At 43.2% G+C, this 144,179-nt stretch overlaps 2 protein-coding genes and 1 long non-coding RNA gene across 4 annotated transcripts; 2 read left to right on the top strand and 1 right to left on the bottom strand.

The window, feature by feature from the left end:
• Window positions 1–5,294: 5,294 nt before the first annotated feature.
• Window positions 5,295–15,406, top strand: RPS29 (ribosomal protein S29). Its single transcript, XM_073610010.1, has 3 exons — window positions 5,295–5,452; window positions 12,562–12,661; window positions 15,215–15,406. The coding sequence occupies exons 1-3, from the start codon at window positions 5,391–5,393 to the stop codon at window positions 15,221–15,223; spliced, it is 171 nt and encodes a 56-aa protein (XP_073466111.1). The 5' UTR covers window positions 5,295–5,390; the 3' UTR covers window positions 15,224–15,406.
• Window positions 15,407–28,760: 13,354 nt separating this feature from the next.
• On the top strand, window positions 28,761–39,162 carry LOC141116343 (uncharacterized). The gene is made up of 3 exons (XR_012237022.1): window positions 28,761–28,834; window positions 38,237–38,298; window positions 38,821–39,162. It is a non-coding gene; the product is annotated as an uncharacterized lncRNA (long non-coding RNA).
• Window positions 39,163–42,798: 3,636 nt separating this feature from the next.
• Window positions 42,799–131,795, bottom strand: PAPOLA (poly(A) polymerase alpha). Of its 2 annotated transcripts, XM_073608566.1 has the most exons (22): window positions 131,565–131,794; window positions 104,090–104,260; window positions 103,789–103,855; window positions 101,347–101,428; window positions 99,817–99,926; window positions 89,295–89,348; window positions 88,763–88,874; window positions 83,803–83,892; window positions 83,574–83,712; window positions 82,028–82,100; window positions 79,438–79,558; window positions 79,176–79,260; window positions 63,687–63,740; window positions 61,910–62,029; window positions 57,164–57,273; window positions 55,095–55,216; window positions 54,805–54,947; window positions 50,180–50,280; window positions 49,873–50,096; window positions 47,192–47,260; window positions 45,488–45,547; window positions 42,799–44,604 (listed from the first exon to the last, which is right to left on the bottom strand). In XM_073608566.1, exons 1-22 carry the CDS (start codon window positions 131,570–131,572, stop codon window positions 44,509–44,511), a joined length of 2,211 nt encoding a protein of 736 aa, XP_073464667.1. In that variant the 5' UTR covers window positions 131,573–131,794; the 3' UTR covers window positions 42,799–44,508. The 2 variants fall into 2 exon arrangements, with proteins under 2 accessions (XP_073464667.1, XP_073464668.1); XM_073608567.1 differs by lacking the exons at window positions 42,799–44,604; window positions 45,488–45,547; window positions 47,192–47,260; ... (4 more) ...; window positions 57,164–57,273; window positions 61,910–62,029 and having other exon boundaries at window positions 63,699–68,321; window positions 131,565–131,795.
• Window positions 131,796–144,179: the final 12,384 nt, after the last annotated feature.

Below are 144,179 nucleotides of genomic sequence, written 5' to 3'. Positions count from 1 at the left end.
TGGAACTCCAGCTAATCCCTGGGGGAGGTGTGCCCAGTAGGTGGTGAGTGAGCCCATATATAGTCTGAGGCCTGAGGCAGGGCAGCAGAGTTCCCGGGTCCAATCCTGTTGGAGGAGACCCCGGGGCAGGATTACTGGAGGTGCCAATAAGAAGACATCAAGGTCCCAGCTAGAGCTTTAGCTGGGGGGTCTATTTGCAAAGCCCAGTCCTGGAATTGATTTGTGTCTGGAGAAGCTCACTGGAGAGTGCCAGGAGAAAGTTGGTGGAAAAGTGTCCAGCTGTCTTGTGGTGGAGTGAGTCTGCTTCTCCCTCACTGGAGAGTGCCCGGTGGATTTTGGCCCATAATCCATAAGTAGGTCTGAGGCCTGAGCAGGGGTGCAGTGTTCCTGGGTCCAGTCCTGCAGGAGGAGACCCCTGTGCAGGGTGCTCTACCCCCTATGGCAGATGTCTGGAAGAGAGCCTTTAGGAAGACATTGAGGTCCCAGCTAGGTTTAGCTGGGATGGCCTATTAGCAAGTCCAAGTCTGGGAACCGTGAGTCTGCATCTCCCTCACAGGTACATGCTATCGACAAGTCTGTGTAAAATTTTCATTACCCTAGGTAACCACTTGTGTCTTCACTCTACTCCACTCCACACCAATATCTTCATACCCCAATGTGTTGAGACCCACTAGGTGAACTATGTGTGCTGGTTACTTGCAATACACCACTTTTAGTAACTTCAGATCAGGCAAGGGCAACATTTCAATACTTTACTTAAGAAAAGTGCAAAATTACCATTTCGAAGTCCAACATACAAGAACAGGATTTTCCTATGTCCCTGCTCATAACTACAGGCCTGTGCTGCCCCGGCATACCTACAAGGTGAAGTCCAGCAATTTATTAGAGGCACTCTCAGGAATATGTAAGTCTTTCAGAGGCATAGTCCAGTGCTGATGTCTTTCCAGGTTCAGATGACTTTACATCCCGGTGGGGATAAGTGACATCCTTTTGCTCCACGCGGGTGTTATTCGCCATCTCTCTCCCTGATCTGAGCTCTCTCTTCTAGGTTTTCCATGAGGAATCCCCAAACTCACTGTCCTCCTTCTCTCTCCTCTTTTTCTTCCTCGTACTGGACCACTATCCCTCCCATATATCACAGGATCAGTGGGCCAGCCCCAGAGAAGAACCTGCCAAAAACCAAAGAACCTGGAAAAGCATTAAAGTGGCTGTAAAGGCAGAAGGTTTTTTATCTGAATGCATTCTCTGCTATAAGATAAAAAAAAAGCTTTCTGTGTGCAGCAACTCCCCCTCAGCACCCCCTAATACTTATCTGAGCCCCATCTCTGTCCAGCGATGTGCACGAGTGCCTCGGGCCGTCCAGGGCTCTCCCTATGCAGGAGGCTCGAAGCGGGATGCCTTTCCGGCAACGGGTTTAGTCCTGGGCAGAAAGCCATGCCCAATTTCACAGTGGGGTTCTTCCTCCAGTATCTCTTGAAACAGCAGAACTGTGCACGTGCTGCAGCGAGCTGATGGAGACCTGAGGGTAAGACATCTCCTGGAACTAGAGCATAAGGCTCGCAGCTCTTCTCAGGATCCCAGGAATTGCCACAACACTGTAAGCCCTCACAGGGCCCTGCTGTGAAATATTAGATCAAGAATTGTAATTACATGCCCCTGTTGAACAGGACAGAAAAATTGGGCCTTTGATGATGGTGGTGGTGCTGGTGCCACAACACTGTAAGTCCTCACAGTTACTCTTGGTGGGAGCTGGAACGGGCCCTGCTGTGAAATATTATATCAAGAATTGTAATTACATGCACCTGTTGAACAGGGGCAGAAAAATTGGGCCTTTGGTGGTGGTGGTGCTGGTGCCACAACACTGTAATGCCACGTACACACGGTCGGATTTTCCGATGGAAAATGTGTGATAGGACCTTGTTGTCGGAAATTCCGACCGTGTGTAGGCTCCATCACGCATTTTCCATTGGATTTTCCAACACACAAAGTTTGAGAGCAGGATATAAAATTTTCCAATAACAAAATCTGTTGTCGGAAATTCCGATCGTGTGTACACAAATCCGACGGACAAAGTGCCACGCATGCTCAGAATAAATAAAGAGATGAAAGCTATTGGCCACTGCCCCGTTTATAGTCCCGACGTACGTGTTTTACTTCACCGCGTTTAGAACGATCGGATTTTCTGACAACTTTGTGTGACCGTGTGTATGCAAGACAAGTTTGAGCCAACATCCGTCGGAAAAAAATCCTAGGATTTTGTTGTCGGAATGTCCGAACAAAGTCCGACCGTGTGTACAGGGCATAAGTCCTCACAGTTACTCTTGGTGGGCGCTGGAATGGGCCCTGCTGTGAAATATTAGATCAAGAATTGTAATTACATGTCTCTGTTGAACAGGGGCAGAAAAATTGGGCCTTAGGCACTGGTGCTGGTGCCACAACACTGCAACCCCTCACAGATACTCTAGTTGGAGCGCAGGAACGAGCCCTGCTGCAAAGTATTGTATCAAAAATTGTAATTACACGCCCCTGTTAAACAGGGGCAGAAAAATTGGGCCTTAGGCACTGGTGCTGGTGCCACAACACTGCAACCCCTCACAGATACTCTAGTTGAGCGCAGCCTTAGCCACTGGTGGCGGCGCCCAGAACCAAAAATGTTCTTACAAGCTATTAGCATTAGGGGTGCAACGGATCGTTGCTGATCCGTGCGGATCAACCTCCGCGGATCGGCACACCCGCGATCCGCGGAGCACTCTGCGGCCTCGGCCATAGGAAAGGCTGCGGCTTCGGCCTAGCTCCGGAGCGGCCGCTGTCTCTCGTCAGGAAGTGACATTTCGTCGCTGCCATCTTGCTACACCCCACACTCCTGCACAGTACAGTAATGATAGAGTGAGAAGGGGGCAAGTAGACATCTTGTTACACCCACCGGAGTTTTAGATTTAAAAGCTATTTTCAACACAAAACCGAGCTTATATGCATAAATACAGTATTTGTAGATCGGACAGACTGTTTAGATGTTAGATTTTAAAAGCAACAGTATACCTGCTGACCTTACATGGTTGCTAATGTGACAGAACACCTCTGATTTTCACATTTAACATTAAATGTGAAAATCAGAGGTGTTCTGTCACATTAGCAATCCGAGCTATGAAAATGTGGAATAGACTCCCGCCATGGGTTCCCCCTCCAAGAGCATACCAGGCCCTTCAATCTGGTATGGATTTTAAGGGGAACCCCCATACCGAAAAAACGGCGTGGGGGTCCCCCCCATAATCCATACCAGACCCTTATCCGAGCACACAGCCTGGCAGGTCAGGAAAGGGGGTGGGGACGAGCGAGCGCCCCCCCTCCTGAACCGTACCAGGCCACATGCCCTCCACATGCCCCTGTTGAAGTCCATGTGGACGAAACGCGTGGGGTGAGCCTTACTCTTTCCTACACTTGATTTTATTGTTTTACACGTGATCACACGTTTTTATATTGTTTGTTGATTATTGGTTATATCCAATAAAATACGTCATTTGATCTGCACTATTGGCATCCTGTCTATCTTTTTGGGAACCATCCATGCTCTGGAGACTTGTTTGTGGTGGAGAATTCCCCCTCGGGCTTCTGAACGGACAGTCGTGACGTGGACCATACAGGATAGATCCCCCTCGAGATCCGGGGTTTCCAGGACCAACCATCGTCCAACCATCGTCCATTAGGGATCTCAGAGCCTGTTTGATTCGGTGTCACCGGCATCCGAATCCACTCCTGCTGTTAAACGTATTCCATCTATTCACTTCCCATGATCGTACAACTCATGATATACAAGAGAAGATTTCTACATCAGTCCAAAATTCACATTTAGCCTATGTTTGGGACTCTCTTGTATCAGATTCATAGGCATACATTGGGACTTTACTATATCCCGTCTAGTATTCAATTTTTTGGTATTATGCTTCATGTGTTTCAGCTATGTATATATTGGTAATGGTCACCATGTCTGATGTGCCTTTTACCATTTGTTATCATTTTTAGCGCTGCATTTCACTTTTACTTCCGTTTACAATATTGGTCATATTTTATGTAGCTGCTTTTCACATTGGGTTAGTGCAGTGTTATTTATATTTTCTTTGAGAAACCCGGTAGTGTAGCCTTACGGCTTCATGCCGGGAACCCTACTGCGCATGCGCGAGGCCTACTCCTCTCTCCTACTGGCCCAGCGGCAGGGGGAGGAGGTACCCGAGCTCCCGGAAGTGGGGACAGGGTACCTGTCAGAGACAAGTATCTGCTCCCCTCTGAAAAGTGCCAAATGTTGCACCAGAGGGGGGAGGAGACAAATCAGCGGAAGTTTCACTTTTGGGTGGAACTCCGCTTTAAATGAACAAGCTGAAGATAGAAGCTGATTGGCTGCTATGAACAACTGCACTAGATTTTACACTCTCCAGTTTTAGTAAATCCCCCCATAGTTTAGTGCCACTTTCACTTGCTGCAAGCTCATTCTTGGACTGTCACCCACAGCCAGGCAACTGACATTTTCAGAACGGGGGCAAACAATGGTTTCTCTCATGACAGGTGCACTTTATTGTTTCAGAAGATAATGGCCAGTAATAAATAATAATATTATCAGTCTTAGTTCACTATTAGGACAAAGAGTATTATAGGCACCTCCTGCAATTACACAGGCCCAACACCACCCACTTCCCCCCGTCTCCACATCGAATAGCGCCGCTGTTTCGTCAGATTTGGCGACCCGTCAGAAATGGTAACGGAAGTGACGTTTCTTTGCCGCCATCTTGCTACGCCTCGTACTCCTAAATAGTAAGGATACACAGAGAAGAGGGAAAGCGGACATGTTGTTGCACCCACAAGAGTTTTGCATTTTATACTTATTTTTAACAGTATAGTGAGTTTATATAGTGAAATACAGTACTTAGAACTCCGTCTGAATGGTTAGATGTTGAATTTTAAAAGCAGTGAACTTCTGTCAGATTAGCAAACCTGTGAGATGAGCAGGCTTGCCGCTGCTTTTAAAATTCAACATCTAACCAGTCAGACGGAGTTCTAAGTACTGTATTTCACTATATAAACTCACTTTACTGTTAAAAATAAGTGTAAAATGCAAAACTCCGGTGGGTGTAACAAGATGTCGGCTCGTCCCCTTCCCACTGTATCCTTACTGTGGGCGAGTGTGGAGTGTAGCAAGATGGCGGCGACGGAACGTCACCTCCGTTACACATTCTGACAGGTCGCCTAATCTGACGAAACACCGCCGCAGTGCATTGTGGCCCGGGGGGATGGTGGTTGGTGAGCTCAGGCCGCGCTGCATGCTGGGAGCGGCCTGGCCGGGTTGATTAGCGCGCGCGCGGCCCCGCCCCTTCCTTTTCCCGAGCAGAGAGGCGAGCACGATGGGCCACCAGCAGCTGTACTGGAGTCACCCGAGGAAGTTCGGCCAGGGATCCCGCTCCTGGTCTGTGTCCCCCGGGTGTGGGAACCTTCGGGGAAGGGGGTGGTGGTGGGGAGGAGGACGGGGAAGGTGGGGCTGTACTAAGTTATGGGGAAGGAGGAGTAGGCCTCATGGGCAGCAGCATGGCGGCCGGAGACAGGGATGGCGGCGCTGACATGACTCCGCCTATTGTTGTCAGAGGAATGGGGGATACACGGCACTGTGAGGGAAGGCTATCCTCCTAGGACGGGAGATGATGATGAGGGGTCTTCTGTCTGTCACAGGGGCCTGGAGATGAGAGAAAACCAAACACAGGGTAAAGCCCAGATAGAGGGGGGGGTATATATACTCTATTATATCTTCATATATATATATATATATATATATATCAATCAACACAAGGGACATGCCTTAGGATCAGTGTGGTGGTCTGTCCCTTGTGCTGGGGGTCCTGATATTCATTGAATTCTGTTCTTCCAGCCACCATTGTAATCTTCCGGGGTGTTGAGGGTTGAAATGAAGGCAAACCTTCTCATTTAGGATCCAGTAAGGCCGCAGCCACATCGCTATTGGTTCGTTTCTAATTTTCTTTGTGACCGCATGGCTCAGCCCATTAGTTTGAATGTGTTTCCCGACACGTGACAAAGTGGTTCTCGGTGTTTGCAAGTCTTGTGCGTCTTTGTAATGTATGTTTCACCGTATGCCATCCACGCTTGGGGCGTCAAGGCATGCGGGTGTGTGAATGGGGTCCAAAGCTGGGTACACACGTCATGCCCGATCGCACAGGGAAGTGCTGCACGTTTCTGCGATCCGGGTGTGGTGTGACTTCAGTCCGTTCATCTCCAATGGGCTGGAATTGCACGGCACCAGAAGCAGTGTATGTACTACATATAGTAATCACGATAATCAGATCGCATGATACTTCTGTACCATGTGGGCGCACACTGGCATTTGGGGTGTCGTTAACGTTGTACTGGCACCTGGTGCAGAATGTAAGTGCGGTGCAGGAAACGGCACAGGAACGCCGGTGTAGCGTGAATGGGCTAATTTTTATGTGCAGCCACCTCATTGAACAGAAACCCTCATTCCCCGGTCAGACTACACCGGTCAGTGTTGTAGCAGCTGATTGAATGCTGGTCTAGCGCTCAGCCTCTGTTGAACAGAAAAGGCTACATGCGCCAGCTGAACTTATCAAACTTGAATGTGTATACCCAGGTTAGTGATTGTGAAGGTTCCTTTAAAAAAAAAAACAAACATGTATACATTTATAATTATACCTTTTCTGTGAAAGGGTTTTGCAGAGAGGAGACTGGATCCTCCTTTTCTGAGGTTCCTCGGCGGTGCTCCTCCAAGTGCCCCCCCACGGAGAGCCGCATTGTATGGGGGCACTCGTGCGGGCGCGCTCCTGATTCCTGCTGCTTTGTCCATTGACAGACAAGCAGGACGCAGCCTCACCCACCGTGTCTGGATTTGTTTGACAGCACTGGGAGCCAATGACTCCTGTTATCAACCTATCCAATGAGGAGAGACAGTGGCAGCTGGGCTCGTTCTGGTCGCTGGAAAGATCAGGTTCAGTTAAAGTGGTGGTCCGGCCGAAATTATACTTTTTAAATAAAAATACCCCTATAATACACAAGCTTAATGTATTCTAGTAAAGTTAGTCTGTAAACTAAGGTCTGTTTTGTCAGTTTATAGTAGTAGTTTGTTAATAAACTTACAGCAGGCTGTGGCCATCTTAAGTCTGGGCATCTGAAGCCAGACTGTATTTCTTCCTGGATCTCATCCTTGCAGATCTCGCACATGCTCAGTGCAGCACAAGCAGTGTAATAGATTTCAGGTCAGGTTTCCATAGCAACGGCAGTGTCAGAGGAAGTTGCCGCCCCTTCCCAGAAGGCATTGCAAACAGGAAATGATGCGATGTGCCGCGGCCAGGGAGGAGGAAGTGAAAAATGAATACAGCAGATATACAGTAGGTGCTGAGAAAAAAAATAAAAAAAATATCCAATTCGTTTACAGTGCACAGTTTAGTGAGGGATGCTGAAGAGTTGTAAAAGTGGGTGGAACTCCACTTTAAGTAAAAGGGTGGCTACTGCACCACAAGGTTTTTCTCAATGCATTAAGGTGAAAAACATTGAGACTTAACACCTTTAAGGGAGGATTTGAACTCCTGTCAGGTTTTGTTTGTCCCATGGGGGAGATTTCCCTTCACTTCCAGTCCTATAATCTAAACAGGAAGTGAGGAGATCCTTGCCAATTAAATCCCAGGTTGCTGCCAGGATTAGTGTCCCCATTGGAAGAATATCCTATTATGGTTTTGGGGACAGCCCAAAATTTGTTTTTTCTTCTACTTTCACTTTTGGTGATCGTAAAAAAGGACACATGGAGGAAAGCTTTCTTTAGTTATACTTAGTGATTGTAAAGGCAGAAGGTGCATTCTATGCATTAAGATAAAAAGCCAGTGTGCAGCAGCCCCCCTAATACTTACCTGGGGGTCCCTCTGACAGCGATGTCCACGAGTGTCTCAGCCATACGAGATTCTCCTTGATTGGCTGAGAAACAGCAGTGGCGCCATTGACTCCTGTCAGTCAGCTAGCCAGTCGGGAGGAGAGGGGGCTGGGTCAGGGCTCCATGTCTGAATAGACAGGAAGCTGTGACTTGGCTCAGGTGCCCCTATAGCAAGCTGCTTGCCGTGGGGGGCACTGAACAGAAGGGAGGGGTCAGGAGCACAGAAGAGGGACATGAGAAGGAGGATGTGGGCTGCTCTGTGCAAATTCACTGCAACAGAGCAGGTAAGTACAACATGTTTGTTTTTAGAGGGAAAAAAAGGACCTTTACAATCACTTTAAATCTCTTGCCGCCTATGCGGATGTGCAGCAGCGAAGAGTGACCTTTACCACCTGTGTTCCGCACATTGGCGTCCATGGATGGCTGAGGTTTGGGCTGTGAGCATGTTCCCAGCACAGCGGTGGAACTGTTGTGGACTGCTGTCTCTAGTAATCAGGAGCTGACAGGACCCACTCATGTGACTTCGGTTGACAGCCAGTCAGTGGTCACATGATTGGGCAGTCCCTGGGCAAAAGGAATGGCTGGGCGGGAAGGGGTATAGGGGCCATGTCACACTATATACGGTGACAGACATTTTACTGCATTGTAAGACATCTGTTACTGCAGGGAAATACAGAAACAGTAGTTTCTTATGTGTTCACACTGCAACAAAGCATAGCGCTGCAGTGTGCTGCCAAAAAATGCAAAAATGCTGTTTTTATTGCAGCATGCTGTCTGACCTTTGCAGCTAATGAAGTGTGTTTTGTAAACTTCAAATAAAGTTAGTACAAAACAAAAAAGCCATGTGATGCGATTAATTGTGCATCACGCTGCCCCCCCCCCCCAATGAAATGACAATGCAGAGCAGCTGGAATGGGGCTGCTGTGCGATTTCAGAGGGGCAGTGTGAATTGTCCCTGAGAGCTGGGTGGGGGTTAGCACATTTGTGCAAAGACAGTAAATTAAAAATACGATGAAGTAATTTAGCACGGAAACCAGTGTCTTTTTTGTTTAGTTTTTTTTCCCTTTTGCCATCTTTGCACTGTTGGGGGTTTAATTTCCTTCAGTGAGAAGTTTTCCATTGGCTGTCACCAGAACAGGTGTCCCTATTAAAAAGATTTTCTCCACTTCCTCTTCTGGTGACAACTGTAAAATGTTGAGTTCCCATCAAGGGTCAGCAGGGGGTTAAATAGTGGGGATGTTTACATATTTTTTTTTCAGATTCCTCTATGCATTGCTTTTGTATGTGCAGGCCAAGCTGTCCAGCTATATGATTGAGTTGGGTCAAACTATAGTGCTGCCAAGGGGCTGTGTGGTTTAAACAATAAAAGCCATTGCAGCCCTTCTGCCAGTGTTTGCCACAGGACAGTTTGGTCAGTTTAGTGAAACGTGCGCGTGTAATAAAGACCATACTGAGTATTTGCTTACATATACTGATGACTTCAATATTTGCATCTAGAATTTTGCCATAGTGGACTTTGAAAGGAGAAGTGAATTTTAACACCAAGTGTAATTTGCACTGACCTGACCCAACCTATTTCCTAGATGTGTAATTACCTCCGTCTGACCAGCCACCGTTCAGCTGTTGGTTGCATCCCTCAGTGCACATCCCACTGTCCTAGACATCTCTATATTAAAGCTTCATGGACTTTAATGGGACTGAGGCCAGCTAAATGGCCTCATAAGTCTGTAGTGTTTTAACCCCTTGGCGTCTGCTTTTGCTTGCCCTTTAAGGGTTTACTATGCTGGGAGGTGGGGCTTATGGCCATGTGACCGCTGTGATTGGCTGTCATGGAGGTCACATGATTGGAAAAGTCTTGGTTGCAAACACTGGAAACTTTCCGAAAGCACGCAAGGTGCGTTCTCTCCCCACAGCACTGTCTGCGCTAATGCACGCATATGTGTCTGAGAGGCTGCATATTTACGTGTGCTCGGTGCGAAGAGGTCAAATGGTGTGCATGACCAGGATGGTAAACACATGGCAGAACCAGTGCTGGGAGATGGAGGGAAGTATTTGTGTGGAAGGTGGGTTAGGTCAGTGGAAGGATGAAAAAACGCATCTATTAAAGTCAGTGGAACTTTGGATTACAAGCACAATCTGTTCCAGGAGAATGCTTGTAATCCAAAGCACTCGCATATCAAAGAGTTTCCCCATAGAAGTCAATGGCAATGAAGATAATTCGTTCTACATTGACTTCTATTGTATGCAGTACCGCATTTGGGGGGGGGTGTCAGAGACTTGGAGACCACTCGGAAGCCCTCATCAAGGTTCGGAAACACTCGGGAACGGAGTATTTCTGAGTGCATCCGAACTGCTCCGAGTGTCACTGGCGCCCCCGCACCTCTGGCCAAATGTGGTACTGCACATTGCAGAGGTTTGAATCCTGCTAGTTTTTGCGAGACAAGACTCGCAAACCGAGTCAGGATTTTTTTTTGAGTAATGGCTCGTATTAGGACACGCTTGTTAACCGCATTACGCGCAGACCGAGGTATTACTGTAATTATTGAAGTTTAGCGTTTGTAGAAACTGTAATTTGCACCCGATGCCACTATATAAGCCCTGGATCACACTGAATGCGACTTTGAAATCGTGCTACTTCACTTGTGATTTGTGGTGTGACTTGCCTGACATCTGTAAGTGACATCTAAAATTGGAGTAATACTGCAGGAGCCTCGATGTTCGAATCAGTGCTGCATCGCAAAGTCTGAGTCGCAGTTATTTGAACTGCTCAATTGCAAACAATAGAGTGCGATTTGGAAATGTCACATTGCTGCACTGTTTGAACGGGGGCTAAATGTCTTGAAGTATGAATTGGCTAGAAATTGATTATCCAGATGACCTAACTGCTGTTGACTTTCTTGGCATAGATTGCGGGGGGGGGGGGGGGGGTGCAGCCCGTCGTGTTTGGCGTTTCTATTCATTCCTTTTGATTATGGTAGGACCAGTATATAAACAGTAATATTCAGCCAATCAGGTCACTTTGTAGTGTCTTGATGGTTCTGTTTACAAAGAGCTGGCCCCCAGCATGGCAGCTTTGTTTTTCTAGATTTCAACTTGAGAACTGTAAGCCCCCCCATTCACATTACTGACATGACATCTGGAATTGCGCATCTTTTGTTTGCATGTTGCACTTTAATCGCAGGACATCACATTTATTCAACAGGCTGTCCTGCATGTGACAAATGCGGCAAGCATTGCATTTTAGGCATTTGATGCACACAGAAATGTGCTGTTTGGGGTGATGGAGGACACTTCACTAGTAGAAAAGGCTTAGCTGGCTGGGAAGTATTATTCTCCCGGGCCATTGGTCCCCTCGGTTACACAGATGGGTTTTAAGAGGTAGACAGAAGGGCCGTCACCTATTCCTGGCTATAAACTATCTCTGGGTGAAAAGAAAGAACATATCTGCAATATATAAAGGTTTCCTTGTTTTATCCATTTGAAGACCTCGTTCATCTGCCAGAAATTGCACTCAGCCAACACACAGCATTTTTGTGGACTGAGTGGTGTCAGCCCTGAACAATTGTCTTTTGCCTAACTACTCAAACTCCCACTCTCCCCATGCAGCACAGACACTGTTTTTCTGTTGTCCAAGATAACATGAAGGGCTAATTCTTGAATTCAGGAAATGTGCAAAGGGAAAAAGCTCTGAATTTCTGGCAGGATCAGTAGAATTTTTTTTTTTTTTTTTGCACTGAGTGAACAGATATGAGAAATTTTTCAATGGTTTATTTAAGACCAAAAGGGGAGTAAATGAGGTTCATAGTCGGGTCTTTAACATCCAGTTTGTGCTTCCTTTGTATGAAATCCCTGGTGTTCCTGCTAGCCCCTTTGCTTTCCTATTAAAAGCTGACTACACTAGACATGAGAGCACAGTGTGGTCAGCTCTCTAGCTATGCTGGGAACTCAGCCTGCTCTTATCCAATGATCAGACTTGTCCCGCCATCCCCGCACAGCCATTCACTGAGAAACCGTCTCTTGCTGTTTCTCCTCCCCCCAGCTCCTATGCAGTTGAGAACAGAGGGAATGTGATCACTTCTAAAAAAAAAAAAAAAGGGAGAAATAAGGTATTTAAGAATCCCTCCTGCCGGTCCATTGTTTTCTCCCAGTGGGAGAAGACAGTGATTATCACTATCAGTATGTAGCAGCTGCTGGCGATTGCAAGACAATCCAGCAGGCTGGTTGTACCCATGTTTATGGATCAATTGGTACATTCACACCCCGCCTATTAAAGATTTGAACAGTGTATGGCTGGCCTTAATCAAAAGTGAGGTAGTAACAGACTTTTATGAAAGTAAAGTCTAAGGCCTGGATCCTCTCTCCAGTTTTCTTTCCTGTGGTAGAAGTTGCTCCTGACCACTCTTGGAAGACTTATCGCACCCGGCGATGAGCCCATTAACCTCTCAATAGCATCCAGCGGCAGCTTCTCGCATAGAAAATTAAGTTTAAGGCAAACGGAGGATGAAATTTATGAATTTAAACCTTAAGATGACATTGCTGATGGGCAGTAAAAGGTATTTAAATGGTGCATGGGACATGTAAATGCTTAGACTTTTTTTTTTTTTTTAATTCATTATTTTCTTTTACAGCCGCGTGTGTTCAAACCGACATGGACTGATCCGCAAATATGGACTGAACATGTGCCGCCAGTGCTTCAGGCAGTATGCAAAGGACATTGGCTTTGTCAAGGTAAGTCTAGCTTTAATGTACTAGTTATGTTGCTGCAAAAATAGTTGAGAATATTTTATATCTTGGGGCACACAAGCGGATTTATATATTTATTTTTTTTCCTTGACTGAAAATTGCTATGAGCTCTGTACTGTGATGAACATCAGAAACATGGCTTTCACATAGATGCCTTTTGTGGATTATGCCAAATCTGGAAGGTTGTATGCTCCAGTTCTGAGGTCTTCACTACATGGAGTGGCTTGTTCTCATTCATGATTGAGTTTATATTTTTTTTAACATAATGACCTGCTAAGCTGTTGGTGTCCACTTCAAATGTAATCTATAGTTAACCACTTCAGCCCCAGAAGAATTTACCCCCTTCCTGCCCAGGACATTTTTTGCAATATGGCACTGCGTCGCTTTAACTGACAATTGGGCGGTCGTGCGATGTTGTACGCAAACAAAATTGATTTTTTTTTTTTTTTTTTTTTTTTTTGCCCACAAATATAGCTTTCTTTTGGTGGTATTTGATCACCTCTGCAGTTTTTAATTTTTGCGCTATAAACAAAAAAGCATCAATTTCTGTGTGGGGATGGGACTGACTGGGGGAGGAGACCGATTGGTGTTCCTATATACTAGGAACACACGATCTGTCTCCTCTCCCCTGACAGGACATGGATCTGTGTGTTTACACACAGATCCCTGTTCCTGCTCTCACAAGCGACCTTGCACACCCCCTATACCAGTGGGAAGCTGAGGAAGTCATATGATGTTGCCCAGGATGGGAGATCCCATCTGCGGATGTCATTTGACTATAGCCGGGATGTGAAGTGGTTAAAGGAGAATTTTGGGAAATTAAAAAAAAAAACATGCTCGCCTAAATGGCTGTCATATCTGTCACCACTGGCTCTAAGACCAAGGACTGAGTGATCACATGACCACTGATCACTCTAACAGGCCATGTTTTGGAAATTTCTCTTAGATGAAATAGCTGTCCAAACATTGACTTGATTTGAAGCACCTGTGCAAGATGAAGGAAAACCTGTAAACGTGGCCTGTTTGGGGGTACTTGGGGTTGAGAACTGCGCTTTACAGGCTGCCAAAACAAAGTAAATGCACACTTTTTTTTTTAACCTGCAAAAAAAGTGCATTTTTTTATTGAAAGGTGGACTCATTTTTAACCCCTTGGAGCCAGCGCCTCCGTACCCTTGAAGTGAAGGGGTTTAGGATGCCAGGAGATGGGGTGGGGTTTATGATCATGTCACTGCCGTGATTGGCTGTCACATAATCGGAAAGCGATCGGGAGCTTTCCATTAGCAGCCGGTAACTGTCGGGAGCGCAATATCGGCACAGCTGTTTTTGCACTAATGCACACAAACATGCGGGTGCTCGGTGCCAAGGCCCACCTGCCGAGAGGCCGGTGCCAAGAGGTTAAGATGAGCTTTCACGATCCCTTGTGACTTTTGTAATGTGGTTTGCTTGCTGCTTTGAGATGCATTTCCATTTGCTTTTCAGTCATAAGGTTCAATTTGTTTGCCATTCACATGTATGAAGGAACAAAAGCAAATGTTTGTATAGGTCCTTAATACACCTGCTCTTAGTGTTCTTAAAGAGGAACTGCAGTCCACTCACATAATTTGTAATAAAATCATCTTTGCCATTCTGAAGCTTCCCTCCAATCACTTTGCATATTTTATATATACTGTGATTTTGTACTTGCCAAAAATGCTGCTGAAATCAAATCTCCCTCCACTGAGTCTGGCTGCATCCATTTTACCTGTGGGCAGCTGAAGCTGCTGCCTGTTCACTTCCTGTATTTACACAGACACACACCTCCAGCTTTGCAGCTTTCATTGGCCCTCTTATGACTCATCCCCCTCCCTTCCTGGCAAACTCCTGAGTGAAAGCTGTACATGATGTCATAAGCCTAGGCAAATTACCAAACAGGAAGTGAGCTGTATAAGGTATTTACTGACAGAAAAAAAAGTTTTACTATCCAAAGTTAAAACAATGGCAAAAGATTTAATAGATGGAAAGATGTAAAATGACTGAAGTTCTGCTTTAAATGGCTTTGTAGGTTGCTCACTTTGCCTAGGTGTACGTCAGCAAAGTTACAAAAATGCATTACATGCACGTTCTTTCTGCTATTACAGAAAGTTGATCTGCCAGGTATATACAGCAATCTTCCAACTTCTTGTGAGCTGACACAACAGTGCCTCTTCTGCTCTGATATCCTAAGCAGTGTTGTCCTTTGCTGGATTATAGATCTCCAATTCTGGCCCATTTTTCCACATGCATGCTTTCCCAGAAACACAAAGCTGCTTCCATCACTCGCTAGAGACTACATTGTAGGAAAGTAGCTCGTTAGGGATATTATTTTGGGGGTGTACCTCATTAGGATCCAACCTGCAGCTTTCCCTGCAAAGGTTGTACAAGCCTGCCAATGTCACAGGTAGCTTCTCAGTACTAGAGCCAATGAAAGATTGCTTGGGATGCTTTTAGATAAGGAAAGGTATATTTGGGGGCAAATTTGATTCATGCCTATAAAAATCTTTATCTGTTTTTGTCTTTCAGCTGGACTAAATGGATACTTATTTGGAAATTTGGACAAGATCTTTGGCCATAAATACCTCAGATGAGATGTGCATTTTGTACCTAAGACTTACAAACATACACATGTGAATTATGTTGGTTTACATCTTGCAGTTGGTACCCAAAACTTTCAACAACAAACACATGTGAATAAAATTAGTTTATACCTTACAATATCTGTTTTCATTTTTTTAAGTTACAAATGGTAAAAATGTGATATTGATGGTTACGCTTAGCAGCGTTTTAGATCCCTTTCACACTGAGCCATCCTGGGCGTCAGCGGTAAAGCGGTGCTGTTTTATCGGAGCTATTCGCCTGCTAGCGGGTGGTTTTAACCCCCACTAGTGGCCAAAAAGGGGTTAAATCCACCCGCTAAACGCCGCTGCAGAGGCGCTTTGCCGGCGGTTTAGCAGCCCTGCCCCATTGTTTTCAATGGGTAGGGGCGCTTTAGGAGTGGTGAGTTAACGCTATCAGATTACTACCTTCTGAAATCTCTGCAACATGCGGACTAGAGCTGAACTCCAAGCTCTGCAGTTTCATGCTAAGACACACCAAAGTTATCCCCACACAGGTGCACTGGTCAGTACCATGGCTTAAAGTAGTTGTAAACCCTTACAGACCACTTTTTGCTACAGGTAAGCCTATAATAAGGCTTACTTGTAGCTATCCTGGATATCTCCTAAACCTGCACGGTTTATTAGATATCCCCTGTATTTGCCAACTTCATTGGCATATGTGCACTGAAGCAACGGCACGTACGTGCTGTTGCTTCAGTTAGATTGTGCCGTTGACTTAATGTAGGTCTTTAACCTATCACCTTCCAGGACTGCGCACCTGAGAAGTAGGCCTGCCATCCTGGAAGGTGATAGAAATAATGTTACCAGTATGTAATAGATATATCAATAAGTCGCGCTACAAAATGACAACTGGCAAATGCCTAAAAAAGCCTCATAAAAATACGGGGATAAATGATAATAACTGAATAAATGAATATTATAAATGAATATTATAAGAGTGCTGAGCAATACAAATAGACACTTTGAGGTTAAACCAAACTACATGCTATTAGTTAGGTGGGACACAGAAAGCAATGACTATGTCCATGTGAAAAAACGCAATATTAAAAACCAAATCAATAACAAGTGAATATCTCCAATAACTTGGAAGAAAAATATTGTGACAAATCTATAAAAAAAAGGTATAACGTGATACGTAAGGAAAAAAATAATAACAATATTCCCCAAAAAAAGTCCGTGGCTCAGCAATAATGTAAAAAGTCCATCCGTGTTAAATTAAATTACACAAAAATGGCTTGTCTCCAAGTGCTCTGTGAATAATAAAACAGAATCTTGCTGTGGTGAAAAGTAGAGTGCGTAGAAAGACCTCCACCTCTTGAAAAAAATGTCTGCCTCTTACCAGATGGAGATGGTCTCTTAATTACAGGAGACCCAGGGGGCGGATGGCTGCAACCCCAGCCAGGGATCTTTAAGGCAGGCACTCAGCGTCCAGGGACTCTCTCCCACCAGCCTCCGCAAATAGGAAATATCACCATGCAAAAAACAAAGTGCTCCACATAGTATAAAACCAGCGTTTTATTAAATATATAAAATTAAAGTTGCACTTACAGGAACATGGTAATAGCAAGCATATCGAAAAAAGCCGGCCGGCTCCAAAGTAACCCGTGTCTTCCGGGTATGTGTATCGCGGTGTTGTCGGGACGTAGCTCCTCCTCCCTACGCCGTTTCGTCACAACAGGACGTGGTCACGGGATACTATGTGGAGCACTTTGTTTTTTGCATGGTGATATTTCCTATTTGCGGAGGCTGGTGGGAGAGAGTCCCTGGACGCTGAGTGCCTGCCTTAAAGATCCCTGGCTGGGGTTGCAGCCATCCGCCCCCTGGGTCTCCTGTAATTAAGAGACCATCTCCATCTGGTAAGAGGCAGACATTTTTTTCAAGAGGTGGAGGTCTTTCTACGCACTCTACTTTTCACCACAGCAAGATTCTGTTTTATTATTCACAGAGCACTTGGAGACAAGCCATTTTTGTGTAATTTAATTTAACACGGATGGACTTTTTACATTATTGCTGAGCCACGGACTTTTTTTGGGGAATATTGTTATTATTATTTTTTTCCTTACGTATCACGTTATACCTTTTTTTTATAGATTTGTCACAATATTTTTCTTCCAAGTTATTGGAGATATTCACTTGTTATTGATTTGGTTTTTAATATTGCGTTTTTTCACATGGACATAGTCATTGCTTTCTGTGTCCCACCTAACTAATAGCATGTAGTTTGGTTTAACCTCAAAGTTTCTATTTGTATTGCTCAGCACTCTTATAATATTCATTTATAATATTCATTTATTCAGTTATTATCATTTATCCCCGTATTTTTATGAGGCTTTTTTAGGCATTTGCCAGTTGTCATTTTGTAGCGCGACTTATTGATATATCTAATATTTATGGTTTACTACTTTTTTAGTCGCAGCTTGTATTAATTAGTGTAAGCGCAATTTTTGTTTTTACCTTACCAGTATGTAATGTCTTTAAAGTCTGTAAAGTATGTAGTCTTTTTTAACATGGGTTCCTATGGCACACATTCACATCATTGTATTGTTGCGCCTCTGTTTTTGAAAAGGGTCAAGGGACTTAAATGCAAAACAGTGCTTTTTTTTTTTGGTTCAATAAACTTGAACAAAGAAGCTGCAGAAAAGAATGTAGTGCATTAAACCTGCCCAACAAGAAAGCAAATCGTGGTAAACTGCAGAAATGCTCAAAAGAAAACTGCATAGGTATGAATGGAGCCTAAATCCTGTCTCAGCAGCTGTTATAGGTGCAGGCTTGCATGCTGGTTTCCCTGCCTCTTGGTTGTCCTTTGCAGCAGTCGGCTTGTCTCACGTTGGAGCACACTTCAGCGTTCAGTCATACATCATACATCCAATTGTCACGACCTGTAATGCTAAATAACGATGCTGCCCTCTTTAAGTGGGAAACTACAGACAAAACTGTAAACACACAGGCGGGTGCAAATGCCTAGCACATTACTACCAACTTTTTATTCAATACAAAAGCCATAAACATACAAACAGAAGGAACAAACATTTCAAAACACAACTTCAGCTTCAAAGTGCATCAGCCTTCCAACTGCAGTGAATAAGGCATCACCTAAAACTGGAGTTTTGAAACGCTTGCTCCTTAACAACCGGTGCAGCTAATGAGCCATTTGGTTGTTCCAACAAGCAATGGGAGGGGACGCCGTCGTGCTGCCCGGGTCTCCCATCCCAAACAAAGCCAGAATCTGCTTCAATCAGGTCTCTGATGTAGTAACCTGGAAGCAATGTCACTTCCTGTTTACTTTGCACCCAATGGTGCAGAATTAAAAAAACAAAGGTATTAAATGCAGATTTTGGCATTTTGAATAGTTTGAAGTGCAGAGGAGGGGTTTGGGGTCTTTCAGACCCCAGATCCCTCCATAAAGAGAACCTGTCACTGCCTATTACTGTCACAAGGGATTGTGACAGCAATAAGTGATCAGATATTTTTAAAGCGCCCCTGTCCCTACATGCATGCACCAAAGAAACCATCCAGGTAATCATGCCTGCAAATGTAAACCGTGTTCAAATCACACATGTGAGGTATCTCTGCAATAATTCTAGCAAAATACCATCTCTAACTCTAAACTGGTAACTTAAATTTTAAACATTGCCTATGGAGCTTTCTAATTACTGTAGTTGCCATTCCATGAGTGCGTGCAATTTTAAAGCGTAACATGTTGGGTATCTATTTACTTGGTGTATCATGTTTCACAATATGCAATAAAAGGGGCTAACTCTACGGTTTTCTTACACTGTTTTTTTTTTTTTCCCCAAAAAAATTGCATTTGAAAGACTGCTACGCAAATACAGTGTAATATAAAATATTGCAATGACTGCCATGTTATTCTCTAAGGTCTTTGCTAAAAAAAGATATATGTTTGGGGGTTCTATTTTAACTTGTAAAGTGAAATAGACTTGGTCTTGAAGTGGTTAAGGGGCATGTTCTATAAATGTGTCATTCTAACAAATTCTGATAGATTCCTATGACTGGTAAATACTATATGACTGCTTCAGTATCAGAATAAAGGACACCTGAGCCACAGGACAGGAAGTGGCCATAGTTATTTAAAGTGGAACTTTAATTGGGGCAGGGGGGGGTGGGGGGAGGAGAATGTGGACAACATTTTTAATGCAGGAGAGACCAACTTCTGCATTAAAGTTGTTTACCCATCTGTACACTGAGCTGTGCACATGCAGCTCAATGTAGACTTGGCAATGCCAACATGACTGTTCTACATATGTGAAGAAATTATGTCATGTTGGCCTGGCCAAATAAAAAAAAAAAGCTGGGGATTGACACGCGGAAGCCACCGGGCTCAAGATTTAAGCAGCCGGCAGGGAGCTCTGGAACACTGCAGTGCTGGAGAGTAACAGCCCTGCTTAATCAACCCTCGTAATGGCATGTTTCACCCCCTTCATTGAAAACAAGAGAAGGGCACACTGACCTAGTGCCATTCCATTATAAACGTTTATTAAAGGGTAAAAAGTGACACACATATACTCACAAATGCATGATGTGTACGTGCATGTCAAAACAAAGTGAAGAAAATCTCCTCCAGGACCGCTGGAAAGCTCCATTGGTTCAAGGGGACCAGATGGTGTCTGTGATGACTTGGCTGACACATTTCGAGGGAGAACCCTCTTCCTCAAAGCCCCAGTGTGTATGTGCAGACACTACAGGTGTCGGCAGCAACATTTGCTATAACAATACTTTATTTTGTATGATGGGTAGCCCATGAGTGAACACCCTTCTGTTGGATAATCATTAGGGGTTGTTTTTTTTAAATCTCTTTATTTAGAGGAAAGACCAAAAAATGTGAAACCATTTCCCTTTCAGGTTTAAAACGTATACATTGCTGGGACTGTACAAAAGCCCCCCAAAATCACTCCTTTCTTGGGAAGTAGATACCCCAAGGTTATCTGTTCTTGGCTACCTACTGCCTGTGGTATTGTGAAATGACGGGTGCAAGTCTGCACTCTCATTCTTATCATCCCACTCTCGCTCTTCGTTTGGGTACAGTGCTGCATGACCGCACAATTGTCATTCAAAGTGTGACAGTGTTTAAAATAAAACCAAGCTCATATTTCCTCCCCCATGTGCCCCCTTCCCCTGACTTCTCTGTCAAGATCAATGGCACAACTATCAGTCCAGCCCCACATGCCAGGGTGCTAGGTGTAACCCTAGACTCTGAACTGTCCTTTCAGGCCCACATCCAATCCCTGTACAAATCATGCCGCCTTTGCCTCTGCAATATCTCTAGAATAACCCCTTTTTAACCAATGACACCAGCAAGCTTCTCATTCACGCCCCAGTTATTATTATAATACGAGATTTATATAGCGGCAACAGTTTACGCAGCGCTTTACAGTGTATAAGGGGGACAACACAATTACAGTACAGTTCAATACAAAAGGTACAGGAGGGCCCTGCTCGTAGAGCTTACATTCTAAAGGGAGGGGGTGGTGGTACAAAAGGTAATAGCTGCAAATAATGATTTGATGGGGGTGGCTCAGGAACAGTTATGTGGGTGTGGGATAAGCTTCCCTGAATAAATGAGTTTTCAGGGATCTCCTAAAGGTGGACAGGTTAGGGGCTGATCGGATATACTGGGGTAGGGAATTCCAGAGGATGGGAGAGGCTCTGGAGAAGTCCTAAAGGCGAGCATGGGAGGAGGTAACAAGGGAGCTAGAGAGCAGGAGGTCACTATACCCCCCCCTTCAGTTCATACTGAATGCTGCTGCAAGACTCCTCCACCTTGCCAAACGTTCAGTGTCCTCCACTCCGCCAATCCCTCCACTGGCCCAACAAATAAAATTCAAAGTACTAACAATAACTTACAAAGCCATCCACAACTCTGCCCCCCAGCTACATCACTAACCTAGTCTCTAAATACCAACCAAGCCGCTCTCTCCGCTCCTCCTGCTCTCTAGCTCCCTTGTCACTTCCTCCCATGCTCACCTCCAGGATTTCTCCAGAGCTTCTCCAATCCTTTGGAACTTCCTACCCCAATCTATCCATCTTTAGACAATCCCTGAACACCCTTATCTTTAGAGAAGCCTATCCTGCTTCTAATACACTGTTCTACTTTCTCCATCAGCTCATCCCCCACAGCTATTACCTTTTGTATCAATTGACCCTCCCTCTTAGATTGTAAGCTCTAATGAGCAGGGATCTCTGAATCCTCTTGTACCAAATTGTAATGTAACTGTAATGTCTGCCTTCATTTTGTTAAGTGCTGCGGAAACTGTTGGTGCTATAGAAATCCTGTATAATAATAATTGAAAAGCAAAATACTCTTGCGCACAGGTGTATTAGCTAAAAGATCCCAAGGGTTCAGGAAGGACTATGGATTTCGGCCTTGCTGCTCTTAAGGATGGGATGTCCTAATGCCAAATGAAAGAAAAAAAGAGCGCACCAGCCTAGTGCATTATCCTTGACAGATTTATTGATTAAAAACAAGATAAAATCTACTCCCAAAGGTTGAAGAAACAAATCGCATTTGTAGAATGCCACAGCGGCGATAAATCCAGTGGTAGCAGTTTTCCAGGTCCCAGGAAGGAGGCGTACGGACTACTGCTGGCTAACGCGTTTCGAAGGTTACCCTTCTTCATCAGAGCCTTAGTAGTGTTAGTCTCCTGCTGGTTTTTATACATGCGTCCATCCAACCAAGGCTGGTCAGATTGGTTCTGAAGCTCCTCCCTTAATTGGTGGGCGGTTCTTTGGGGGGGGGGGGGGGTGGGTTTAGGTCTAGGCTATGTTGTTATTATTATAGGGCCATGGTGAAAGAGCTATTTACATTTAGTATAATTTTGGTCTGATTTAATAGTTCTAGTTCTGGTATTTTAATTTTATTTTAAATTTTAGATTTTAGTTTTTACGTTTTTTATTTTTAATTTTTGATTAATATTTAATATTATATATATTTTTTTATATTTTATTTGTTTTGTTACTACCATTTTTAAAAAATACAATAGAATAGGTGGTCTGACTTTAACCTAAACAATTGCAATTATCATCATCACTATTATCACCACTTTCTTACAAAGTAATTTGACACAACTATTCTGTTATTCCTTTCGCTGGTGTCTACTAAATAACCTCTAGATATACCAGAAATAATGTTAAAAACCATTATATGTTTTATTTATATGTGGTTACAACAAACCCCTTTTTATATTACATTGGCCAAGTACACATACATTCTGTGTACCCCTATACGGTTCTATTTTTAATTACTTTTTAATCTGACTTCCATGCGCATAAATGTCTATGCTGATGTACATGTATTTTTATATTATATATTTTATACTACTACCTCGTTTTCAGTGTTTCTCTTGCTGGTTTTCTAAATACATGCGTTCAGTATACTGTCACCCTTTGGTTACAGCTCTAGAATCAATTCTCTAATAGCCCCTGTCCCCATCTAGTTTATATTTGGATAAATATTATGCCTAACATCTGACAATTAGGCTTATCTTCTCCCCGGTTTTTTTCTTTCCCCCTCCCTCTCCCTCCCAGTGGCATCACCCGAATTAGTGTATTATACGTTTATTATCTCTTTCAAGAATTCTATTTTAACTTATTATCCCCATATAACCCATAGCTTAGACGATTCTGTCCCCCTTTTTGCCTCTATCTTTGCCTTCTACAAAATGGAGACTACTGTTTACTACAGCTAGTCAATCTCGTGCGCCGAAGGGCGCACCGGATATGACGTCACGACCGCATTTCCGCCCTGTGGACCGCAACCCGGAAGCGGAGGAGCGGCGTGCGTTCCACCAGGCTCTACTGTACACAGGAACGTGCTACCGGCCAGCAATAGAAGCCGGTACAGTTACGGTCCTTGCAGAGACATTTTACCCGAGCTAATGAGCTGTCATCAGACATACACATCATAAGGTATGCCACTCTAACTCCAATCTCTGATTCGTAACCTCTGGTCAGTTTTTCCTGAGGTCTGTAATTTATAGATAGAAAGGGAGAGGAGCTCCAAGGAACACTCTATATGCCTTGGCTCACTTATGTAACAGTATTGATAGGACTGTTTTAGTCTATTTGGTACTGGATGTTTGCACTCCCGAATATATACATGGCCGCTGATTTAAACATTAAATATTAATCAAAAATTAAAAATAAAAAACGTAAAAACTAAAATTTAAAATAAAATTAAAATACCAGAACTAGAACTATTAAATCAGACCAAAATTATACTAAATGTAAATAGCTCTTTCACCATGGCCCTATAATAATAACAACATAGCCTAGACCTAAACCCCCCCCCCCAAAGAACCGCCCACCAATTAAGGGAGGAGCTTCAGAACCAATCTGACCAGCCTTGGTTGGATGGACGCATGTATAAAAACCAGCAGGAGACTAAGACTACTAAGGCTCTGATGAAGAAGGGTAACCTTCGAAACGCGTTAGCCAGCAGTAGTCCGTACGCCTCCTTCCTGGGACCTGGAAAACTGCTACCACTGGATTTATCGCCGCTGTGGCATTCTACAAATGCGATTTGTTTCTTCAACCTTTGTGAGTAGATTTTATCTTGTTTTTGATCAATAAATCTGTCAAGGATAATGCACTAGGCTGGTGCGCTCTTTTTTTCTTTCTTTTCATAATAATAATTGGCCTGGGCAGGAAGGGGTTAAAAATGCCCAGTAGGCAAGTAGTTAAACATCCTATTTAGAATCTGGATGTGGCTAAGGACCTTTTAGAGAGGTGGATTTTAGTAATGTTTGCACTGTACTGAATTGACCTGCTGGTGGGCAGGAGGCTTTCCTTATATACGGGAGCTTTCCGATCACCAGCCAGTAAGACACAGCTGTTAACTGCAGCCTGTGTTTACAGTCTCCAATTATGTGGTATAGAGCCACCCCGCTTGGCTCTTTACCATTTGCCTGTGATCCGCTGTGTCCACAGGAGTGGAGGATGTAACCTTCCAGGACAACAGGTGAATGGACTGGTCTTACATATATAGGAGTCAGTCTGGAAGATGTCTAAAGAACAATATTAAAAATGGGGCAGCTACATCCTAGGTTTGGTCGATTTTGAATATACCTCACTCTTGGGGATTCACCCAGATTTTCTACTAAATTGACCATGTGGTATACTGATTCTGTTTGCATTTGCTGGCTATAAGATATCATGTTTGCAGCAGCCCAATTTTTCTGAAAGATATGCTAAATAGATGCAGCAGTTCAAATAAGGAGAGGGCCATGTGTGGTGACAGCTAATTTTAGGCAGCTCTAGTAGTTATGATAAAGACCCTGTTTCATGGCTTAAAGTAGGGGTCTCTAAACAAAGGGACAATTTAATGTCTTGGTTTTAGTGGCAGAAATAGTGCCCCATTGTTGGTGTCATTGGGAGGAATGGTGCCCAATCATTGATGTCAATGGGAGGAATGGTACCCCAAAGACCTGGATAAAGGCAAGCAAAGGGCTGCATACCCCAGAGCCACAGTTTGAAGAACACTGGCTTAAAGGATAAGTTCATCTTTCACAACATGTTACACCCTTATCCAGGGTGAAACATGTAACTAAACTAGCAACCCCTACCCCCCCTCGAGGCCCTGTTGTGACAGTGGGCTGGGGACCTTCTCCCCACACACCCAGACACATCATTAATTTACAGAGTTCTGTGAATGGGAGAACTACAATTGCAGTAAAGCATTGCAGCAGTCACCTTGTAGTTCTCAATGAACTACCAGGGTGCTGGTGAGCGCTCTATGTAGTTCATTGATTCTTCCTGTCATTCAGTGCCTGGCCATAGGAGCTTTTTAACTGTGCCCTGATCATGCATTTGTTTTTCCATATACTGTGTCACCTGGCCGACACAAGCGCTACATAGCCATAGTGTGGCTGTCTGGGAAGCTGTTGGCACCAAATGCAGGGGGTGAGGTGCTTCTCCCTCCCCCCGTCCGTCACAGCTCACAGGAAGCATGCTGCGCACAGTAAGTGCCAGTGATGTGGTGAAGGGGCAGAGTTTGAGAGCACCCACCATAATGACACGTTTTTTTCAGGAGAATCTTCTTCCATCACATATCAGATAAGTAGGGGAGGTAGGCACTGGTTGAAGAAAGGCAGGTTTTGGTTGGAATAGTCCCTATATTGTTTGGGGGTACCAGCACCCACTCCTCTCAGCTGACTAGGAGTGCTAGATAGTATTGGTCCTTGCCTAATGTCAGCAGGCCATGTCTCAGCAACAACAGGGAGTAGGTTCACATATTCTTGATCGGGTAAGGAAGAACCTGGACACAGCTTACCTTGCACTATATCCCCTGGAGGTCAGTTAGTTCTGTGTGACTCTAATTCCATTCACTTGTCTGGTCTTTGCACTAATTCTGGGGCATCTTTCTCCAGTTCTTTTGTGGCAAGGGACTTTCATCTGCTTTTAGTGGGCTACACCAGCTTTCCAAAATCCTTCATGGAGTGGAGTGCCTTGGTCACAAACAAAAATGTTTTCCTTCCCTTCTTGTTAATGGAGGAGAAGCCTGCCAAGAAACCACCAGAAGATGATGCAGAAGGGGAAATGACTTTTCCTGGAAGAGGGTGATGCAGAGAATTTCCCTTTAACCTCCCTGGCGGTATGATTATTTCGGATTTTAGTTGTTGAAAGCGGTACAATTATTTTGCATGGAAATTTGGCATTTTATATTGTAGGCCTGTAATTCTTAACAATAACACACTTAAATCTGTCCACCAAAAGTCTAGTAGATATCCCAGGTATAATGAAGTTTGAAACACAAAATCATAAATTATAATATAATAAATAATTAAAAAATAAAATAATATAATAATAAAATACATTTCCCCACATTCACTATCGCTCAATTCTGCAAGTGTTCTAATTTACTATCGCTGTTTTCTAGCTGGTCTAAAGCCACTTTTTGGTTGCTATGGACAATTTCAAGTTTCCAGGCAGAAAGAACAGTATATATAATATAAAACTGCATGGAGGGCATGGGCCAAAGCACTGGGAACAAAAGGGATGTGAAATGATTTCATACAGTACTGTAATCTGTAAGATTACAGTACTGTATGTGTTATGATTTTTACATTCTTTTGAATTTGCCACCAGGCTCCGCCCCCATGCATCGCAACGCTCGCAGGGAACAGAGCCTGGCACAGAGAGGCTTCGGAGGAGGACAGAGCCCGCAGACAGCGCGGGGGGACATTGCAGGATCCTGGGGACAAGGTAAGTACACCACACCAGGATCCTGCAATGCAATCCCGAGTGTGGCTCAGGGTTACCGCTAATGGTGCCGAAATTTAACCCTGAGCCACACTCGGGATTACCGTCAGGGAGGTTAAGGGAAATCTGCTCCTGAGGAATCCAGTGCCTGGTTTTATCTCAATCTCAAACTCAAAAGGGATTTTTTGGGTTTTCTAATGGAAGTGGTTCAGACAAACTGAAAATTACCAATTCCAAAGTCCTCTATCCCAAAGATTACCAGATTAGGATCATGGCACCTGTTGCAGCATACCTAATCTTTTCCCTGTAAATTCTCATTTAAAAGGGGGTGTTGTACATGGTCTGGGCTCACCCTGAAAAGCTGTTTGTTCCACCAAAATGATTTGCTCAACAATACCCCATGAAGTTTGCCTGAGGTGGATCTGGCAGTTTCCTATCTCAGTAAGACCCACATGGGTCAAGTGGAGGAGGTCCAGATATTTAGGGATGCTTCAAAAAAATGTTTTGAGGCCTTATTCAAAGCCTCTTTTGTTCTTGTGGCACCAGCCTTACCACCTGTGATTGTGACTGTAGAAGTGTGTCAAAGCCTTAAGGTTTGAGCTCAACAGATGTTGAGTGATAGAGGACACCAAGTCTAGCAGATACCTGGAGGCTTTTCCTTCTGCCTTTCTTTTCTCGTTTGCTACTTTAACAGACCCTGTCCTCTGCTGTCCTGGTGGTGCACATGTGCAGGGTTTTATGGCTGAAGTGTTGATTGGCCAGTTACCTTGCAAGAAGCAGGTGGAATGCTTACTTTTTTTTAAAGGGAATATTTGTTCAGTCTTTCGCTGGATGATTACATCCAAAAGTAATGCTGGCCATACACTATACAGAAAATCGGCCGAACCCATTTTCGAAAAACGAACGTTCGACCGTGACCGCAAACGATCGTGCCATCATATAATGACCGATAAATTGTTCAGTGGACATGAATAAATAATTTTTTGTTCGTTTTTTTACATATACCTAGTGCAGACAGTTCGGACGGGAAACACATTAACCTTGCAATTTATCGTACGTTCGGCAGAAATTTTCCAAACTTCCCGTTCGTTTTTTTCCCACAAAAACGTCACAAACGATTATCGATTTGTGCCCATTAACTTGCCGAAAAACGAACGAAGTGTCTATACGAACGATTTTTCGTATAGTGTATGGCCAGCATTAGAGTACCTTGTTGTCATGGATTCTAAAGCTTCAAATGCCAGGAGACAAGTCCTCACACTGAAGTATCCCTGCTCACTCAGGTGGGGGTGGCGGGCGTTTGCAGTAGGGGTGCACCGAATGGAAATTTTGGTGCCGAAAATGAAGAATGCACTAGGCCGAAAGCGATACTAAAAAATGACTTTAAAATGTTATTCATATTTTTATATGAAATTGTATTTGATTCAACTTTTTAATCAATATTAATTAAAATTAATATGTATTTATTGTTGCCCGTTATTGGCACCTTAAAATGCAGTCTCTAAAAATCTCTTGGATCATGTCTGCGATTTCTTACTTAAACACATTGCTAATAGTATTAGCAAAATTTACATTCAGTGCACCTCTAGCAGATATGATACAGGAGATGGTCAGAGACTGCAGACATAATACAAGAGATCAATGCAGTCTGCCTGTGCCCAGCTGTCAGGTCGCTTGAGGCCAGGTGACATATGCATTCCATTGGGGTCAGGAGTGCATCGCTAAGGTAGTGGACACTATGGCTGACTGCTGCGCTTTGAACTCTGCGTGGTTCTTAAAAGCAGGTCCACTGAAGCACCAACACGGATCCCACTGGGAGCTAGAGCATAAGATTCCCCAGGGCACGGAGTCTAAGAGCCAGCAGCTGTTCACCAGAGCTTCTACTGGTGAGAATGGACTGCTCTGCAACTGGCTCCAGGTCACAGCCCCCAGGGTCTCCCAGCTCACGCTCATGGTAGGCTACAAGAGTATAGAGAGGAAGCAGCATCCCAGGACAACAAGGTATAGTCAGGAGATAAGCCAAAGGTCGGGGTAACTAGCAGACAAGGATAAACAGAGAACACTCCAAAAGGTCAGGGTAACAAGCAGGCAGGGATAGTCAAAGAACAAGCCAAGATCGGTAACAGAAGCAGAGCACAAGGCAAGTAGGAGACAGGAAACCAAACACAGAATATTGCTCGGGCAAGGCAGACTTGGACAGCACAGTGTTAAATAGTGTATCCTGTAGAGGCTAGGGTGGAGCCACGCTGCGGGAAGATTACTTAAGCATGCCGATTTGAGAGTACAGGCCCAAGGCTGACACACAGACCAGGTAAGCAGACAGGGCATGAAGGAATTACTTACAATTCATGACACCAGCAGCCTCACAAGTGCCCGTCATATGCAGCCAACCAGTGCACAGCAGCCTCACCAGTGCCCATCATATGCAGCCTACCTGTGCCCAGCAGCCTTACCAGTGCCCATCGTATGCAGCCTAACCAGTGCCCGTCATGTGCAGCCTGCCTGGGCCCGGATCAGATCGGTGATCTCCGTGTGTCACGGAGCAGCATTTGAATTGCCCGGGCCGCAATAACAATGTCCCGCCTCCTGTGATCACGTCACACTGATTCAATGTCCCTGCATTGGATCAGTGTGCCGTCCATCACAGGAGGCGGGACATTGCTACTACAGTCTGGAGAATTCATGCAGAGAGGAGGGGGGAGTGGAGGACTGGGCACGCCAGGGTGACACTCCCGCAATGGGTGGCACCCGTGGCGGACCCCGCCCCCTTTCGGTATCAGCTGTTTTTTTTTTTTCAGCCAAATGAAAAAAAACACAGTTTTCGGCCCATAACTTTCAGTGCATCTCTAGTTTGCAGAAAAGCTGTGCATTTTGGGCTCTCAATTACCTATCACAAAGAGTGATTATCTCGCTCCAAGAGAGCAAAAGGTTTCACGGTTTCTACTCAAATCTCTTCAAGGTTCCCAAACCAAACAGTGGCATTTGCTCTATACTAGATCTCAGGAGCCTTAACAAGTTTCTCTGATGGCAGAAGATCCGGATGGAACCTGTGCCATCTGTGGTTGCCTTCCTCCAGCAGGGGGATTTTCTGGCAGTAGTGGAGATCAAGGATACTTATCTGCACATCCCAATCTTCCTACCTCACCAAAGGTTCCTGCGGTTTGCAGTGGAAGACTGACACTTTCAGACTGCGGCCCTGCTATTCGGCCTGTCCACTACTCCCAGTGTTCACCAAAGTGATAGCCCCAGTCTTGGGTCTCCTACATACTGGATGTATTTCTTTCATAAGTTACCTGGACGACTTCCTTTTGAGGGAGCAGTTCGCTCCACTTCTAAAGCTCAATGTGACTCAGACAGTACAAATTCTGGAGAAGGATGAATGGGTCCTAAATTCATAGAAGTCAGCCTTAGTCCCAACCCAAAGGTTTGAAAATGTTGGCCCGATACTGGACACTCAATCAAGAGTGATCCCCCCCCCCCCCCCCAAGACAATGCTTTGCTCTGAGACCTCAGGTGGGGTTGCTTGACTTAGCTTGCAGAAGGGTTCTTGGAAAGATGGTAGCCTTCTTCAAGACAGTTCCTTTTTCCCCAGTTTCATTCCACCTCCAACTGAATTTTTATTTTTTTCAACTTCTTTTTATTGGTTTTTGAATAAAAAAAAAAAGATACAAAGCAGAGCTTTCTGGGCATACCCTGGCTCACAGCATATACAATATATAGCACATTACTATCAGTAGTATAAAAAAAAAAACACCCAACGAATGGTAACTTTGCTCAGAGTTCCAAGACGTGAAGGAGGATGAGTACATAAAAGAGTGTAGGCCCAGCCCTACTGCAGTTAGAAACACAGTAGTAACAGGGTAGGGTGAGCCAGCAAAGGACATTAAACATGTACCAAGAAAAAAAGAATTCCAGGGATCCTGATCACCCCAACTGCCCAGGAGAATGTGCTACTCCAACATTAATCGGTGGACAATGGACCCTTCCAGATCTACCCGCTCTCCTGTTGGAAGCTTTAACAGCATGCCTGTTGAAGCCGGGGTTCTGAGATACAGGGGTCTCCAACTTGGTCATTCTTACCCGGCTGAAGGCTATGCAGGTAACTTTGAGGAAGATCTACCACAGAACTTGGAAGTCTTATTGTGACTGGTATGAGGCTCAGGAACTTCATCCTCGAATGTCATGGGCTGCATCCTGGAGTTTCTCCAATCTGAAGTTGATGGTGGCCTGAGCTTGAATGCAATCAAGGATCACATTTTGGCCTTGCAGTCCTCTTTAGAAACTGATTGCATGCCTTTGGTACAAGGAGTCACGTGTATTGCTCCAATGGTTAAGACTCCACTGCCTCTATGGGACCTCAACTTTTTACTTTCTGCATTGAAGAAATCTCAATTTGAATGCATCCAGGACATTCCCTTAGTCCTGCTGACACGGAAGATTATTTTTCTGGTTGCCGTTACTTCAGCTCACGTTTAAAGCGGTAGTAAACCACAGTTTAAAAAATAAATAAAAAATTCCCATGCAAGGCAATGTCATAATGGGGGAAATTTACTAAAACTGAAGCCCTCAGAATCTGGTGCAGATGTACATGTTAGCCAATCAGCTTCTACCTTTAGCTTGTCCAATTAAGCTTTGACAATAAAACCTGGAAGCTGATTGGTTTCTATGTTGAGCTGCACCAAATTTTGCACTCTCCAGTTTTAGTAAATAACCCCCAATGTGCTAGTATGCATCACATACTAGCACTTTATGCAAGGTTAAACCTTAAAACGAAGCCCTCCAGTACCACACTGTCACCACTGACAGGGCTTCCATCTTCACCCGGTCTTCCTTCTGGGTTTGCATCCTCCGGCTACAAGAGTGGCCAGTGCACAATGACATCACTCCTGCGCATGGGGGCGGGAGCCGCTGTTCACAGCCCAGGCTCTGAAGGTTCGGCACGATATGCCGGACCTTCAGAGCGCATACTTCAGTGACGTCACCAGTTGCATGCACTCTGAATATCTCCTAAACAGTGCAAGTTTAGGAGATATTCACAGTGCCTACCAGGTAAGCCTGATTATAGTTGTCATTCAGAATTATGTTACCATTTGTTGTCATGTTTTTAAATGGAAATGTTAATGGTGGTAAATTGTTTTGCAAATGTGTAGTTGATGTAGTGTATGAATAATGTGTGGAGTAGAAATGTAATTTCATTGTGAGTTTGTTTTCTACAATGACAATAAACTTTAACTTAAAAAATAAAGTGGTAAAACTCTCACCTGTAAAGAACTGTTCCTGGTACTCCACTCGAGAAGGTGCTTCTATGACCTTAGTTGTCCTTTTTACCAAAGGCAGTCACTTTGTTTCATCTGAACCAGGACATCATGTTACTTTTTTTTTTTTTTTTTTTGGGGGCAAAAGCCTCAGACTACAAGGCTCTTTAGGCTGGCCATAGATGGTTCGAATCTCAGCTAGTTCAGCAGAAACCAGCCAAGATTTATATCACACGTGGGCAGGCTGAATATACCAAGTTGATCGATCTTGGGTACAACCAGCCTGCCAGATTCAACTGAGATTATGGCTAGTGGCTGCTATACAATTGCTTGGCAGGAGGGATTCCCCTATCAGCACTGTGTTGGAGGAATTGTGCCAATTTGCACCGTCTATGGCCTGCCTTAGTCCGTGGAACTGGTTTGTGCAGTCAAGCTTTGTCTGAAGTCAGCTGCTACAATTCCCACTTTGTGCTTCCTGAGGGCCCAAGGAAGGGTCAGGCAGCTTCCGAACCTACCATTTCTCAATGGATTCATCAGCTTATTACTCAAGCTTATGGTGTAAAAGGGCAAAGTTCCATGGTTCTTGTGACGGCTCACTCGACCAGGAGTGTTATTGCTTCCTAGGCTATTTGACATCAGGGGTCCATAGCACAAGTTTGCCAATTGGTCTTCCATTAACACTTTCATGAAGTTGTATCAAATGTTTAGGCCTTTGAGGATGTGAGCGTTAGTCGGTGAGTCTTGCAGGCTGCTGCGTGAGGCTCCATCCTGTTCTGCTTTAGTTGTTTGCAGCCTGTTGGCTTGTTGCCTTCCCCTCATACTTTGGGACATGCCTATCAGAATGGATATTAAGGTACCCTGTGTCCTAAAAGTTACAAGAAAGGGATTTTTGGTTTATCTGATAATCTCTGTGTCCTGTGATATACTGCAAGAAAACAGAGTTAGGTACCTGGTAACTCTTTTTCTAAGAAGTCTTCCAGGGCAGCATCCGAGAGATAGGCTCCTCCTCCCTAAAACAGGAAACACATTAGTCCACCATTATAAATTTCACACTCTTACCTGTGTGCCTCAGTTATGTTAAAGCACCGAAGGAATTCCCTGTAAGCTGCAAGCTCCCCCTCTGTACCTGGTTTTTGTTGTTTCAAGGGTGGGAACTAGTGCTGCCCTGGAAGACTTCTTAGAAAAAGAGTTACCAGGTACCTAACTCTGTTTTCTCGAATCGTCTTCCAGGGCAGCATCCGAGAGGATATATCAAGCAATACTTACTAGGGTGGGGTTAGAGACTGGAGCACTTTACGACCAAATGCTTGGTCTTGGTCAGACAGCTGGTCTGAGGTTGCCCAGGCTCTAGTTGAGTGCGCTCTGATTTCACTAGGTGGAGTGAGATTCTGTGCCTTATAGGTAATCTGTATGGCCATCCTTATCCATCTGCTGATGGTGCTTTTTGAAGCTTGTTTCCCTCTGTTGATTCCTGCATAGAGGATGAAGAGGGAGGTCGTTCTACGCCATTCTTTTGTTCTTTCGAGATACGCTATGAGCGTGTTCCTTACATCAAGTTTGCTGTAAATGTTTCTTTTCCTACTATCCATGGTTGTTGGAAGTGAGGGTATGACGATGTTTTGGGTTCTGTGAAATGTAGAAGAGACCTTGGGTAGAAAGGCCGGATCTGGAGAGAGAATTATCTTGTCCAGATGTATTAGACAGTATGGTTCTATTGAAGATAGAGCTTGGATCTCACTCACTCTTCTGGCGGATACTAAGGCCAGAAGGAGCGCAGTTTTTAACGTGAGGTTTTTGTCTGAGCTGTCCTCGATAGGTTCAAACGGAGGGGAAAGAAAGCCCTTAAGTACTGTGCCCATGTCCCAGGTGGGAGTTTTGTACAATTTGGCTGGTTTGGATCTTTTAAGAGCTATGAGGAATCGTCTTATCAGCGGGTCTTCCGCTAGTCTAGTATCCATGACCGAGGAAAGTGCTGCAACTTGTACTTTCAGGGTACTTGGTGATATGTTTTTGTCTGCACCATCTTGTAGGAAGTCCAAAACTATTGGAATTATCCCACCGTTGGAGATTGGTCTGTCTTCGTACCAAGAAACAAATTTTTTCCTTATTTTCTCATAGATGGCTCTCGTTACCGGCTTTCTGCTGTTTAAGATGGTGTTGATTACTCTGTCTGACAGGCCTTTGTTCTGGAGTTTTACCCTCTCAGTAACCAAGCCGAGAGCTTCAAGATTTTGTGGTTCGGATGGTTGACTGGGCCTTGTGACAGTAGATCCGGGCGGTCCGTCAGTGTCAGCTGAGGTTGTATGCTGAGATTTTTTAAATGACTGAACCATGCTCTCTGGGGCCAGTGTGGTGCTATTAGTATTACTGTTGTTTTCTCTGCCTTGATTTTTTGGATTACTTTTGGGATTATGGCAGTTGGAGGGAATGCATAGCACAGATGCCATTTTCAGTTTTGGTTGAAAGCATCCACCCCGCTGTTGCCATCTGTAGGGTCCAGGGAGAAAAATATCAGAGATTTTGCGTTCGCCCTGGAAGCAAATAGGTCTACTTCGGGTATTCCCCACTTCTGGGTGATTTGAGTGAAGGTTGTTTGGTTTAGCGACCATTCCGTGTGTTTTATCGTTTTCCGGCTCAGGAAATCTGCCACTGTATTGTCTGTTCCTTTTAGATGAATACCGGATATCGATCTTATGTTCACTTCTGTCCACAGTAGGATAGATTGTGTCAGTCTCATCAGTTTTTGGGATTTTGTGCCCCCTTGTCTGTTTAGGTATGCGACTGTCGTTGCGTTGTCTGATTGTATCTTTACATCCTTCCCCTGTAATGCTGGCTTGAAGGTTTTTAGCGCTTCCCCCACAGCTTTCAGCTCTCAAGTTTGAGGAGGCTTGTGCCCATTTGGGTGTCCATTTCCCTTGCGAGAACCGCCCTTCCATGTGGGCTCCCCATCCTAGGGCGCTTGCATCGGTGGTGATGCTGACTGGATTGACTTGAGCCCATCTGCGCCCCTCGATGACCCGAAGTGGGTTGAGCCACCAGTAGAGTGTTTGTTTGACTGTGGCGGGGACGGGAATGGATTTTTCTAGGGATGCTTGCCTGCCATCCCATTGGGACAGAATGTAGTTCTGTAAGGGTCGCATGTGAATTTGTGCCCAGGTGATGGCTGGAATGGAAGACGTCATCAGTCCTAGTACGGACATTCCGTGCCTGATCGTTGTGGAATGGTTCCTTAGCAGGGACGTAATTGCTTGTGTCATTTTTACGTCTTTTTCCTTTGTTAGGAAAATTTTTGACAGTCTGGAGTCCAGCACGTATCCCAGGTACACTACTCTCTGGCTTGGGATCATTTGCGATTTCTCTGCGTTTATTAACCATCCCAGGTTTTGCAGATAGATCATACTCTTGCGCAGGTTGTTTTCTAGGATTGCTGCTGAGTCCGCAAAGAACAGGAGGTCGTCTAAGTATGGTATTATTCCAATACCCTCCTGTCTTAGACCTTTTAGCGCTTCCGCCATTATTTTTGAGAATATTCTTGGAGCTGAGGAGATTCCGAAGGGGAGAGCTGTGTACTGTAGGTGCAGCGTAGCTGCTGGCCCCTGGATTGCGAACCTTAGAAACTTTTGGTGATCCTTCCTTATGGGGACATGTAGGTAGGCATCCTGCAAGTCTAGTGTTGCCATGAATGTCTCCTGCGGTAGGATGTTCCTGATTGAATAGATAGATTCCATTCTGAATCTCTTGTATCTTATTCCTCGGTTGAGTGGTTTGAGGTTTAGTATCAGCCTTAGTTTGCCTGATGGTTTTCTTTTTGCGAAGATGTGTGAGTAGAAGCCCTTTTGTTCCTCCTCTTGGGGAACGTGACAAATCACCTTCTGATCTAATAGTTTCTGTAGGGATTCTAGAAACACCTTTGCTTGATTGCTGTCCTTGGGTAGCATGGTCGCTAAGTATTTGGTTGGGGGGCGGTTGGAGAATTCTATTGCGTAACCGTCCGCTATGGTGCGCAGTATGAATTTGTTTTCTGTTATCTCCTCCCATTGGTGGGAGAAAGCCGCCAATCTGCCCCCCACCTGAAGGCAGTCATTGTTTTTTGTTCTTTTGGGTATTAGGCTTGAGGATGAATTCACCTTTGCCTTTCTTGTTTTGTTGACCCCAGTGCTTTTTTGCCCCTGGCTTATTGAATTTCTTGAAATGCCGAAAGGGCGCCTTCCCTTGTCTCTTCTTGGTTTGAGGGAACCCCTTATTTTTTGCTGCAGTCCTATCCAGGACTGTTTCTAGTTCGGGACCAAACAGTAGGTCTCCAGTGAATGGTATGCCACATAAACGGTTCTTGGAAGGTGCATCCCCCCCCCAGGATTTTAACCACAGGGCTCTGCGGGCCGAGTTTAGTAGTGCCGTGGTCCTAGAGAATATTCTGACAGTTTGCTGAAGCATCTGCCAAGAAAGCTGCCGCTCTAGTTAGTGTGGGGATGGTTTTAATTAGTTCCTCCCTGGGTGTGTCGTTCTCCAATAGATCTTGCAGCTGGGTTAGCCAGATTAGCAAGGTTCGGGCTGTGCAGGTGGAAGCAATAGCCGGATTTAGGTTTGCCGCCCCTGCTTCCCATGCCCTTTTCAGGAGAGCTTCTATTTTCTTGTCCATGGGGTCGCTGAGGGTACCTGCGTCATCAAAAGCCAAGTCCGATTTGTTCGTGATTTTTGCCAGAGAGGCATCCACCTTGGGGCATTTAGCCCAGGTTTTGGTGTCTGCTTCCGCAAACGGGTATCTGCGTTTGATTGTGGCGGGGATGAAAAGCTTTTTCTCTGGGTCTTCCCATTCCTTTTTGACTATGTCTTTAAGTGTTTGGTGTACCGGGAACATTCTTGGCTTCTTGGGCTGGAGCCCTTTGTACATTCTGTCATGCATAGTGAGTTCTGCGGTTTTCTGTTCTTTAATGCCTAGAGTGTCAGTGATGGCTTTGAGAAGACTGTCTGTGTCCTCAGAAGGAAACAGGTTGCAGTCTGTCGTGTCATCTTCCTCCTCTGAGTCTGAACAGATACCGTCTTCTGATTCAGATTGTTCAGATTCATCTGAATCCACCTCTTGTTCTGCCTGTACCTTGTTCTCCCTTGGAATGTGTGTTCCGCTGGTAGATGGGATACTGGCCTGAGCGACACTTGCTGGCGTTTCTAATTTCTCTATAGCTGAGCGTAGTGGTGCCATGGTGCTCTGAATTTCTTTCTTAAAAAAATTGAGCAGGTCTTTCAAAAATCCCTGTGATTCTTTTGCCACCATTTTGTCTACGCATTTCTGACACAGGGGCTTTTTCCAATCTGGGGAAAGCCTGTGGCTGCATGAGGCACATGTTTTGCCTTTAGCCTTCCTTTCCTCAGGGGTCTTTGCCTGCAAGCGAGCATAGAGAACAAAAAAACCCCGTGAGTTTAGGTGGTCAAAGGAACTGCCTGTAGATAGGCAGTAAAGAGGTTAAGACAGAGATAATTCAAGAATATTCTGGCTTACCTTGGAGCTGTCCTGATTTGCAGGATCTGCAGGGCAGGGTGGGGAAGCGTCAGACATGATCAGCCACCAGGATCCTCTGCTTAGAGGCCTTTTTATCTGCTTCCTGCATAAGCTCCGGCCCCGCCCCCGGCTGACCCCGTGCAGGTTGGTGGACACACCTGCACATGCCGCTGTATTGTAGAGTAACTGTGCTGGTAGCGAAGGGTAGCATTGAACAAATTTGCTATTTGTATTCTGTTTTCTCTTTTTTTTTTTTTTTTTCTTTTTTTTAAACTTCCCGCCCCTAGGTGTCCCTGCTCTATCTCCGCAGTAGATAGACTACGGGAAAATGGCCGCCAACCCGGAAGCAGAACTTCCTCGGCGCCATCTTGGTACACCCCCGACTTCCTGTAGTGGCCTGTGGCGGTGAGGACGCTGCTGCGCCGCCCGGAGAGTGGCGGATTCGTTTGGGGGGACAGCCGCAGCCACCAGGGACCTAATTTAGAGGGTGCAAAACCCTCCCTGCTAGACCCTCTGCTGCTGAGGTTTTCGGCAGCGGTCGGCGGCGGCGGGGGGGGGGGGCGCCCATGCATGTATCCATCCCCCCTGGCGGGCTCCAGATTCTGCGGAAAGCCAGAGGGGGGTGCTTGCGGAAGCATACACAGGCCTAAACAGCGGCATGGGGTGGGGATGACAGAGTCCTCCTGCAGCCTGGGGGGGATGATTGCAGACCCCTCAGTAGGGGCGAAATCTCAGGCTTTGAGCAATGTTGCCCAGTGCTGCGCCTGCTCGCCCTCCCAAAGCCCCTTGGGCTGTATGGGATGCTGGCAGGGGGTCTCCTGCAACAAGCACAGAGACAGGTGAAAATAAAATAACAAACGTTCTTGCAGCTCCTGTGGGTCCGGAGGAAACACAAACAACTGAGGCACACAGGTAAGAGTGTGAAATTTATAATGGTGGACTAATGTGTTTCCTGTTTTAGGGAGGAGGAGCCTATCTCTCGGATGCTGCCCTGGAAGACGATTCGAGAAAATTATTTTACAGGTAAACCAAAAATGCCAATATTTTGCAATAACTCATTCTGTATGCCATACATTCCTTATTTTACAAACTCTTTATTCTGTATACCATTCTGTGCATTCCCCATTTCCATATATAAATCTGTACATTCTACCCAGCGGTATAGTCCTCATTTCACAAAGCCTTATCCCATATTTCATACTGAATGTTCCTTATTCCCATTGCCTCATTCTGTATAGGGCTGAAACAACCAATCAATTAATCGACAACAAATCAATTATGAAATTAATCGATTACTATTTTCATAATCGATCGGCCAGTAACAATGTGGTTAAATAAACTAAAATGAGCCCTTTATAGTACAAAAAGAGCAAATAATCGCTACTGTAACTATTTCTTTCAAAGTTGTACAGTAAAAAAAATGAACCCTTTACAGTAGTGATTATTTGCTTTTTTTGTACTATAAAGGGCTAATATTCGTTTTTTTAACCCTATTATGTTACTAAACGTCTTACACCTGGTTCACATCTATGTGTTTTTTTGCAGAAACTGGCTACAGTTCATTTACATGGTTTCCTATGGGATACATTCACATCTATGCTTTTTCAGCCGCTGCAAATTTGGAAAGCGTCAGTGACTTTTTTTTTTTAACGCAAAATGGTACTTTTTTGGTTCAACATACTTCAATGGAGAAGCTGCAGAAAAGCATGTAATGCGTTTTTGCAGCAATTTGTGTTTTTTAATCTGCCCAACAACAAATTGGCCAAAAAAAAATGCAAATCGCAGAAAAATCACGTGCGCAAAAATCAAAACGCACAGCAAAGAACACTGCAGAAACAGATCAAAAGCAAACTGCATAGGTGTGTAGCGAGCCTTATTCTGGCTACATGGATCAATTTTCAGACGGAAAATCTTTGTACACTCACTATATGAAAGAATGTTTGAAATTTTCACTTGTTTTTAACATTCTGTTTTTAAAATAATTGTAATTTCTGAACAAAAACCACATACACTGTCTGATAATTCCTTTCACCAAGAAGTTTATTATTTCCAAATTTTCCCATTACTGTGGTTGAAAATGAACGTCAATTTAACCCCACTAACGATTAGAAAATCGAACGAACGTTCTTATCTCTCCTCTAATAGTATATACAGTATATCTCTTCTGTCTGTTATTCTCAGAATGGATTAGATATTTTGCTCCCTAACCATATAGTTGGCTATTTTTATTTACCACTGCATAGAGATATTTAAAGCGGAGTTCCACACAAAAATGGAACTAAGACAGGTATTTGCACCCACTTCTGGCATAGACTCCCATGGGTGTCTATGCCTCTTCCTGTCCCCACCGCGCTGTCTGCTGGGAACACACAGCTCCCAGGAGAGAGCGGGGACCACTAGGGACACGCAGCGCGACTCGCGCATGCGCAGTAGGGAACCGGGAAGTGAAGCCGCAACGCTTCACTTCCTGATTCCCTCACCTAGGATGGCGGCGGCGGCAGCTGCCGAGAACCGAGCGGGTTCTCGGCGTCCCCTGCCGACATCGCTGGACCCTGGGACAGGTAAGTGGCCATGTATTAAAAGTCAACAGCTGCAGTATTTGTAGCTGCTGGCTTTTAATATTTTTTTTTTTTGGCGGTGTGAGTGAACCCCCGCTTTAAGAATAAATTGCCTTTATTTTAAACTTTACATATTAACTAAATTATACACCACACTTTTTTTTTTTAAGGTTATTAACCGATTAATCGAAACAATAATCGGCCAACTAATCGATTATGAAAATAATCGTTAGTTGCAGCCCTAATTCTGTATGTTCCCTATTTCACAAAGCCTAATTTCCATGTATTGTACATTCTTTATTCTGCACAGCCTCATTCCATATTCCATGTGGAGGATTCCCTATTCGGCTAGTTGCACATTTTATATTCCATGAATGCTGTGCTGTTAATTCCCTTTTCTGCATGGTTTCAAATCTGTGCAGCATGCTATGTATTCCCTATTTTACACTTCCTCATTCTGTGTACTGTTCATTTAATATTCCATGTTGACCCATTCTGTATGTTGTGCTGTACACAGATCTGTACTTATTTCATCATCACTGCCATGTCCTCTTTAGTCCTTCAGATCCTGCCATGGCAATTAGGGTCTTGCACAACAGTTTTTCCTTTTAGGGACCATTACAATCTTTGCTATGGAGCCCTGTGAATTCTAGTTAGGCCTCTGGAAGCCACAAACAGACTAGTTTCTCAGGCATTTAGCAAAAGCAGCCTATATATTTCTTTCATGGCATGTTTCCATTAGGATGGGAATCTACCAGAAAGAGCAGGCCTGTGAGTCTTCACACAACTGGACATCAAAGTACTAGATTTTCAGCTTTAGAGTGAGTAGGGTCATTGCACTAAAGTCTTAAAGAGTCTCAGAATGACAGACTCCAGCTAAAGCTACACACATAAGGTGATCCCTTGTGATCATACACATAGGTGAGTTGGTGGGCCCATACTATTTTGGGGGGGGTAGAGTGTGCGAGGGGAATAGTCAGCGGACTGAAATACTGGCACAATTCTATAATAGAATATATATAATTTATTTATTTTTTTAACAAAAAATCTTTTTTGTGGTAGCATATAGTAGGAGTCATATCCCTGCTTTGGTTTATTTTTTATTTATTTTTTTTTTCTTTGTACACCTGCTCGTGTGTTCTGGGGTTACAGTACATTATTCAGCCATCCAGCACCATTCTCATCATCACCAGGTGAAAATACACTTCCTTTCCTAGGGAAACAATTCTCTCTCACTTTACTGTATACGTGGATGAGCAGCACTGCCATTCTACTAGAAAGCATGTTAATACAACAGAACTCCTCTTCTTCGTGTGATCTCTATAACATAGGAAGGAGGTGGTGGTCTGAGAAATTTACAGGAAGCTAGGAGCTCCGTGTATTTCACGGAAGATCAGCAGGTGTTTTTTTTTTTTTTTTTTGCACCAACACCAATGAAAGCATTTTGTTGTATATGGTTCAATATTTAAAAGGGACAATCATGAGGGATTGACGAATGACGTTATTGCACCCTCTTATGCCGCGTACACACAAGCGGACTTTGACGGACTAGGTCCAACAGTCTTTCCGACGGACTTTGCAGCGTACGTCCGCCGGACTTTCAAATGATTGGACTTGGACACACCAAAGTCCGACGGATTCGTACGTGATGATGCACGACCGGACTAAAATAAGGAAGTTGATAGCCAGTAGCCAATATCTGCCCTAGAGTCGGTTTTAGTCTATCAGACTAGCATACAGACAAGTGGATTTTTCAACCGAACTCGAGTCCGTCGGAAAGATTTGAAACAGGTTTTATTTCTAGGTCCGTCTGACTTTTGGGGAAAAAAAAAAGTCAGCTGGAGCCCACACACGATCGAATTGTCCGCCGGACCAAGTCTGCCGGAAAGTCCACTCGTGTGTACGCGGCATTAGAAATGCTAGTTCCGTGGCTATCACTGTGATAGTTTGCTGACTCAAACATGTAGAGAGAAGTAGTTTGACACTTTTCGGAGACTTGAGGGATGTTCTTTCCACGACTGACTGAAATATGACAAAGCCAGATAACTAGGATTCTCAAAAGAAAGCCTGAAATGGCAGCTCACATATGTCTCTCATCACAGATTCTAACATACCAAAAAAAAAACCCTAAGATTCTCCCATCCATACAAGCGAGTTGGATGGAGGGAGGGACTAGCCTCTGTGAGAAACAAAACTGATCAGCAGCTTTATCGGTTGATCAATATGTTTCCAAATTGTCAAAACAATCAACTTCTGTCAAGCAGGGACAGCCAAACACTGATCCAAATTCCACCGCTCCCTGCTGAACTGGCCAAATTTAGATCTGCCTATAGCCAGCTTAAGAGAGTGTCTTTACTGTGGAAGTTATACCTCCAAAAATGGCAAGCAACAAAAACTAATCTCAAGCATTGCCTGTGAGCTTCCTGCCTGGTTACCCATTGCTAACTTACCAAACTTTGTTCTGCAAAGGGTATCTGTGTGGAGGCAGATATTTTTGTTTCTGCAGCTTCCTTGTATCAGAGATGTCCCCTACTGAGTGATGATCTGATGACTGGTGTAGGAATAGAAACAGCAGGAGCAGAGAAAGAAGCAAAGATCTTAGCACTGCAATTCCTCAGGTACAGCTTCCTCTCCAGCAAACAGAACAGTGAGCAGCATAGTGGTGACATCGCCAAATCTCACTAACCAATGAGACTAGAACTCAGGAGCGGTGCTCTCACACTGCCGCTACACAGCTAGGAGTATGAAGACAAGTTAAGTGCACAGCATTTTATTTTATTTTTGAGTAATCACCTGCTGTTTATTACAGCTTTAATAAAGTGGTCGTGAGTTTATAAGCAAAGGGCTGCATAAAGTGACAGCGCTATACAAGTACCTATAAAAAATAGATGTGCTCTCAGTATTCAATGCATTAAAATGTGTTCCCAAAGGATGAAGACACGATGACAACACAGACACAAGCAGGTCAGTGGGGTTGTGCGGTTTTTATTTTTTTTTTCATTTTCAATGGAGAAATACATAATCTGTTTACAAAATAGCTTTTGAAAAATACAAGGAATACGGGTACTATAAAACAAACCAAAACTCCAGTCATAGGACAATACATACATCATGCGGAAGCAACAGTCTGATCCTCAGGTTGTGGAAACAAGTTAAAAGTTAAGTTAGAACATAAAGGGGTAAAAGAAAAACAAAAAAGTTGATTCTAAAAAGAAAAAAAAAAAAAAAGTGTACTTGCTATAAAGTAGTGGACTGTAAAAATTGGAGAACCAAAATATCCTTTATTTTCTGTAAACAAATGACCATTCTGATCCGATGCTGACGCAACTACATAGAACGCCTAAGCCTTGCATGGGTGCATTGTAAGGGTGTTCAAAAGCTGTGTGAGGATCACAAGGTAAGAACCTTTATGAAACAAAGGGGTGTGGCCTGTGGTCAGTGATTATTGCAGAGGCTTAAAGGGAAACGACATAAGCCCGAGTTAGACTTTGGCGTTTGGGGTTGCTCTAGTAGATTTTAAAAACCCAAAACACAGAAAATGTACATGCGTGAGGTGAAAGAAAAAACAGTGGACCAGTACCACACTGCCACCAGATGGGGCAGTCTTGAGGAACAAGCTTTATCGCAAAAAAAAAACAAACTCAGACTGCATTATTTTCATTTTAACTAGCTATGACGTTATGACGAACACCCCTTATGGATAGACTTCCTATATCCTATATAACTGAGGACAGAATACAGCTTAAATTTCAACCATATGGCAGAATGTTACGAAAAAAACAAACTGCAAGATGTATGACTTGCAAATTTCCACCACTTGTTCTCTAGCTTGGCTAGCACACTCATTGTGGCAAATCTATATAGTCTAAATAATAAAAGTTTGAACCTGATTGAAAACTGTATAAAGTTTGTACTGGCCATCACAGGAAAACGATAGCAAGGACTTTTCCGAACTTTTCGCAAGCTTTAGAACTGTGATAAGCGTAGACTGGACTTTGCCTATTTGTGTTTAATAACTAACAGCTGTACTTTACATTGTCATGAATGATAAAAAAAAAAAACATCCCTTCAATTGGCATAAATTGTAGCTTCAACCCTCACATTACAATCTAATGGTTAAGACGAAAAAAACAGCAAAATGTTCACTTTCATTTTCAGTAAAGTCATCAAAAAAATGACAGACATCCAGTGTTGGGACCCAACATGCGCAACTCTAAGCACGTGACAGAAAGCAAAGGACGATTTAAAAGAAACCCGTGTAAAAGATCCTCACTACTGTTAAAAAGGAACAGGAAACATAAAAGTGCATCAGCTGATATTTTTTTTTCTTAGGCCAATTGTATTGTCAATCTTTGCAAAAGAATTACATAGACTAATCATTGGATACACATAGAAACATGATCAGTCTCACTGGCTCGCTCTCTTCTGGACTGGAGTCCTTTAGTAACGATCATCGTTATCTTTTTAGGAGTGATGGCAACTGGTTAATTGAACTTATTCCCACCATACTAACCTGGGCCTCCGGAAAGGTGGTTACAGCCCAATAATAGGAGTCTACGCAGTGTTCCCATCACTCTTGTTCTCCTCATTGTCACTCCTTTCCTGGAGAGACCAACACAGTTTATCTGGCAATAGATTGGTTATGGACCCTGAGGTGTTGAGATTGGGAGGAGTTTTATCGGTTCAGTCTTAGCTTTATAGAATTCTTGATAACTGGAATTGGATTAGCCGGGAGAGCCGGGACATCTGAAAGGTCTGTACTGGACGATCGCTTTAGAAAAATGAGATAAAAAATGGTGGAAAAGCGCAAAAGCAAACATAGAAGTTATTTTAAATCCTGGTAGCAGAAGTGATTCATATATATACCGCCATTGGCTCTGACATGTTCCATAGTTATTTCTGTATAATGACACATTGAACTTAAATATTCTCATAAAACCACTTCCAGGTGTCTAAAACACCAGGTTTGTTCTTCTGTCCAGCATAGCAAGATTCCTAAACAGTTGGGTCATTCTACAAAAGGGTGACCAGCTACTAGTCACTGGCGATTGCCCACTCCCTTGTGTATCATAATATGGTGCAAATCGGAAGGGACAGATCAGAACCTGGGAGCAGAAGCTATTCACCATTAGCTGGAAAGAGACTGGATGTGCAGAGGCACCCATAACAGGAGGAAATTATCAGTATTTTTTTTGTTCTACTGGTCAGAGGTTTATTTCTTGAAACTGTGAACCTTGATTGGTTCCTAAACACCAAAAAGCCACATCCCATAAAGAATGAAGGGGGGATTAGATAACAATCCTAATGTGCCTATAGAGTCAAGATGGAAGTCTAAAGACCTGACCACCCCAATAACAGTTTGTAGTGTAACTCAACTGTATGGGTGACAATATTTATGCTCTCTGCAGTAAGAATCTGGTCCAATAATTCCCTGCCCAGGCTGTAACTAAATAAAAGGGATTCCCTAAGGATTAACGTCGAGTTTGTTTTTACTTAAAATAATGCCAGACTGCCTGCCAACCACAAAATGTCCCATTTTCTCCAGTTGTTCTAAATGATCCTTAGCCATTAGGGTGATGTTTAATGTACTGAAAAAGTAATTCTCACCTGCCGAAGAATTAAGGTGCAACACCAAGTTATTTTAAGACACATACCTGAGAAGATGGCAAAGCCCCCGGAACAGGAGATGAAGACGTTTCATCTATTTCATTCTCCTGTAGGAACAGCACATGCAAAAACAGAGAAATGAGACAAAAAGATGAATTACTGTATGCAAAAAAGCACTAAAAACAAAAAGGCAAGATTCATCCTTAGCGCAGCACAGGAACAGGCAAGAGGTCTGCAATGGATGTTGCAGCAGTCACAGCCAACCAGAGCTTCATCCATACACAGCAGTTGCTATGGTGCAGTTCAGAGAACACTTAACATTTTTCAAACAACATTTAAAAAAAAAAAAAAAAAAAACCAATGTAATTGTTAGCAGGACCTGTTCTTACCAGAAAGGGGCTCTGGAGTCTATTTTGAAAATATGCTGCAGTTTAGTGTGTTTACCTGCATTTTTGCATGAAGAGCTTTAAAAAAAAAAAAAAAAGTTCTGAAAATGTATGGCAACGTAGTTTATACCACATTACGTTACCAACCTTATTAATTATATCTGGCTTAAAAGGAGAAGCTTGTTTGGCTGTACTTCTGTGGATCACAGGAGTGCAGTTCTGCCCCTTTTTAAGCTTAAGCCCATTGTCTGATGTCACAGAGCCGGTCCAGATTCGAGCAAGATTGCGTCAATGAAGTCAGGATCCGCCCACATGCCTGGACCGGCACTCGGCTTGGCCTCTTCAGCGAGCCTCAGAGGCTGAGCTGGCCGCTCCCACCCCCTCAACAGCCCAATGCTGCAGTGACAGGGGCAGAGCAGAGAGCACTGACTGACAGTCACCAGCTGTCTTCTCAGGGAGCCCTGAGAACAGAACGATCGACAGTGTTTTATCACTCGGTTCTCAGTGTAGAGCCAGCGGGGGACCAATGCTGCATACACCCAAGTAATATTCTGCAAAAAAAAAAAAAACCCATACTTCTCTTTTAACAAGCCCTTGGCATTTTGGATTGGCTGCTTCCACAACCAAAACAGCAACCTGCAACAGCCGGGATAAGGTTTAAAGGTTAAGTTCACCTTTAGGAACAAGTTGCACCAGTATTTGGGGTGTAACTTGTTCCACTGATCACAGGAGCAATGCCCTGCACTCTGTGGAAATAAAATAAATGCCCATTCCTCTAAAAACATGCATTTATTAATTTTTTTCCTTACAGGTGAACGTAGCCTTTAAAGAGAAACTCTGTTTATGGTCATTGGCCACCATCTGCCTGCAAAAGGTGAAAATATTTATGTGTGACATTTCATATTAATCGGATTAAAAAAAAAAAAAAAAAAAAAAAAAACCCTAAAATTATAAAGAAAAAAAAAAAAATATAAAATGCTTTACATTTTCCTGAACATCTTTACTACATAGGTTAAAAGATGATTTGCGCCTGTGTGAGGAAAGCTATATGCTTGGAGGACATTCGTTCAACACAAAAAAAAAACAAACAAAAAAACACTTTTTTCTCACAGGTTAACCAGGCGTCTGAGCTATACCTGGGATCAGCATAAGAACATGCACACGTGTATGACTGTGGTACGACTAGATTCTCTGGAAGGCAGCATCTGGTGCAAATGGATCTACATACTCACTAAAGGAGCAGTGGAATTTGTTGGCAAAATAAACATCAACATGATAAACACCCCTGCAGCAGCTCTGAAAAGAAGAACAATGGACATAGGCACCTAAAGGAAGCATCCATGGCCCGGTCTTCAAATGACTCACCTTTAATAATTCCATTTCGCATCGGCTTGACTCATCTGAGTCTACAGCAGTGCAGCCATTGCTGTCATCCTAAAAAAAAAAAAAAAAAATGTTCGATGTAGTTTCATAACAGTGCTTGGCAAAATTTTGAATGGATACATTGTTCATTTGTACTAAAAGTGGAACAGCAAACGGACTACTAAATACACAACTGATATACCTACAGCATGTGATCACATAGCTGAGAGACAATTTGCATTTCTGTTTGATCACACTTGCTAGTCACACACCCCTCCCTGCCATACTGCTTAGCCAGATGCGTGACCACTTTTCTATCTTACAGATGGATAAAGATGAATGCGGCCTCCAGCGATGACATCGCATTGCTGGAATACTTTGTTTTCAGGTAAGCTTTACATAATGTGCTAGTATGCAATGCATACTAGCACATTATGACATTATCTTGCAGGGCAAAAAAAAAATAAAATAGGGCACCCAGTGGTTTACAATCGCTTTAAAAAGTGTTACTAAACCCAGGACCCTGCATTCACTATATCTGGTCTCCCACATTACACAGAACATTGAAATGCAATTATTATAGTAAATATAAACTGCTAAATACCTTTTCTCATCAGCAGTATATAGCAGTCTTGTGAGTTATATCAGTTTATAGTTAAAGCTTGAAGGAGTTTTCATTCTCCTCCAACTAACCTATGAGGCTGCAGGACCCCAACCCTCTGTCTGGACAGTGCTGATTGGCCCTATGCTGATCACATACACCCTCCCAAGGAAAAAAAGGAAAATAAAAGTCTAGCAATACACAAACTGAGCATGTGCAGAGTGACTTTAAAGGCTCTGTCTTATAGATAGATTGGGAACAGTGGAAGAAGGGGAGGATCACAGAAGACAGAATCAAACAGCCTTGTTACACAATATGGAGGAATAACCCCCTAGGATCCACAGTGGGTATAACAAGCATGCTTTAAGGCATATACAGACTGATTTTACTGTTGGGGGTTTAGTAACACTTTAAGCAATACAGCTTATTGCCCTCCCATCCTGCAAGTAAGCTCCTATTGTTAAGAGTCAAAACACCTTGCAACCCTGACAATCTTTCAGTGCTGACTTATACCAGTACAGGCAAATACATATTTGGCTGCACACTCATATACAGGCAGCCTACATTGAATACAAGTATTAGATATATAAAGAGAAGCTATGTTCTTAACCACTTCCCGACCCGCCCATTGTCATATGACGTCCGTAGATGGAATCTCCCATCCTGGGCGGTCGTCATATGTCCTCGGCTTCCCGGCGGTAAATGGGGCGAGTATATAGGAACACGATCAGTCTCCTCCCCCTACACTCCCTAGGTAACACATTTAACCCCTTGATCGCCCCCTAGTGTTAACCCCTTCCCTGCCAGTGACATTTATACAGTAATCAGTGCATTTTTATAGCACTAATCGCTGTATAAATGTGAATGGTCCCAAAATAGTGACAAATGTGTCCAATATGTCCGCTGCAATGTCACAGTCACAATAAAAATCTCCGCCATTACTAGTAAAAAAAAATAAAAATAATAAAAAACTGCCATAAATCTATTTTTCCGCAAACCAATCAATATACGCTTATTGCGATTTTTTTACTACCATAAATATGTAAAATACATATCGGCCTAAACTGAGGAAAAAATTTTATTTATTTTTTAAAAAATTGGGATATTTATTATAGCAAAAAGTAAAAAATATTGTGTTTTCAAACTTGTCCCTCTCCTTTTGTTTATAGCGCAAAAAAATAAAAACCGCAGCGGTGATCAAATACCACCAAAAGAAAACTATTTGTGGGGAAAAAAAAATTATAAAAATTTAATTTGGGTACAGTGTTGCACGACCGCGCAATTGTCATTCAAAATGTTACAGCGCTGAAAACTGAAAATTGACCTGGGCAGAAAGGGGGTGAAAATGCCCTGTATTGAAGTGGTTAAGTTTTATATTTTTCAGAACATGTGCTGTCCAGAAAAGGGATCACTCAGATAGGTTACTAATCTCACTGCAACATATGGGTTTTCTTACAGACTTCGATTATATAGTTATCTTATATACACACACACAAACACATAACTAAATATGATAATGATTAACAGATGTGAGAACTGAAAAGGAGGGGGGGGGGAAACGACAGATGTGAGAACTGCCTTTTTGAACAGGAACAGGAAGTAAAAGAAAATCTCCACCCCACCAATGGGACAAAAAAAAAAAACAAAAACAAAAAAAAACACACCTGACAGGAATGTAATGATCGATTGCAGCTGGGGTTCACTTTTATACATTGAATAGGCAATAGAAAAAAAATGATAACTAAGGCCTATGTAAGAGGCTGAAATGTGTCAATAACTACAGGTATTGATTCCTTTTAGTGGATGGTTTTAATAAAATCATATAAGTTTTATTTCTGACACATTGCGGTGCCAAATTTTCTTTAATAGGTTTAATAAACCTTCACTAAAAAGATTAAACTTGGCATACTAAGTGGGTGTTGACTTCTTTATTGCTTTGGATGTAACCCCTATCTGATGTACTGTATGATTACTATTTAAAAAACGCACAATAAAATTAAAAAAAACACAACAAAAAACTTGGCATACTATCTAGGTGTACCACAAAGAACCGGCTCAAAGTACACCACAGATACAAACTCACCTCTTCGGTTTTGACTTTCTTGGGACTTTCCTCCTTCTGAGGAGAGGATGTCCGCTTTACACCTGCTATTGGACTTGGCAGTTTCACTGCAGTGCTTGGGAAAGGCTTTGGAACTTGATTCACCAGTCGGGTGGGGGTCACAACCCGAGACACCACAGGTTTTGGTGTTGAAGAGATAGCTGGCGACATGGCAGTGTCAGCGGGAATGCTTTCGTACAGACTACCTGCAAGAAAAGATCGATGGTTAAAAAAACAGCAGGAAGAAAAGTTAGATTCCTCAATGAAGTGCACAACGCTCCAAACTCACCCCGTGATGAGTCTAAGGAATTATTCAAGGACTGCACGTTGCTCTCCAAATTTGGTACATTGGTCAAGGAAGAGTTAGTTGGTGTTGCTGGACTGCTTCTACTGCAAGAAGAAAAACAACAAGAACGATCAAGGATCTTCAAAACAGAACCTTACCTATTGGTTAAAAGGGGTTTACCGTTTTAATTAACAAGCATTACTCTAAAAGCGGCACCGCCTAATATGCTGTGCTGAGCGTCAGTGCAAATCCAACAGTAGCTTGTCTATGGACTTCCAGTACTTTCAGTAAGAGACCCTGTCAATTTGTCATATGAAAGCAAAATATACAGATCAGCAGGTGTCAGTCAAGAGAGTGGTAGCACAAGCATCACATTATGGGAGGAGGTCACATGCTCCCCCAAGCATGAAAGACTGGGAATTGGGTGGTGCCTGAGACAGAAGAAGAATTGGCCTGGGCTTTTCATTAACACTTTGCTGATTCAGTATCTTTACAGTGTTAGTAAACCGCTGTAGAATAAAATAAAAAAAAACAAAAACACAAAACACACTGTATGTAAGACAATGTCATAATGTACTAGTATGCGTCGCAAACTAGCACATTATGAAACACCTTAGAAAGAAGCCCTTCCAGCGGTGTCAGCTCACTGCTGAAAGGGCTCACATCTTCCCCCCAAGCCTTTCTTCTGGTTTTACGGACTCCGACGCAGTTAGTGGCTGGAGCCGACAAGACGTCACTCCTGCACGGGAGCCCTCAGTTCCGGTGTTCTATCGAGAAGTGCCCGGGACAAACGGCGCATGCGCAGCACAACAGCTGAGTTTACGATCAGCTGTTGTGTTGTCGAGACGGCGCCTGCGCACAGTAACCGACGGAAGAAATTTTTCTGACAAATCGTGCCTCGCTCTTGCGAGGCGTGTTCATGTCGGTGAGGGGCAGATTAGTACGTGATGGGGGAGGATTATTCAATGATGGGCAGTGCTGCAAAACACATTTTTCTGCTATTCTTCTTGGGCGCTTGCGGGGAGTGTTTAGTCAACTGGTATCTGAAAAATATGTGTTTTGCAGCACTGGCCTACATTTAAGAATCTACCCCCATCTTGTACTAATCTGCCCCTCACCGACATGAACATGCCTCGCCAGCGAGACACAAACTGACAAAAAAATTTCTTACGTCGGCTATTGTGCGCAGGCACCGTCACAACAACTGAAAATCGTTAAATCAGCTGTTGTGCTGTTCCGTATGGCCCATGCGCAGTACATCCCGGGCACTATCCGACAGAACACCGACAAGATGCTCTGAAGGTCCAGCATGGTATGCCAGACTTTCAGAATGTATAAGTCGGTGACATCAGCAGCTGCATGCAAGGTGATTTTACGTTCAGTGAGGAAAAAAAGGATTTGATCCCCTGCTGATTGTACTAAGAGATATATAGATAATGTACAACATGCAAGTAAAATTGAGTATTACAAACATTACATGTAGCATACTTTTAGAATGTTGCGATAGACTCACACAGGACAGAGGCTTTTGGAGAGGACTGAATGCTAGCCTCTTGCCTACTGATTATGGGCCCTGGATTTTAAGGAAACACCACTCTTTGTGAGGGGTATGCCTGGGGACCCTTGGAGTAATGTTACCTTAGATTCAAGTCCATGTCTCCCCAAGACACACAGACTCTGGGAACCCTGTATAGGGCCTATATGCCATATTAGGAATAGTGACTGCTTCACACTGTTGGGGCTCATAGCAGATGCTGTCGTCATCAACTCCAGTCACCTGTCTGGGGTTGTCTGCTATAATGTGTTTATTGTAAATAAGTCTAGTGTGGCTTCTAAGGGTCTTTCAACCATTGTTATTTGTGCTAATTAACACTGCTATTGTGTGAAGGAGTTCTGTGTTGATATTTATGATAATGTGTATTGTAGTTAGTGAGCTAGGAGACAAGGCTGACCTGAAAGGTCATATCTCTGGGTCACCTAGTCTGGTTAAATGATTAGTTAATTAGCTCATGTTAATTTATGTTTCTGGTTACAGTGTATTGTTAGAGTAATATGATCAGGAGCGGGGAACATCCTACTCAAGTGTTTAAAAGCCTGTATTTGTCTTCTAATAAACAGTTCTATTTCTGGTCTACTCAAAGACTGGGATTTGGGGTTACTATAGTCGATCCATTGGTCTCGTGTTCCAGGACTTGGAAAGCAGCTTCTTGGCAAAAATACCTAACAGGGTGTCCGGAGTCCATCACAAATGTGTTCTCACGTAAAATACACAGAGGGAACAACCAGAATCTGGAGTACTTGTGCATGGGATCCAATCAGCTTCTATCTTTCATTTTCAAAGCTTAACTGGACAAGCTGAAGATAGAAGATGAATGGTTACTATGCACAGCTGCTCCAGATTCTGTCTGCTCCAGTTTTGATAAATTCCTCCCAACTATATTTTACCTATAAAACTACATACATCTTCTCAGTCTGTTCCTGCAGGTCTTTACAAACTGCCCATTGAAGGTATATAGAAACATTACATCGATTGACCTGTGTCATATCCTCGGGCCCCAGGTAATGGCCAGGCTGAAGGATGACGTTCTTATAATAGAAACAAGCTGACTTGAAGATGATGCTGCACATAAGAAATCGCACTATTCTTCATATAAGTAAGAGAATCCGCGCTTTGGACAGTATGGGAGCTGCTGCCTCTCCCTAATTAGTTCCCCAAGGGGTCTAATTTAGTAAGTATAATAGATGGTTTGGGAAAAGAAATGCCGCTGCCCTGTTTCACATTAATTAATTGGGGGTATGAAATCCATATACTACAAACTGTGTTCAGTGAGGTATATACATATAAATAAATAAGAACTAAAAATTAAAAACAACTGTGTACCTCAGTGTGGTCAAAAAGAAAAAACGAAAAAATAACCATATGTGTAAAAAAACCAAAGGATAGGTGAAACTCCTTTAAGGTTAAACAATCTTAATGTATTAAACCAGTGAAAAAAAAGTGCCTCGTGTGTTCAGAATTATATAAATACAATGTGTAGAAGTTGAAAGTAAATTTGTAAAAAACTTTTTTAAATGAAATTAACCCCAGGGTTCTAAAGTTTTGTGACAGTATGGCGCCCCCTAAGGGACCAATGTCATTTTAAGTGAAAACAGATATATTAAATATTAAGTGTCGATGCCAAAGCAAGTATATGGCTCCCAGAAATATTAATTAATATGTCAATATTTTGACCTCTAGCGAAGTTACAGTAAATTACAAATCCCATAAAATCAGACCTAAAAAATTCTTTCAGACATAAAAATATTTTTTCAGCCTTGTATATATATCAGCAGACATAAACTGGACATACACTTCACGACGGAAGCCCCCTGTTTTCTTTCTTTTGGTCACAATGGAGAGTTAAACAGGTATACGGTGGGAAGCAGTGGAGGAGCCCGGTTGTTGGAACGCACAGCTGAAATTTGAAACCATTGGAGGGATCGCACAGAGCAGAGGAACAACAGCAGGATCGGATTGAAAATATCCACCCCAAGGCACCCACTCTGTCGCTCGGTACCCCTGTGGGGGTGATTGTCTCTGGTGAGTGGGGGAGCACGGGGGGCGAGCACTGCAAGTCACCGTTTGAAATGAACACAGAAGTCACTGCTTAATGTTCCTGAGTCTGAAATACTGCAAATTTATTGAACTTTGCCCATTATACTATCTGGCTAGAAAAACTCTCTGGTTTTTATTTGGATCATTACGTTTTAAGAGCCTTACTAATATCTGCTGATATATATACAAGGCTGAAAAAATATTTTTATGTCTGAAAGAATTTTTTAGGTCTGATTTTATGGGATTTGTAAATTTACTGTAACTTCGCTAGAGGTCAAAATATTGACATATTAATTAATATTTCTGGGAGCCATATACTTGTTTTGGCATCGACACTTAATATTTACTATATCTGTTTTCACTTAAAATGACATTGGTCCCTTAGGGGGTGCCATACTGTCACAAAACTTTAGAACCCTGGGGTTAATTTCATTTAAAAAAGTTTTTTACAAATTTACTCTCAACTTCTACACATTGTATTTATATAATTCTGAACACACGAGGCACTTTTTTTCACTGGTTTAATACATTAAGATTGTTTAACCTTAAAGGAGTTTCACCTATCCTTTGGTTTTTTTTACACATATGGTTATTTTTTCTTTTTGACCACACTGAGGTACACCGTTTTTAATTTTTAGTTCTTATTTATTTATATGTATATACCTCACTGAACACAGTTTGTAGTATATGGATTTCATACCCCCAATTAATTAATGTGAAACAGGGCAGCGCCATTTCTTTTCCCAAACCATCTATTATACGCACTATTCTTCATAGCTGGTACATTTTACCAGCATCCACATGATCTGCCAATGCAATGCAATACACACACATACAAACCAAGCTTGTTTATCTCAGACTACAAAACCTGCTGTTTAAATGTACATGGATTGTATATAATAGATAAACTAAAACCAGAAAACCCCTTCCAGCTAGTAGAACACATAACCAGTTAAACTGGAAATAGGCCGTCTTAACAGATTTTTTTCTTATTTAAAAGTCACAAACAAAAAATGGTATGAGGTCATCTTACCCCTGAGACAATCCGGAGGCATTCAATGGATTGTTCTTGGTGGTGTTGGTGGGAGAAGGCACAGACATACTGTTGTCACTGTCCACGGATAAGTCCAGGCTGCTGTCATGCAGACCCACCAGCTTCACACCTTCCGTAGAATGCTGCAAAACCAAAAAGAAAAAAAACCCCTTAGACTAATTCTCTGAATCAGAATGGCAAACTCAAACTGGTTTAGATGTCTAAATACGGCTCTGCAGCTCAGTGCCAGGGGACAGTCTAATTTCATCCATCCAAAAGCAGCTCTTTACCTTTTTCTTCTTAGGGAGCACATGTGTGGGTAGGAGCTGATGAAGTTGCTTTCTTTTCACATGCATGGCTGCAATCTTCATGTCTACTTCAAACATCTTGCTGTTTATAGCTTGTCTATAAACTATACAAAAATCATAAAAAACAAACAATCACATAAGGGATGTGCACAACCGGTTTACATTTTTTTAACTTACAAACTAGGAAAACATCTTACAGTGATTGTAAAGCTTTTTATTTTATTATTATAACAAACAATTTATACTTACCTGCTCTGTGCAATGGTTTTGCACAGAGCAGCCCTGATCCTTCTCTTCTGTGGTCCCCCGTCGGCAATCCTGCCCCCCCTCACCAAGTGCCCCCATTGCAAGCCACTTGCTATGGAGGCACTCATCAATGCTCACTATCAAGTCCCATTCTGTGTGTCCATATGACACACAGAGTGGGGCTAGGCCCCGCATCTTATGTCATGTCTGATTAACAGCAGCGGGAGCCAATGGCTCCTGCTGCTGTAACTGAGCCAATGAGGCGTGACAGAGCCTTGGCTCTCGTGCATATCGCTGGATCAAGATTGGGCTCAGGTAAGAATTGAAGGGGGGGGGGGGGGGGTTTGAAGGGGAAGCTGCATGCAGTTTTTTTCTCTCACTGCATAGAATGCAGTAAAGTAAAAAAAAAAAAAAAAAAAAAAAAACTTCTGCCGTTACAACCACTTTAAACTTACAGTTGTACCATGGAGAAAACCTAGGTGGGCATGATAAAGGTTATAAGGTATTTAGGTCATAACCCAAAATGGTTGTTGGTGAGCACACCCATAGGGTAATTCTAGGCCTGCCCTGTTGAGCCTTGGCAGGTCTATTGAAGTGAGATTAACCACTTGAACTCCAGAAGAGCTGCCCCCTTCATGACCAGGCCATTTATTGCGATACGGCACTGCGCTATTTTAACTGACAATTGCGTGGTTGTCTGATGCTGCACCCAAATAAAATTTATGTCTTTTTTTCCCCCACAAATAGAGCTTTTTTTTGGTGGTATTTGATCACCTCTGCAGTTTTATTTTTGTGCGCTATAAACAAAAAAAAGACCAATAAATTTTGAAAAACACAAAAACATTTTTTACTTTCTGCTATAAAACATACCCAAATTAAAATAAAAAAAAAATCTTAAATTTCTTCAGCAATTTAGGCCAATATGTATTCTGCTACATATTTTTTGTAAAAAAGTTAGTGTTGTAGTTATAGCGATATTGCGGTGGACATTCAAACACTGACGCTTTTGTGGATCATTGCACGGTCACTGTACTAATGACACTGGCTGGAAAGGGGTTAACATCTAGGGTGATCAAGGGGTTAACTGCGTGCCTGACCAATTTCTAAACCGTGGGAGGTGCTTTTACTAGGGGAAGACGTGAATCCATATCCCAGCTTTGCCAAGACACAGAATCAATGCTTCCCCTCCTGTCAGAACAGCAATCTGCCTTGCTTACAAAATTGAGGTTCTGTCTCTGTGGCTGATGATCGGCGGGTGCTGGCTGAGATCGAGAGTGTAATCACAGTGGGAGCGAGCCAGCGGTGGGAGTGCATTTGTGCCCACTACCGGGAAATGCAGGATCACGTATCCTGCGCACAGAGGCCATCACGTAGCAGTAAAACTGCTATAGGATGGTTGGCAAGTGGTTAACAAGTACACTGACTGTGAAAAGACTATGCTGTCTGGCTGAACTGGTGGAAACTTTAGAACCAGCAAGACCAGTCAAAATCCACCAGTAACTATTGACAGGAGAATCCATGATTTACTAAGGAGAAGTCTTAAGATCAGTTGTGCTGAAAAAGATGTCCAACCCTCCTAGGACACAACCATCCTTTTGAAGTGTTGAAGAATACCAGATCCTTCAAAGAATGACAGAAAACCTAACTACAGAATTGTATAAAGGATCACAGTCATTTTGCATGATGTGCTATTGCAAGTCTAGATAGATTTGGTATCTACTAACTTGACACCTATTGTATTTAATGCAAAATTTAGTGACGTTTTAATAGTCCACATAAAAGCCTTTGTTTCAAAGCCTGGTTACCTGTATCTGTGAAGGACTGAATGTCAAAAGTGAGGTCAACGCTGAGATTTTCCGAGTTTTCCATCTTTTTAAATACAAGTCCAATTACCCACATAGTCCGGAATTCTTCCCTGAAATGAGAAAACATCATTCTTGAAGTTTGCTTAAAAATTTTAAAGATGATACTTTTAAGGGAAATAACTATTTTAGAAAATAAATATTTATTTAAAGTATCTTTTTTTTTTTTTTTGAATCGTTGTGATTAAACTTTTTTCAAATCACAATAAAAGTAAGGAACCAAAAAAACATCTGTTACAGCATACACATTTGTCATTTGGAACAATACAATGATCTCAAAGCATGAATTGTGATCGAACAATAAAAGAAAAACTAAACCCTTTACAGGACATTATGAGACTCTCTTAAGTGTGCAAACAAAACCATACCTCATCGGATACAAAAAAATGACCCCCACACAGTGTGTATCACCCTATAAACCGAGGAAATAGTACCACGTATATTACTGTTATAGTGCATGTATTATCACAACACTAATGTACTGTTACCACTAACACGAAGGTACGTTTTCAGCCTACGGCATCCAGTACCTGAGGTAGAGATGAATATGTTGATTCATTGGCATCTAGCCATAACAACCAATTTTTTATTTTATTTCTTAGGGCACCCTCTGTGTTTAATTTAAAAAGCATATCTAATCTCAAAAAACAAAAAAGGATTAATACTGCAGCCTACTGGTACTTACACTCACCGGCCACTTTATTAGGTACACCTGTCCAATTGCTTGGTAACACAAATTGCTAATCAGCCAATCGCATGGCAGCAACGCAATGCATTTAGGCATCTAGATGTGGTGAAGCTGACTTGCTAAAGTTCAAACCGAGCATCAGAATGGGGAAAAAAGGGTATTTAAGTGACTTTGAACGTGGCATGGTTGTTGGTGCCAGACGAGCTGGTCTGATGTATATGTAGTGGATGAATCGGGTACCTTTTTCAATGATTTTATTGCTTTTTCAATAGTAAAAGCCCATGCAGGGGGTTAACGTAGCAAGATAAAATATCAGGGCTGAGAGGCAAATACAAATTCTCGCGAGGCAAACTGTACAGAGGGTATACTCAAAATCAGTGAGCAACTGGAAACATGAATTTCCTCAGGAAGATGAGCAGCTCTCAGAAAGGAAAGGAAGAGAGGGGTTAGGTCTGGAGGCAAAAAGTAAGCTGAAGGGACAAGCATGGGACTAGGGGGGCAAGTGGGGAGAAAGGTTGGGGAAGAATCCCCACAAACTCAGGTCTCAATCCAAGTAGGAGACTAAAAGTAGGATAGGCCCTGCAGGGTGTAAAGAGTGCAAGGTGTAATTCAAGGGTTACTAAACCCAGGAGCCTGCATTCACTATATCTGGTCTCCCACAGTACACAGAACATGGAAATACAAAATATTTTATCAAATACAAACTGCTAAATACCTTTTCTCATTAGTAGTACATAGTCTTGTGACTTCTACGAGTGTCTGGTTAAAGCTTGTAGGAGGAGGAGTTTTCATTTTGCACTGACTGTCCTACTAGAATGCAGGACTCCTGACCATCTGTCTGGACAGTGCTGATTGGCCCTGTGCTGATCACATGCACTCTCCCCCAAGAAAAAAAAAAAATCTCTCTAGCAACACACACCAAACTGAACATGTGCAGCCTGTCCCCTGGCTCTGTATTATCAGGAAATATATTGGCGACAGTGGAAGAAGGGGAGGATCAGAAAAGACAGGATCGAACGGTCTTTACACAATGCAGAGGATTAACCCCTATAAAAAAGCATGCTTTACTGCATATACAGACTGATTTTACTGTTGTGGGTTTAGTAACCCTTTAAGCCACAGTTCCCATATCTTAAAAAAATTGGGTTGGGAATCATTAAGGATGCTGCACATTTTTTGTTAGAAGGAATCAAGGTTATACAATCTCTGACTTCTTGTAAAGAAACAGAAGTCTTCTTCCAGGCCTTAGCTGTCGTCTTTGGCTCTCAGGAATAGATACATGACCAACATTGTGTTATCAGCATTTGGCCGATAAGAGAAAAAAAAACATCAATAATGGCACTAAAAACGTGGCACGATTTTACCATGATTTTCTGTGTTTATGCTTTTCATAGATCACGTGACTCAAAAGCTGTATTAAATAAGTAACATGTGTGCGTTAACGATTCGTTCTTGCTGCATTTTCAATGCATTTGAACTGGGAGGTTTTGTTTTTTGTTTTTTTTTTAAACTGACCAAAAATGCACCACAATGGAAGCCCAACGGACTAGCATGCAGACATACATAGAATTTAAAGGGATACTTTTCTTGCGCTTAAGGCGACAATACATTCATATTCATTTAAATTGATGCCATTAAAAGGTCAAATATAATACAATTATACATAAAAATATAAATATTTTTTAAAAACTGTCAATTTCGGTTTTTCAGCCAAGTGCATCCTGCATTTTCGGTACAAAAATTTCCATTCGGTGCACCTCTAATGTCGTCTCAATTTAGACTGACCAGTGCAAGATCAGAAATTATTATGGAAAAATCACTCAAACTGTTCATTCTGTATAAGGAATGAAGGGGAATATTCTGGTGTCACATGAGTGACAGAGCTTCGAGTCTGCTGAAGCTACCAACAAATTCAAGATCTTGGCACCCAGCAGCAGTCTCAGGGCTTTTGGATGTCTACACAAGGTAGGATTTCACAGGTAAAGAACATGCCTACAATGTGCTAAAAAAAGTATTATGGGAAGAGTGCTGTTGAAATAAACGGTCTGACAGGGTCTTTTTAAGATTGAGTTGTCAACTTAACTATTATTGTTACTACTAGAAATTTTAGAAAAAGGGTATTCAAGGCAAGTGTCTCCCACGTATCAATGTTTGTATGTACAGCCATCCATGCCATACATTTTATGGCAGTACAGATCAATTTTGCAAGCTCAGGAAAACATCAGAGAAACCAGCACATTCCAGTGTGTAAAGAAAGGCTGCATTTTGCCTCTGCTCAGCAGATTGCTGTCAATGGACAAGCTTTTTCCTGTATAAGTTAAATCTGCAGACAAAAAAAAGCCACCCATTTCAGCAGTCCAATCACCTTTAAAATAAATAGGTTTTCTACTAAACAAGGAAAAAAAAGGCAACTTGAAAAGTTTAGTGAGCATGCATTCTGCCTTTTGTTATCATTTTGTAGTAAAACTCCTGATGGGGAAAAAAAAAAAAAAAAAAAAAAAAAAAAAAAACACTTTCAGGTTTTGAGAATTTTTTTTCTTTTGTTACTTAAAATAAAACTGCTGTACTATACTTAGAGAGGATCCACGTTTCTACAGCTGATGGTTCAGAAACAGCTAAGGCTGTGGGGATAAAAAAAATCAAATCAGGAGTTTATAGGAGTGGGTGCTGAGGTGTGCTTGTGGCTTTTGTGAACAGAGTCAGTAAATAACTGGATAATCGGGTCCTCATATTTGCATATGACTGTTGCAAAAAAACAAAAAACAAAAAAAAAAAAACAAAAACACAAAAAAAGAGGGCCCAGCCACACCTGACAGAGAAAAACCGGACCCCAGGTTGCAAGCATAGGCACGGTCAAGGTGGTGCAAACATTCCCAGAATCATTAGTATGTGAGCTGGGGGAATCTGGTACAGCGTTCACATAATAGCAAAAGAAAATAAGGCACTGGACCTGGATGAAGAGCAGAAGCAGGCAGTGTAGACTTTAATGTTGTATAACAAACTCAGGGGTAAGTGTGCCATAATGTGCAAGTATCCTGTGCATTCTGAAAATCTGGTATTTAGGCAAACATGTTTTTTTGAGGGAGAGAAAACTCAAGATTCTGATAGACATTTCGAAGTATGGCAGTTATGCAGATACATGTATAGTATGTAGAGACAGAATGATTGTTAATAAAAGGCAAACTATTATTTATATAGAAGCACTAAATTTGCCCTTAAATGAAATATGTTAGTTGAAGGGGAAAACAAATTAAAAGAGATGTATTTTTTTTTTTTTTTTTTTAAAGAATCATACTTACCTAGGTAGATGCAGCAGCGGTCCGATGAGGCACCTGTCCCCCCACCAACTCCAACACTGAGAACCGAGCGATCTAACACTGTTGATCATTCAGTTCTCACAGCTCCCTGAGCAGAGAGCTGGGACAGTCTGCTCTGCCCACGCTCGTTGGAGCGTTGGGCTGTGGAGGGGGCGGGAGCAGCCATCTCAGGCTCTCAGTGGCTCGCTGAGAGGATGAGCCGGGTGCTGGTCCAGGCATGTGGGCGAATCCAGACTTCATTGTCACGATCTTGCCCGAGTCTGTGGCTTCAGCCCTGTGGTCCTTGGGAGAGGTAAGGCCAAATAAGCTTTGGCTGTACTCTTCTCCTTTAACTACCAGTACAGCCTGGTACACATGAAGTTTTTTTCAGCCCGCTGAAAAAAAAAAAAAAGGTCACCGTACTAAGTTAGTGTGGCGATCTACCCCACAGTGCTATTGTGTTCTGAAAGGGGGGCTCCATTGGCTGCGTGCGCTGCTTGGATGCTGGTTTTCCAGCATGCTCTTTCGACAGGCTGCTCTACACGCTGGACGAATGTTGTCTGGTTTCGCCTTAAGGGACAGAGAACCAGAAAATAGCTATAGCATACCCTGTATGCTTAAAATTAAGATGAGAGCTAAAAGTTTATGTAAGAACATTCACAAACAAACAAAAAAATATAAACAGGTTTATAGTGATCCTCTTACTTTTCTGAATTTTCAACAGGGGCTGGGAATGATTGAGGGTTGACATGAGCTAGTGTGATGAATTCATTCTTTTCCAAACTTCCGACAAGAATACGGATCTTCGATTCCACTAAACCAACCCTGGAAAAACGAGATCAATAAATAACTAACAGCACATGTTTATGTGTAGAGAGCCAACACATTTTTATAAGCATTCATTCCATATTTCCCCACAAGTGAAATCTGACATTGCAACTCTAGTAAAACTGCAGAGATGTGTCAGTGTGTGTATATGTAAATCCTGACTTTGTTGTCAAATGAAACGGGTAGCCTTCCATTGCTGACCCCTTTTCTTCTCTGAATTCAAAACTGATTAGCTGATCCAGAACAAAGCACCTTAATAGGGCCAGTTCACTTTTAAGTCCAGCTCCTGTTTTCGCCACCTACCCTATTCATTACAAAGGCTGGGGCTGCCATGAGTATGTACTTTACTGTGAAATGTGCTCTTCAAAAGGAAAGGATAAAGTGGAACTAAACCCTCCTATCCTTTTCAGCCAAAGGAAGCTGCCATCTTGGCCTCTGATCTTCAACTGCCATGATGCTGCCCAACTGATTAGTTATGACACCAGCCATTTGATGGTTTGACGGTTTAGTTGAGAGCATAAAAACAAATGTGACAAGTTACATTCCCAGCACTTGCTGGAAATGTAGCTTTTTTTAAACTGTTAAATCGATTAGGTTTAGTTCCGCTTTAGGGCCAGTTCACACCACATGCAATCCAGTGCATTTTTGCTCTGCATCAAAAACGCATGAAAAGTAGGTTATATGGTTTCCAATGGCATAGTTCACACCAATGTGGTCAGTTACAGGGTTTTTCAGTTCCAGAAAAGAAAGTAGAACATCCTGCATTTTTCCCGCACTGGAATGTACTGGAATGCAGTAAAACGCATCAAAACGCATTGGACCCTAGTATAGTGGGGGAAAAAAAAAAAAAAAACGGAAAAAGAAAACTGGAACGCATCAAAAATACATGCGTGCAGGAACGCATCCGGAACAAATCTGGAGTGTGTTTTTGTGGCGTGAACCATCCCTTAAATTGGATGCCAGGAATGTAACACTCACATTCGCTTGTGCTCTCTCGCACATTCCTGGCATGTGATGGGAATGCAACTGTTTTTTCAACCTGTTAAATCGATGGGTTTAGTTCCACTTTAAAATGGAACTAAGCCAGTTGATTTAATGGTTTCAAAAAACAGTTACACTCCCATCACATGCCAGGAATTTAACTTACATTTACTTGTGCTCTTAAAGTGGAAGTAAACCCTCCTATCGTTTTCAGCCAAGGAAGCTGCCATCTTGGCCTCTGTACGATCTTCAACTGCCATGATGCCGCACATATGATCAGTTATGACACCAGCCATTGGAAGATTTAACAGTTGGGTTGAGAGCACAACCAATGTGAGTTACATTACTGTCACATGCCGGAAATGTACTGTTTTTTGAAACAGTTAAATCGATGGGTTTACTTCTGCTTTAACTAAACTGTCAAAGCATCAAATGGCTGGTGTCATAACTGATCACATGTGCAGCATCATAGCAGTTGCAGATCAAACAGAGGTCAAGATGGCAGCTTTCTTGGCTGAAAAGGATAGGAGGGTTTAGTTCCGCTTGCTGTTTTGGCAGGCAAAGACATTCTTAAACAGGCCCATGCACTACATATCCAAAATAGATTTTAATGTGTGTGGCAAAAAAGGAGGCTTTTAAAATCTTCCTGTCTTCTGAGCAATTCTGAACTTACCACTCTAGGTGCTGCTTTTCGGTCGGCGCACTTGCAAGCAGGATTATATAATGCCTTGGAAATAAAGACAATGCCATTTTATTTAAACAAGATTTCACAGTACTGTTTGCGTAAAACATTGCTCAAACTGTGGCTGACCGCACAATATGCCTATTTAAGAGCTAGGAAAAGAGGAAGAAAGGACGTTATGACAAACAAAAATAAAAACACACATCTCTTTCTATAGAAACAACCAGGAAAAAACGTGCAGCTTTGAGATCTCACCTTTCCTTGATGACCGTTTTAACACAGGCAGTTGTCAAGCATATAGTTTGAATCTTATTATCATTCATCAAGCCAATGGTGGAAACAGCTACTATTCAACTCACAGGGGGGTCGATTTACTAAAACTGGAGTGCAAAATCTGGTGCAGCTGTACATGGTAGCCGCTGACCAACTTAATATTAGGACACCCACCTGTAAACAAATTCAGCGCTGTCTTCACCTGAGCCGATTTTTCAAACGGCTCTCAGTTGCTGCCGCCGCCATCTTGGCTAAGGAAAAAACATTGCAATGGAAAGACGGGGGGGGGGGGGGTTGAGGCTTGGTAAACAAGCAGAGCTTCTCCATTTGGGTGAAGCTCTGCTTTAAAGGTGTTGTAAACCCTTGCTTTTTTCACCTTAATACATCCCGACAGTGACCATCCCCTCCATTTTACTCACCTAAACCCTGCAATTCCCACAGCCGAGACGCGCTTTTCCTCTCTGCCCGGGATTCTCGGCTCTTTATTGGATAAATTGATAGCAGCGCAGCCATTGGCTCCTGTTGCTGTCAATCAAATCCAATGACATGGGCGCCAGGGGCAGGGCTGAGTCCGGCATTCTGCGTCTATGGATGCAAATGCTGGACTCGGGAGCGCGCCCGCAAGGTAACCCCCCCCCCCCCCGGGAAAGCGCTTCTCCTAGGGGGTTATACGATGCGGGGAGGAGCAGATAGCGCCGCCGAGGGACCTCAGAAGAGGAGGATCGGGGCCACTCTGTGCAAAACGAACTGCACAGTGGAGGCAAGTATGACATGTTTGTTATTTAAAAAAAATAAACAAACCTTTACACTCACTTTAAGCTTTGACAAAAAACTTGGACGCCGGTTTCTATGCACAGCTGCACCAGATCTTCAATGTGATTGAAAAGATTGCTGCACAACTACATTGCTCATAGGATGTCATTGTCATGTCAAAATACAGAAATCATTGGATCCGCATATGAACCAGACAACTAGCATTTTCAGCAAGTCTGTTTACTTAAAGCCCAAGACTTAATAGGAATCTCAGAGGACAGAGGAATGGGAACTGCCAAGGCGGAGTGTATGCTTGCTTCCAGTCAATGGCTTAATTTATAAGCCAGATCAGGACATGCAAGGTGCTTCTTTTAAAAGCCAAGTCTAAGACAAGCTTCCACATTTCTACCCTGTGGGGTTCACTTGTGAGGGGTACATTAGCAGTAAGCTTATCAAAACTCTGGGATTCCTTTTTATTATAACGCACCTCAAGCCTTGGTGCACACCAGTGTGGCTTTGAAATTGCACTACTTCAGCACAATTTAAAAGCCGCAGATAAGTGCGATTTGCACCTCCGATCGGAAGTAGTTCAAGAAACTTTCAACATGACTCGTGATGATTTGAACAGTTCCATTGCCGGCAACGGGGTGCAACTTGTCGTGTCATTTGGAACGGTCAAATCGCATGACAAATCGGTGTGAACGGGGGCTGAGAAATAGTATTTACAATTTTCCTCTCTAAAATATTTATTTTTACAATAAGGCATTAGAAACAAACTAAATATTTCTACTAACTTCTGTTGTAATGCTATTTAGCTACAGTGAAGATTCTGCTGTAATCTGCTCATATCAGCTTAGAGTCACTTGCATGAATCACGGAATTCTAGTTGTGCCAGGTTCAGCAGATCACAGCACATGTAGTTACCAGGATGCCACAAAAAGCAGCATTTTTGCTAAATACAATGCACTTTGCTCAGTGCACCAAAAAGGGACAACATTATTACTGAACATTTAAAAGCAACTTACAAGAACAGAAATACAGAAGGTGCCACTAAATGTGTATTGTAGGTCAATGACTCAAAAAGTCATTGACCTACAATGTCCAGAGCCTGAACAGGTAAACATATCAGGAAGGAAGCTCTCATTCTTTTCAGGGAAGGGTACAGCTGAAGGTTAACACTAAAGCCATTGTAGCACATACTCATACCTTCCCTTCATTATGTCACTAGGAGCAAAGACAATACCCAATACTTCCAGGTTAGGGGCAGCATGTAGCTCATGATCGTTTAGTTCTTGGGTACAGAGGTGGTAGAAGACAGCTGCAGCACCAGACCAAGCATGCAACAGGTTGGCAAGTATGTATTTTCATTTTTTTTTTAATACAATCCCGCATTTCTCCGTTAATGCTGCATTCCCATTGGAGAGTTTCTCACTTCCTGTCCCAGAGATCACAATCATCAGTACAATCAAGATTCTAATCCTTCCCCTAAAAAGATTCTAATCCTTCCCCTAAAAAGATTTTAATCCTTCCCCGAAAAAAATAAATAAATTGATTTCTTGGATCAGACTGATAAATGGAGCACAGAGTTACTGTGTATACGAGGACATGCGTTACTTGTAGAATTTGTGCAGTTGGCATCAACTTATGCTTGTACTAAAAATAGGTTGGAAGTGGCCCAAGTACTTGAATATACCCTTCTGGATATGTGCACTGATGGGGCCTTCAGCCAAAGTTAAATTACTGCTAGTATTCTATATTTATTTAATATGTATATCTCACAAAGTGTGTACACGTTTACAGATCAACTGCACAACCTGTTCTGAGATAAAAGGATTTTATATTCTTTTAAAAACACTGATTTTGACTTCTAATGGACACAGGGGAGAACTAAAAGAACATGTGCCAGGAGAGAACTTTTTACCTGCTAGTGACAAACTCATTTATACTTTTTGCTCTTACACACGATCCGAAAATTGGACGAAAAATACCACGATCGTACGATAATCAGATCGTTAGTACATTGCTTTTGAGAGCCGATCAGGACAACTCATCTGATATTATTAGATCGGACAAGCACGAAAATTTTCCTTGTACGATACCAGATCGTACGATTTTCGTTTAGTCAGTACAGTTGTCCAAAAATACAATACAAATACATTACAACACATGACATCACTTCATATTTTTTTCTTCTGTCGTACGAGAATTTTTGTGACTTTAGTAACCTATTCAATCTCTACTTGTGACTATTAAGCAAAAAAAGTCGGAACGATCTGTCGTCCGATTTTCGGGTCGTGTGTACGGGCAGATTCACTAATTAATTAGTCAGTGAGGGAACCTGCAACAAGTACACAGCTGGTGAGCTTAGAACTCCTGACCTGTATACTTGCTCCAAGTCAGTGACTAGATAAAGCTAAAAACCAAGAGAACCAGCATTCTGAGGTGAATGGCAAAGCCAAGTCAGATTTCTCTCAGACAAAAAAAAAAACAAAAAACACACAGGTCTCTCCAATCTGCCACCCCCCCATATTCCAACATTACCTTTCGCTGCCTAAACCCTCCTGCATTTGCCTTCATTTTTATTACAAAATACACAGCACAATGACTTGAAATCTTAGGCTTAATGTACACGGGACATTTTAGAACCTCTCCTGAACGATTTAACTTGACAGATAGTAACCAACGTTTAAAAACATCAGATTTGCCACATTTAGAAGAGTTTTTAATTAAAAAAATTTTTTTTTTTTTGCAAATAGTAAAAAAATAAAAACGCCTGAAGAAACGCAGATACATGCAAGTTACCACATTTACAGGCTGTTACAGGCTTTTGGCATTTCAAATGCCTCTGAACATCCATCCTGAACACATTTATTTGGTTTCCAAAAAATGCTTCTAAACTCAACTGCCTAGCGACTATAAACGACCCTGTGTACATGTACTGATAAGATAACATAGGGGAGAGTTCAGGGGCAGCTGAAAAAACGCCCAACTGCTCCTAAACGTCCGTTTACCAGCAGCAGGGTACATGAGGCCTAAGGATCATTGCACTGCTTATATTCCACTACAACCAATAATCACTGGTTGCAGATGTATTTTTGCCTAACCTGCTCTATATGCTAAATGACTGTTACTATCTCATAAAGTCACAGTTACTACTGAGTTCTGAAAAAGTTTTTACTTCTTCCTAAATTAATTTATTGAATGAAAAACAAAAACACAGACACATTTGCTGGCTTTTCTTTTTTTTCTTTTTTCATTTTTTTTTTTCTTTTTTTTTTTTTTTCTTTTTTACATATTTATTAGCTGTTCATTAGGGGGGAAAAAATGGCACAGATCATATAAACATTAAAAGAAAAAAAAACAAAACAGTATATTAGGAACATATCAAGCACTTCCCAGTTATACAAAAATCTAGAAAAATCCACTGCACCACACTAGCGGAAACATCAAATCTGATGACCATAGTATTAAAGTTTGCATTTCTAATGAATCTAAACAGGAAGGAGGTTTCCACAAGAGTGAGGATGAAGTATGTTGAAAGTAGAACTCCAGGGTTGATGTGTGGATGGGGGAAGAGTCTGTATCCACCAACACAGTGACCTGGAGATTATAAATTGGACATCAAGCATATGTTCACACGGTCTCAGACAGCACAATACAAGCCTATGAGAAGAGTTATGACCCACAGGCACCTTTTCATAAACTTTTTTTTTTTTTTTTTCTTTGCTTTTTGCGTGACCGATAAGTTTCAGATTTATGTAGTGTTTCTCTATTAATGGTTTATGTACACATTTATAAGTTCATGGGTCATGTTAAGACCCCTTTCACACTGAGGCGCTTGAACACTACCTATAAAAGGCCGAGCGCTTTTGGAGAAGTTAGTGGTGCACTTTTTTGAAGGTCACGTGACTCAAAAAACTGCTGCAAGAACCATTTTGAGGCGCTTTTGAAGAGCTTTTCAGGCACTTTTCTTTTTAATGGAGAGAGGTGCTTTTTTTTAGCTCTCCAAACATGCTCCAAAGATGCTGCTTGCAGGAGTTTTTTCACCTCCCTGCCAGTGCACCACCCTAGTGTGAAACTATCCATTGTTTTTAATGGAAAGAAGTTTTCGTGAGCTTTTCAGGCGCTTTTTTTTATTTTAATGCAAAAGCGGTTGAAAAAAACTGCATGAAAAAGGGTCTAAAAGAATAAGTCTGCTTCTGTTGGAGAGAAAATGTGCCTCATCATACCTAAAAAGGTAGCAATAGTGCTGCCCAGCCATCACCATCCTTCCTTTTTAAAGGGTAAGCACCTGCAATACCAGGTCTATGGATGCACCGCCAATATATATACACCTGATGTCACAGTTGTCCATCCTCGTAAGGGAGGAGGAGGAATAAGAATATAGTCGGTAAAGCCATCTTTGTTAGCATGCATTCAGGCAAGTGGAGGTGAAAGTAGGGCTGGAGAAAAAAAATCGATTTGAATCCTGAATAGAGTTTAGGTCAAATCGATTCCAAATTTCAGCAAGTCGATTTTTTTTTTCCACCGCGCCGGTCCTGAGAAGCTGCAGGCAGGCGTTTTTAGGTGAGGCTGCGGCTTCAGCCTAGTCCGCGAGGCCGGAGGCCGCGGCGCACTAGGCCAAAGCCACGGCCTCGCCTAAAAACTCCTGCCCGCAGCTACTTAGGACCGCGGTGTCAAAAAAAAAAAAAACAACTGGATTTGAATCGTGAATCAAGTTTTTTTTTTTTTTTTTTTTTTGAGAAAGTCGCCCAGCTCTAGGTGAAAGTGCATCTAAACCCAGAAACAAAATTTTCATATATTGCAGTTTACATCCTTGGATATGATGGCTGCAATATATGAAAAGTTGTTTTTCTTTGATTGGGCCTTTTCCCTTTATGTTCATCTGGTGAGGCTGCCAGTAACAAACTTCCTGTCCCAGAGTGACAACGCTGACTTTCTGTCCCAGAGTGACAACGCTGACTTTCTGTCCCAGAGTGACAACGCTGACTTTCTGTCCCAGAGTGACAACGCTGACTTTCTGTCCCAGAGTGACAACGCTGACTTTCTGTCCCAGAGTGACAACGCTGACTTTCTGTCCCAGAGTGACAACGCTGACTTTCTGTCCCAGAGTGACAACGCTGACTTTCTGTACAGAGTGACAACGCTGACTTTCTGTACAGAGTGACAACGCTGACTTTCTGTACAGAGTGACAACGCTGACTTTCTGTACAGAGTGACAACGCTGACTTTCTGTACAGAGTGACAACGCTGACTTTCTGTACAGAGTGACAACGCTGACTTTCTGTACAGAGTGACAACGCTGACTTTCTGTACAGAGTGACAACGCTGACTTTCTGTACAGAGTGACAACGCTGACTTTCTGTACAGAGTGACAACGCTGACTTTCTGTACAGAGTGACAACGCTGACTTTCTGTACAGAGTGACAACGCTGACTTTCTGTACAGAGTGACAACGCTGACTTTCTGTACAGAGTGACAACGCTGACTTTCTGTACAGAGTGACAACGCTGACTTTCTGTACAGAGTGACAACGCTGACTTTCTGTACAGAGTGACAACGCTGACTTTCTGTACAGAGTGACAACGCTGACTTTCTGTACAGAGTGACAACGCTGACTTTCTGTACAGAGTGACAACGCTGACTTTCTGTACAGCAGCTATAACACATCCATGGTTGCCAGCTAGGACAGGGCTACAGAAAACTCTGCATTTCCATATCAGGGCCGAGGGTCAGCAGCCTTCAGAGATAGCTGGGTACAATGTAGTTAATAACAGTCAGCACAGGAAGTTATCAGCTCACAAGACCTCTGGCATAATCATTTTTTTGGCGTATTGAACAAAAACACAACCCCGCCAATAGTATTTTTTTAACAGATTAAAATGGAACAAAGCAATAGTTAATTGTTTGGGTTTACATTCCCTTTTAGGACTTTTTTTTAATCTAATACAACTTTTTAGACCCCAGCAAAAGTAGACTTCTCCATTGCAGACATTTGCAAATCTGATTTCAAATAGTAGTTATTAAAGGCCGGTACCTGTTTTCACTTAGCAGGCCTGTGGTTCAATCTGCATAGCAAACTAACTATACTTAAAGAAAAAGTCCATGTAAGGATACTTTATACATAGTTACATGGATCCAAGCTGGACCAGTGTAACAACGTATATACTGTACCTGGACAATCCCTCTGGAAGCTGAAAATCACCAAAGTAGACATTGCTACTCCAGTTATCTCCACTTGCTTCCTGGTCCTGTGCTGACCGGCTACCCTGCTTCAACACAGAAGGTCAGCCGTTAAGCAAAGGTGCCATTTGGAGAATGCTTTGCATTTACTGAAAGAATGCAAAGTGTTCACCGATTGGATGGGGTGGACATGATATTACCCCGCTTCTCCACTGCACTCACTCAGGACCCTTGCAACACAAAAAAAAAGAAGCAGGCCTTTCTTTCATGTGAACAAGGTACAGATGTCAGATAAGGGTTCATTTTGTCTATGGGGAGCAGCAAACTGCTAAGGTTGGACATTTCAGGTGATCACTGTTTCAGTGCCCTATAGATCTGCAATCTCAGAATTCAGCATGCATTATTAGATCTGTTTGAGGTCACAAAAGGGAGTAAATACTGCAAATTTACACATCGATTTGTTGAAAATGCACAGGAGAATGACCAAGAAGACAACATACCGGTTCAAACAAAAATGCAGAGGGCCCAGGTGACATGTAAAAGACACGAACTGGCTCCTTGTCTTAGATCACATGGAAGTGTTGCAGGTATTCTTATTTGCAAGAATTTATAAGGCATTTACTATGATGGACCCCAAACTATTTTTGGAGTTGAAAGAATTATTTTTGGGCTAAGCATTTCATATCCCTGATGTGTCTGCTGTACCATGTACTTGTATGAGAAAGTCTCCTGCCAAGCTCAGGGGGGCTGCTGCTTCTCCTGCCCAGCTCTTATGCTACTGAGAACAGAGGGAATGTGATGAAAAAAATAAAAAATAAATAATAAATAAAAAGGTATGTGTTTTTTTATATCTATACAAAAAATGCTTTGTCTTTCATTTGCTTTTTTTAAACTGAATGGGTTGTTTTACAAGACGATTGTTTACAATCACTTTAAGGCAGAATGTGTCAGATTACCCAACATGTAATAAAAGCAGATCCTAACCGCATGACATAAGAGTTTGCTATAGTGCTGTATATTAAACAATTTCCACACTCTTTCATAATATACAGTTGCCTGTTTCTCTCTCTCTTTTTTTTTTAAATCTTGGTGTGGATGATCCCATCAAGCATCTTTCAGCCACTTCCTGTCTACATACACACGCGCTTCAGTGTCAGCTGCACCTCCTAACTCTGGTCCAGATTCTTGATGTTGACAACAGTGGACCATGGGGATTATTTACTAAAGGCAAATCCACTTTGCACTTCAAGTGCACTTGGAAGTGCAGTCGCTGTAAATCTGAGGGGGAATGCAAGGAAAGCAGCATTTTTGCTTGTATATGTTTGGATGACAAAATCAGCAGAGCTTCCCTCATTTCAGATCTTCCCCTCAGATTTACAGCGACTGCACTTCCAAATCCACTTGCAGTGCACTTGTAGTGCAGAGTTGATTTGCCTTTAGTAAATCAACCCCCATGTCTGCTCATTATGCATCTGCCTGGGCATTTGCAGTCCCTAACAAGAAAGCATGTGACCAACGTGATAGCATAATCAACACAGGAACACGATTGGACATCAAAGTCACATGACAAATCACACACCATTTTCTTCAATAGCATCCGTTCAAATCAATGCGCCTTAAAGTCGCAGAGACTTTGTAAAAGTGGCTGCAATATTTTGTTGTGACTTTGATCAATAGAATGTAATGCCGAATTAAGATCGCTCTAAAGTCGCACTTGAAATAGTGTGACGTTGGAGACGAGCTAATGTGAAAGGAGCCCAAGACACTACACTGCCACCCCATAGGAGGAGTGCCCTTTATGGCAATATGAATGTGGATTATTTATTGAAAGCAGTTTATAGGAAATTAAAATTATGAATATTCTGGTCATTGTACTATAACAACTACGCAATACAAGAATTGCGAACAGCAAGTCCTTTATCTTTCAAAAACTGGGAGCATCTCTTAGAAAAGTACACCTACAGCCTTCGCAAGAAATACTATTTTCATGAGAAAGTAGCATTGATAGACACACATTTTAAACATATAGGTAATGAGGTCAAAAACAAACACACACATTTAAGAAAAAATGAAATGAATTGTTGATAAAAAAAAAAAAAAAAAAAGTAGTAGAAGTAGAATACAATGAAAATGTGCATTGCCCCTGTGTAAATCACGTATCGTGTAAAGCCACATCTTAAAAACAAGTAACAGTTTTGGCACAGCAATGTAAAGATACAGGAGATCAACCTAGCTTGCATAGTTCCCTTCACTATGAGGCAATTTTTAGTTTTCAGTGCTGTGATAGTTTGTCAATTACTCAGTCATGTAACACTGTACCCAAATTAATTTTATAATAATTTTTTTGAGAAATATCAAGTTTTCTTTTTTGGTATTTTATATCCACTTTTTTTTTTTAAACTATATAAAAAGAGGAAAACCAAAAACTAAAATTTGTCTAAAATTGTCTAAAATTTGTTTAATCACATTTTCCTTTCATTTCTTTACCTTTAAAAAAAATGATCCCACTATAATTGGTTGTCAGTGTCACTTTAACGCCCACCCCTTAAACAGGATTTTTTGATACAGTAAAATCCCTTTCTCCGAGTTGATGGACACTGCCTCTCCTTTATTTGTGACCAAATAGGGTTTATAGCGCCACCTACAGGAGTAGGACACTAAGCAAAAACAAAAACTCTGCATCTCCTATGAGCCATCCTCTCTGGCAACCCAGTTAGTCACAAGCAGTGTCCAAAGAAGAAAATAAAACTCCATAGAAGGTGGGTGCTGTGTCCATTAATGAACTCAGAGAAAGGGATTTTACTGTGAATGACAAAAACTCCCATTTTCCTCTTACATTTATTGACAGACAGCCTCTCTTCTTTATTCATGCCCAAACAGAGACGTCCCATAACGAGGGGTGGGCAAACCAACTAAGGGAGAGAACCCAGGAACACACAAAAAAAGGCTATAGAACCACAGGTCCCAGAGGGAACCAGCTCCCTACTCCTGAACACTAGGCTGAAAAATCTGGCTTGATTATAGCAGAGTGGGGATTTTATGCCCAGAGAGTGCTCCTCATAGGAGGTGACAAGTTTTTGTTTCTGCCTAGTGTCCTACTCCTGTAGGTGGTGCTGTAAACCCTGTTTGGTCATACATAAAAAAAGAGGCTGTGTCTGTCAATGAGCGCAAGAAAAAAATTATCCCATCATTATTGGTGGTCAGTGGCCCTTTAAGACTGCCACCTTCACCTCTGATCCTTCTTCCTGCTGTGGTTACAAACATTCAGCCTATTCACAACAGAGGGAAGTGAACTTGTTGTAAATGGGTTGGATGTCTGTAAAACACTACTAGTGTGTACACTTGCGATGGCTGAGATTAGTTCACAGTGATCACAAGGTACAGAGGCACTCTAGTTGGCCTTCTACATAGTGACTGATCAGAGCCGTCCAATGACAGCTCAGATCAGTCATTTCCAAGTGCACTGGCTACCAGTGTGCATTTTCTAAAGTGTCAATTATAAACAGCATTGCAGGAATACAGGTCCCACTATTTATTTTTAAACAGCAATGCAGTACAGAGGGTTCACAATCAGGGAGCTGTGTTAATCAAGGCCAGTATAAAGTTTTGGCATATACAGTGGGGACGGAAAGTATTCAGACCCCCTTAAATTTGTCACTCCGTTATATTGCAGCCATTTGCTAAAATCATTTAAGTTCATTTTTTCCTCATTAATGTACACACAGCACCCCATATTGACAGAAAAACACAGAATTGTTGACATTTTTGCAGATTTATTAAGAAAGAAAAACTGAAATATGACATGGTCCTAAGTATTCAGACCCTTTGCTCAGTATTTAGTAGAAGCACCCTTTTGATCTAATACAGACATGAGTCTTTTTGGGAAAGATGCAACAAGTTTTTCACACCTGGATTTGGGGATCCTCTGCCATTCCTCCTTGCAGATCCTCTCCAGTTCTGTCAGGTTGGATGGTAAACGTTGGTGGACAGACATTTTTAGGTCTCTCCAGAGATGCTCGATTGGGTTTAAGTCAGGGCTCTGGCTGGGCCATTCAAGAACAGTCACGGAGTTGTTGTGAAGCCACTCCTTCGTTATTTTAGCTGTATGCTTAGGGTCATTGTCTTGTTGGAAGGTAAACCTTCGGCCCAGTCTAAGGTCCTGAGCACTCTGGAGAAGGTTTTCGTCCAGGATATCCCTGTACTTGGCCACATTCATCTTTCCCTCGATTGAAACCAGTAGTCCTGTCCCTCCAGTTGAAAAATACCCCCACAGCATGATGCTGCCACCACCATGCTTCACTGTTGGGACTGTATTGGATAGGTGATGAGCAGTGCCTGTTTTCTCCACACATACCGCTTAGAATTAAGGCCAAAAAGTTCTAACTTCGGTCTCATCAGACCAGAGAATCTTATTTCTCACCATCTTGGAGCCCTTCAGGTGTTTTTTTTAAGCAAACTCCATGCGGGCTTTCATGTGTCTTGCACTGAGGAGAGGCTTCCGTCGGCCACTCTGCCATAAAGCCCCGACTGGTGGAGGGCTGCAGTGATGGTTGACTTTCTACAACTTTCTTCCATCTCCCGACTGCATCTCTGGAGCTCATCCAGTGATCTTTGGGTTCTTCTTTACCTCTCTCACCAAGGCTCTTCTCCCCCGATAGCTCAGTTTGGCCGGACGGCCAGCTCTAGGAAGGGTCCTGGTCATCCCAAACGTCTTCCATTTAAGGATTATGCAGGCCACTGTGCTCTTAGGAACCTTAAGTGCAGCAGAATTTTTTTTGTAACCTTGGCCAGATCTGTGCCTTGTCACAATTCTGTCTGAGCTCTTCGGGCAGTTCCTTTGACCTCATGATTCTCATTTGCTCTGACATGCACTGTGAGCTGTAAGGTCTTATATAGACAGGTGTGTGGCTTTCCTAATCAAGTCCAATCAGTATAATAAAACACAGCTGGACTCAAATGAAGGTGTAGAACCATCTCAAGGATGATCAGAAGAAATGAAAAGCACCTGAGTTAAATATGCGAGTGTCACAGCAAAGGATCTGAATACTTAGGACCATGTGATAATTCAGTTTTTCTGTTTTAATAAATCTGCAAAAAATGTCAACAATTCTGTGTTTTTCTATCAATATAGGGTGCTGTGTGTACATTAATGAGGAAAAAAATGAACTTAAATGATTTTAGCAACTGAATATAACAGAGTGAAAATTTTAAGGGGGTCGGAATACTTTCCGTCGCCACTGTACATTTATTTCTGGCACTGTAAATATTTTCATGGCATATCAACTGAAACAAACATAATTCTACTATTACTTTATGAAGAGAGTAGAACAATTAAGATTAATAATACAATACTGCATCATGTTATAATGGCCAAATCAGAAGTGTAAAAATAAAACAAAGAAAAAAAAACAAAAACAAAACACACACACACACGTTGGACTAAAGCCAGCCAGATAGTTCAAATCTCAGCTGGCTCAGCAGGGACCAGCAGAGATTCAATCCATCCACGGACAAGCAGATTGTACCCAAGTCAAATATTGATCGACTTGGGTACAACCAGCATGTCGAATTTCTAGAATGCGATTGCCAGCAGCTATAGCCGCTAGCAGTAATCATTGTATTCTCCTGGCAGGGATGGCCCCTGGTGCACCCCCCCCCACGTCGGGAGAACACAATAGCTCAGCAGGAGGGATTCCCCAATCAACAGTCAGTGGTTGCAGGAAAGAAAATCACATAATCTATGGGCTGCCTAATTGTGCCCATGATTATAAAGAAAAGTAAAGAAACATTTTGATCAAGTTAATTGGCTCAATTGGCTTGGAGAAATAATGGCTTGAATAATAATAATTGCTTGTTCCCAAAGGAAATGTAAATATAGATGACTAGGATGACTGTTTTTCTTTCTGCTAGACCAAAACTAGCAGTTTGCCGTAGGTTAGAAAAAAAAAAAAAAAAAAAAACCCTTTAATTTCCCAGTAAAAGGCTAATGAAGCTACACGTCTAAAAAGGTTCCACTCTTATCACCATATTCCCTTGCTTTTTTTTTTCATATATACCAATTTATCATGACAAAACATAAAAACATCACAGAATCATTGCTTAACAAAAAGTTACTATTTCTAGGGAAAAAAGTATACTCCACACAAACCTCATTATGAGATTTTTATTACACCCCCATAATGCACAATATATCACAACTCAAAAAAGGTACAGAAAAAAAATGAATAAAAAAAAAAAAAATAATAGGAGCAGAAACCCAAATGACTTACCAAGCACCAACTAAAGAGTAACTTTGGGCAAAAGGTTGTAAATGCCACTTCCTTTCTAATAAAAAATTAAAGCTGGCTGTCCCATTTAATTCACTGAGATGAGGTAGATCTAGGATTTTTTTTTTTCACCTGGCAAGGGTTATAACTGCATGCTATACTGCTGACACCAATGAAAACTTTCCCTTTACTTTTTTTGTAAATCCACTGCAGGGACACAGATGGCACAACATTTTCCTCTGTTAGCACTGTAGAGAAGCCAAAGACCCTCAGAGAAGCTGCCATCTGGGCACTCTCTGGGGAGGTTCCCATCACCTCCCATTTGGTCACTTGGCTAAATAGCCCACACCTCTATCCTCTAAGGCAGGGGGTCTCCAAACTGTGGCCCTTTGCTAGCCTTTATTCTGGCCCTTTATTCTCCCACTGACACCAACAAGGGGATACCATTTCTTCCATGTATACCAACAAGGGGGCACTATCGCTTCCACTGATAGCAATGATGGGATACTAATACCTCCTACTAATAGGGGCACTACTACTGCTCAATATTTGTCACTGATGTCGGAAAAGGGACATTTACTGCCCCCGCTGGGCACAATCCGGCCCTCCTAAAATCTGAAGGACAATAAACTGGCCCTTTGTATAAGGATTGGAGACCCCCTGCTCTAAAGCTTCTCATCTGTGCCTCAAAGTGCAGTGTGTCACACCAAGACATCAAGTCGCTGGATCCATCTAGCAATACCCAAACTTTAGGAATTGCTAGGCTGGCCCAGAGATTTATATTTTCTTGTTTAAAGTGTATTTTAAAAATAACTAACATGTACAATCTAAAGCCTAGTACACACCACTAGCTTTTTTTCCCCCTTCAACACGAAAAATAAACAAACAGCTCCGGCTGGACCCACTGTACTAACAATCTGATGTCAGTAAAGCGATCTCCCCTGCTGTTCTATGGTGTTCTGACAGGGGGACGGCCCCCCCGCCAGAACAATCTAGTCAGAACACTCTACTCAGCGCTCTCAGCCATTGGCTGAGAGTGCTGATCGGGAGCCGGTCAGCTGCCGGTTTTCCAGCATGTCGAATTGTCGGACCAGCTGCCATTCACACAGGCCGAGCGCCAGCCGGTTTTTACTGAAGCGGCTGACGTCGCCCGACATTCGGACTGTGTGTATGGGGCTTTAGCCATTTAGATTAAAGCCCAACAAAGACCTCTTAATTTCTTACTGATGTGCTGTAATAAATATGCATCTTTACATTTTTAATCATTAGCCAAGTGCTGTAAAAACTCCCATACAAGCAGCATCTCAGCTCTTCAGCAGTCAGACATGCCCCACTGAACACCGTTCAAGCTCTCCAAGCAGAGCCATTGAACAAAGCAATGTTCAGGGGTGTGTGTTGGAGAGCTGGACTGCTGCTTGTGTGAGAGTACAGCAGTCTGACTCCCCTGGTGGGTTTTTAAACCCTTACTGCAGCATTTGGAGGGGGGGGGGGGGATTTAAAAAGATATTCATTCAGCCTTGCTGTACAATAAATGACTATTACAAAATAAATTATAAGGGTTTAACTGGGCTTTACACATAATTGCTAGCATTTTTTTTAAGCTAATAAACAACACTTTCAATTGGTGGAAATTCCGAGGTGCTCAAACAAATACATTAAAGCACTAAACAGCAATAAAGCCAAATAAGATGCACAATATTTTTTTAAAATTTAAAGATAATCAGTTTGGTACCTACTCAAAAACTCACCTTACCCTATTGGACAAGATGGGACTTGGGTCTTTATTCAACTTATGTAACCTCGTATAGCCCCAAAAAAATATACTTTGAGGATTCCCTTGAAAGGCTACATTTTCTATAAGCAACTACAGATTTGTCACAAAACACAACTACGAAGTCTCTATTCTCCAATACACCTGTATAACTATTTCTTGCCCCCAGTCCTGAGCTTATTTACTTGGCTTTTGGTAAATGAACACAAAGTAAGCAGATTGTTATATACATACTTGTACTTCTGAAAGAAGTTGGGAGCCTCGAAAAGTTTTGCCCAATCTGCTTTCCCCAACAAGATCTCATCAGTTATAGCCAGCCCTGTGGACATAAGAAAAAACACAAAGATTTAAGCCCAATGCAAAAAGACTGGTGACAAAGCTGAGAATATATGAAACACTGGGTGAAACAATGAATAACAATCTGATAGTATTTTAGAATGCTCCAATGGAAAAAGTCTCAACCAAAAAATACAAGTACATTATATGAACACTGTACCTCGTTTAAACTCTTCTACCATAACCATTCTTGTAGAAATAGAAACATTGTAGGTGGAATTCTGTTGAGGGTAGGCTGGGGTGATAATAGGCATTAGGTGGTACCGATCACTGGGATTCACCTGAAATAAAGAATTAAAAAAAAAAAAAAAATATTATTTAAAAAACACAGCCTTAGCTGTACATAGAGGATAGTAGCTGGATTATTAAAGAAACATTTACCTCAAATAACTAAGCCTAACTGTAGTACATGCAAGGGGGTGTGTGCAATTTTATATATATTTTACATTACATGCAGGTTTAAAGAGTGCTGACTGTATGTATTAACCAATTCCATACCGGGCACTTCCCCCCTTCCTGTCCAGGACAATTTGTAGCTTTCAGCGCTGTCGCACTTTGAATGACAATTGCGCAGTCATGCAACACTGTACCCAAACTACATTTTTCTCATTTTTTTTCCCCCACAAATAGAGATTTCTTTTAGTGGTGTTTGATCACCTCTGCGGCTTTTCATTTTTGCGCTATAGACGAAGAAAGACAGTCAATTTAAACAAAAAAAAAAAAAAAAAAAACGCTAAACATGGGCACTGGATAGGCAGCACTGATAAGGAGCTACTGACAGGCATTACTGGGTGGTACTTTTTTGGGCACTGATAGGCATTTATTATGGGGACAGGCTGGCAGGTGTTGGGCACTAATTGACAGCTGATGGGCACCTTTTGATGGGGGTCTGTGCTGATAATCAATGTGCTGATTATCAGTACAGACCCCCCCGACAGGGAGTCGTCCATCAGCTCTCCCTGTCAGCGTGAACCGAGGAAAGATGTTTACTAGCACTTCCTGGTTCACACGATGATCAGCTGTGATTGGTCACAGATGATCACGTGGTAAGAAGCCTCTGTCAGAGACTTCATACCATGATCAGAGTTGCGGTGTGTCAGACTGACACACAGCACCTCCGATCACCATGCGCCGTCTCTTATCCTGGGCACGTCATATGACGTCCGGTCAGGATATCACAACCACTTTGCCGCCGTCATTCTGCTATATGGTGGGCAGCAAGTGGTTAAAAAGCTCCTTCCTTCTTGAGGTTTGCTTGACTGAAACCCCATGCATTGTTATCAGCCCTGCCCAAATCCCCTATGAACTAAAGAACAACTCCCAATGTTTTGGAGGTAAGAAGAGGGGGGGGGGGGGGTGTTCTGTAGTTCAGCACTTCCTGTCCTAAGAAGATTGCGCCTCCATAGATACAGTACAGTAAGAATGGTCAGCAGAAAGTGTGTTGCTAGCAGGATCACTAAATGAAAATAATGAAATAAGCAAATAAGCCTGAAAAAAATAAATCAAACGTAGTCACCACATCCAAGAACTGGTAAGCTGCTATACATTATTATTGTTAGATGCAACTTAGGCACAAATTCAGTAACTTACCTGTCTCTTCATCATGCTGCTTTTAAAATAGTCATTCAGGGCCTAGCCAACTAGACCATGGTGTCACATACCCTTTGCTGTAACACAATTTGCTACTGGTCCATACCCCCAAGCTGTCGCCGCCCCCCCCCCCCCCCGAGAGTATTAGCACACCTCAGAAAACAGACATAATAGGTCCTCCATGCAATGCATGTGACGTGAATGTGCAATAAAATGTAAAGCACTGGTTAAATTGCTAGCGCTAAATACCTGTAATAGATTAAAAAATTCAAGGAGATCAAGAATTTTCAGCTATGGCCATATTAAAATATTAAAAAGAGCAAGTCCTTCAAAAGGAAAAGGTTTACAGGAGATAAGCATGTATTATTTACATTACTTCACAAAAAAAAAAAAAAAAAAAAAAAAAAAAAAGGGAGGAAAAGTTCAAGTTTAATCCTAAAAAATAATTGTGTTCCCTGCCAGTCTTCTATCTTTTCTGAGTTAAAAAAAAAAAAAAAAACAAAAAAAAAAAAAAACCTTCCAACTAAGAGCCTGCTGCATGCTGTCCTGGCAGTCCATGAGCGAGTTTCCATAGAAACAAGATGGCCTAGACGTCTGCTAACTTTGCACATAGGCTGTAATCGATTTCTACCTCTCCCGTCAACAAACAGGTCGACGGGTGTCAATTACAGCTTTTGGGGCTACAAGGAGCATGTAGGAAGTTGAAGAGGATGTCTCAATGATTGTGCTTCAATGAAAACCCAATGGCCGACTTCCAGGACAGCATGCAGGGGCTTCTGTGTTGTATGGAAATTGTTACTCAAACAAAAAAAAATATGATGAAATGGTCTGGTAGAAGACATTAATTTTTATTTTATAATTACATCTGAATTAATCCTTGCTGTTTTGGTAAATTTCAGACATACTGCACATATAGAAGTGTGCCATATATTAGGATTACAGGTCTGAGACAAACATCAAAAGCTGGGGCTTTCCCTCAAGTCACAGCAGAACTACAGTGATCATAACAATAACCTGCAGCTCTAACAAACATTCTTCATTTGAGTCACCAAAATAACATTTTCCACAAACAAACAACTCTCCTTAAAAAGAGATCATGGTATGACATGCATACAGATGATCGACTGCAATGTAAAAAAAAAAAAAAAAAATTTACTGACCCTTGGGTCCCACACAGGCAAATTAAGATTGCACTCTTCTGGTTGCTTCAACAACACTGGGTTAGGCCATTCCCTGCCAAGGAAGAATTAAATAAGAAAATATTAATGCAATGAAGGAAAGTTACATTTGTTGTGGCTTCTTAAAATATCAAACGTCAGATAAAATCTCTAGATTTACGAAAGCTGTATGAACTAATGATGATCACCAAATTTATTTTATAATGCCCTATTAAACCTATTCTTTTAAGGCACAGATGTTGGGTGGGTTAATAGTACATAGTAGATACAGGCACAGGTTCATTCCCATAATTACAGGATTTATATCAAAGACTCCGTTATGTTTCAGTATTTTCCCATCAGGAAACAGTTTCTTCCCCAGTGTAAAACTAAAAAACATTTCCAGCACAGCTCTCAAAAAAACCTGCACATTTCCTCCTGGTTTGCCTCCTGCTGCAGAAAGTTCTGAAAAATACGTAGTGATCCAGCCAGAAATGCCAGCAAATCCTAATTTCTGTAGTGAACAGACAACACTTGCTCTGCTGCGCTGAAATTCCCAAGCAGTGTTGTCAGCCCTGCTTAGTTCTCCCCTGCTGGAGTATATAAGCACACCCACTCCCAAAAAACAAATTACTGTACATATTTATTTTCCTATATCCAGGTCAATCAGGAAAAATTAAGCTCTTTCCTTTAACACATCACACTATCCCGTGGGAACTTTGCTGTGATCCTTTACTGGTACACTGATGCACCTCTAATCAGCTCAGTTCTATGCCCACCTGCCCTTTCCTGTAGCATGTCTCTTGTAAAACACATGAGCACTGCAGCACACCTCATTGGCTCCTAGTGCTTGCCCTCCCCCTCCCAGCCTGAGATCTGCTATAAAAGGGATTTCAAGAGGCCGATACCAAGTTAAAATCAGGTTGCGTGTAAGAAAAAAAAAAAATATGTTTTTAGGAATACAAAAACGGCATTACATTTATCTGGAGTTTAAAGTTGAATTCCAGGAATTTATCTCCTTTGTAAAAAGTGAAGGCATACTACGAGTTAGGTCCAATGAGATGCATGACACCTCTTGGACTTCTATCTATTTGCACCTGACAGGTTTTTTAAAATTCCCAGAAGACAGCTGTCGCTGTAGTTTTGGAGCCAGACGTTGGACCTGCTGGTCTGAGCGTCTTCAACAGTAGATTTGCTGCAGCTGCTATGCCCCGCCCCTTCCCTCCGCTCCTCCTGCCCAACCACATAAGCCTTCGTATTATGTGAACACATTCACATAATACAAAGGCTTTTGTGAATGGGCAGCAGAGTGGAGGGGCTAGCATAGCTGCTCTGTGTGCCTTCTCTACTCTCACACCCCAGAGTGTAAACCTGTCAGATGTAAATAATAAAGAGAAGTCCAGGAGATGGCAAGCATCGTGTTGGACTTAACTTATAATGTGCCTGCACTTTTTACAAAGTGTCCAAATCCCTGGAATTCAGCTTTAGACCAGATGGCAAGCCAACTATGACTAATGCACTACAGTAACCCTCCTACCCAAAAACTTACCACTTAGAAAACACCAGGAAAAATTTATGGACAAGAGTGGATGCTATGGCATTTGGATACAGTTGGCATGTTCTTGCCACTAGCATGGCCCAGGAAACGCCGCCCAGAAATCCAAGGATGTTTGAATATATGTTATGGCCTAAGGAAAACAAATTTAAAGAAAATACATTTTCTGTAACGCATAATGTTGAACATTCAAGTAAAGAGTTTTGTTGGAAGAAATGCTTACGTTTGGCCCAGAGTTTGATTGCTCTTAAAGTTAGCCTGAAGTTATCAATGTTCGGAACTAAATGGAGGATTTCATCAGTTACGCGACAACCTAAAAGATTTAAGATAAACTTTGTGAAATTTATATAATCCACTGTGTTTATAAGACATTACATGGACAGTAATGTAATGTTAATAACTGACATTTAATGTTTTACTTGTAAAATTTATCAGGATATAAAAAGCAGATCTCTAGGAGGTACAATTTCTGTCAAAAGGAAGCAAAAAGGAATACAAAAGAAAAAGAAATACAAACCAAGATCCTGTGACAGAAATAAAGTATTGGCCTCCATATCTGTACAGAGATCGATGCTGCTTATTTGCAATGAAAAACAATTTTTGTATTCACTGTGAAATCAATTTTCTTGAGTCCGAGGGACACAAGCATCAGAGGCAACTGGGTTACACCACCACCTACAGGAGGCTTTGGTCACTGGCAAACAAACATTGACCAGCCAGGTATAATCCCTCCTACTCTCCACAATGCCTTAGTTTTGTAGAACAGTACTGAATGTACATCATAAAACACAAAACCTGTGTCCCTTAAAAGTTCAAGAAACTGATTTTACGCCAAGTACCTACTTTCTATTTTCGTCCTTGTTCAGGGACTAAGGATTCAGATACTATTATGACATCCAAAAGCAGTCCAACCAAAGAGTGGTCAACACAATAAAAAACCCACATAACCAAATAATAAAAATGGGGACTGACTGCAGCTCAAAAATCTGCCTGAACCAGTTTACACCTGAAACTGGCATCAGGTGAGGCCTGAACATCCATCTGTTGAAACAGAGTTTAAACTCTTCTCAGTTGAGTGACATATGTATCATGTGTTATTTTTAACATTTTCTACATCATTTTCCCTAAAAAGGAGAGGTAGATATATATTAACATAACCAATATATGGGTTGGATGTGGTTTATACATTTTCAAAAGAAGGTACAACCTTTTTTGACCACTAGATGGCTTCCAAAATATATATTTTAGCGTGCACATTCTCGCAGGGGTGTCAAACTGGTGGCTCTAAAATCAGAGCGGCCCATTAAAACAATAAATATATATAAAGATGTTTGCATCTTTTAATTTGGTGCCCACCAGTATTTTCCTGCTGCTTATCAGCGTATTTACCAAACGGTTTACGAAACCCTTAGCTTTCAGTAACTGCTCCTCAGTAACCAAGCAGTGAGGTTCCACCTTTCTACCTGAGGGCAATACACTGGGCCCTGAAAGAGAAGATCCTCTTGGATTGGTAATATCCATGGAGGCTCAACAGCTATTTTTTTTTTAGAATAGAAAACCATGGCTTCCTGGCCCAATTCAGTATTTCTGCTACAAGGAACCACAAAGTTCCACTCCTTGTCATCCGGTTTGTTGATATAGGCGATTACTTAGGTGTCAGACCTGACTTGTATGTAATGTCCCCGCAGTTCTTCTGAAAAGTAAACAGAGCTAGAAGTACTGCTCTCAATCCTTTCAAACTGGATGATCTTTTCACATCCTTCCTCTGCCAAGAGTCCTGTATCAATTGGGGGCCTAAATGTGCTCCCCACCCTGTGCCGCTTGCATCTGTTCTCACCATTTTGGTGACTGGTAGGATCCACAACTGCCCCTATGCGCACCGGTGCATCTAAGGCCCTTTTGACTGCAGTCCCACACCGCCGGAATAGCAGAGGTCAACAGTCCCAATGCTGACATTGCCCATCTTACTGTGATTGGCTGATTGTTCTGTAGCATTTTCATAGAGTCCTGTATATTTTTTGCACCTTTTCCTGGGGCAAAAAAACTTTGTTGTGTTTAGTCCAAGACATACCCCAAATAAGTGATCTGCTCGGAGGGGATCTGATTGGACTTTTCCAGGTTTAACAGCCAATCTAGATTCTCCAGAAAGTCTTTGGTGTACTTCAGGTGCTTTGTTAATCTCTCTGGTGAGGGCGCAAAAAGGAGCAGATTGTCTAGATGGATGGTTACAGAGATACCTCTGATGGGAAGTGTTGCCAAGGCTTCCGCCATGACCTTTGTAAAGATCCGGGGGGAGGATAGGCCAAATGGAAGTGCCTGGAACTGTAGGCGGATCGTCTCTTCCTCCATTTGTACTCTTGGGAATCTTTGATAATTCTGAGTGATAGGAATGTGCAAGTATGCATCCTTTAGCTCTATGGATGCCCTATAACAGTTTCCAGATAGTAGTGCTTTCACCAAAAGCACTATACAAACTCTTTTGTAGGTTACTGAAAGATTTAAAGGCTTTAGATTTAATATTAGCATGAATTTTCCTGAGAGCTTCTGCACCACAAAGACGTGAGTAGAAGCCCAAGCCTACGTCCTCCAGCGGTACATGGGCTTAAAACATTTTGTTCTATTAACTCCCCTAGTGCCTCCAGAAGACCTCAGGCCCTTTCTGCGCCTCTCAGAAGTTTTGTGATAAGTGTGTTTGGGGGAGGTTTTGATAAACCTAGGCGATACCCCCTCGTTACAATTCTCAAAATGAACTGGCTGAAGGAGATCACTTCCCACTGCGGGAGGAAAGCCCCCAATCCCCCCCACCCCCCACCCCGTGACCAGTTTGTCAATGTTTATTACAGGCTTGGTCAGGAGGGCGAAACATTGCTCCTCCTTCCCCTTCCCTCTCTGTCCCCAAGGCTTTTTTGGCTTTCCGCCCTAGGTGTTCCAAAGCGATTCTGTACCCGCTACCTTTTCTTTGTTTGCTGCGGTAGTTTACGCTTGAGTGGAAAGGACTTTCCTATCCACTGTGCAATCTAGCACTGCCTCTAGTCCAGGCCCAAACAGTAAATCCCCTTTAAGTGGGATCCCACATTGCTTGGCTTTGGATGTCCAGTCCCCCTGGCACGATTTGAGCCAAAGAGCTCTCCTGGTGGAATTGGCTAGAGCCGAGGACCTTGCGGCCATCCGGACTAATTCTGCGGAAGCATATGCTATGTAGGCGATGCCCCGATGAAGCATAAGAAAGGAAGATAAAATAGAGTCCTTTGCTGTTCCCTCTTCAATATGAGCCTGTATTTGAGTTAGCCAGAATTCCACATTGTGGACCACCACTGTCACCGCCATGGCTGGCTTCAAACTCCCAACCGTGGAAATCCCAGGTTTTCTTCAAAAAAAAGAGTCCATTCTCTTGTCCATCATGTCAGACAAGGCCCCATATCCTTGAAGGCTAGATCAGTATGTCTAGACATCTGGGAAAATGCTTGGTTTCATTTCAGGATCCTGCCATTCCTTTTTTAAGACTTCATAGACTAGGAACACTTTTCTTTCTTGTTCCCCTAGGCTCTGGTACATTTGATTGTGGAATGAAAGGGGCTTTTTATCTGCTTGAATATCGAAAGTGGTATAGAAAGCCCCCAGGAGATCTTCCACTTCCTCAAGTGAAAGTCCGTACCAAGAATGTTTTCTGGAACCTCCTCTTACAGTCCATCCCCCTCCGATTCTGTCTGAGAGCCTGAGGCTGCACTATCCGGCTCCTCCTCTGCCTCCTCCCTGGAGTGCACGCACTCGTGGATAGAACCACTGGCGTCGCTGGTACCGAGAGCTGCTGAACTGGCGGAGCAGCAGCCTAAGGCTGCGGGACCTGAAACCCTGCAAAAAGCCCTTTAAGGATTCAAAGGTGTTATAAAGCACCCTAACAGAGACTGCTGAATCACTAACTTGCTCAGTGGACTGTTCCTTTACTAATTTATCAATACACTCCTAGCATAACGCTCCTCCCCCCTACCCCCCAAGAGTCCTTAAGAGTGGTCTTACATGAAGGGCACCTCTCTTTTGAACTGTGAGGGGGTCTGGATTTATCTGCAGTTTTGCTCTGAAAAACATAAGACAGCGCAGCCAAACGCCAACACAGTACCCCCCCTCAGTTTGTTTTGCAGGAACGCAGCCATGGAACCTGCGGGCCTCCCTCCATGGGGGGCCCTGTGTTCCTCCCCTCTGGTGCAGACTTCCCCCCCCTTTCGCCCCCACTAAGGGAGGGGAGGAAACAGGCAACGGGATATCCCCTATGTCTCCCTCATCTTAACAAGGCTGGAGCTGGCATCCCCCAGAGTAGTCTGGTTCGCCTCTGCTTACGACATCATTGGTGCCACCACTGGAGCCTTCTGCTGTCTCTACAGCATTCCTGGTCCCACGCCAGTCCGTGCCCCTCACTCTATTAGTGTCCTCTATCAGAACCAAAAGCCACGGGTCGAAAGAAAGTGCCTACCCCTCCCACAGAAGTGATGTCACCCGCCCTCTCCATTGTGGCCGCCAATGCCCAGCGAAAAGCTGATCCGTGCCCAAGAACCCACAGAGCAAGACGCCTACAGGGCTCAGCCGACCAGCACAGTGTCTCCCCTCTGGAGGAAACACCAATAACGGATGACCTGGCAGGGGGAAGAAAAATTTAAAGGGGTTGGTGTGGTGTTTCCAACAGATTGGAGAAGCCAAGGTCTCTCAGGTGGCTGTCTTGAAAGACGATTAGGGGAAAAATGAACTTAAACTCTAGTATCAGGCTGCAACATATCAAAATTGAAAAAATGAAAGGCGTCTGAATACTTTTATAAATGCACCGTTTGAGCTCAGGGATAAGCCATAAAAATTTTAGCTGATTGGGGCCCAGGATCAACTCTACCCATAAGCTTGCCAAACAGGAATCTGGTGTTGTATAAAGCAATGTTGATCTTCAATTTACATTACTGCATGCTACTTATTTCTGCACAATAGTGGCATTCTTATGTTGCTAGTAGTCATAGCAAAGAATGACAGATGATTACATTTATAAGTCGTTTACACTATTTTCTTGCTCTCTTGTACTAAATAAAAACCAATGTCATCTTAAAAAATAAAAAACAAAAAACAGAATATATAAAAAAAAAAAAAAAAAAAAAAAAAAAAAAAAAGAAGAGGGAGATTTATGGGAACTCTAATACTAAGCATACCGTTAAGACTCCGTATACATCTAATATCCAAGTTCTTAAGCAGGCTATCATCTCGCAGGTCCAAGTCCTCAGGAATTGTCTGAAGTGCAAGTCTCGCAAATAAAATATCAATCTAAAAATAATTTAGAATCAAATATAAAAAAAGTTATGGAGCACAGTTATTATCTTTAAGGGGCTGACAAGCCCGAGTTATTCAACACATTAAATAACTTTCCACTATAGATCTGTACATTTAGAAGCTTTGTGGTATAACACCTAAAAATCTGTTTACAAGTCAGCTTTAGAAACGGGACCACTGACATTAACTATGGAATAGCCTTTTCCCCAATATTAGATTAATATAAAACTGATAAAAAAAAAAAGTGAAGTGTTTCGAAATGATCAGAACACTAAAATTACTTAAATTCGATTTTGTTTTGCAGGGGTAGAATGGAAAACCCTTGTATGCTTTACTGGTAGTTCAAGCCCTCAAATTCCACAATCATATACAATGCAATCACAATAAATAGAGAATGGTAATTTCCATTATTACCTCTATCCCATCAAAGCAAAGTTTAATCACGGGCACATATGCTTCTTCTACAGCCTGTAAAGGATAAGAATAGTAGTAAACATCTTACAGAAATGGAAAGAAATGCATAAGAAAATGTGGCAAGGATTCCAGACTGGTTCTAGAGTACATCTCTTCTCTGCAGGAGACTGTGAAGTCATAAATGTACTGCTGCTCCTTCGCTGACCAAGCACAGGTTGGAACAGGCCATTAAAAAGATACATCTGTCTTGATGTATTGTAAGCATAAGAGTTACTATTGCTGGCCTCTTTCTGATAATGCTAGATGCCTGGCTGTGTCTAGTTTTAAATACTTCTCAATTACAGACAAACAAGCATGCTAAAGTAAATGAGCACCAGAATTCTTTATTTTAATCCTTGTTAAGGGTCAGCGCCTTGGGTGTTAAACTGTTACGAAAACCACAACAGTAAAATCAGCCTGTATATGCAGTAAAGCATGCTTGTTACATTCACTGTGGACCCTAAGGGGTTAATCCTTTGCATTGTGCAAAAAGGCTGTTTGATCCTGTCTTCTCTGATCCTCCCCTTCTTCCAGTCTCTATAGCATCTCCTGATAGTACAGAGCATTGGGGAAAAAAGCTGCATGCACATGCTCAGTTTGGTATGTATTGCTAGAAAGTTTATTTTTTTCTTGGGCGAGTACATGTGATCAGCACAGGGCCAATCAGCACGGTGCAGACAGAGAATCGGGGGTCTTGCAGCCTCATAGGACGATCAGGGGAGAATGAAAACTCCTTCTACAAGCTGTAACCAGTGCTCTGCCAGACACTGATGGAAGTCATAAGACTGCTAATGAGAAAGTATTTAGCAGTTTAGATTTACTAAAACTATTGCATTTCCATGTACTGCGGGAGACCAGATATAGTAAATGTAGGGTCCTGGGTTTAGTAAAACTTTAAAGCTAAAGCAGCATCTAAAACAGCTAGAGAACTGACCTTCTCAAAGCAGAGTTCAGCTACTATTGTAGGCTGCAGGCTACATAATTTCATTGAGATTGGTATATTAACTGCAGTGTAGCCTGCACTGGTGTCTAGAAAGGGTGCCAGACTGGCTAAATAATAAAATAAGATAATATGTGGCGCTATTCTACCCCCCCCTGTACCACACTGCAGAGAGCAAATACACTCCTATTATGTCAATCACCTTCCTACCATTCAACAAAGGGAATCTGCGAAGAACTCCAGTGTGTATCTGAATGAAAGTGACAAAAACTACCTTGATAATAAATACACTGTGTAAAAATCTAAAAAAAAAAAATTAGAGTTACGTACCGGTAACGTCTTTTCCAGTAGTCTTTCAGGACAGCCACCATGAGAGATAGTCTCCTCCTCTTCCTCTTAGGAAACACTGCGCCAGCCCATAAATTCTCACTTCCCCCTGCCAGACCTCAGTATATTCCGAGATTACCTCCGGTCAGCTGGGGAGACACAAGAACACATTAATAACATACTATTCCATATCATTATCATGCTGCGTTCTGGTCTTTTGTAAGACCCCCCCAAAAATTTCGGGTGGGTAACTAGGGCTGTCCTGAAAGACTACTGGAAAAGACGTTACCGGTACGTAACTCTAATTTTCCCCTTTCGTCTTTCAGGACAGCCACCATGAGAGGATAAACGAGCACTTACCAGTTTAGGGTGGGACTACCGCTTGCAATACCTTTCGCCCAAAGGCTTGCTCACTAGCCGACACCAGGTCCACTCTGTAGTGCTTTACAAAAGTGGAGTAGCTGGACCATGTTGCAGCCCTGCATATTTGCTCTGGCGTTGCTCCAGCCCTTTCTGCCTGCGAAGCTGCCATAGCTCTAGTAGAGTGTGCTCTTATACCCATTGGGATTTCTTTCCCTGCCAATGTATAGGCCTGGCCAATGGCTACTCTGAGCCATCTGGCAATAGTGCGTCGAGACGCTTTGCATCCTTTTCTGGCCCCAGAAAACAAAACAAATAAAGAGTCTGACTTTCTAAACATCTTGGTCAGCTCTAGGTATCTAAGGATACATCTCCTTACATCCAAAGAATGAAATTTTAATTCCCTTTCCCCCGAGGGGTTGGGACAAAATGAGGGTAAAACTACCTCCTGACTTCTGTGGAAACCAGAAGCAACCTTAGGTAAAAATGCTGGATCGGTCTTAAAGATGATCCGATCTGGAAAAATAACGCAAAAAGGAGGTCTAACAGATAAGGCCTCAATCTCGCTGACTCTCCTGGCAGTTGTCACTGCTACCAAAAAAACTGTTTTTAACGTAAGATCCTTTAGTAGACATTCCTCTAAAGGTTCAAAGGGGATTCCCGTCAGGCCCTGCAAAACTAACGATAGGTCCCACTTGGGAAAGGGAGGACCTTGAACCGGTCTTTGTCTAGACAGAGCCTTAAAGAATCTGACCACCCAGGGGTTGGTGGCCAGATGTTTCTCTAAATAAGCACTAAGTGCTGACACCTGACCTTTAAGGGTACTTATGGATAAACCCCTGTCTGCCCCGCACTGAAGGAATTCCAACACAGCTGTGGGACTATGTACCGCAAGGGAGCCTTCTGCACACCATTTATTGAAACGTACCCAGATTTTTTTATATATCTGGCGTGTTTCCTTCTTCCTGCAATTGAGGAGGGTGGAGATTAATTTCTCAGAAAAACCCCTAGCTCTCAGCATACCCTCCTCAGTAGCCAGGCCGCTAACTGCCATTGGTGAACCTGTGGACAGAGGACTGGGCCCTGTGAGAGGAGATCCTCTCGAGGTGGCAGGAATAAGGGAGGTTCGACCGCTAGCTGCTTGAGTACTGAGAACCAAGCCCTCTTTGGCCAATGTGGTGCTACCAGAATCAGGGACGTGTTTTCCATCTGAAACTTCCTGAGAACTGCTGGTAATAACGCTGGGGGCGGGAAGGCATAGCAGATTCTGAAATGCCAGTCCTGGATCAATGCGTCGACCCCTCGTGCTCCCTCCCCTCTGTTTAGGGAGAAAAAACAAGGGGTTTTCGCGCTGTTTCTTGACGCGAACAGATCTACCTCTGGAGGACCCCACTTCTCTGAGATGAGATTGAAAACCTCCTGGTTGAGGATCCAGTCGCCCTCTCTCAGCTTGGTTCGGCTGAGAAAGTCTGCTATCACATTCTTTTCTCCTCTCAGGTAGACTGCTGAGAGTGAGAGAGTGTGAGTCTCGGCCCAGCTCAGAATGTCTGATGCCAATGCCAGCAGTACTCCGCTCTTTGTGCCTCCCTGCTTGTTCACATAAGCTACGGCGGACGAGTTGTCCGACTGCACCTGTACATGGTGGCCCTGTAGCTCCTTTTTGAAGAACCTGAGTGCTAGCCCGATTGCCTTCAGCTCCTTCCAATTGGACGACCTTCTGAGTTCGTTTCCCTCCCAGGTGTCCTGTGCTACAAGGGAACCCAGATGCGCCCCCCAACCTCTGCCGCTTGCGTCTGTGGTTACCACCTGAGAGACTGGGATGAACCACAGACGACCCTGCGACAAGTTTGAGACCCTCCTCCACCACCAGAGGGATCTCTTTACTTGGGATGGGACCTGAACCAAGGCATCCAGACTTCTCTGGCTGTGATCCCACACCCTTAGGACAAAGGACTGTAAGGGACGAAAGTGCAGACCTGCCCATTGCACTGCTGGGAGGGTCGCGGTCAAAAGACCCAGGGCCGACATCAGAACTCTTATAGAGACCCGACTGCTGCACTGGAGACCAGCCACTGCCCTGTCCAGCTTTAGTATTTTTTCTCTTGGAAGAAACACTCTCAGTAGTGTTGAGTCCAACTGGTAGCCCAAGTAGGTAATGCGCTGGGAGGGAATCAAACTGGATTTCTCCCAGTTCATTAGCCACCCTAGACCTGTAAGAACTCTTCTTGTAAGTTCTAGATCCCTGACTAACTGCAGTGGACACGCTGCAAACAGGAGCAGGTCGTCCAGGTATGCTATCACTGATATTCCCTGGAGCCGAAGAAAGGCCATCACCTCCGCCAAGACCTTGGTGAAGATGCGGGGCGAGGAGGATAGCCCGAAAGGCAGCGCCTGAAACTGTAGATGTACCGATGTTCCACCTAGATCTACCGCTAGCCGGAGAAACCTCTGTGAGGCTTCTGCTATGGGAACGTGTAGATACGCGTCCTTTAGGTCCAGGGATACCATAAAGCAGTTGCGGGGCAACAGTGTTCTCACCGTGAAAATTGTTTCCATACGGAATCTCCTGTATGTCACTGACTTGTTCAGGGGCTTTAGATTCAGAATCAGTCTGAATTTCCCTGTGGGTTTCTTCACTACGAAGATGTGTGAATAAAACCCCTCTCCCTCCTCGGCTTTTGGAACTTTTAGAACCACATTCTGATCTACCAGATCTCTTAATGCTTCCAACAGAGCCTCGGCTTTTGCCGTACACCTGGGTAGGTGCGTGACCAAAAATCTCCGAGGAGGAAGATTCGTGAAATCGATATGGTACCCCCTTCTTATAATCCCTAGGATAAAGCGATTGGGGGATATTGCCTCCCACTGCGGGAGGAAGGCCCCCAATCTTCCCCCCACCATGGTTGGGGAGTCATTGACTTTTACGGGGCTGTTCAGGAGGGCGAAAAATCGCCCCTCCTCTGCCCTTGCCTTTCTGACCCCAGAACTTCCTTTGCCCTTCCGGCTTTGGAGTCTCTTTACGCTTTTGCGGACGAAACCCCTTCTTTGTAGGTGCAGGGGTTTTCCGCTTAACCGGGAAGGATTTCTTCCTGTCTGCTGTGCGGTCTAAGACAGTCTCTAAGCCTGGGCCGAAGAGAAGGTCTCCCGTTAACGGTATGCCGCACAATTTGACTTTAGAGGCGCTATCGCCCGGCCAGGTTTTTAGCCAGAGGGCTCTCCTGGCCGAATTGGCCAGAGCCGCTGATCTGGCCGTCATACGTACTGACTCTGCCGAGGCATCAGCTATGTAGGCGATACCCCGCAGAATCATAGGGAAAGAAGACAGAATGGTTTCTTTTGCCGTTCCAGCCTCAATATGCTCTTGAATCTTAGAGAGCCAGTGCTCCAGATTGCGAGCCACTACTGTGACAGCCAACTCAGGTTTCAAGTTACCAATTGTTGAATCCCACGTCTTTTTAAGGAGAGAGTCTATTCTCTTATCCATGACATCCACCAGGGCCCCCATGTCCTCAAAAGCCAGGTCAGTGTGTCTGGAAACCTGGGAGAAAGCAGCATCTAACTTGGGATTTTTATTCCAGATAGATGTAGGATCATCCGAAAACGGAAATCTCCTCTTTAAGGATCTAGAAAAAAAGGATTTCCTTTCGGGATCCTGCCACTCCTTTTTGATAGTTTCAACCAGTACTTCATGAACTGGAAAAACCTTTCTCTTTTGTTCCCCCAAGCCTCTGTACATCTGGTCATGAAGGGTCAGGGGTTTCCTGTCCTCCTGAATACCAAGGGTTGTATAAATAGCCCCTAAGAGGTCCTCTACCTCCTCTAGGGATAATTTATATCTGGAGGATCTCCTGGACTCCCCGTCCTGGTCCTCCCCCTCTGAACCATCCTGGGAATCGGAGGAGGAACTATCTGGCTGTCTTAGTTCCACTCCGGAAGGCCCTGGAGCTTCCTCTGCCCTAACTGAAGTTGCAGGTTGGGCAGGAGCAGAGACCTGCGCCTGAGGCGGGGTTGTATCCTGGGGAGCTGGACTAATGGGAGGTTGAAACCTTTCAAATAAGGCTTTAAATGAAGAAAAGGTGGACGAGAGCTCTTTAACTGAGGCTGCAAGTCCTGACTCCTGTTCAGAGTCCCTCTCCTTAACAAGGGAGTCTATGCACTCCCTACACAAGACCTTTGTCCATGCCTCCCCTAATGTGTCCCTGCAAGAGGCACACCTCCTCTTAGAGCTATGGGTAGACTTAGATTTTTCTGTAGCTTTCTGAAATACAAGAAAGGAAAAACAAACATTTTTGTCACTTTTTTTTTTTTTTTTTAAAAAACAAGGATACAACCCTGGGAGTGCACTAGACCCTCCTTCATCTATGGGGATCTGAGCCTCCCTCCCCTGACCACCCAGGGTATCTGCCCCCCCATGACAGGAACCATACATGGAGGGACAATCCTAGGTAAAGAGTACTTTTCCCCAAGGCACTCTTACCTTAGGAAGGCTGGAGGTAGTGTCCGTTGGTTGAGCATCCGCTTCCGACATGACTTGCAGGTGGTTGCTACTACCGAGTCCAACGCTGCCTGTGCGCGTCCCAGACTCGTCTCCAGCCTGTGCCTGGCTTCCCTATCAGCCCTGCGACCCGGAACCGGAAGCCGCGGGTCAAAGGCAAGCCCCCGCCCTTCCGCCGGAAATGACGTCGCCCGTCGTCCGGCCCGCCTAGTTCCAAAAAGAGAGCGGCCTGTAAAGTATACAGGAAGTGCGGACGCCAGCCTGCTGCAGCCCTGTGACCGCGATAGGGAACCCCCACAGCCTGAAGCTGCGCTCAGCTAGGAAGTGGTGGCCACCGAATCGAGGGGTAAGTCCCCCCCATGCCCATAGGAAGCCCCTGCTCCCATTTACAGGCTCAAAAAAACAAATAACAGCCACAGTCCCCTGACTGAAAAGCCTGGTTCCTTGCACAGTGTCTCCCCACCGGAGGAAACACTAATACTGAGGTCTGGCAGGGGGAAGTGAGAATTTATGGGCTGGCGCAGTGTTTCCTAAGAGGAAGAGGAGGAGACTATCTCTCATGGTGGCTGTCCTGAAAGACGAAAGGGGAAAAATCTTACATACCAACTAATAATGATAAAGTGACTGTGTGCACAAATGTAATTCCTGATGCAATGACCAAATCAAATGAATGACATAAGTGTCAAAAAATATATAATACAATATGTAGTGACATCAATACGTGGCTGCAAATATAACCCAAACCACTTACTAAAGTGCAAGAATATAAAGTGTGCAGATTGTTCAGATGCTACGTGTTAAATATCTCATCTCCTCAAAATAAAGCAATGCAAATAACCCAAATATGCAGAAAATGTCATAAATTAAAAAATCGCAACTAACGATGCAGAAAAAATTCCCCGCAGCAACACATAAATATTGTTAAGCAAAATGTGACATAAGTGCAACAATGTTAAAATTATAATAATACAGTCCAAAAAGTGACAATAGTGCAATATAGTCCACACCAATGTTATTGTCATGCAAAATGTGACTTCTGGTGTTCACACAAAAAAGTCTATCTAAGAGGTGCAAATGGCAGTGACTTGTGCTGTTCTTCTAATTAGCTTCTGATGCACACACCAATTGTTCCCCCCAGCCTCTCACCTCCAGTAGCGGCCCCCAAATGAGCCGAGTAAGGCAAATGGATAATGTTATGGTAGAGGGGTTTCCTGCAGCAATACACCTTTCCTGAGGGATGCCCGTGGATTTGGCTCTCCGTCTCACCACTCGCTTCTCACAGCAGTCCCACAGCAGTAGTTGAAAAGACAGGAAAAAACTCCCATAGTGTAGTAATTAAAGTACCAATTTATTGAAACAAACGTAGTAACTTACACTGAAGTATTAAAACGAGCAGTAAAAGCAATGTTGCGGCTTCCGGGTTCGGCCGTCCCCGGGAAGCGTCGGCACCTGGCTCCTCCTATCCTGACGCGTTGCATCACACCACGTGACTTTCTCAAAGGGATGAGGAGTCCGGTGCCTGCTAGCCAGTTAAAATAGACACCTCTGTCATGGCAACGGCATATACAAACATTGAAAGATTCTCCGTGCATATTAGATGCGCTTGGTGGAAGGTATAGGCGATACATGAGTCCAAATTTCTTATTACATGATTAATAATCCTTATTATAAGCAAGACTCAGCAAAAGGAACAGCATAAGCTAATAAAAATAATTAATCTAATGTCCCATTGACATCTGTGTTTCCCGCAGCTCATACACCACCTGCGCCATCTGGGGGTGACTGATGTGGCTTCCCACAGCAGTGTAAAATCCCTGGGGAGGAAGAGCGGAAAAACACCACAGAAACACAAAGATAATGGGGAAGAAAAAACAATATACCACTGGTCCACCTCCCTAGACCTAGCGACACTACTCAATAGGCTCATATACTAAAGTAGAGGCACATAGGGAATACGTAAAGAAAACAGGCTTTTTCAAAGACAAAGGAATTCTCATCTAATCAAGATGAAGCTTACTCCACACAAAAAATGTATAAAATCATAAAAAACTTGACATGCGGTGACATGGTGTACGATCGAAACAAGTGGCACAATCTACTTAATAATAACCAACAAGGGGATTACAATATAAATCGGATGAGAAGTATTATAAAAATATATGTTAAAATATATTTTTATAATACTTCTCATCCGATTTATATTAGCTTATGCTGTTCCTTTTGCTGAGTCTTGCTTATAATAAGGATTATTGATCATGTAATAAGAAATTTGGACTCATGTATCGCCTATAATTATTTTTATTAGCTTATGCTGTTCCTTTTGCTGAGTCTTGCTTATAATAAGGATTATTGATCATGTAATAAGAAATTTGGACTCATGTATCGCCTATACCTTCCACCAAGCGCATCTAATATGCACGGAGAATCTTTCAATGTTTGTATATGCCGTTGCCATGACAGCGGTGTCTATTTTAACTGGCTAGCAGGCACCGGACTCCTCATCCCTTTGAGAAAGTCACGTGGTGTGACGCAACGCGTCAGGGTAGGAGGAGCCAGGTGCCGACGCTTCCCGGGGACGGCCGAACCCGGAAGCCGCAACATTGCTTTTACTGCTCGTTTTAATACTTCAGTGTAAGTTACTACGTTTGTTTCAATAAATTGGTACTTTAATTACTACACTATGGGAGTTTTTTCCTGTCTTTTCAACTACTGCTGTGGGACTGCTGTGAGAAGCGAGTGGTGAGACGGAGAGCCAAATCCACGGGCATCCCTCAGGAAAGGTGTATTGCTGCAGGAAACCCCTCTACCATAACATTATCCATTTGCCTTACTCGGCTCATTTGGGGGCCGCTACTGGAGGTGAGAGGCTGGGGGGAACAATTGGTGTGTGCATCAGAAGCTAATTAGAAGAACAGCACAAGTCACTGCCATTTGCACCTCTTAAATAGACTTTTTTGTGTGAACACCAGAAGTCACATTTTGCATGACAATAACATTGGTGTGGACTATATTGCACTATTGTCACTTTTTGGACTGTATTATTATAATTTTAACATTGTTGCACTTATGTCACGTTTTGCTTAACATTATTTATGTGTTGCTGCGGGGAATTTTTTCTGCATCGTTAGTTGCGATTTTTTAATTTATGACATTTTCTGCATATTTGGGTTATTTGCATTGCTTTATTTTGAGGAGATGAGATATTTAACACGTAGCATCTGAACAATCTGCACACTTTATATTCTTGCACTTTAGTAAGTGGTTTGGGTTATATTTGCAGCCACGTATTGATGTCACTACATATTGTATTATATATTTTTTGACACTTATGTCATTCATTTGATTTGGTCATTGCATCAGGAATTACATTTGTGCACACAGTCACTTTATCATTATTAGTTGGTATGTAAGATTTTTTTTAGATTTTTACACAGTGTATTTATTATCAAGGTAGTTTTTGTCACTTTCATTCAGATAGACACTGGAGTTCTTCGCAGATTCCCTTTGTTGAATGGTAGGAAGGTGATTGACATAATAGGAGTGTATTTGCTCTCTGCAGTGTGGTACAGGGGGGGGGTAGAATAGCGCCACATATCTTATTTTATTATTTACGCACTGGAGTGTTGAGTGCACCCATCTATGTTGGCAGCTTTTTTTATCTGGTACCGGATTTTAGTATTTTTTATTTCACATATGAGGTTGTGGTTTTGCGCACTAGTGCTTGTACCGTTACAGACTGGCTAAATACTACTTACATGTGTCTCATCAGTGTATTCAGCTTTCTGCTAAGAGCTCAGTTTTCAAGTGTTTGTAAAGTCACTATGTGTCCTTACTAGAATCCCCTCTGTTATATCTTTCAGTGCCTTTGTTTTATAAAAATAATGCGGTGCAGTCAGCTGATGTCCCGTGCTCTTCTGCACCACTCCAAGGGCTACAGAGAGATTCTAAGGACAGATAGTTACTGTACATAATATAGCAGCAGCAGGGGAGGGGTGGGGAGGAGACAGCTTACACACACACACAAACAGGCAGAGAGGACAAAGAAGAGACAGCGGATGACTGAGGCATGTAACCTGACCACAGTGTCAGGGCTCAGCAGCCATGATAAACCGTGGTCAGTTAACAGGGGGAGGGCAGAACCAGGCAGGATCAGTCAGGCATTTTAGGTTATACAGGGGGCCAAATTACACAGCACCAGCACTGTGCTGTATAACATGCTTTAAAGTTTTGTTTTTTTTGGGTTACAAACACTTTAACTAGTAAGCTTTCTTCAAAGGGGTCACTATTCCAAATCAAAAATCAAGCCTACTGCATATTTAGGTTCCAAAAAGAGGTAAATTAAAAAACAAAAAGAAACTTACACGTAGGTCCTTCACTTCATCTTGAAGCTTCAGCTTCTCATAAAATGACGTAAAGAAGTCAGTTCTTTCAACATGCCTGGGCGCCACACACAAGGCATCAATATCAGCACCTGCAAATCAAACCAGGGTTACATAACTTGACAAGACCTCAGAATTATTAAGGAAAACCATTATTAATTAACTGACTTTAAATCAGATTGCCATTGCATTTTAGAAAATAGAGCCAGTCTAGTAGGAAAAAAGAACAGTTAAAGAATATCTAAGCACATATTTTATATTAGAGTAACAGAGGATAGGGAGTCAAAACCACTGTCAGCTCCTGTGATTTAACAGACACCATACCCATGTCACACAGAGGAGAGGGAGGAGTGAATACAAATATATTCAGGTTTTAGGGACGACAAATGATCTATTCTCTCCTGTCCTCCAAGCTAATGGAGCACAGATTGCGTGACAATTGAAACTGGAAACAGTCCCCCCCCCCCCATGAATGCAGCCTAAACCAATTTAAAGGAGATCAAAGGAATAGAGAGTGCACAAGTTCCTGGTGCAGTACCCCTTAATATATGGTTAAAAACAAAGATAATCACACTCACAATTGTAAACTTGATAAAAGTATAGTATCTGAACTTTCTCAGTCCTGCTGATGTGAGATCCTCTAGCGCTGGCTTGCAGGTCAAAGGGTGTTCCTCGGCAGCTGGTGTGCGCTCCCAGTCACCCAGCTGGCTCCAAGCATGGCACTGCTGGAAGCAAGATGGACTTGGAAAAGGAGACTCAGCCCCTTCAAAACGTGTCATAGCAACCATGTTACCCCGCATCAGCTGCCTATCTTCCTTCCAGCAGTTCCGTGCTTGCAGCCGGCTGGGTTAGGGATCGTGCAAGTGCAGCTGGTGCTGATGGCGAACACCCTTTGGACTGCAAGCCAGCGCTACAGGACCTCCCATCGGCAGGACTGAGAAACTGGGGATACTATGCTTTTAACAAGTTTACAATTGTGAGTGTGTTTATCTTTGTTTTAACTATATATTAAAAAGGGAACTGCACCAGAAGCCCATGCGCTCTCTATTCTTATGATCTCTTTTCAGCTTCCGATGTCCCGCTGGTGTTGAGTGACAGGGTTATCAGGATTCGGCTCCGTTCGTTCACAGCCACTGTACATATGTCACGAATCACGGTCTCAATGTGTAGGGCATTTCCAGTCCAATCTCAATACTAGTTCACAATGATTGTAAACCAATTTAAAATCAAGCCATCTTCAGTTGGCTTTGGTCCAGGCAGCGACAAAGAAACCCTGATAAGAAGGCTTTGGTTGGAAAAATTGAGCACTACTATAGTAAAAAGAGTGGATTTTCCTACAAAACCTATTATAGAGGGGAGAATTCAAGTCATAGTATTAATTGGGGAACTAGAACTTTTCAAAAAATTCTTAATTTTGGTTACAAAACAGGATTTTCACAAAAATATTAAATGTTGCTAATAAGACAAATGTACTCAATTACACAACAGGAAATGGCTTCACATCTACATTACCTTTAGTATGGACCCCCAATCGGTATGATCCAAAAGTAAATATTTTGCCTCCAACATTCTCAATTACAGACTGAGGCAGATGCTGGTGGAATAAAGAGATTATGTTAGCAGCATGTGGTTTACTCTTTGTTATGTAATAGAGCTACAGCACATTATAAAACAAAAAGACTGTTACTGGATTTCATTTTCACCAAAAGATTACATTTAATTTCCCTAAACACAGAAATTCAATAACGGTTTCTCATCGTCCAGACCCAACTAGGACCAAAGAAGAAACATTTTTGTAACAGGTTTCCTTCAAAGCAAAGCATAGCAAATGTATATTATTTCTTAGTAGTGCATAAGGCGTGCCAGGCTAGATGACACTCATTAAAACACATTGCATAACAATCTCCCACAGACACTGTGCTTCAGTGTTATACTGCATGCTAAAACTATCTGGAAATTCAAAGGCCAAGTCCAATTTTTGCAAAAAAATAAAATAAAATGCATGTTTATGGGAAACAAATGTGCATTTATTAGTCCTCCTACACACTGACCTAATGATTTACTAATGTTCATACTCGGCCTCAAGTTGACTGTAAGATCCTGAGACAGTGTGTATACCTATACAAGTGTAAAATTCTTCGTCCTCTTCTAGCTGGCAGTGTTGCAATATACATGCAAAAGTTATTGTACTCAAAAATTAAAATTTTACTTTTGCCTCTGTACTCATTGCTGTATTACTGATCTTTACGCAGCTATGCGCATTGTTCCATAGATAAAAAAAATGCACTTGTCTTCAGATCAGAAAAACAAAAAGTCTTGTTTGCTCCCAGAGAATTGAAAGATAGTCAGTGCTCAATGGGTTAATGAAAGTTACTGTCAAGTCAATGGGGCCCAAAGGTGATGAAAAGAAAAGAAAATATTCCTTTATTGCATGTTAAAATATTTTTAAAAAGTACCAGTGAATAGGTGAAAATTAAACAAAGCCTATGATATCGATGCAGGTCACCCTTGCAGTGAGGAGCCAACATCATCCAAGGTGCCATCAGTGGGGCACCAATGACCGTGCTGTCCCAGATGGAATCCAGCAGGGGGATGTGGGATCCCCTTGCTGGAGGTAGAACAACGAACAGGCACAGAGCTGAATTGGGATGTTGTATGGCCGCTAACAGCCTGGAGAAGCGTGTTGTTCCAATGTCTCCAACACTGGTCGTGTGAGGGACGGATCAGCTGACCTGGTCAGCCAGAGCCGAGCCGTAGATGAAACGCGTAGTCATGGCAACCAACGAGCCTGCTTTCCACGCTGGTTCCTGGTTTCTTCCTCTTCCACCTTTTTGGCAGGAATCTAAGTCATAAAGTAGAGTTGCACCAAAACTAGGCATTTGCACAAGTACTGGTATTCCTGCAAATACACCTATACCTAAAACCGATACTTTCAGGCTCGGTTCTTTCAGCTGTCAGCGAGATTCCCCCACTGACACCTGAAATGTAAAAAAAAAAAAAAAAAAAAAAAAGGCAGCAATTATTGGTTGTCAAGGAGCAGGGCTGCCGTGTCCTCAACAGATGACCCACTCAGCTGTCAGTGGGGTTCCCCTGTTGACAGTATAAGTGTTAAAGTTGCCCGGCAACTGGAGCTGTCAAAAAACAAAGAAAAAAAAACAGCTGGGTAATGTTCATCCACAACATTGCTTGGCCGCTGAAAACCAAGATGGTTTCTTTTTGTATCGGTTTCTTCATCTACAGATCCAAGGGATGAACTTCGATCTGCAGATGAAGTCAGTTTAACGCAACCTGTCAAAAGTAAAAAAAAACATTTTTTTGTGTTATTAAATTTATTACTCAGTCCTGCCACTACAGGCTGCCTGCAGAACACAAAAGAGGAAGTGGAATGAGAGAAGGAAATTGTACTAAAGAGAAGGAGGAGTCATTTCATGTTGGTCTACTGAACAGGTATGAGGAAAAAAAAAAAAAATTACATAGGGTGCCAAGATTTAGGTAGAATACACAAGTCTTTTCCAATTGCCTCTTTCAAAATGATACTTTTCGTTTAGTGGAGAGGATCATGAATGGTCACTGGGTCTCTGAAACTTTCACCTCCCCCTTGTCATGGTTTTTCAGCCAGTATTCAGTGCTTCCTACTACATAGCCAGTTCTCCATACAGTCCTAAGCAGAATGCACCGGGGATTGGGGTGGAAGTGCTCGAACATGTGTTCTGTACCATCCAGCCAGAGTCTCAATAAAAATACAGCAAATTGACTTGCTTCAGCTAGTTTTTTAAAAAAAATAAAAATAAAATCTTTCCTACTGTACAGCCTTTTTTGCTAAAAAAAAAAAAAAAAAATTATATATATATATATATATATATATATATATATATATATATATATATATATATATATATATATATATATATATATATAAAATCTTTCACGACCTATAGATCCACATCAGCTTACCTTCTGTTCACTGATATCACGAATCCATTCTTTCACCAAATTATTCAACTTCCCCAGAATTAAGATTCTGTTAAAAAAAGAAATCTAGCTTATTATACCTTTACACGGAATTATTCAAAATAAAAGTATCGTCCTTAAATAAATCCAAAAGTAAAAAAAACTGATATCCACAGCAATCAAACAATAAGCACTAGACAATGCCAGCTAGAATTTTATTGGTTGCAATAGGGAAGACATGCATTTTTCTGTGAACTGGTTTCTCTTTAGGAGGCCCTCTGAATTCAATAATCACCGGACTCACCTGCGCTGTAATTCCTCCTCTTCCTCAAAGACGCCATAAGGTTTTAAAGTCTCTATGAGTTTCTGAGTGAGACTGCAGTCGGTCTCCTTGGGTACCGCTAAGCTGATAGGGGAGGTGATGCCAAAATTCTTGATGCTTTGTTGTTGTGGAGTTCCCTGGTTTACAATTGGACTAAAGCAAGAAAAGAGGCATGTGTCAGAATAAACAGAACCTAGCTGGAAAGCAAAAAAGGCTCATAACCAAGATAAAACAGTAAAATCCCCCAGACATTCCAATACAAATGCTAAAGCAGTTGCTCAAGTCATGTTGCACACACCACTAGTGGTATTTCTGACACATTCAAGGTGCAATTTAATACATTTTTTATATTAGATTAAAATCCTTTACAGCTAAACTCTGGGAAGAAAATCTTTCATACTATAAAAGTCCCAAAGGATTAAAATCTTAAAAAAAAAAAAAAAAAAAACCCTAGATCATACCATACAGAATAGTGGTGACATCAAAGCGAGGTACTAGCTTTTGCAGAGAGCTGTGTGTGTGACCCTGCAGGTCCATCCACTACAGCAGGAATCTTCAACCCTTCCATACAATGGGCCAGTTTACTGTCCCTCAGACTTTAGGTGGGCATCAATGAGAGTAAACAATGCCTCAGGTGTGGTGTTCGATTGCATAGGGCCTGTAATCAGGAGGAGGAGAAATAATGCCCCATTTCAGTGGGAGGAGAAATAATGCCCCATTTCAGTGGGAGGAGAAATAATGCCCCATATTGATATCAGTGGGAGGAATGGTGTCCCATCTTGACATCAGTGGGAGGAATGGTGTCCCATCTTGACATCAGTGGGAGGAATGGTGTCCCATCTTGACATCAGTGGGAGGAATGGTGTCCCATCTTGACATCAGTGGGAGGAATGGTGTCCCATCTTGACATCAGTGGGAGGAATGGTGTCCCATCTTGACATCAGTGGGAGGAATGGTGTCCCATCTTGACATCAGTGGGAGGAATGGTGTCCCATCTTGACATCAGTGGGAGGAATGGTGTCCCATCTTGACATCAGTGGGAGGAATGGTGTCCCATCTTGACATCAGTGGGAGGAATGGTGTCCCATCTTGACATCAGTGGGAGGAATGGTGTCCCATCTTGACATCAGTGGGAGGAATGGTGTCCCATCTTGACATCAGTGGGAGGAATGGTGTCCCATCTTGACATCAGTGGGAGGAATGGTGTCCCATCTTGACATCAGTGGGAGGAATGGTGTCCCATCTTGACATCAGTGGGAGGAATGGTGTCCCATCTTGACATCAGTGGGAGGAATGGTGTCCCATCTTGACATCAGTGGGAGGAATGGTGTCCCATCTTGACATCAGTGGGAGGAATGGTGTCCCATCTTGACATCAGTGGGAGGAATGGTGTCCCATCTTGACATCAGTGGGAGGAATGGTGTCCCATCTTGACATCAGTGGGAGGAATGGTGTCCCATCTTGACATCAGTGGGAGGAATGGTGTCCCATCTTGACATCAGTGGGAGGAATGGTGTCCCATCTTGACATCAGTGGGAGGAATGGTGTCCCATCTTGACATCAGTGGGAGGAATGGTGTCCCATCTTGACATCAGTGGGAGGAATGGTGTCCCATCTTGACATCAGTGGGAGGAATGGTGTCCCATCTTGACATCAGTGGGAGGAATGGTGTCCCATCTTGACATCAGTGGGAGGAATGGTGTCCCATCTTGACATCAGTGGGAGGAATGGTGTCCCATCTTGACATCAGTGGGAGGAATGGTGTCCCATCTTGACATCAGTGGGAGGAATGGTGTCCCATCTTGACATCAGTGGGAGGAATGGTGTCCCATCTTGACATCAGTGGGAGGAATGGTGTCCCATCTTGACATCAGTGGGAGGAATGGTGTCCCATCTTGACATCAGTGGGAGGAATGGTGTCCCATCTTGACATCAGTGGGAGGAATGGTGTCCCATCTTGACATCAGTGGGAGGAATGGTGTCCCATCTTGACATCAGTGGGAGGAATGGTGTCCCATCTTGACATCAGTGGGAGGAATGGTGTCCCATCTTGACATCAGTGGGAGGAATGGTGTCCCATCTTGACATCAGTGGGAGGAATGGTGTCCCATCTTGACATCAGTGGGAGGAATGGTGTCCCATCTTGACATCAGTGGGAGGAATGGTGTCCCATCTTGACATCAGTGGGAGGAATGGTGTCCCATCTTGACATCAGTGGGAGGAATGGTGTCCCATCTTGACATCAGTGGGAGGAATGGTGTCCCATCTTGACATCAGTGGGAGGAATGGTGTCCCATCTTGACATCAGTGGGAGGAATGGTGTCCCATCTTGACATCAGTGGGAGGAATGGTGTCCCATCTTGACATCAGTGGGAGGAATGGTGTCCCATCTTGACATCAGTGGGAGGAATGGTGTCCCATCTTGACATCAGTGGGAGGAATGGTGTCCCATCTTGACATCAGTGGGAGGAATGGTGTCCCATCTTGACATCAGTGGGAGGAATGGTGTCCCATCTTGACATCAGTGGGAGGAATGGTGTCCCATCTTGACATCAGTGGGAGGAATGGTGTCCCATCTTGACATCAGTGGGAGGAATGGTGTCCCATCTTGACATCAGTGGGAGGAATGGTGTCCCATCTTGACATCAGTGGGAGGAATGGTGTCCCATCTTGACATCAGTGGGAGGAATGGTGTCCCATCTTGACATCAGTGGGAGGAATGGTGTCCCATCTTGACATCAGTGGGAGGAATGGTGTCCCATCTTGACATCAGTGGGAGGAATGGTGTCCCATCTTGACATCAGTGGGAGGAATGGTGTCCCATCTTGACATCAGTGGGAGGAATGGTGTCCCATCTTGACATCAGTGGGAGGAATGGTGTCCCATCTTGACATCAGTGGGAGGAATGGTGTCCCATCTTGACATCAGTGGGAGGAATGGTGTCCCATCTTGACATCAGTGGGAGGAATGGTGTCCCATCTTGACATCAGTGGGAGGAATGGTGTCCCATCTTGACATCAGTGGGAGGAATGGTGTCCCATCTTGACATCAGTGGGAGGAATGGTGTCCCATCTTGACATCAGTGGGAGGAATGGTGTCCCATCTTGACATCAGTGGGAGGAATGGTGTCCCATCTTGACATCAGTGGGAGGAATGGTGTCCCATCTTGACATCAGTGGGAGGAATGGTGTCCCATCTTGACATCAGTGGGAGGAATGGTGTCCCATCTTGACATCAGTGGGAGGAATGGTGTCCCATCTTGACATCAGTGGGAGGAATGGTGTCCCATCTTGACATCAGTGGGAGGAATGGTGTCCCATCTTGACATCAGTGGGAGGAATGGTGTCCCATCTTGACATCAGTGGGAGGAATGGTGTCCCATCTTGACATCAGTGGGAGGAATGGTGTCCCATCTTGACATCAGTGGGAGGAATGGTGTCCCATCTTGACATCAGTGGGAGGAATGGTGTCCCATCTTGACATCAGTGGGAGGAATGGTGTCCCATCTTGACATCAGTGGGAGGAATGGTGTCCCATCTTGACATCAGTGGGAGGAATGGTGTCCCATCTTGACATCAGTGGGAGGAATGGTGTCCCATCTTGACATCAGTGGGAGGAATGGTGTCCCATCTTGACATCAGTGGGAGGAATGGTGTCCCATCTTGACATCAGTGGGAGGAATGGTGTCCCATCTTGACATCAGTGGGAGGAATGGTGTCCCATCTTGACATCAGTGGGAGGAATGGTGTCCCATCTTGACATCAGTGGGAGGAATGGTGTCCCATCTTGACATCAGTGGGAGGAATGGTGTCCCATCTTGACATCAGTGGGAGGAATGGTGTCCCATCTTGACATCAGTGGGAGGAATGGTGTCCCATCTTGACATCAGTGGGAGGAATGGTGTCCCATCTTGACATCAGTGGGAGGAATGGTGTCCCATCTTGACATCAGTGGGAGGAATGGTGTCCCATCTTGACATCAGTGGGAGGAATGGTGTCCCATCTTGACATCAGTGGGAGGAATGGTGTCCCATCTTGACATCAGTGGGAGGAATGGTGTCCCATCTTGACATCAGTGGGAGGAATGGTGTCCCATCTTGACATCAGTGGGAGGAATGGTGTCCCATCTTGACATCAGTGGGAGGAATGGTGTCCCATCTTGACATCAGTGGGAGGAATGGTGTCCCATCTTGACATCAGTGGGAGGAATGGTGTCCCATCTTGACATCAGTGGGAGGAATGGTGTCCCATCTTGACATCAGTGGGAGGAATGGTGTCCCATCTTGACATCAGTGGGAGGAATGGTGTCCCATCTTGACATCAGTGGGAGGAATGGTGTCCCATCTTGACATCAGTGGGAGGAATGGTGTCCCATCTTGACATCAGTGGGAGGAATGGTGTCCCATCTTGACATCAGTGGGAGGAATGGTGTCCCATCTTGACATCAGTGGGAGGAATGGTGTCCCATCTTGACATCAGTGGGAGGAATGGTGTCCCATCTTGACATCAGTGGGAGGAATGGTGTCCCATCTTGACATCAGTGGGAGGAATGGTGTCCCATCTTGACATCAGTGGGAGGAATGGTGTCCCATCTTGACATCAGTGGGAGGAATGGTGTCCCATCTTGACATCAGTGGGAGGAATGGTGTCCCATCTTGACATCAGTGGGAGGAATGGTGTCCCATCTTGACATCAGTGGGAGGAATGGTGTCCCATCTTGACATCAGTGGGAGGAATGGTGTCCCATCTTGACATCAGTGGGAGGAATGGTGTCCCATCTTGACATCAGTGGGAGGAATGGTGTCCCATCTTGACATCAGTGGGAGGAATGGTGTCCCATCTTGACATCAGTGGGAGGAATGGTGTCCCATCTTGACATCAGTGGGAGGAATGGTGTCCCATCTTGACATCAGTGGGAGGAATGGTGTCCCATCTTGACATCAGTGGGAGGAATGGTGTCCCATCTTGACATCAGTGGGAGGAATGGTGTCCCATCTTGACATCAGTGGGAGGAATGGTGTCCCATCTTGACATCAGTGGGAGGAATGGTGTCCCATCTTGACATCAGTGGGAGGAATGGTGTCCCATCTTGACATCAGTGGGAGGAATGGTGTCCCATCTTGACATCAGTGGGAGGAATGGTGTCCCATCTTGACATCAGTGGGAGGAATGGTGTCCCATCTTGACATCAGTGGGAGGAATGGTGTCCCATCTTGACATCAGTGGGAGGAATGGTGTCCCATCTTGACATCAGTGGGAGGAATGGTGTCCCATCTTGACATCAGTGGGAGGAATGGTGTCCCATCTTGACATCAGTGGGAGGAATGGTGTCCCATCTTGACATCAGTGGGAGGAATAGTGTCCCATCTTGACATCAGTGGGAGGAATAGTGTCCCATCTTGACATCAGTGGGAGGAATAGTGTCCCATCTTGACATCAGTGGGAGGAATAGTGTCCCATCTTGACATCAGTGGGAGGAATAGTGTCCCATCTTGACATCAGTGGGAGGAATAGTGTCCCATCTTGACATCAGTGGGAGGAATAGTGTCCCATCTTGACATCAGTGGGAGGAATAGTGTCCCATCTTGACATCAGTGGGAGGAATAGTGTCCCATCTTGACATCAGTGGGAGGAATAGTGTCCCATCTTGACATCAGTGGGAGGAATAGTGTCCCATCTTGACATCAGTGGGAGGAATAGTGTCCCATCTTGACATCAGTGGGAGGAATAGTGTCCCATCTTGACATCAGTGGGAGGAATAGTGTCCCATCTTGACATCAGTGGGAGGAATAGTGTCCCATCTTGACATCAGTGGGAGGAATAGTGTCCCATCTTGACATCAGTGGGAGGAATAGTGTCCCATCTTGACATCAGTGGGAGGAATAGTGTCCCATCTTGACATCAGTGGGAGGAATAGTGTCCCATCTTGACATCAGTGGGAGGAATAGTGTCCCATCTTGACATCAGTGGGAGGAATAGTGTCCCATCTTGACATCAGTGGGAGGAATGGTGTCCCATCTTGACATCAGTGGGAGGAATGGTGTCCCATCTTGATATCAGTGGGAGGAATGGCGTCCCATCTTGATATCAGTGGGAGGAATGGCGTCCCATCTTGATATCAGTGGGAGGAATGGCGTCCCATCTTGATATCAGTGGGAGGAATGGTGTCCCACATTTGGTATCAGTGGGAGGAATAGTGCCTCAAGGGCCAGAAAAAAGGCTAGCAAAGGGCCACATAAAGCCCTTGGGGCCAGTTTGGGGACCACTGCTTTACAGGCTTCAGGACGGGGGCACTCTTGTGCTTGGCGGATAAGGTATGTACATCTCCGCTCTCCTCACCCCTAGACAAAAAAACGGCAGGCACAGCCCCACTGCATGGGAAAATAAAAATTTTGCCCAGAGTTTTAAGATGCTAAAGCTTATGTCGGGTTTAGATCCACTTCAAGTGTATCAAAAAGGTAGACTGTTCTGTTATATTAAGAGGAATTTTACACATAACTTGACAAAAATCAATGTTCTTTAGCAAGGAACAGACATTGCACATTAATAATCATGCTACCAACATCAGTGTGCTGTAAATTGCTGCCAACATTGCTCATTTTCTTTTTTCCCTAGGCTGCCATTTTGCTGAAGCCCAGAGCAGCAGTATATCTTTAGGCTGTCAGCAGATTGGCCTCTAGTGACTTTTGGTACAGAGCTGAGAATAAATAACTGAGGCTGTGCAGAGCAGGCTGAGACAGTACCTTAGTGGATTTTAAACAGTATAGGGACTTATTTTTACATAGATATGCCTGCAAAGGGGGCTAAGCATGAAGTAATCCATCAAGGATTAATTTTCTGATTAAAAGTTTGCTCCAAGTAGAACTTGAAAATTAATACAGAGTATGGATATTTCAGACAAACAAATCCACTTGCTCTCAGGTCCCGTGCTGGGCATCTGGTCTACTGCATTCTGAACACCGTAGGTCAGCCACTCAGCATGGGCGCCATTTATAGAATGCTTTGCATTAACCGAATGAATATAAAGCAATCTTTAATTGGACACGGAGAGGCAGGGCAGTGACATCACACTTTCCATTTCATCCAGACATGCTCAGATGCTTTGCTCAGAATTAAAAGCGGTGTTCCACCCATATAAAAGTCAGCAGCTACAAAAAGTGTAGCTGCTAACTTTTAATAATCAGACACTGACATAAATGCAAAATATTATTACAGCAGAGGTAGTAAAATTCAACCAATTCAATATTGTAGCATGGGAGTATGTGCTACCAATGGCAAAAAACAAAGGCTCAAAACCATTTTAAAAAGGAGAAGTTCACCATTCATAACATGTTACACCCATATGGGACAAAGTGGTTAATACCAGAAGGAGTGTTAGATGTACTAGCAGATTTAGATACATTAACAAACTGAAGCCAAACGCATCACCTCGCAGATAACAGCATCATTCAAATAGGAACCCTTTTCATACACAGCCTGTTCTGATAGTTAGCTGTGTTCTTGATGGACAGGATCGAATGAATCACAATTAGAATTCAATCCTGCTCAGTTAAATATGACGACCATTGTGAACAGGGAGAGTCCCGCCCCTTAGACCCCGCCCTCCCAGAGCCCTGCTCTCTGAGATCTGATTAATTTACATATGAAGGAAACACCTTCATAATAACCTCCCATAGCTCTTCCTCTGTAGACTAGCAGTAAGCCATTATTCCTTGGCATGCTTCAAGACATGAATGACACATTTACACCTGCTTTACAGACTAAAGAGTGACCTGCATTTGGACCCACCCACATCAACTCCCAGAAATGCTACAAGTGACTCCCATTGCCTGACCTGAAACTACAGAGGCTCAAAGGATCATGGGACACGTAGTATCAGGACTGGTAGAGGAAGGAAACAGGAAGTCAGAGAACTCTGAAATTCAGCCAATAGAAGGAGTTACATCACAGAAACACAAACTTGCTTTTTACAGCTAAATAAGGCAAGATACAGGTAGAATGACACTGGGGTTGTGATTCATTTACATGCACAATGCATCTGTTGTTTTGGGGAGGAAAAGTTGGAGTTCTGCTTTTAGTTACATAAGCAGTTACAGCAACCGTTCTTTTTCTTTTGGCATAAAGGTTTTATATGAATAAATAAAATCTGATCATAGCAAGCGCACCTATCCACAGTAAAATGATCTGTCTTAACACTAACAGCTACATTTGTAAGAGAGCTTGATCAGTTGAAAGAAGAAAAAAAAAACAACAGACTTGCTGGCTGGATCACCAGATCAAAATAAAGGCAAGAAAACTTTGAAACAGAAAAATAAATAAATAAATAATACACCACGAATGCAGCCACCACATCCAACAATTGCCAAGCTGCAATAGTTTAATATTGCTTTAAAGGGGTTGTAAAAGTTTTTTTTTTTTTTTTTTTTCTAAACAAATATGGTATATTTACCTCTTCTGTGCATAGGTTTTGCACAGAGTGGCCCCAATTCTCCCCTTCTGGGGTCCCTCAGAGGCGCTCCTGGCTCCTCCCCACATCGTGTGCCCTCTCGGAGAGCCACATTCCAAGGGGGCACCCATGCGGGCACGCTCCCAAGTCCTGCTGCTGCATCCATTGACACAGACAGCAGGACTCGGCCCCGTCTCCGTGTCACTGGATTGACAGCAGCTGGAGCCAATGGCTGCGCTGCTATCAATCTATCCAATGAGGACCCGAGACAGTGGCTGAAGCCACTGGGCTTATTCTCATCGCTGGAAAGATCGGGTTCAGCTAAGTAAAAGGGGGGCTCTGGAGGGCTGCTGCACTACAGAAGGTTTTTCACCTTAAAGGGCAAGTTCATATTTGTACACTTTTTTTTCCTAAATTCCAGCTCCCCTATGCACCAATAGAGCATTCATGTACTTTTTTTGCAAAATAATCAAAGCTTTCCATTAAATCTACAGTCACTTACTTTTCTTGTCCTAATCCACGTTTCCATTAGTAAGGTCTTTCTTCCTGATCAGACTTTAAAAGGTCATGACACAGGAAGGAGTTGACCAGCTGATCTCATTAGCATACACCCTGCATCATCCTACCCTCCCATTCCCAGCTGTACGCTTTTTTTTTTTTTAAATGAAATGCCATCAGTGATCACCCTTCTCACTAAATACACAATCAGATTGCATAGTGTATGGCCATCTTTATACAAGTACATAGGAGGGAGAGGACAGAAACACTCAGCTGTCAAGTCCCCATTCACATCGCTGCATAGCGGGAACTCGCATTCCCACATGCGTTTTTCGAGGTTTTTTTTTTTCCGCAGGGGCGGATGCGTTTGAGCATTTTTTACTCATCACACATAGAGCAGCCCATCCACCTGAATGGGCAGCCCTACACACAGCAATCGCCCTAAAGAAGCTTCAGAGTTTGGTTTTTTTTTTTTTTTAGAGTGGCGCTTGGTGTGTTTTAGTGCAGCACATTTCTGAAATGCAAGGAAATGCACAGATGTGAATGGAGCCTCATTGTTCTTGTGTTATCGCACTAATTTCACTTTCAGGCCCCATTCACATCCAGCATAGTGGGGGGCGCACATTTTGTGTCTCGTTTTTTCTGTGACACACATAGGGCAGCCTGTTGATTTCAATTGGCTGCATTACGTGTGGTTAATGGGACATTTTGGCGTTTTGTGGGTTATGTCTTTTTTACTGTGCGTTTTGCAGCATTTGCCCCTGTTTTTTTCAGATGGCAAAATGTGCGCTTGCGTTTAGTGTGCCATTAATTAATGGCACTGAAAGCGCAACTAGTAATTTTAGGTGTATAAACATAGCCATATACTATGCAATCTTATTGTATATTTAGTGAGAAGGGTGATCAATGAATGATTGATTGCATTTCATTTACAAATAAAAAACATACACCTGGAAATGGGTGGGTGCTAATGAGGTCAGCTGGTCAACTCCTTCCTGCATCATGACCTAAAGTCTGATCAGGAATACATTACTAATGGAAACGTCTGGAAACATGGATTAGGACAAGAAAAGTACGTGACTGGAGATTTAATGGAAAGCTTTGATATTTTTGCAAAAAAAGTACACGAATGCTATATTGAGGCATAGGGAAGCTGGAATTTTGAAAAGAAAAAAAAAAAAAAAAAAAAAAAAAAGGGCGTACAAGAAGGTGAACTTGCCCTTTAATGCATAGAATGCATTAAGGTGAAAAACCTTGAGGGTTTACTACCCTTTTAACCACTTGCCACAGCGCAGACCTGAATTCCCAGGAGGCCGTCATATGACAGCCTCTCCTGTGCACGCGCTCCGATAGCGTGAGTAGAAAAAAAAGCCAATCACCGGCTCAGATGTGAGGGACAAAGGTCCCGAAGTGGAAGAGGCACATCTGCCTCATCTTTGCCAACTAACAGTGCCACCCAACAGTGCCCACAAGTGCCACCTAACAGTGCCCACCAGTAGCGCCAATCAGTGCCACCTAGCAGTGCTGCCTATCAGTGTAATAGGGCGTACACACGGTCGGACTTTGTTCGGACATTCCGACAACAAAATCCTAGGATTTCTTCTGACGGATGTTGGCTCAAACTTGTCTTGCATACACATGGTCACACAAAGTTGTCGGAAAATCCGATCGCTCTAAACGCGGTGGCGTAAAACATGTACGTCGGGACTATAAACGGGGCAGTGGCCAATAGCTTTCATCTCTTTATTTATTCTGAGCATGCGTGGCACTTTGTCCGTCGGATTTGTGTACACACGATCGGAATTTCCGACAACGGATTTTGTTGTCGGAAAATTTTATCTCCTGCTGTCCAACTTTGTGTGTCGGAAAATCCGATGGAAAATGTCCGATGGAGCCCACACACGGTCGGAATTTCCGACAACACGCTCCGATCAGACAATTTCCATCGGAAAATCCGACCGTGTGTACGGGGCATAACAGATCAGTGCCCATTATTGCCACCCATCAGTGCCCATCACTGCCACCTATCAGTGCCGCCTCATCAGCGTACATCAATGAAAGAGAAAAATTACCTGTTTTAATTTTTTTTTATAACAAAATATTTAAAAAAAATATATATTTTTTTTACATTTTTTTTTTTAACAAAAAATAAAAACCGCAGAGGTGATCAAATACCACCAAAAGAAAGCTCTATTTGTGGGGGAAAAATGATAAAAATTTCATTTGGGTACAGTGTTGTATGACCGCGCAATTGTCATTCAAAGTGCGTCAGCGCTGAAAGCTGAAAATTGGTCTGGATAAGAGGGGGGTTTAAGTGCCCAGTAAGCAAGTGGTTAAAGAACCCTTTTAAGAGAAGAAAAAAAAAAAAAACCCTCCGGTATTATTCATATATCACATGACTAAGTTGATCACATTAGTATTACAGAATCACATTATTGCTTTGAGAAAAAGAAGTACATATTTCTTGTCTTAAGAAATCCTGTTCCTCAGTTACCAGCCATGATCACATGATCTCCAACATAATTACTGCAGTATACTGTTTCCAGCCATCAGTGAAATGAGAAGTTAAAAAAAAAAAAGCTGTAAAAAAAAAAAAGCACCAATAGATATAAAAATATACATAAACATGGGGATTTTGATTTATTAGCACATTAAAAGTTATGTAGAACTCCAATTCAATTATTTTCTTTCGCTTAGATAAGGGTTACACCCTTTGCATATCTGTATTGCTATAAAGGATATCCCTCACTTTCTGTACCAATAGCAGGGGTCTTACAAACAGGAGATCTTTGCAATGGGCATACATACAGCAATTACACCAATTATTATGGGATGGAAAGACTGGAACCACTGATACATTTTATATTTCTGCACTCCCAGAGGCCTATTTTCCTTTCCATGAGACAGTGGCCACAGGAATAGGAAGTGAGGTGAGACGTTCCATCAGACACTAATAGAGCAACAAAAACATAACAGACGTTCTAACCCCTCTCTGCTCTATGATTGCAGTAAATCGCCATTTGAAGGAATTAGCAGCACTTGTATTCAGTTCACATTTCACCACGACTAAACAGTTAGTGCAGTACACCAGTAATGTAAAAGCAGTATTAATCACAAAAGGCAATTAAAATTCTACTGTCTGACCCCAAATGCCATTTCTCTATTTCAGACAAAGGTGTATGAGGTCATCTGCCTGGCAGCCATCCAATGGGGCCTTGCCTTCACTGTATGATATCATTTTCTGCCTCGCCAACACTGGCAGCTTTGTACTAATACTTCTTATCTACACTGTTGCGGACATACAGGAAAACATTTATGTGCATACAAATTATACATAAATGTGAATACCTTGAATATACAAAAATAATAATAACAAAAATAAAAAAATCACTTTGATCCAGAACTCAGTTTGGCTGTGAGAGCAGCTACATGCAGCTGGATAGGATACCCTAAAATACTAGGCGACGCTTCCGAAATTTTCAGCACCATGCCGTACCAAGGCTACACTTGGCAGCTACAGTATTGGGCCGGTGGAAACAACGCTTGTGTACACACTTCACTAATCACCAAGAAACATACCTGTGGGTCAATTAATTACGGTATTTGGTAAAACATGTCACAATGGGCTCCAGTCACAAAAGCAGATTACATGCGGTATTTAGGTGTTTTTTTGCCCAAATACTGCATGTGAGTCTGAAAATGTCAATCGCCATTTCTTCATGCTATATTTACAGCATAAACAGCGTTAAAGTCAATTCACAAAAGCAAATAAATACATTTATGCAGTAATTAAGTAATGGTCCACACATGCAATATTTAAGGAGCGGGTTTGTTAAGGCATTTCTATAAGACTATGCCAGTCCATCTATTAGAGGCTGGCATAGCAGCACACTATGTACAGACAGACACAGCTGACAGGCAGGAAGGAGGGAGCGAGGGGGGGGGGGGGGGGGGGGGGGAGCAGGCAGCGTATGACGGAGGGACGTACTTTGTCCGCGGTGATCGGGGCTGAACAGCCCTGAATTTCGTGGTCAGAATAGAGAGGGGCATACAGGAAGTGGCAGATTCAGGGTTTTTTTTTTTTACAGTTTAGAGGGGGGCAGAATAAACAGCACAAGTGCTGTGCAATCTGCTTTAAGGGACCAGGATCCGTCTATATTTTTTGGGGAGTTATCAAACACTTTAAAAAGGAGAGGACAGCCGCCTGCATTTTCATGGCTGTTAAGGAGCAGGTGGCCGCCACATCCCTAATAACCATGACAGTCACTTGTTTGTTAAGGACACCGGCAACCACAGGCATTAAAGCGGTGTTCCACCCATATTTGCAAGTTGCTTTTATTTACGTGCCCACCCGCAGTGAAGCCCTAAATGGATATAATTATTTTTATTATGTCTAAATACCTTTATATTTTAAATGCATTGGCGGTACTTCCAGTCCTGGCCACCTAAGCAATGTTGTCATCAGGCGATTCCCTTGGACTCCTGGGATATAGGCATCATGGATCCCAGAAGTCCAAGGGAATCACCCGATTCTCTTTTGATTGACAGGTTGCCATGACGGGAGGTTCAGCTGCCGCTGCCATCGCTATGGCAATCAGCAAACTGTGCAGAAACGAGATCAGGAGGTGCATGCTGGGTAGATAGTTACTCCTAATCCCGGAAACAGACGCAAGCGGGCTTCAGGTGCCCAGAACCATGATGGCCCCTGCCTGTTTCTGGGATCAGGTAATTTTTTACAGATTTAAAAAAAAAAAAAAAAAAAAGTTACATTTGCAACAGTATCTAAATAGTAATTTACAAATCTGCACCAATCAAGGGGGTGCTTCTAAGAAGAAAGAAAAAAGGAAGAAGGATTATGGTGACTTGAGCTCCGCTTTAAAAACCGCAGAGTTTCACTACTAAAGTACTGCAATAGCGCATGCAGTATTTTACTGTATTGCAAAAACGTTTTTTGGAAAACGCTTTGTGAATGAAGCCCAATGACTTTAATGGAAGCAGCATAATGTGAACACATTCATGATGCCCCCAACACTGAACACGCCATGAATGCATTCCATCAACTTTTGGTGGGGTCAAATTCAGGACCACATCAACAAGAACATATCACACATCTGGCATTTAAACTGTAAGAACACATTTTACATAGCAGCCAATCACAGTAACGATTTAGGCTGAATTCAGACCTTAGCGGTGTGGAAACAAGCACATCACCACAATGTACTGTTCTGCCCACTCATTTGACAATATAATTTCTAGGCGTCTGTATAGCACCGATATATTAAAGTAGTGCATAACGCACATCCACTGCAGTGTGACAACTCGTATGCCATGTGATGTAGTGTCCTGAACGAAGATGCTCTGCCAAGTCTTTTGCAATCACAAGGCTACTTTAAAAATTGTTACTAAACCCAGGACCCTGCATTTACTATATCTGGTCTCCCACAGAACATAGAACATGGAAATGCAATTATTTTAGTAAATATAAACTGCTAAAGTTGCTCATCAGCAGTATATAGCAGTCTTGTGACTTCTATCAGTGTCTGATTAAAGCTTGTAGGAGTTTTCATTCTCCCACTATTGTCAGGCTGCATAACCCCTTATCCTCTGTCTGGACAGTGATGATTGGCCCTGTGCTGATCACATGCACTCCCCCAAGAAAAAAATAAAAATAAAATAACTCTAGCAATACACACCAAACTGAGCATGTGCAGCTTGTCCCCTAGTCTCTGTACTATCAGGAGATGGATTGGGGACTGTGGAAGAAGGGGAGGATCGGAGCAGACAGAATCAAACAGCCTTTTTACTACTACACCCCCCCTCCCCCCCCAGGGCTCCCCAAATCATCACTGACTGTGAACAATTTTGCATTTCATTTTCCAGAGTCTGGAGGAAGAGTGGAGAGGCACAGAATCCAAATTGCACGAGGTCCAGTGTAACGTTTCCACAGTCAGGGATGATTTGGGGAGCCATGCCATCTGCTGGTATTGGTCCACTGTTTTATCAAGTCCAAAGCCACTGCGGCCTGCTACTAGGAAATTCCAAAGCTCTTCATGCTTCCCTCTGCTGACCAGCTTTATGGAGATGCTGATTTCATTTTCCAGCAGGACTTGGCACCTGCCTACACTGCCCAAAGTACCAATACCTGGTTTAATGATCATGGTATCAGTGCACTTGATTGGCCAGCAAACTCGCCTGACCTAAACCCCATAGAGAATCTGTGGGGTATTGTCAAGAGGAAGATGAGAGACACCAGACCCAACAATGCAGTCGAGCTGAAGACCGCTATCAAAGCAACCTGGGCTTCCATAACACCTCAGCAGTGCCACAGGCTGAGTGCCTCCATGCCACACCACATTGATGTAGTAATTCATGCAAAAGGAGCCCCGACCAAGTATTGTATGCATACTATACTATACATACTTTTCAGTAAGTCAATATTTCTGTATTAAAAACTTTTTTTTTTTTTTTTATTGGTCATATGTAATATTCAAATTTTCTGAGATGCACCTGTATAAACTGCAAAATACCTTTTCTGATCAAAAATATATAGCAGTCTTGTGATCTGTATCAGTGTCTGCTTAAGCTTGTAGGAGGAGTTTTCATTCTTCCTTGACCCTCTATCTGGACAGTGGTGATTGGCCCCGTGCCGATTACATGCACTCTCCCAAAAAAAAAAACAAAAAAAAAAAAAAAAAAAACACACTCTCTAGCAATACACACCAAACTGAGCATGTGCAGCCTGACTGCTAATGCTCTGTTCTATCAGATGGATTGGGGACAGTGGAAGAAGGGAAGTATCACAGAAACCAGGATCAAACAGCCTTTTTACATAAAGCAGAAGATTAACAGAGAACAATGCAGAGAAACATCATATACAGTGTTTTAATCCGTTTTTCCAAATGAGATCCACTGTGTGATATTAGCATGACACAAAGCATGTTTACAGTTCCTACATAGTCCATTTGTGTGCAAATTAGCATTCTCACCAGAACTACATGTACATATATATTTAAGGCCGGCCATAGAGGGTTCGAATCTCGGCCGACTCAGCAGGAACCAGCAAAGATTCGAACCGCTAATGGGCAGGCTGAATGTACAAAGTTGATTGATCAACTTGGATACAACCAGCCTGCCAGATTCACTTGCAATTATCGCAAGCGGCTGCCATAGCCGATAGCGAGAATCACCATCTTCTTCTGGCGCGGATGGCTTCCCCCCCGCCGGGAGAAGACAATTGCTGATACCCCATCAACACTGCCTGTGCTAATGGTGGAATCAAGCGAATTTCTTTTCTGCAACCTGTGGTTGCAGGAAATAAATTTGCACCGCGTATGGCCTGCCTAAGGCTCACGCCAAGAAAAAGTTATTTTGCTTTGGGAAAAGGCTAGCAATTTTGACAGGGTTTTTTTCCCCATCTATGTCCCAGTTGTGAAGATTTTCCCTCGGTTCCTTTTAGGACAGGAAAAGATGGGAAACCTAATGTGGTCAAAGACAAAAAAAAAAAAAAAAGTGTAGAGTTAGAAAGGTTAGATGCTTTAACCCAGGAGCACCTAAAGCCCTATTTTCTTGCATCAAAAGGGCAGAAAGTGGAGTCACAGCAAAATAAAAATCTTACAGAAATGTTATCTGTCCCCTTCTCTATTCATAAGGCTTTCCATCTTAAAAGAAGCAAAACAGTGACTCAAAATTGAGCACTAATACATAAGCAGCAGTAAATCCTCCCTCACTGATGGGACTACAGTTCCAGCTATTGCCTACCAGTTAGGTGCTTGTGGCATCACCCCATCGGGGAGGTACAAAGAATTGGAAGGAGGGGCTGATAAATGTCATTTACTGGCACTTTCTTTTTTGAAGGAGCACAGGCAGGTAGGTTTTTTTGGGGCCCCGTGATTTCTAACAGTAGGTCTGACCACATCTAAAAGCAATATGTGGCCTAACCCCACTTTTAGCATGCACTGGAACAGACTGGCATATAGAAAAGATGCTTGATACATATTAGCTGCCCACACAACACAAATAAGCCTCAAAGTTAGGAAGAAATAAGAAGTGTACCTGTTAGGCCCCGTTCACACGAGGCGGACTCCGTTTCTACGGAGCCCGCCTCGGTTCGCCGGCTCAGCGGGAGATCAGTCCGTTGTTCTCCGCTGAGCCGGCGGATGATAGGTCCCTCTCTGCTCACTGAGCGGGGAGGGGCTTGTCAGGCGCCGCTGCCGCCTATGGAGGGATCGGACGAAAACGGACAGCGTGTCCGTTTTCGTCAGATGTCCCCCGATCCGATAGTGACGGACCTGGACATAGAGCCATCCGTCTGCTTTTCAGCGGACATGTCTCCGCTGACATCCGACGCTCCATAGACTAACATGGAGCGCCCGTTCAGGTCCGCCGTCAAAACTGACAGGCGGACCTGAACGGTCCGATTGTGTGAAAGGGGCCTTAGGCTTCATGTACTCTGCTTTCTAGGCAGTTGAGTTTAGAAACATTTTTTGGAAAGCAAAAAAATGCACTCAGGACAGACGTTTGAAACGCCAAATGCCTGTAACAGCGTGTAAACACGGTAACTCGCATCTAGCTGCGTTTTGTTTACACGTGTTTTTAATGGAGAAACATTTTTGACTATTTTCAATGTAAAAAACGCTTCTAAATGCAAACAAAGCATGTAAATGCGGCACAACGGACATTTTAAACGTTGGTTACCATCTGTCAAATTAAATAGTTCAGGAGAGGTTTAAAACGTCCCGTGTACATGAAGCCTGACACATACTCAGCTCTTCTATTATTCCTCATGCACACTGTGCATTTTTACAGCTGCTGTTTTGGGCGTCAGGCGGTTTTTTTTTTCTACAGCCAATTAACACCGCAGCATGTTATCCTATATGTCCATCATGCACACATAGGCTTTTATCAGAGTTTTCTGGCAGGGGCGCTTTCAGGCTGGAAAAAACCCCAGAACTACTGCGTTTGAAGAGGAGTTTTTCAGCTGGAAAACACAACAAAACGCGGCTGGCATTTAAGAGCGTTTTTGAGCCTCAAGCTTTTGTGGCAACATAGTTCTGCTAAAAAATGCAAACGCCGCAAAACACGGCATGCTAAAGCTACTGGCATTTTTATAACGTCCAGTGTGCATGAGTGAGGCCTTATGCTCTGGGCCAGCTTGGTCCAAACCATTTAAATGTTAAAGTCACCTTTATAGAAAACTCGGTAAGGTGAACTTACACAGCCCCCCCCCCGTCCCGCTAACCTGTACCACCACAATCTCTGGTTTTAAGTATATTAGCGCCAGGAGCCCAGGGCTTAGGAGTCCTCTCTCCATCCTCGTGTCTTCTACATAGCGGATGGGCTATGCATCTGCTGATCGGTCGGCACTGACCAATTAAAATGCTCCAAAACATTGGGGGACGTTTGGACATTCAGCTCAGGAGGATTTCTAAGCCCCGAACACCTGGCATGGATATACCGGGGTTTTAGAACTGGAGATTGCGGCGGTACAGGTCAGGGGGGGGGGGGGGGGGTTAGGAGGAGGGGCACCTGTGTAAGTTCACCTTACAGAGTTTTCTGTAAAGGTGAACTTACCCTTTAAGTCATAGTATTCCTGGAGTTAGGATTATACTTAATCCTATCTCAGAGTTGGATAGAGTTGGGAAGGATAAGAACCCCTGTCAGGCCATAGATGCGTTTATCTTTCCTGCAACCACAGTGTGACAAACCCAACCAGGACAGGAGCTTTTGGAGGGGACTAGGGGCAGGCCTCCTATCTGAAGGAGAGAGGGGATTTTGTATGCTTCTTCCAGTCAGAGCATGGTGAAGAGCTCAGTTCAGCCTCTGATCCCATGGAGAGAGCAGATAATACTCCAATGATGGACAACAACGTGATGACCACAGAGCAAGGCTTAGATTATAGTGATTGTAAAGGCAGGTTTTTTTTTATCTTAATGCATTCTATGCATTAAGATAAAAAGCCTTCTTTGTGCAGCAGCCACCCCAGCACCCCCTGATACTTACCTGAGCCCCATCTCTATCCAGCGATGTCCACGAGTGCCTCAGGCGTTTGCAACTCTCCCTCCAGATTGACTGAGACACAGCAGCTGTGCCATTGGCTCCCGCTGCTGTCAAAGTCAGTTAGCCAATCAGGAGAGAGATGGGGTATGGCCGAACCAGGGCTCCGTGTCTGAATGGACACATGGATCTGCAGCTCATCTCGGGTGCCCCCATAGAAAGCTGCTTGCTGTGGGGCACGCAACAGGGAAGGAGGGGCCAGGAGAGCCAAAGAGGGACCTGAGAAGAGGAGGTTTGGGGCTGCTCTGTGCAAAACCATCACACTGAGCAGGTAAAGTATGACAATATATATATATATATATATATATATATATATATATATATATATATATATATATATATATATATATATATATATATATATATAAATAAAGTTGAATTTAACTTTATCTAAAGTTTTGTGTGTATATATACACATATATATACACACACACACACACACACACACACACACACACACACACACAACTTTAGATAAAGTTAAATTCAACTTTTTCAGACTGTTAGAACATTGTATGAGCTGTGTCTCAGACTGGAGCCGGACAGTCTAAGGTGGGGTGGGATAGCTGATTAATCAAAGCATTGTCTGGGTGGGCAGTGACCTGAGTCACCTAGGCTTGTCCAGGTGGCTAGTTAATTAGATCACTGTTAGCCATTCCTTAGATGTGCTAATGAGACTGTTTACAGTTTGCATTGTTAAGGTAATGTAATCAGGCTCTTACCTGATCTTGTGAGCTTTATATTTTGTGTGAATTTCCACTAAAGTGAGTTCCAGTTTGAACAAAATCTAGCACAGGTTTCAGAAAGAAAAAACAAAAAACAAAATCACTCAGCAGAGCTATTGTGTTCTCCCAGTGGGGAACCATCCCTGCCAAGAGAACAGTTATTACTCCTAGGGGCTACAGCCACTGGCAGTGATTCCATTCTGGTTGTATCAAAGTCAATTGATGGATTAACTTGGGTACAATCAGCCTGCCCATGGATGAATCGAATCTCAGATGGTCCCTGCTGAACTGGCCAAGATTCTGTGCCGGTTCACACTGATGCGAGTTCATAAAGAATGCGATGTGTCAAAAACACTTTAAATTTGCATGTCATCGCTAAAGTCATTGTTTTCAATGATGGTCGTTCACATACATGCGTTGTGATTCCTCTATGAATGCGATGCGATAAAAAAAAGGGTCTTCTGTGAGTTTACTGCGTTGCGAATTTAGTCTCCATAGACATCAATGTAAATCGTTCTTGAATCGCATTGATGGTTCAGATATGTGCGAATTCCACCACACTACTCTCCGCAGAAACCAGGAAGTACACAGGAAGTTAACACTTTTTTTTTTACCTTATGATTCCATTGGCTAGAACATCAATCACAGCTATGTCCAACTCCTGAAATTCGCACCTCACACAGGACAAAAAAACAGAACAAATTCACAGTGCAGAAGTGTGAACCGGCACTCTAACCACCTATGGCCAGCTTTAGAGAGCTTCCTGTCCTGCTGACAATATTTAACTTGCAGGAAGTGAGCTGAGCTCTCCAACAGCAACAGAGACAGAAATAGATGGGATAGACAAACCTCTATTTTCCTTACTTCATTACATTTGTATTTCTACCTGTGTCTCTGTTGCAGATTTTCCTTCACTTTCTGCTCAGAGAAAACATTGTCATCAAGAAAGTAAGGTGAAATCTCTCCAACAGGGGTTCTAATCCTTCTCCCCTCTATCCAAAAATAAAGTTTTGGCTGGACAGGGCTGCTTTAGGCAATGTGGAATGGTGTACAACAACCAGACACAAACCTGAATTGGAAACCAGAAGTCCAATTCACATTAGGTGTTATAGGCCTTTACCAAAAAGGTGGGGCTGGGTTCTAACAACTTTCACTGCATTTAGTAGGCATTCATGGGCACTATATGCACTTGACGTGCGTTGTGTTGATGTGCAGGGTTTATTGATCAGAGCAGGAGCCAAAATACACAAGTTTTCTTTCTTTAAAGCGGAACTCCAGGAATAATATTTTTGTATTTTTGCATTGGTCAGGTTTGGCACAAAGTATACATATCTTATATATGGAAGGCTGCTGTAAATCACTGTAGTAGCCCCACTCACTTTTCCAGGTGATGTGAGAGCAGCTTCCTGCACACTGACCACAGAGGGTCACTCACTTGGCACCGCCTACAAAACTCCTTGTATTTGTTGTTTTTTTTAATGAAAACAAGGCAGTCGTAATGTGACTGGAAGAGGTGGAGATAGTTACATCATCACCTTTTACATCAGGTGCAATCAGAGATCCCCTTGTATTCACTGACAAAAATAAATACAAGTCATCCTATGAATGATGGTGGTGCCAAGTAAGGATGGGCTCAGGCGTGTTCACAACTCCACGTGCCCGCCAGGAAGCTTACACCGCGCATCGCTAATCACAGGCAGCGAGACATTTCCCGATCTGTGCAGCTGTGGATCGGGAAATGTCTCACTGCCTGTGATTAGCACTGCGTGGTGTAAGCTTCCTGGCAGGCTCGGGCACATGGAGCTGCCAACACGCCTGAGCCCATCCTTAGTGCCAAGCAAGCGACCCCGTCTTCAGTGTGCAGAGGAAGCTGCTTGCACAACAACCGGAAGATTGCATTCTTTACTGTATGGAACTTGGGCTACTACAGTGATTTACAGAATCCATTGATACTCCAGATACTGCATACCTTCGAGCCAAGCTGGAATGCAGGCATGAAAAATAGAACCTCCTGGAGTTCAGCTTCAATGTGCATCGCAGTACAATGTGAAGCATGTAAGTGCGGCATGGTCAGTTTTTACCTAGAGCACACCAACACAATACTGATATGAAATAAAGCCTAATAGAGACAATAGATTTCAGCTGGTTAGGCCTCCTTCACATGAGCGCACACCCACACATGGAACATATTTTATCTGCACGGGGATGCACAAGTGTTCCGTGTACCCAAACTAAGGCAGTCCCATTCATGTCAATCAGGATGCAGCAGCTGCATGGACACAGCTTCTGCTCCCAATTTAACATCTCTGCGGGTGCACACAATTCTCCGTTAGGAGCCATGCACCTGCATGGATGTCACACTGGGAACAGTTGCTGTGTCTGTCCAGCTGCTAGGTCCCAACTGACATGAAAGGGGCTGCACACAACACCCACACCTCCCTATGCAGGCAAACACAGCGCTAGCATTGGTGTACAACATTGTACACTTATGTGAATGAGCCCTTAGCGCCATTCACATCTGTGCAACAGTCACATTTCTTCATGCTTTTCTGTGTGTTTGTCACATGACAGTATAGGGCAACCCAGTCACTTGAATAGGCTGCCCTACATGTGACACATGCAAAGTACAACCCCAATTCCAAAAAAGTTGGGACGCTGTGTAAAATCTACATAAAAACAGAATGCAATGATCTCAAACCCATATTTGATTAACAATAGTAAACATATCAAATGTTTAACCTGAAAACGTACCATATTTAGAAAAAAAAAAAATTTAATGATGAAACTGATGGCATCAGCACATCTCAAAAAAGTTGTGACAGAGCCATGTTTAACACGGTGTAGTATCTTCTTCTTTTATCAACACTGTAAATGTCTGGGAACTGAGACCAGTTGCTGGAGTTTTGGGAGAGGAATTTTATCCCATTCTGGCCTGATATAGGATTCTAACTGTTCAAAAGTCAAAAGGGTGGTCTTTGTTGTATTTTTCATTTCAATAGGTGAAAGGTCTGGACTGCAGGCAGGTCAGTTAAGCACCCAGACTCTTCTACTACGAAGCCACGCTGTTGTCATAGAGGCAGTATGCGGTTTATCATTGTCCTGATGAAACACGCAAGGCCTTCCCTGAAAAAGACATCATGTGGATGGGAGCATATGCTGCTCTGAAACCTTTTGAACTGAGCCCTGATAAGATGAAGCTTCCTCTCCTCTACACATTAAAGCGCCTACCGCTTCAACAGCTTTTAAAATGTGTTTTTGATGATTTGGTGGTGCTTCCATGAAGCGTCAGTGCTGCTTCCATGATGCTCTATTGAAGCTTTGTGGAAGCTGGACAGATGCTGTGTTTGTATCTCATACATGCAATTTCTCCAAAGTTAGCTAAGCTAAAGCTCAATTAAAGCCTCTCAAAAGCTGCAGGTGCTTCAGGCGAGCTTTGTCAGTGTTCTATGGAGGCTTTGAAGCACCACTAAAGCAACATGGGGTATAATTTTTGAAGCCAAAGCAAATGCAAGATGTAAACAGGACTGTAAGCTAACCGTTTTAGTGATAGCAGCTTTGACTGGCATTCAGAGAGCTGTAACAAAGCATGTGCGAAGCCCTGTTTTGAAGCAAGTGTAAACTAGTCCTAACAGACCATTTTAAATGAGCTTTGTCCCAGAGAAGACGGCTGTGTTTCTGCATCATGGTCAGATATGATTTCTTCTTTGGAGAAGTTTTACCTTACATTTTTGGATGGCATGGCGAACTGTGTTCACAGACAGTGATCTCTGGAATTTCTGAGCCCATGCAGTGATGTCCATCACAGAATCATGCCTGTTTGTAATGCACTTCCATCTGAGGGGTTGAAGATCACAGGCATCCAATATTGTATTTCGGCCTGTCCCTTGCGCACAGAGATTTCGCCAGAATCTTTTGATATTATGTACTGTAGATGATGATATCTTTAAAGTCTTTGCAATTTTGTATTGAGGAACATTATTTGCGGCTTTTCACAGATTGGTGAACCTCTGTCCATCTTTACTTCTTCTTCATGTTATTGAGCTTCTGCCAATTAGTTGCAAAGTGTTCTTTCAGATCTTCCATGTTAGTACCACCACTTACGCTGCCAGCTATTTTTTTGCCCTGTCCTAACTTTTTTTAAATGTGTTACTGCTGTCCATTTCAAAAGACCTGTTTTATTTTCTTAAAATGGTACATTTTCTCATTGTAAACATTTTATATGTTTTGAATTAGGAATAAAATATGGGTTTATGAGGTTTGCCAATCATTACATACTGTTATGTAGACTTTAACCACTTCCATACCGGGCCTATTCTGGCACTTCTCTCCTACATGTAAAAATCATCATTTTTTGCTAGAAAATTACTCAGAACCCCCAAACATTATATATGCTTTTTTTAGCAGACACCCTGGGGAATAAAATGGCGGTCATTGCATCTTTTTATCTCGCACGGTATTTGCGCAATCATTTTTCAAACTTGTTTTTTTTTTTGGAAAAAAAAACTAAAAAACAACAGTAAAGTTAGCACAATTTTTTTTGTATAATGTGAAAGATGATGTTACGCTGAGTAAATAGATACCCAACATGTCATGCTTTAAAATTTTGTACAGCCATGGAATGGCGCCAAACTTCGGTACTTAAAAATCTCCATAGGCGACGCTGTGAAAATGTTTACAGGTTACCAGTTGAGTTACAGAAGAGGTCTAGTGCTAGAATTGTTGCACGTGCTCTAACGCACGCGGCGATACCTCACATGTGTGGTTTGAACGGCGTTTACATATGTGGGTGGGACTTGCGTGTGCGCTCGCTTCTGAGGGAAAGCTACCGGGGACAGGGGCGTTTTAAAATTATTTTTACATTTTTATTTTTTGATCACTTTTATTCCTATTACAAGGAATGTAAACATCCTTTGTAATAGGAATCTATTGTGACAGGTCCTCTTTATGGAGAGATGCGGGGTCAACAAGACATCTCTCCTCCAGGCTGGAAAGCATGAGATTGAGAAAAAAAAAAAAATTCACCGATCTCATGCTGACAGCCGCGATCGCAGCTTTGTTTACATCTGGGGCCTCCGACGGTCATAGAGATGACTGGTGACCATCTGGTCACCGGAAATCTCTGTCGTCGTCATCTGGCGCCTGGCCGAATCTTTCTCAGGGCCCCCGATGGCAAAGGGAGAGCCCGGAGAAGCACCGAATGGCGGCGTGAGGGGACGTCCCCTATAAGAACGATCAAGCGGCGAAACTGCTGATATGATCGTTCTTATCGTGCACAGAATCGCCGGCTGGAAAGAATGAGTAGCCACAGGCGTCATTCAGATATCCCCTCACAAAGTCAAGGACGTCATTTTACTATGGCCCAGTAGGGAAGTGGTTAAACAGCGTCCCAATTTTTTATGTAACTGGGAGGTTGTAGCTCCTGCACCATTTTTGGACAGCGAGTCACATGTGATAAAACGCACATCTCCTAAACTGCGTTTGAGGTGCCATTAAAAAGTGGCAGTAAACTTTGTTACACCACTTATGCCTACAATAAGGCTTACCTGTAGGTACTGTGAATATCTCTTAAAAAGCGGTAGTAAACCGCAAATGTTGTAAACAAAAAAAAACACCTGCAAGGCAATGGCATAAAGCGCTAATATGCATTGCATACTATCACATTATGAAATACTCACCTTGGAACTAAGCCCTCCAGCGATATGCTATCGCCACTGAGAGGGCCAATATGTGATTGGCCAGAGCCGCGATGACGTCACTGCCCTCGGTTCCGGCACAAAGCGCTGAATGTCCAGCAAGGTATGCTGGACCATCAGAGAGCATGCACCGGTTACGTAACTGGCTGCATCCAGTGTGAATATCTCCTAAACAGTGCACCTGACCAAGCGGGGTTTACACTTTACCTTGCGCTGTTTAGGAGATATTCAGAGTGCATACAGCCGGTGACATCACCGACACATGCGCTCTGAAGGTCCGGCATACAAAGCCTGTGCCATAAACGGCGTCACATACAGGAGTGACGTCACTGTGTCCCCGACTACTCATGTAGCCAAGTGTCATGAACTCGGAAGGAAGACCAGGGTAAAATGGAAGCCCTCTCATCGATGACAGCGCGTCGCTGGAGGGCTTCTTTTTAAAGGGGAGCTCCAGCCCCCCTCACCAAAAATTACAGGAGCTGCTGACTTTTAATATTAGAACATTTACCTGTCCACGAATTCCACGATGTTGGCACCCTAGCCTTTTTTTCCAATCGGCCCTTGGGTGCTGCCGCCGCCATTCCTGTGGCGGGGGCGGATTGTGGGGACCTCATCGCTGTGAGGTCACCCAGAAGTGGGGGATGGGTACCTGTCAAAAATCAGGTACCTGCCCCACCCCCCAAAGGTGCTAAATGTGGCACCAGGGGGGGCTACGGAGGAGGAAGCGAACAAGCGGAGCTTCCCCTTCTGGGTAGAGGTCCGCTTTAATGTGAGTTTCTCATAACGTGCTAGTCTGAGGCATGTTTGGTAAGGGAATCAAAAAATGAAGCCTTGCGACTTCACAGCCTGGTTCCCTACTGCGCATGCGCGAGTCGCGCGATCTCCCTGCTGTCTTCTGGGACCTGTGCGTCTCCCAGAAGACAGCGGGGGGACATGGCGTAGATAGCCGCAGTATGTGGGAGCAAATAACTGGGATTAGACAGGTATCTGCTTCCCCCTGAAAGGTGCTAAATGTGACACCGGAGGGGGGGGGGGGGATTCCAAAAAGCGGAAGTTCCATTTTTGGGTGGAACTCCGCTTTAAATAAGGATGTGTGCGTTCCGGTGCGTTTTACCGCGCTCCAGTACATTCCAGTGCAGAAAAAAAAAAAAAGCAACATGTTCTACTTTTTTTTTTGGAACTGGAATGCACTGGTGTGAACTATGCCATTGAAAACTATACAACCTACCATCTATGCGTCTTTGATGCAGGAGAAAAAAACAAACAACACACTGGACTGCATGTGGTGTGAACCGGCCCTAAGAAATAATGTGAGCGCAAACACGAAGCATGTTTCAGCAGGTCCTGCACACGCTCCCCTGGGAATGGGGTCTTGGTGCACCAGGCCTGCATGGAGCAACGCAGCCCAACACACGTAGGGTTAATGGGCCCCAAATTACAGTAAAAAAAAAACAAACAAAACACAACCCACCCAGGCACTGTAGTTCCTTTACCACTCGACCCATTATAATAAAACGTCCTCCCAGTACAGGGCTATCGCAGGCAATGTGGATCCATGGATAACAAGCAGATGTAAACCTGAAGTCTGATCCTGATCGCTCTGCACTGGGCGACACTGCCAGTTATAGACATAATGAGCCAAGAAGAAAAAGGGGCCCCCAGGGGCCCTCCCATCCCTCAGCAGACATCTAACCGATCCAAAACAATGGCTGATGGCTGAGCTCACTACCCAGAGCATGGAGGAGAGCTGTAAGCGGAAAGGGCAGTACCCATGGCAACCGCAGCCCACCCAGCACCGAACTGGTTAAACTACAGCGAGCCCTGATTGGCTGCCCCGGCTCCCTGCACTTTGCTCTTGGCACTGTTTACTATACAGGAGCCCCGGGCCCCCCTCACCCGTCTACTACCCACATACAACAAGCCGGGGGGGGCGGCCCGGTACCGTGCCCCCTGTACAACGCGGCACTGCCCGCCCCACCGACACCAGCAGGGTCACGACGTCCCCCCCCCCCCCACCCCCCGGAATAAAAAGAAAATACTCACAAAGGCATGGTGACCCCAGTCCTCCCGCCAGCCGCGACCCCCTGGGCATGAGGAAGCCGGCACACACCGTAGAGGCGGAGCCGGCTGTGACAACAACAAAGAGCGGCCGGAACCCCGCCGCCTAGCCGCTTCCCGTCTGTCCCAACATGGCGCGCGCCGCTACCACAGCAACGTTCCGGGGCTACGTCCTACAGCGCGTCACGGGACGACGTCAGCGTGTACGTGCGTGTTGCGGTTGGGGGGGGGGGGGGGGGGGCGGGGGGAGAGAAGCCACGCCCCGCCCATAGCAAGCAAAGCATGCCGGGAGTTGTGGTGAAGCGGTTGGCTTCATTGTTGTAGCGCTCATGCTATGTATGTGCACACAAGTCAAAGGATTACCTGTTCATTAATTAGGACTGTCATTTTTTTTTAAGTTAAGGTGCCTCCCCACCAAAAAAAAAAAAAAAAATACTGTTTTTTCTTTAAATTTTTAATAAAAATGTGTTTTTAACCACTTGACCTTTTTTATTTTTTCTACTAACTATGTAATTATGCCCTCTGAAAGAGTTACCCCTTTCCCGACCTGGCCTTTTTTTTTTTTGCGATATGGCACTTCATTACTTTAACTGACAATTGCGCGGTCGTGCGACGTTGTACACAAATGAAATTGACGTCCTTTTACCCCAACAAATAGAGCTTTATTTTGGTGGCATTTGATCACCTCTGCAGTTTCTCGTTTCTGAGCTATAAACAAAAAAAGAGCGACAAGTTTGAAAAAAAACACAATATTTTTTACTTTCTGCTATAATATATATCCAATAAAAAAATGGAAAAATCTAATGTCTTCATTAATTCAGGCCAATATGTATTCTGCTACATATTTTTGGTAAAAAATAAATCCCAATAAGCGTATATTGATTGGTTTACGCAAAATGTTAGCGTCTACAAACTAAGGGATATTTTTAACCACTTAGCAACCGGCCCATAGCCGAATGACGGCGGTTCCTCTCTCCCCTCTGTGTACCGATCGGTACAGTGTGGGAGGAGCGGGGGAGGGATCGGATGGCAGCAGCGCTGTGTGCTGGATCTGTAGTGCCCACAGCACTGCTCTGTGCAAATTGCAGTCACATCCATCCATCCCTCCATCCATGCTCAGCAATCCCTCCTTCTCAGCCATATTCTAATACCCTGCACTACTTTGCAATACTCTGCAATACTTTGCAATACTGTGCAATGCTCTGCAATAACCTGCAATACCGTGCAATACTCTGCAATACCCTGCAATACTGTGCAATCCCCCGCAATACTCTGCAATACCCTGCAATACTGTGCAATCCCCCGCAATACTCTGCAATACCCTGCAATACTGTGCAACACCCTGCAATACTGTGCAATCCCCCGCAATACTCTGCAATACCCTGCAATCCCCCGCAATACTCTGCAATACCCTGCAATACCCCGCAATACTCTGCAATACTCAGCCACACTCTGCCATACCCAGCCATACTCGGCCATACTCTGCCATGCTCGACTATACTCGGCCTCTGTATGTGGGCAGGCTGTGGAAGTCTCACACATGTGGCATCACTGTACTCAGGAGGAGTAGGAGAATCTATTTTGGGGTGTCATTTTTGGTATGTATATGCTATGTGTTAGAAATATTGTATAAATGGACAACTTTGTTTTAAAAAAAAATGCGTTTTAACCACTTCCCGCCCGCCGGCCGTCATACAACATCCTTGACTTTGTGCGGGAATATCTGAATGATGTCTGCAGCTACAGGCATCATTCAGATATCAGCTTTTTCAGCCGGCGATTCCCTACACCATAAGAAGGATCATAGCGGCTGATCCACTGCTTGATCATTCTTACGGGACTCACCGCTACGATCGAAGCCAGGATCACTTTTTTTTTTTTTAATTTCAGGCTTCCCAGCCTAGAGGTGAGATGTGGGGTCTTATTCACCCTATATCTCACGACCTGTCATGCCATATTCCTATTACAAGGGATGTTTACATTCCTTGTAATAGGAATAAAAGTGATCAAAAAATTTATTTTTTGGAAAAAAGCATTAAACCAAAATAAATAAAGTATAATGAACAATAGAAAAAAAAATTAAAGCGCCCCTGTCCCCGTGTGCTCGCATGCAGAAGCGAACGCATACGTAAGTCCCGCCCACTAATGAAAACGGTGTTCAAACCACACATGTGAGGTATCGCTGCGATCGGTAGAGCGAGAGCAATAATTTTGGCTCTAGACCTCCTCTGTAACTCAAAACATGTAACCAGTAAAAAATTTTAAAGCATCGCCTATGGGGATTTTTAAGAATTGAAGTTTGGCGCCATTCCACGAGCGTGTGCAATTTTGAAGGGTGACATGTTGGGTATCTATTTACTCTGCATAACTTCATCTTTCACATTATGCAAAAACATTGGGCTAAGTTTACTGTTTTGTTTTTTATAAAGCACAAAACTGTTTTTTTTCCCCAAAAAAAGCGTTCGCAAAATTGCTGCGCAAATACCATGCGAGATAAAAAGTTGCAACGACCACCATTGTATTCTGTAGGGTCTTTGCTAAAAAAATATATATAATGTTTTGGGGTTCTATGTAATTTTCTAGCAAATATATGATGATTTTTACATGTAGGAGAGAAATGTCAGAATTGGCCTGGGCACTCCAGAACGCCTGAAGGTGCTCCCTGCATGTTGGGCCTCTGTATGTGGCCACGCTGTGTAAAAGTCTCACACATGTGGTATCGCCATACTCGGGAGTAATAGCAGAATGTGTTTTGGGGTGTAATTTCTGGTATGCATATGCTGTGTGGAAAAAAAAAAAGAAAACAAAATCTTGATTTTGCAAAGAATTGTGGGAAAAAATAACATCTTCAAAAAACTGACCATCTATCTAAATACCTTTGAATGTCTACTTTCCAAAAAGGGGTCATTTGGGGGGGTATTTGTACTTTCCTGGCTTGTTAGGGTTTCAAGAAATGAGATAGGCCGTCAGTACTTCAGGTGTGATCAATTTTCAGACATTGGCACCATAGCTTTTTGGTTTTTGGACTCTATAACTTTCACAAAGACCAAATAATATACACCGATTTGGGTTATTTTTACCAAAGATATGTAGCAGTATAAATTTTGGCCAAAATATATTAGGAAAAATTACTAATTTGCAAAATTTTATAACAGAAACGAAGAAAAATCCCTTTTTTTTATAGAATTTTCGGTCTTTTTTCTTTTATAGCGCAAAAAATAAAGAACCCAGCGGTGATTAAATACCACCAAAAGAAAGCTCTATTTGTGTGAAAAAAAGGACAAAAATTTCATATAGATACAGTGTTGCATGACTAAGTAATTGTCATTCAAAATGTGAGAGCACTGAAAGCTGAAAATTAGTCTGGTTATTAAGGGGGTTTAAGTGCCCAGTGGTCAAGTGGTTAAATATCCCTTAGTTTGGGATTTCTTTTTAATTATTTATTTATTTATTTTTACTATGTAATTATGCCCTCCAAAAGAGTTACCCCCCTTCCCGACCTGGCCCTTTTTTGAGCTACGGCACTGCGTTACTTTAACTGACAACTGCACAGTTGTGTGATGTTGTACACAAATAAAATTGACGTCCTTTTTCCCCACAAATAGAGCTTTCTTTTGGTGGTATTTGATCACCTCTGCGATTTTTAGTTTCTGCGCTATAAACAAGAAAAGAGCAACAAGCTTGAAAAAAAACCAATATTTTTTACTTTCTGCTATAATATATATCCAATAAAAAATGGAAAAAAAATCAAATTTCTTCATTAATTCAGGCCAATATGTATTCTGCTACATATTTTTGGTAAAAAATAAATCCCAATAAGCATATATTTATTTGTTTTACGCAAAAGTTTTAGCGTCTACAAACTAAGGGATATTTTTAAATATCCCTTAGTTTGGGATTTTTTTTTATTTTTAATTAAAATTTTTTTTTTGACTATGTAATTATGCCCTCCAAAAGAGTTACCCCCCCCCTTCCCGACCTGGCCATTTTTTGCGATACGGCACTGCGTTACTTTAACTGACAATTGCACAGTTGTGCGACATTGTACACAAATAAAATTGACATCCTTTTTTTCCCCACAAATAGAGCTTTCTTTTGGTGGTATTTGATCACCTCTGTGGTTTTTCTTTTTTGCGCTATAAAAAAAGAAAGAGCAACAATTTAAAAAAAAAACAACAATTTTTTTTTACTTTCTGCTATAATACATAGCCAAAAAAAATATAAAAAAACTAAATTATTCAACAGTTTAGGCCGATATATATTCTTCTACATATTTTGGTAAAAAAAAAATCGCAATAGGCATATATTGATTGGTTTGCACAAAAATGATCACATCTACAAACTACGGGATCAATTTAGGGACTTTTATTTTTTTTATTGTTTTTACTGGTAATAGCAGCGATCTGTGATTTTATTTTTATCGGGACTGCTGACAAATCTGACCCCAAATTACACTTTTTGGGGACCAGTGACATTATTACATTGATCAGTGCTATTAAAATGCACTGATCAGTGTAAAAATGACACTGGCAGGGGAGGGGTTGACACTAGGGGGTGATCAAGGGATTAGGTGTGTTCCCTCTGCGTGTTCTAACTGTAGGGGGATGGGCTTACCGAAACACGACAGTGATCACTGGGAGCAGTAGATCCCTGTCATGTAAAAGGAGGAGGGAGAAGCGCCAAGCCAACCCTTTAAACAGCTTAGGAATTTATTCAGTATATAAGTATAAAACAACACTAAAAACTTGTGAAAAATGTTGGAGCACTTGCAGAGTGTTAGAGCGGGTGGGAGCTTGTGTAGTGTCACAGGAGGACCGCCGGGAAGTCTCTATTGAGGGATCCACGAGCGCCGCAGCTGGAGCCTTGATAAGCCTCATGGAGACGTCAGCTTGATTTCCTTTTGTTCCTCAGCCGGCGCCAGAAGCAGTCTCGCTCCCTTTACAGCCTCCATTTTATATACGGACTATATAATTTATAGTTATGAATATGCATAAGATATGGGGGTGTGTTAAACTTATTCTAGGCGTGATCGTAAACTTAGTCCAATCAGGGTCCATATCTTCTTAGTAGCAAGTTAACAGTTAAATGGGTAGTAATATCATGTGACTGGCAAAAAAAGAGATTGTATTTGGTCAGTTCAGACTGGACTTGATACAAAAGCCTATTTTGGAGCAGCCTTTTGGGTTCTTATCAGTAGTTCGTGTAGTCACAGGTGTTTTTTAGGTTTTTTTTTTCGGGAAAGAAGAAACAAGCCATCTAACAAGAGAAAGAAAGAACCAAGCATATGGTGAATTATGCTCTTAAGCTAAAAACAATTACTGAAAGGGTTAGATGATCTTTCCCCCAAAACTCCCTATGCAGATAAGGGTCATCTGTAGATAAAAGCAAACTGTGCAGCTCTGACTAAAGTTGAATAATACCCTTGCTATAGGTGTAGGCCATTTACGCAGACCTCTCAAGTCTCCCGCAAGTCTCCCGCATTTGACTGCGGCTCCTGGACACCCACGAGCGCCAGGCAATCTCCTGGCTGAGCCTGTCACTCAGGGGGCCGCTGTCAGCTACTAGAAGCTTTGGAAATTTTTTTTTCGTTTTAAAAAGAACAGCTTAGAGAGAAGCGGCCGCAGCGGCTTTGCTGTGAACAGGAGATGGGGCTGAGGAAATATCTAGTAGCGGAGGGCTGGAGGAGCAAGTGGCTATAACGGGCAGCAGACAGAGTGTAACCCTCCCCCTCTCCAGTCCACCACATTTGATTGTACACAGGTGGTGAATGGGGGCGCCGGAAGGGAGATACACAGTACCTGAAGCCCGAGGACATAGCAGAAGGTATGACCAGAGCAAAACGAATCCTGCAGCACTGAGCACACATCTCTGGCTGAATTGAAACAAGATCGTGGGGAGCGCTGCACAGTCACATGCAGTGGCAGTCCATCCATAAGGGCGCACGGCCCCCCCCCCCCCCCCAGCAGTCACAGAAAATAAATAAATACAATTATTTTTTTAAAAGGCCCTTTAAAAAAAAGAATAGAAAAAAAGTCCTTTAAGTGCACTGTGTTCGGGCGCTGAATACAGTGTACTATGGGAAGCGCCACATCTATGCAATTTATGAGATTGCAGACGAGATGCTTCATTTGCAGGGTTTTGAATGGGCTTGTGGTGCAGTCCATCGTGCCAGACGACTTCCACTCGCCCTTAGTATCACTACGGCCGGGTGCTTTGTTCTCTGTGTAAGACGTCACTTCTGGTTTTTCCATACTTGCCAACAGTCCCGAATCCCGATTTTCCCGGGACAATCCCGATTTTGGGACCCTCGTCCTGATCAGGTCCCTCCCCTCTCCACTGAACACACAGAGAAAGCCGGAAACTGACTAGCTGCCGCTGAAGGGGACAGAAGCGGTATAAAGGAGGGGCTCCGCTGCGGGGGACACATTTAAGGAGGACTTTGCTGATGGGGACATACATATGAGGAGGACTCTGCTGATGGGGACAAACATGTGAGGAGGACTCTGCTGATGGGGACACACTTGTAAGGAGGGGCTCCACTGATGGGGACACAGATGTAAGGAGGACTCCGCTGATGGGGACACAGATGTGAGGAGGACTCCGTTTATGGGGACACAGATGTAAGGAGGGACTCTGCTGATGGGGACACAGATGTAAGGAGGGACTCTGCTGATGGGGACACTGATGTAAGGAGGGGCTCTGCTGGTGGGGACACAGATGTAAGGAGGGGCTCTGCTGATGGGGACACTGATGTAAGGAGGGGCTCTGCTGATGGGGACACAGATGTAAGGAGGGGCTCTGCTGATGGGGACACTGATGTAAGGAGGGGCTCCGCTGATGGGGACACTGATGTATTTTTTCTATAAATGAACCTAGGTTGTGTGGGGAGTATTTTTCTTAGGTGTTCGTCTTTGGGTAAAATGGGCTAAGGTTTTAGAGAAAATGTATGTATTTCATTAATGCTACCCAGACTGACTAATTATTTGAGAGCAGCGCCGCACTCATTTCTTTTCTTAGCACTTGTTTTTTGGTATCTTATAAAAAATCTGATTGGCAGCGGTCTGCGATACCTATATTTACCCTCTTTTTTTCCATTAATATCCTAGGTGCTGTATATTTTCTTTTTTATAGTGCCCATCAATGCAGCCTTATCAGTGCCCATCAATGCAGCCTTATCAGTGCCATCAATGCAGCCTTATCAGCGCCCATCCATGCAGCCTCACCAGTGCCCAACAATGCTGCCTCACCAGTGCCCATCAATGCGGCCTCACCAGTGCCCATCAATCTAGCCTCACCAGTGCCTATCAATGCAGCCTGATAAGTGCCCATCAAAGCAGCCTCACCAGTGCCCATCAATGCAACCTGATCAGTGCCCATCAATGCAGCCTCTCCAGTACTCATCAATGCAGCCTCACCGGTGCTCATCAATGCAGCCTGAACAGTGCCCATCAATGCAGCCTTTCCAGTGCCCATCAATGCAGCCTCACCAGTGCCCATCAATGCAGCCTGATTAGTGCCCATCAATGCAGCCTCACAAGTGCTCATCAATGCAGCCTCTCCAGTGCCCATCAATGCAGCCTCTTCATTGCCCATCAATTCAGCCTCACCAGTGCCCATCAATGCAGCCTGATCAGTGCCCCTCAATGCAGCCTCACCAGCACCTATCAATACAGCCTAATGCCCCGTACACACGGTCGGACATTGATCGGACATTCCGACAACAAAATCCTAGGATTTTTTCCGACAGATGTTGGCTCAAACTTGTTTTGCATACACACGGTCACACAAAGTTGTCGGAAAATCCGATCACTCTGAACGCGGTGACGTAAAACACATACATCGGGACTATAAACGGGGCAGTAGCCAATAGCTTTCATCTCTTTATTTATTCTGAGCATGCGTGGCACTTTGTGCGTCGGATTTGTGTACACACGATCGGAAATTCCGACAACGGATTTTGTTGTCGGAAAATTTTATAGCCTGCTCTCAAACTTTGTGTGTCGGAAAATCCGATGGAAAATGTGTGATGGAGCCTACACACGGTCGGAATTTCCGACAACAAGGTCCTATCACACATTTTCCGTCGGAAAATCCGACCGTGTGTACGGGGCATAAGTGTCCATCAATGCAGCCTCACCAGTGCCCATCAATGCAGCATGATCAGTGCCCATCAATGTAGCCTCACCAGTGCCCATCAGCACATCCTCACCAGTGCAGGGGATTAGAGAGAGGAGAGCTGGCCTGATCACACAGAGTGGGGATCTCCCTCTGTGACACAGTATGGATTTGAATTGCCCGGCAGCCGCAGTCAAAGTCCTGCCTCCTGGACCGGCTCCTATGATAGACATCGCACTACTTTAATTTCCTGGCTTTGGACCATTGTGCTGTCTATCATAGGAACCAGTCAAGGAGGCAGGACTTTGCTTGACTGCGTCCGCCGGGCAATTCAAATCCATGCTGTGTCACAGTGGGAGATCCCCGCACTGTGTGATCTGGCGGCACTCGCTCCCCCCTCCGATGCAGCCCCAAACTCACCCTCAAGGTTTTTTTTTAGGGCTGGAGTAGGAGATAGTTGCACAGATTGGTGTAGGGAATTCCAAAGGATGGGAGAGGCTCCGGAGAAGTGACTAGGAGGAGATGGCTAGGGAAGTAGAGAGCAGAAAGTCTTGGGTGGAAGAAAGAGAACAATTTGGTTGGTATTTTGAGACTAGGTTAGTGATGTAGCTGAGGGCCAAGTTGTGGAAGGCTTTGTATGTTATTGATAGTACTCAGTATTCAGCTCATGTAGATTAATGATAGAACTTCAATATTGTAAAGTGCTCACCTTGCTGAGTAATAAATTCAAAAAGTGAGATCGAGGTAGAACAAAATTTATAAATTATCTTAAATTTCATATATATACATAAATAAAGGTGCATCTAGACAAAAAACAGGTAGATGTACAAAACACCGCATCCATCAAACCGAACAATCTGATAGTAAACACAGTGTTTGTTTGGAAGTATGCAAATGAAATGTCCCTAAAAATTGTGTAAATGGTCTAAAAAAAAAAGATCAAATAACATAGGTAAGTTAAAGTCCCATATACAATCTTTAATGTGTATAAAGAACATTCAAAATGGTATTCTTCCTTATCCGCTTTATAACTCGGTGTCACCCTTTATATCCAATTCTATTAAAGGTCCACCACGTGTTATAATAATTAATGAGGGTGGCAAGTCATCTCAAGGTTTGATCTATATTCTCATACAGATCAAACACACTTGTCAGCGCGTCTTTCCTTCATGCTGGTAACTCCGACAATCTGCCTGTGTGTGTCCTCTCTGTTGGCTCCTCTCCAATTGCTTCCACATTAGTTTACATATAAGCAAAATAATCTCCTATAGTGAAAAACCATTGTGTAATTTATTAATATAAAAAGTAACACTCACCTTTACGGATATGGGTATCCAGCACCGTACAATATCTATAATAACTGTAAAAACACCTCCGGTCTGGCCGAGGCACAGGGGTTGATGTCACCCAGCTCCTCCCTTGATGGTTGTGCCATTGATCTTGACAGAGAAGTTAGAGGAAGGGGCATGTGGTGGAGGAAATATTGTGAGCTTGGTTTTGGGTATATTGAGTTTGAGGAAGTGGTGTGACATCCAGACTGATATGTCGGTCAGTAAATTAGTGATGCGTGAGGAAACTGATGGGGTGAGCTGAGAGGTAAAGAGATAGATTTGGGAGTCATCAGCATAGAAATGGTATTGAAAGCCATGGGAGGCTGACCCAGGGAGGATGTGTAGATTGAGAATAGGAGAGGTCCAAGAACAGAAACTTGGGGGACACGGACAGTAGAAAGGAAGAGAAAAGGAGGAGAGGAGGAAATAGAATTGTAAGTGACTCTGAAGGTGCGGTGGAATAGGTAGGATGAAAGCCAGTGAAGAGCACAGTCACGGAGACCAAGGGAGTAAAGTCTCATTGTAGTCTTCTCTCTTTTTGGTGCTGCTGAACTTCTGTAGAATTAAACCATTAGTGTGCTGGTTCAATGCTGCCAGCAATACCAGGATCAAGAACCAAAGCAATCACAAGCATACCCAAGATGCAAATCTCTAATTAACCGATTCCTGACCGGCGCACACCGATTTACGTCAGCAGAATGGCACGGCTGGGCAAATGGGCGTACCTGTATGTCCTTTTAAATTTGCCGCCTTGTCATCGAGTGCGCGCCACTGGCGGCGCGCATGCCGCCCGGGACCTCTGTGAGTTGGGTAGCAGGTCCCGTGGACTAGATCGCGCGGGGATACCCGCGATCGCCTCAAGGAGAGGAAGAACGGGGAGATGCTAATGTAAACAAGCATCTCCCCGTTCTGCCCAGTGACAGTGTCACTGATCTCTGCTCCCTGTGATCGGGAGCAGAGATCAGTGACGTGTCACACGTAGACAGCCCCCCCCCAGTTAGAATCACTCCCCAGGACATACTTAACCCTTACACTGCCCCCTAGTGGTTAACCCCATTCACTGCCAGTGTCATTTACACAGGAATCAGTGCATTTGTATAGCACTGACTGCTGTATGAATAGAAATAAAATGTATAAATGACAATGGTCCCAAAAATGTGTCAAAAATGTCCGATGTGTCCGCCATAATGTCGCAGTCATGCTAAAAATCACTGATTGCCGCCATTACTAGTAAAAAAAAAAAAAAATTCATAAAAATACCATAACCAACTATCCCCTATTTTGTAAACGCTATAACTTTTGCGCAAACCAATCAATAAATGCTTATTGCGATTTTTTTTACCAGAAATATGTAGAAGAATACGTATCGGCCCAAACTGAGGAAAAAAAAAATGTTTTTTATATATTTTTGGGGGATATTTATTATAGCAAAATGTAAAAAATAATGCGTTTTTTTCAAAATTGCCGCTCTTTTTTTGTTTATAGCGCAAAAAATAAAAACCGCAGGGGTGATCAAATACCACCAAAAGAAAGTTCTGTTTGTGGGAAAAAAAGGACCTCAATCTTGTTTGGGAGCCACGTCGCACGACCGCGCAATTGTCAGTTAAAGCGACGCAGTACCGAATCGCAAAAAGTGCTCTGGTCTTTGGCCAGCAAAATGGTCCGGGGCTTAAGTGGTTAAGATATAGAAAAGTATTGAACGTTGCAGAGGAGCTGCAGTATATATCCCCATGCTGCTGAGGAGATGCTATCGAAAAGTATCCATGCTTGTTTTTATCTACCTTAGGGTAAGAGGCAGTGTGTTTGGGTGATGGTGGCGGTTTCTTCACAATTGTGATACCTCAGGAAACATCCTTTTGGTCAATTATGGACTTTTAAATCAATTATATTCACCTGTTCAAGTTAGGTGAATTTACATTAGTATTATACAGTTGGTTCATGTTGGACTTTGTTTATGATTTTATTAGCATTACACCATTCTCTACTTACCAATTTGTTCTAATCCTTGCATATCGTGTCAACTGCTTCTATACCAATTATTGATTTTATTGTTCTGTATATGATCCCAGTGCAACAAATTTGGGTTTTTTACATTTTCATCTTTGTCTGCAGTTATGTCCTTAATGGATGTTTACGGGTCCTTTTCAGGATTTAGCATTAACTGGAACAAATCGGTAATATTGCCTCTTGACTTTATACATATGGAGCTTCAGCACCAGGCTCATCAAATTGATCGGGTTACATCATTTAAATATTTGGGAGTGATAATTACTCCCAAAGTTACTGAATATATGGACACAAACCTGGTTCCTCTAATTGATACATTTCGACACGTAGGCAAAACATGGAGTAAATTTCCGCTGACAGTGATAGGTAGGGGAAATTTGGTGAAAATGGTGTGGATGCCCCAACTGTTATATATATTGCATAACTGCCCAGTATGGTTGACACTGCGGTTATTAAAGACTATTGACGAAATATGGAAAACCTAGAATCAGACTCAAAGTATTGCAGTTGGCGAAGGATAGTGGGGGAATTGCGATACCCAATGCAAGACTATATTTTATTGCATCGCAATTACAACATTGGTATGGTTGGGAGGATGTATATATGCAGGACCCCATAAAGAAGATCATATTATCTCAAGTTAGAATGTCTCCCTTAGTCCAATCAGTAGTGGCTCATCAATTCTATATTAAAAAAATGTTCCCCACTTTCCGTTTATTTCATAGGTTGTGGGAAGTAGTACGGACTATTACCCAACATAAAGGCTATACGAAACACATTCCTATATGGGATAACCCTTGTTTATGGGAATAAAATAAGCTACCTGAGTTTGTAGGGTGGAAGAAGACCGGTATAGTATTTCTATATCAGTTATATGAAGGGGATGTTTTGTTATCTTTTAATGTACTTAAAGAACGCTATCAGTTATCGAATAATAACTTCTACCAATATCTTCAACTACGTCATGCACTACAAAGTCAGACCTCTAAATTTCAGCTGCAATATAATCCCTCTAAGATCTTATCTAAGGCATTTTCTACATCTTGTATGAAACGAGGGTTAATAGGAGATCTCTATTCTGCCTTACAAAATGCAGATAGCACTCGAACACAGGTAAATAGTTTTACTAGTTGGCAAAAGGATTTAG

Source organism: Aquarana catesbeiana, linkage group LG13, assembly GCF_042186555.1.
Source record: "Aquarana catesbeiana isolate 2022-GZ linkage group LG13, ASM4218655v1, whole genome shotgun sequence".
NCBI lineage: Eukaryota > Metazoa > Chordata > Amphibia > Anura > Ranidae > Aquarana > Aquarana catesbeiana.
Note: the sequence above shows the minus strand (reverse complement) of the source record. Positions and strands in the feature narration are given on the sequence as shown.

Bases quoted from the DNA above. Each gene is read 5' to 3' on its own strand.
- RPS29 (XM_073610010.1), top strand. From the start codon at position 5,391: ATGGGCCACCAGCAGCTGTACTGGAGTCACCCGAGGAAGTTCGGCCAG. The intron at 5,453-12,561 runs GTCTGTGTCCCC...TTTCTTTTACAG, and splicing joins GGCCAGGGATCCCGCTCCTG to CCGCGTGTGTTCAAACCGAC.
- PAPOLA (XM_073608566.1), bottom strand. The intron at 83,713-83,802 runs GTAAGCATTTCT...TGTTTTCCTTAG, and splicing joins AATCAAACTCTGGGCCAAAC to GCCATAACATATATTCAAAC. The intron at 57,274-61,909 runs GTAAGAGGATCA...TTCTCATTTCAG, and splicing joins CCTGTTGAAAATTCAGAAAA to GGAAGAATTCCGGACTATGT.